At 39.1% G+C, this 144,179-nt stretch overlaps 2 protein-coding genes across 4 annotated transcripts; one reads left to right on the top strand and one right to left on the bottom strand.

Moving 5' to 3' along the window:
- Positions 1-24,191: 24,191 nt before the first annotated feature.
- Positions 24,192-99,839, top strand: gulp1a (GULP PTB domain containing engulfment adaptor 1a). 3 transcript variants are annotated; one of them, XM_026294725.2, is made up of 12 exons: positions 24,192-24,349; positions 50,116-50,201; positions 67,042-67,122; positions 85,143-85,204; positions 90,801-90,872; positions 92,565-92,657; positions 92,801-92,938; positions 93,130-93,246; positions 94,059-94,145; positions 95,376-95,514; positions 95,709-95,803; positions 99,026-99,097. In XM_026294725.2, exons 3-12 carry the CDS (start codon positions 67,095-67,097, stop codon positions 99,095-99,097), a joined length of 903 nt encoding a protein of 300 aa, XP_026150510.1. In that variant the 5' UTR covers positions 24,192-24,349; positions 50,116-50,201; positions 67,042-67,094. The 3 variants fall into 3 exon arrangements, with proteins under 3 accessions (XP_026150510.1, XP_026150508.1, XP_026150509.1); XM_026294723.1 differs by having other exon boundaries at positions 24,196-24,349; positions 92,559-92,657; positions 99,026-99,839; XM_026294724.1 differs by lacking the exons at positions 24,192-24,349; positions 50,116-50,201 and adding an exon at positions 62,762-62,914 and having other exon boundaries at positions 92,559-92,657.
- Positions 99,840-100,733: 894 nt separating this feature from the next.
- col5a2a (collagen, type V, alpha 2a) lies at positions 100,734-139,662 on the bottom strand. Its single transcript, XM_026294722.2, has 54 exons — positions 139,393-139,662; positions 120,606-120,827; positions 119,456-119,475; positions 119,329-119,361; positions 119,201-119,233; positions 118,849-118,902; positions 117,782-117,874; positions 117,176-117,244; positions 116,190-116,234; positions 116,000-116,053; positions 115,796-115,849; positions 114,505-114,558; positions 114,284-114,337; positions 113,993-114,046; positions 113,781-113,825; positions 113,461-113,514; positions 113,229-113,273; positions 112,661-112,714; positions 112,243-112,341; positions 112,075-112,119; positions 111,887-111,985; positions 111,739-111,792; positions 111,442-111,549; positions 110,780-110,833; positions 110,503-110,601; positions 110,321-110,374; positions 110,104-110,202; positions 109,960-110,013; positions 109,710-109,763; positions 109,577-109,630; positions 109,398-109,451; positions 109,190-109,234; positions 108,988-109,086; positions 108,753-108,860; positions 108,378-108,431; positions 108,127-108,180; positions 107,799-107,852; positions 107,619-107,672; positions 107,372-107,479; positions 107,043-107,096; positions 106,743-106,796; positions 106,175-106,336; positions 105,796-105,903; positions 105,507-105,614; positions 105,350-105,403; positions 105,165-105,272; positions 104,861-104,914; positions 104,573-104,680; positions 103,946-103,999; positions 103,665-103,772; positions 103,232-103,541; positions 102,778-102,959; positions 102,322-102,564; positions 100,734-101,943 (listed from the first exon to the last, which is right to left on the bottom strand). The coding sequence occupies exons 1-54, from the start codon at positions 139,481-139,483 to the stop codon at positions 101,797-101,799; spliced, it is 4,485 nt and encodes a 1,494-aa protein (XP_026150507.1). The 5' UTR covers positions 139,484-139,662; the 3' UTR covers positions 100,734-101,796.
- Between the last annotated feature and the right edge of the window lie 4,517 nt (positions 139,663-144,179).

Below are 144,179 nucleotides of genomic sequence, written 5' to 3'. Positions count from 1 at the left end.
CACATGCTTGAAATTGGAAGGAACCACACCAGATGATAGACTACTGTTACAAATATTAAGGCCTATACTAGGGAATACTAGTTCATTTGTCCACCTCTCAATGCCATCTGAGCACTAGGAACATTTGTTGGTAATGACATAAATATCATAATTTTAAATAATGTATGTTTGTTAGGACTAAACAATGGTGAATATTTACAGCAGCAGGACCAGGTATGTGAGATTAACTCAAATAAATCTACAGTGTATGCGTTTGTATTAATGAAACAGCGTGTGACCCAGTGTAACAGAGTAGCTCAGTGATGTGTTCCAGTAGCACAAAAACTTGTGTCAGGTTTTGGATCCATATATATTACTTGTTTGCAGGGTCAATAAATTTTTGGTTCTGGTCTTTCCCTGGGATTTATTGATAATAAGAAAGAATATAGAATATCTCCTCTCTTACAGTATATTTTAACATGATATTAGATCTGTTACGATTCGGTGTGCGTTGAAGGAGGAGGCCGCACAGGACCCAAGTGCAAGATTCAGTTCAATTCAATTCACTTTTATTTGTATAGCGCCAAATCACGATACAAATCATCTCAAGGCACTTTACAAAAACTAAAACTAAAAACCCAACAATTCCCTTATGAGCAGCACATGGTGACAGTGGAGAGGAAAAACTCCCTTTAACGGAAGAAAAAACCTCCAGCAGGACCAGGCTTAGTTTGGGCGGCCATCTGCCTCGACTGGTTGGGGTGAGTGGATAGAGCAGAGAGACAATAAAACAATAAACAACAAATAGACACTGCAGGTTGGTGGGACCAGTAACTGCACATCAGCAATATACAGCTCCAGGACCAGGGACACCTGCAGAAGGTACAGAGAGAGAGAGGGAGAGAGCACAAACTAGGGGAGAGAGAGAGAGCACAAGGTTAGTAACATTCAATGGTGGAATATACATGAGGTGGGAGGAGAGAAGAGAGGGGAGGGGAAGGGAGGGGAGGCTTAGGGTAGGGGAGATCAGTGCACCGATGGTCCTTGGGCAGTCTAGGCCTATAGCAGCATAACTAACTAAGGGATGGTTCAGGGTTGCCTGAAGCCAGCCCTAACTATAGTCTTTGACAAAAAGGAAGGTTTTAAGTCCAGCCTTAAAAGCACAGAGAGTGTCTGCCTCCTGAACCCAGACTGGGAGCTGGTTCCACAGGTGAGGAGCCTGATAGCTAAAGGTTCTGCCTCCCATTCTACTTTTGGAGACTCTGGGAACCACAAGTAGACCTGCACTCTGAGAGCGAAGTGGTCTATTGGGATAATATGGTACTATGAGGTCTTTAAGGTATGAAGGAGCTTGATCATGAAGGGATTTGTATGTGAGAGGACAAGACACTTTTCTATTTTTTCTTCCAGAACATAAATGTCACGAACGCTGACCATCACTATTTACACTGTAACATACAAACAAAGGACAAAGGACAGCCATGGTATATATAACAGAAAGGCACCTGGTTAATTAGTCACAGGTGCAGTCTACTCTGACTAAATTAACATAAAGCTGCCAGGGACAAATGCAGGGCAAAACAGGAACAACCATCTGGAATAAAGGTACCCAGCAGGAAGTCCCAAACAAGATCCTAATTTAGGTCCACAAAAATTGAGGATGCATTCAGATATCTTATTTGATGGAGCTGAAGAGCAATATTAGATTTAATCAAGGTATGTCATAATAAAAGGATTACCAAATGTGCATTTTGAATCACCTTAATCATGTGAGTGCATGAGGAATTTCATCTCCATGCAGAACTCTTAATGACGAGTTTGAACTGTGGCCTCGTTGAAAATGCGGTCGTGCACTCTGATAACAAGGACTGTTTTTGCTTGAGGCATGGACAGGGACTGCCTGCTGACCCACACTAAAATCCTGAATGCTTCATTCACCTGAACCATGTTGGCCTCAAAACTGGGCCTCCACCAGACTATTTGGCTTCAGAGAGAGGGAACAAACCAGAGCTCTTTTGTTCTGTGAATGTTATTCCACTGGGGACATGCATGGCTGGATTAATTAAAAACCCTGCTCCACATTCTTACATATTCATTTGGACATTTGGTGCATAGTTGTGCACATTTTTGTTTCTGCTTTTTATCTATTTTATCTTTATCTCACCCTTTTGAAGCTACCACACTCTGTCACACCTAGGTCAAAGGACGTGGTCTCAGCACATCAAAAAAGGAAGGAAGAACTGCTGGGAAATTAGATAGGTGATATAATACCATATCTGCCACAGAGGCACCACTTAGCAGCTTACCACACAAAAGAGAAATCAACCATTCCCATTTGGCCAGGTGACTCATTTCAGCCTTTGCCTTCTGATGAAAAAGTAAGAAATCAAAAAGCATCAAGACTCAGACCATAGAAAGGACAAAGTAGAGGGTTAAATCCACAAGGTGTCTGGAAGAATGAATGACAGCTGTGATTGGTGCTTTTTTCTGTTTGTTTATTTGTTTGCACCTCAATTTTTCACATTTTCACTAGACATTTAGAGTAAGAATAGCCATAGGGTGAAAAGACCTTACTGAGGAAATGAAAAATATCTGTAGATGCATTCTTCTTCCATTGCATTGCCATTTCATTTCCACAAAGATAAGTTTCTGCTGGTAACTGATATTGCTGCAGGCCATTCCCACACACAATGAGCAGCTTGGGTTGGCTTTCCAACAGCCTGATGAGCTGTCATGAAGTTGTCACTGTAATGGGGCTTAGACTGACCAGCATGTTTTATAGCCAACAAAGCAGCTATTCTTCCCCAATTTTTTCAAAGCACTTATATTTCAACAGTGTTTGGCAAGGAAAACACCCTGTGGTCTTCCTCTCTGTGCTCAAGTAATTAATTACTGTGCACACAAGCACACTGCAGCACACATACATCACATGCTCATTGACCGGAATTAATATGCATCAAAAGAGCACTTTGGCTGCTTCATTACACTTCAAATCTGGGTGACAGGTGAGGGGTATAATGTTGTTGTATTATGCTGATATCATTTTCGATCAAGCATGTCTAATAGTAGCAGGCATGACAAAAAGAATGTATGTATGTAAACTGTTTATTAAAAATCCTCTTTGTGGGTTTTTTTTTCTTGTGCTTTTGCCCACAGGGAGTCTTAATGGTCTGAGTGCAAATTTCTTTTTGATGAAGTCTTATATGGTGTGATTAGTTGTAATGAGCCAATCTGCTGGCACCCTGCTGTAAAGTCTTGCTGGTGATAGTGTTAATGCATGCTAATATGTATCACATTGCCTATCACCTAAGTGAAAGATATCTTAAAATATAAGATCCCCTCCTAGGTTCTGTTTCAGTCAGTTGATATGGCTCTGCTGAATTTTCTTTGATTGATTAAGCTGTAATATATTTTTGAATTTGGCTATATATTTGACACTGCACATAAGATATGGGCTTGTTTTGTTTGAAGAAATACTACAATATTTATTGCACATGTTGCAGTTTAGGCAACAGTACTAAAACATTTGCTTTCAATTCCCTTAAAGTAAGACCAAAACAGCTGTATATTAATACCAGCAGTCTGAGAAAACAGGAGCCAACTTCATTTGCCTCTGAGCAAGTATTATCATGATAAAATGTCCTTCAGGTCCAAATGCTGGCAATCTATCTTGAAAGCTGTTCATATTTTTCTCTGGTGCTTGTGTCTAGGCAGGAGGAAAATCAATGACTTAGCTAAGTAATGAATTCCTACTACCCTGCAGCAGTGAGCCCTCTGGCACTGCCAGCTGTGCATCCTGGGCAGTGAGGGTCCTCAAAAAGAGACTCCATAAAATTCACTGGAAAACAATTTCACTTCTCAGGGATGAGCCATAATTCACACTTTAAAGAGTACTCTCACCATGACATCCTTAACAATACAGCATGCGTCCTCTGGCTACCACTTCCTGATTGAGCCTAAACAAATTATTTTTTGAAGCCCAATTCATCATTTCCTCTGCAAATTGAGGAAAACACTTCCTACTTGAAAAGAGGGTCACATACTTCTCTAAAATAGAAGCTCAACTTATATTTTCTGCTCCTTTTTTACTTTGTCTGATTGTTTTCCAAAAGGAATACGTAAATCATGAATAGGAAGTGTTGGGGCAAATTAGTCATTTTTGAGTGTTAAGGATAATGGTTGTTTTATTTCATCATATTTGTGATTAAAACCAATTTCTCTGAAATTAGTCATTCTTAAAATAACTGCCACTTGGTATGTTGTAATACATTTTTATTTACCTGTAAAGTCAAGAAATACAAACCAATTGCCCTGGGTAATTAAATTCAGTATTTCTTTTTACACACTAGACATATTTGGCAGTTCATATGCACTACCAGTCAAAGGTTTAGACACACTTTACCACTGAATTGAATAAGAAAGTGTGTCCAAACTTTTGACTGGTAGTGTACATTTAATCTTTGAGCTGTTTTGATTTTGTTTTTTATGCACCGAATGTTACAGTTGTACTATTTAATACTTTTATATATACAGTCGCTCAAATACCTACTGTACATCTAACTCCACAGTGTTTTGTTGTCTTTAAGCACTCTCATAGCCTCAAACCACTGTTTTCAGCTCTGATAAACTCTCTGCACACTACCTGCCAGCACCAAAGGGCATCAGAAATGTTCCACTTTGTTTGCTAATGTTGCTTGTCTGCTGGATGTGTCTTCTGCATGCTAGTAGCCTAGTCATTTGAAGGCTAAATATGTCAAATGTGTGTGATTTTCAGCTTTTCAGGAGTCATACTGAAGGGGCCGAAATACTTTTAAGCTGCTCTAACCATAGACCCCGGATAGCAGCTGACTCTGGGCCAGATCCATTTAACTGCCCCATTCCAGATGTGGCCTAGGGACAGTCAGTGCACACTGAGAGTGGATGTGATGTGAGATGTGAGAACTGGATATGCCTCAGAGCACCAAGTATTAGTACTGATGTCCAAAGGCCAGTGTCCTTTACCCTGTTGTGCCCAAGGATATAAGGAAGGAAAATCCTAAATAATTCATTCAAAGCACAGATAACCTAGATCAGAGCTTACCTATACAGGATATATGCCTAACAGCAGCCAGTCTCACCCACAGCACAGCAGATAGATTTATGGCTACGCTGGTGTGTCTTGGCTGTGAAAGTGCAGTTGGGGCAGTTTGTAGAGAAACCTGATAATGGAGGAACGAACCATCTGCAGTGTGCTCCCACTTAACAAATCATGGACCTGAAACAGCAGCTAGAAGGTAGGAAGTTAAATCTTAGCAAAATTTTATTTTGGTAGAATAGTTTTGCAGGCATTTCAGCACACAGTATATTTTACAATTAAATAGGATTTGTTGTTACATATGCAGTTTTTTTCTCTTCCCAAATGTACCACTATTTTGGCCATAAATGGAGAAAAATGTTGAGGTGTGAAATTGGGAATTACTTTTATTACACATCTCTCTTATCTTCTGAGCCATTTTTAATGGGATTTCCACTTCCATGTGTTCTGTGCTTGTGGGTGCTATTTTGTGTGGTGAACACATTTGATCATCACCCCCTGAGAGAGATAATTAAGGTTCAGCCTCAGAAAAAAATCTGGCTCTTTAACTGACCCTAAATAAAGTTTGAGATTAAGTTTTTGTTTCATCAGTATAACTATGGGAATCTATACAGTGCTCCACCCCCACCCCCCATTTGACTTCTTGTACATTACATATAGTAATTTGATACAAAATATAATGTAAACAAAATGATCATTGTAGCCTTAAGCTAGAAACACACCACCAGAGAGAGTGGTATATTTCATATCTTTTATTTTTGTAATAATGCTGCCCAGTTATGCATTAATTTTAGAGATTATGGTTCCAGTAAATGGAGAAGAGAAGTCATTACAATACAGACAATTAAATCATGTGTGAAGCAGTATCTTCAGTGTTGTGTTGTAGGCAGACACAACAGTCACAGTCAGCCTAACAGCAGCCTGCTGCAAGAGACACACTGAAGCAGTTCCCTGCAAATGTCAGTTTGCAGGCTCCATAGCTAATTAGCTGCTCAGCTGCAACACATTAAACAGCATGTAAATGCACCTGCAAATGTCTTAACAGATGCTGTTGTTGCCCTTACTCCTCAATACCACTGCCAACACACTCTTTGCCCAGACCAAGTTTTACTGTCTCTAGCCATGTGCACTACTAGCACTCTGGCAGCAATCTGCTGTAAATCAAACACACTGACACACCCCTCCAGTCAAGAAAGAGCATTTCTTAAATTCGCCCAAGCGCCTTTTTCTTCATCTTAATAAAGTAAAATTATTAACAAACCACATATATTATTTTAGAATATAAAATGGGATCACCAAAACAGAAAGGAATATCCATCAAAACAGTTTATAATAATCATTTTGATGAGGTAAATGAATGAAGATCACAATTATTTGTGTTTACTATATGCATGCCTACATTATTGATTAAGACTTTTATTTATTGTCTGTTAGAATGCTGACACTCCTTCCTAAATGTAAATTTTCCTCAACAGTAAAGTCCCACTATATTCAATTAGTTACAAATGAGTCACTTCACATATACACAGACACATACCCAATCCCATAGTCACATCTAAACCTCTCTTCTGTGATGCATAAGAGTACTGAGTGCTAAACGTTGTGTCTTAAATATTTTATTCTATGGTTACCTACATCTAAAAAGTCATTACTTTTATATTTTATTTAGGGCTCACAAGAGCAAAAGTAAACCATAAATGAGGCTACAGTGCAAACATATTGTACACACTGAATGTGTAGCTGCTATTCACTACTGCCAAGATGAAAAGTCATCTCTCTGTGGCCTTTGATCTCCTGTTTCTCTACATCCTGTTGGTGCACAGAGCTGGATAATGAATCAGCGACAACACTACTGAATAATACATATGTAAATGGATTCAGGTATTTTAGTTCCAGGCTAGGCTCTGGATGTGTCACATAGGCAACAAGCTGCAGGAGCTGGGCTGAAACAAGCCAGCTATCACAGTTTGAGTGATGGATCTGTGAATATATATGTGCATAACTCATCTTCACATATGACCTTGTTAGTAGAACTAAATGGTGCAAAAACACAATTTAATACATGGCAGCTGAGATGATTGAGTTTACTGAGAAAGTCATGGTCACTGCCGTGTTAAAATAGCTGTGTACATCTAGACCGATTCTCAGTACCCTGATATCTCTCAGGTTGTCTTAAGGCAACAAATCATGATGCCCTTCAGTTAAATCCCAATGGAGTTCTCTCTTTGGAAGGAACAGTTTGTTAAAGAAAAATAGTATATAATAGAACGTTCTAGTGAAGAGAAAGAAAATATTCATCCATGTGACTTCAATGAATTGGCTGAATCCAAAAACTGAATTTACACAATGTGTTTGCCCAGTGATTATGGGTCTGCTTACCATAACTACAGGCAGGACTTATAAAAGCTACCATGACCCCCTGAAACGTTCAGAACAAAATTTTATTTTGATATCTCTGATAGTGGCTATAGCAAACAAGATCCAGCTGTCAGGAATCCTGTGTTTTACCATCACACTGAGTATAAAAAGAAACAACATGTTACTGCTGGAAATTTCAAGGGCTAGGCTATAACAAGCATGGAACCAGGTACTGTTGATAAGAAAACCAAAACCTATACAGAAATATACAATTTCTACACAATTTTTACCAACATGCATGCATTTTACAGATAGGCATACTTTTATTTGAAGATAGTCTTACACCTTTTTACCTTTAATTCATTATCATATTATTTTGTGAACAAAATGTGATATATTTTTTAAATAAAATGATGTTTGCTACCTTGTTCTTCTTTCCTCAGCTGTTAATACTCTTGTCACTCCACATAGCTGTCGTTTGCCAAGAAATAGCTACATATGCTGATTCCAACCACAGATAGAAGTGTTAAACACTGACTTTTAATTACACTATTCATGTATTCATGAGACTCAACAGAGCCGGACTAGCTGTCTGACTACCAGTATTTATGCTAAGCTAATTGTCTCCTAGCATGAAGTTTAATAAATTACACAGAAAAAATATATGAGGATATTCATCTGCTCATAACATTTGGAAAGAAAAGAATTACATTTCTAATCTGATTTAAATTACCACTTATAAAAGGCATTGTTTGACAATAATGTTGAATTAGTTTTAATTGAAAATAGCTAAATAACAGACATACAAAGGACAACAGAATCATCCTAAAGGTTGGGGGGGTGCAACACATTTAGTGGAAAACAGTGGAGCAAAGCATCATTTTTACTGTAGGGAATTTATGGCTTTTATTCAACACTGCAAACTTCTAAGTTATCACCAGCTATCATGGCTTCTGCTTTTTTAAATCTTAGTTTCCAGCTATTAACCTATTTTTCCTCAATTTTGCTCCAGAGGATGGTTAATGCACAGAGGTTGCAGTCACAGCTTTAGTTCAACAACGGAATCACGTGGTCATGTTGAGCTGCGAGCACTCAAAGCTGCTGCTTTTGGGATCAAAAACAGAACCTGGTGCATGCACTAAAGCAAAATGACAGTGAGCTCCTCTAATCCTCCGCTCTAATCCACGTCTACTAAAGGCAACTTGCCCGCTTTTAGCAGAGGTACATCACTCGCCAGAACACTCAGCACAGTAGTCCAATGGCTGAATTCTACAGAAGAGAATTGGAAGAACATCCTATTATCATAATGTGATAATAGAAGAAAGATACTGGTTGCCTGAATTTGCTAACATGCACTTTATTCAGTAATAGCTTTGTGAACCATTTTTGGTAGCATTAAACTGTTTATAATATCTTATATTTTTGTGGGATTCTCTGTGAGCTGTAGAGGAATTTTGAATAAATGTTTATTTTCACAGCTTCCACTACAATACTATAAAGGGTTTTATGCCGTAATACACAGGTCACAAAATGCACTATCTGTGGGTGAAAAAATATTTAATAAAATATATGAAGTCTCAAAGACAGTGATCTAGTTTCACAATTTCCCTCTGTCTCCTTTTTGTTCCCACTTGATGTTACTGCATACATGGGGGAGTAAATCTGTTTTTCATAAACTCTGTTTTAAATGTGCTGCATGTCTGGGATGATCTTAGATTGACTAATTACATGCAGGCTTTTGTTCCCAAGATTATCATGCTGTGTGATGGAGAATAGTGTTGGTTTGAGGAGGGAATTCTTAGGCCTGCAGGCCTCTGATAACAAGAATACAAATTGGAAATCTCTTTAAAGGGAGTCAATTAAAATTAAAGGGATCTGAGAGAGATGGTTTGTAATTTGATTGCTGGATTTTGAACAATGCGTAATGACGATGACATCTGTGATGATGACCTAATCTGTCATCTAAACAGTAACAGAGCACTAAAAGAAAATTCCATGATGTGAGGAGGATCATGTCTTTTTAAGAAATTGGCAGAAAAAGCATTGGATACAGTGAAAATAAAAGATGAGCACAATACTGTGTCTGGTATCTTCAAAAACAAAAGCTAAAACAAATGGTTTTTCTGCTGCTGCTGATTTTGAACTGAAGTTATTCCCTTCTGTCTGTTTTAGGTGCAGAGAAGTTTACGACATTTTAATACACCGTCTTTGTCAATTACCTCAGACTGGAAATAAGACTCTTTTGTGTTCCACCAAGGATCACAATCATGAGGGTAATACCATTTGCAACACATGGACTCTTCAGCTGGTAATGAAGATATGATTTACTTGTATCTGCCCTCTGGGTCTAAGTTGCTTGTGGCTGCAAATCAGACCCAAGCTTTTATGCTCTGTTCCAAATGGCTTCTCTCATCTCTTTTTGTCTTTTACTGTATTTTTTTTCCTTTTGATTGATTCATATAACATGTACTAAATACATAAAGTGAAGGATTATTTAATGACTTCATAGGAAAACAAATAATTTATTTATGAGATGTGTTAATTAGGGTAAGAAAAAAAAACTTGTTTTTTAACATATCAGCTTGCATTCTGTAAATTTGATGAGCTCAGATTTGACCATATGTGACTCCATGCAGCTCTGACTGCTCACGCTCATTAGATAATAAAATCTGTGATCACGTGTCACGTTAAAAACCCTATAAACCTTTGGCTACTCTGTGAAAATTATAAAAACCTCTATAAGAGAATTCAAGACCAGGCAATTCTGGGATCCACTCAGCAACTAGTAAGAATGCTGGACTCAGGATGCAAATTGCAAAGACCTGGGAAGAGAGGTGAAGAGAGAGAGATAGACATCACACTAGTGACACAGGGATTGACAAAGATAGAGCTGGGCCTGTCAAAAGTTGAAAATATACTTTATAAAAATGTGGTGCATTCAAATTTTACAGCAGTCTCCAGAGCATCACATCATCTTCATCTCTTTAATGAAGGACCTGGCTGACAGTGCTCTGAGATGGAAAACTGGTACAAACTGAGTTATGTCAGGGACACTTGAAAACTCATCTGAAACACCTCCATTTAATGCATTTAGCATTCCCAGAAGAAATGCTGATCGATTAATGGGCTACATATTTTCACAGTGAAGAAATGGTATTGTATTTCACATGTAAATATTCAAGTTTTGACCTCATTAACTATATCACACTGTTAGAGACCCCCGCACTCACTCCATAAACTCTTTGACCCTATCCTGTTAGGCAGGAGGTTCTGCAATGTTTAAACCAGAACAGCAAGACTGATTGTTAAACAGATTCCTCCCACAGGCTATAAGGCTGCATAATAGCCAACATATCTCACTGTGACTGGTGGTGGAACAGCTGCTTTTGTAATACCATCTGTTTTATACTGGTTTTAAACACAGAAATTATATTCTATTTATAACTATGACAGTGTGTGATTGTTATAGATAGAAGTGATGTTTAGTATGCACTTCATACATTTTAGTATGCTAATGTTTGTGTTATTGTTCTCATTCTTTGTCTCAGAACTGTGTTAAAATATCAATAAAGGTGAATTGAAATTGATAATTCTTTGATAGTGGTAGGCACTGCCGCAGGAGACCAGTGACATGTTCAGTTGCTTCCAAACAATGCACAGTATGCTTAGGTTTAAATGACAAAGCCCTCTAGCGACCAGAGTAATTATGACTCTTGCATATGGAAGCAAAGGAGGTGACACACACACAAGTCCACAGAGGGAAGATGCTGACACAGCAGATGGTGGCTCCATTTCCAACCGGCAGTCATCACTGGTTCCTTTTTACCGTATGATGTCCCTGACCTTAACCAAGTTGGTTATTTTAAATCAAACCTTGAATTTCCCTAATCCTGATCAAGTCTAAGATAAGATAAGATAAGTTCAACTTCATTCATACCCAAAGCGATGTTTAGGTCACATTATAAAATCTGTGATATTATATTTCGATTCAATTTCAATTCAATTCAATTCATTGTATTTGTATAGCGCCAAAATCTCAAGGCACCTTCCAAAAAACAAAATAAAAAAACCCAAATAAATCCCTTCTGAACAAGCACCTGGCGAGGGTGGAGAGGAAAAACTCCCTTTAAAATAAGAAACCTCCAGCAGAACTGGGGTCAGTTTGGGTGGCCACCTGCCTTGACCAGTTGGGGTGAGTGGATAAAAACACTTTACATTCCAACAGTGATTTGTAACCATGTTAAAACACAAAAGAGTTGTTATCCTGCTCACATGGATGTCAGTATCTCTTATTCCAGAGCTCAGTTAGACATTTTGATTTAATTTGTAGAACTTAGCACCCCTGCTTCCCATGTCCCTCACCCTTGGGAGCTTTCAACTTTCTGGCTTTTTAACAGAGCTTGATTGCTTTTAACTGAACCACTCCTAAAAAAACAGGAGTGGTTCAGTTTGATTCATTTACACCGTTAAAGAAAAAGAGAAATGAAAACAGCTGATATTGCTGATAACTGAACTGCATGATAGTATTACATCACAAAGCTATAGGATCTAATTTCAGTAACTCAGAAAATTCAAAACACAGGGTTAAAACCTAATGTGCAGCCTCCTCCAGACTATAATGGCATTTTTGCAAGCAGGCATAATGTCAATTCTACTCATGCCAAGACCACATTTTTCAACTGATAGTTATTTATGATAGATTTAGAGACATATTTATGCTGAGACAATTTCAAAATGTGTAGCCTAAATAGCTCACTTCAATTTCAAAGTCAGGCTCACTCTTCTGTGTTAATCCTGAACACCTAGTGAAGGATATGAGAAGAAGGCATAACTGATGTGAGTATAGGCATGACAATGCATGCAATCATGGTGATTTTTTAAGTCAATACCAATGCACAAAGCAGATAAAGACTCTTGAAGCACAATTTAAATGACATCAATACTCCCATCTCCTCGTGAGAGTGGATGTATAGGGTATGACTCTTTCAAAACAACCCCTAGCTCACAATGCTGTGACATGAATTTCAAATGCAGTAATTGCAGCAGTAGATCACAAGAGTGCTGAATTTGAAATAACCATGTGAACAAAATGCAAAGACATTTTACTGGTTCTGCCCAAGTGAAAAAAAATATGTATTTCTGTATATTTTGTAAAAGTATATTGAGTATACTTTTTAAATGTTAAATTTCATTGAAGTTGTGTTAAAATGAAACCACTAAAGTTGCACTTAATACACAGCACTATAAGCTGCACTATATATTTGCTTTAGTACATTAGAAACATATAATTCATGTATTATTGGGCACTTCACAAGAAATGATGATGTGTTAAGTATAACAGAAAAATGACACAAAAAAAACCCACCAGAAAATTCCATATAGTAAAATGTGACCACTCGATAAGAAGCAACAATTAGCCAAGTTCTACTTCCGCCTATGTCATATCATGTTGTGCAGTCTTTGAGAAAGACGGTTCAAAGTGCCAAAAAGTATTTAACATTTCTGCCAATCTATCATGTAAAACTAAAACATTTCTCCTTTAGATGGGTGTTTTCAAGGCTGATTAATTATGAATTTTGAAGAAATGAAAACCTGTCATATGCTAGCACAGCCAGGAACACATATATTGTGTACTTTAAATAAGTATGCTGTAATATAGCTAAAATTAAATGTATTATATTTTGAGACCAATGACACAATTTAAACTAAAAAACAAAACAAAACATTAACACTTTTGGAAAACATAACTAAATATACTTACAAATATATTTAAAGTAAAGTGATCTTTTAAGAAATATGCTAAATAATTAATTAAGTTTTGGTATGATTTCAATATACTTTGGAAAATTTACTTTGAATATGCTTTTTTTGTATCAGTAACTCTTTTAATGATCTTGTACTTTGGAGACTTACTTAATTTTACTATGTTTCAACACAACACAAATACACCATCAATTTTTTAACACACTTATACTAAAAGTATGATTAAAATGTGAAACAATATATTTATTTTTCACTTGGGTATACACTTTAAAATGATTATGTATTTTTGTAATATTCAAAATATTTCTTCCTGACTTTAAAATGTTAATACCACACATTTTTATATTTTATGTGTTTGGTGTTGAAAACAATATTATAGTCCATAATATTACATAAATAACAGAGGAACTTGTACAAACACACACAAACAAGTAGGAATCAGAAATAGAATCTGCATGCTAGATAGAAATATAGTCACATAAATTAAACTGTGGTTTGAACTTAGTTCAACAGTGTGTGTTAGTGTCGATATACTGTATGTATCCCATTTTCTCAGTTTAATTCCAAAAAATAGATATCATTTTCATATCATCTCTGCCAGTGTAGTATTGATAAAAACATTCTCTGCTTGTGCACCTTTTACATTAATCATGTCAGTGGGGCTCTCTGCTGTCAGCTATGCTGATGAGCTCCTACAATGATGGATATGTAGATGTGTCTTTACTGATAGCTCTGCTCTTAATCTGCAGCCTTGTCTCACCAAATTGAAATGGATAAATTTAGGGTGCTGATGATGAGTATTTTCTATAAAAGGACCCCTGTCATGGTCAGAGAAATAAGAATGAAGTTAGCTCAAAGAAGCTGCTACTGCATAAAAGCAAGACCTTCAGTACATTGGAAAATATACTCATATCAGTTTTGGTATGAGAATCAATGCACATAGTACAGATAGTGCACATTCCTAATATGCCTAAAAATAGTTGTGGTGCTGACTGTATGTTAAAACAAATCAAAAATAATCAAGACAGGTTTAGAATCAGTAAGCTTTGACTTTATAGAGGAGGTCCAGCCGCCAGCTCCAGTCCCTCAGAAGGAACTGGACGTTGGACCTCGGCATGAGTGCCTTCACCCTGACGCCAAGGGACTGGAACTGGTGGCTGGACCTCGGCGTGGGCGTCTTCACCTACTTTAACACAATCGCAGTTAAACATTTTAAGAAACAAATATCCTGATCTTTATTCGTACACAAAAGACACAAGAATGACGATGAAACAGACACATTGCAGGTGCTGGACATGGAGTACTGCTGTTTCGATCACACAAACAAAACTGAGAAAGTCATGAAAACTTCAGCTATTACACAACTACATAACTCTAACACTTAATTACAGTGTTGCTTTGAAAAGTTCATGGAATAAAAAGATTTGAAATTTTAGACATAGTGATCTCTCCAGGAGCCTAGGAGGTTTCTGTGGGACACAGCAACTGTGTTCTGCCTAAATCCCAGGTGCAGTTTAAAATTATGATGTGATTTCACAGGTTTAAACTCATCTTAAATTTTACATCACAGCCAATTGCAGTCCCAGAATGGTCATGTTAACCAAAATGTTCCCCGACAGTATATGTAATTTATTACCCTAAAGAATTTCTACAATGTAAAATTCACGTGTATCAACTTGCGTGATAGCTAATTAAACATTTTTATGATTATATTTAGACTCAGATGGCATGATGGTGCAGTGGTTAGCACAGTCACCTCACAACACAAGCGGTCTGGTTTTGTGTGTGTGTGGCTGACTGGGGCCTTTCTGGGTGGAGTTTGCATGTTCTCCCCACGTCTGAATGGGTTTCTCTGCTTCTTCCCATAGTCCAAAGAAACCCAAGTTAGGTTAATGAACAACTTTAAATTGCCCAGGGCCTCTTGCCAGCTGGGACTGTCCATCACTAATGGATAATAGTTTTTCAATAAAACAGGAGATCTGTAGCGCAGAAGATTAGCTCAGATTGGGCTTTGGCTATACAGACAATACTTGTTATTCAGACCACTTCTTTGCTGGTTTGCTGACAATATGCGAAACATAAAATGTCATTTGAGTTATTCTTTAATTGGTGTGCCTTTGGTAAAGAAACTTAACCAGGCAAACTTCTCTGGAAAAATATTGTCCTTGTATGTAAAGCAGGGAACAATAATTAAGTTTCTGGGGGAAACAAATGGAAACACAAATTAGTAGTGTATGAATATAAAGAGACAGGAATATAAAGAGACACAAATCTTTGTTATCACTGGGGGTTAAAACCAGACTGTGCAGCTGAAGGAAGGCCTATTTTAAGAGAGGAAATTATATGACCTGGGAATGCTAATAAAACAGAAAGGTTATCCATAAGACATAATTCAGATAATTATTTCCATTTCATGAATACTTAAATCCATCACTGAAACTCATTGTTGGAAAACAGAGACTGCCCAAAATTCAAATTTAGAATCCAAATCACACACGGTATCTGCATTGTCATCAAAAATGTCTCTCTGAAGCTGGACTAAGAAGGGTAGAGTATAAATACACTGCAGCACCTGGGGTGATTTGCCTGTGATATTGATATATTTTTGGCAAACTGCGTATGTGAGGGAAGGTCATTTGAAGCTGTTTGCCAGCTCCTTTGAGACCAAGGTCTATAATCCTCTGTGAAATATGTAAGCCAGACTTTGGCTGATGAAATAAACTTAATTTTCTGTTAAATCTTTTAAACAAGAGTCTGCATTTAACAATGCACAGCCTTTCTCTCTGCAATCATGGGTACAGTGGCTGACCTATTTAGACTGTGAGAATCATTCTGTTTTGAATCCCTAAGAAGGGATTTATATTTTAATGTTAATGAAATATGTCAATGATTGTTGTAGGATGCTGTCTTTTTATGAAATCCATTTATATCAATGAGGCTCAGTTCAGCAACGATTACATGCTCAACTAGTGGTAATGTTTCAGTTGCCAAAATTCAGAGCATCTTTCGACTAAAAGAGGGCTCAACCATTTTAGCACTTCATTTTTTTTGGGACAAGTTGGAAAATATTATTTCTAATGAGAGTTTGTTTTAAAACACAAGTATATGTAGTCACAAATAAAAGGGGAGTGAAATCAATAAATGAGGTCAGAAAAATAAGTAATTATTGTGGTTGTGATCTTATGTTAAATAAAAGTTGTCTGTCTGAAAATAACTTTTAGCTTTATTTTATTAAATTTACAGACAAAACATATAAGCATTTGGCAACCACTTTCTGAATTTAGATTCTGAAGTTGATGAATCAGATGTATTATTTCCATAACATGGAATACAGAACCAGAAGAAATCTGAAAGAGGGACATAGTGGAGCGGTGGTTAGCATTGTTGCCTCACAGTAAGAATGTTGGGGGTTCAAATCCTGCCCTTTCTGTGTGGTGTTTGTTTTCTCCCCATGTATGCATGGGTTCTCTCCAGGCATTTCAAAGAAATGAAGACTGGGCTTAGGTTAGACTTATCTGATGACTCTAAGTTGCCCATAGGTGTAAATGTGAGTGAATGTCTGTATGTGATAGACTAGTGATCTGTCCAGGGTGTATCCCATCTTTCACCCCACGTCAGCTCGGATTGGTGACCCTAGAATGATAAGAGATAAATAATGGATGGATGAATGTATAGCATTAATGCCAAATTAGCAAAAAAGTTTCCCAAGCAAAATGATGCTTGTAATAGATACATTTACATTTACTGGAGGTCCCCAGTACAGTTTGTGATGCAATCATTAATTTTAAACACTTCACAATCCATTAACTACAAATTTTGCCATTTTCTATAATTATATATATTTTAATTGCTAAGGGCCATAGCTTTCACTACACAGTAGATTAGTAGCTAAATGCTTTATTATTCTGAAGTGTAAACATTCTTCACTTTCTGATTTTGGAGTTTACACTTACAGCATAGCCCACAGAAGACAGTCATGACTGTAAAAGTTAAGTAGGCCACTTTATTAAAAACTTACACTTACATTTGGTAAACTCCTATAACATACATTTTAAATAGTTAGAAAACAAGCAGGGCAGGTGGCCTTGAGGACCAGGACTCAGAACCACTAATATAGATGGATGGCATAACACCACTTCCTACGACTATGTGTTAGTGAAGCCAAAATATTGCAAATACACAGGTGGACATCTTGCTTTTGTGACCATTTATTGTAGCAACCATATTCTTCACGGTAGCCTCAGTGGTGGAGCCAAGTATCAGACTGTCAACGAAAGCCAACAACCATTCAAAATACACCCATGTTTATATGATTAAATAACTTTTTAAAAAATATGTCAGAAAAATTACCACCTGTACACAAATCAGTATGATTATACCTGATTGAAATCCCCTTTTGGGAAAAAACGAATTGATCTGTACTTTGCTCATGTCCCCTCTGCTAACATGGAGAGTTGGGGTTTATGACCTATCTGCAACCAGCCAACAGGGGGCGATCGACATACGGTCAGTGTTGGCAACCTTTTTTTTTTTTTTTTTTTCAAAAAAGTGAAAAAAACTGTGACTGTCTTTGCAGACAAAAACTAAGTAAAGTAAAGTATCGTAAAGTATTTTTTAGTGAACGTGCTCTCATGTGGCTGTAGCTCATGGATAGGTTGTGTTCAGTGTGTGGGGGAGGGCAGAAGCACATTGAGTTAACCAATCAACAGCCAGAAAGAAGCGTAAATGACCAATCACTGATCCCCATTCTTTGTCACTATGATCTGCGTTGTATAGTGTGCTAACGAGTTTAGGTTAGATTAGATGAGATTAGATGACACTTTATTGAATTCAAGTGTCAAAGCAGCAAACAAAAAAATCACAAAAAAGCTAAATACATCTTGGAAAGCAAAACAGAGCATAACAATAACATATATTTAGGGCTGCACCAAACACTCGAGTAAATGACGAATTTGTGAATTCAAAGTTCTTTGCCTCGAATATACGTTTAATTACTATCACTTGCGTTATTGGACCTGCTACGCATAGGGATCATTGTTCCACACGGACCATAATCACTGTCGCACAACACATTTCAAAGTTAGCGCTATAGCAGCGAGTGAAACCGTAAAGGCAGAAGATGTCCAAAGTTTGGGATCATTTCAAACTTAAAAAGATGACAACACGGTGCAATGTGTGTATTGTAAAGTAGAACTGGCGAACCACAACAACACTTGTCAATGCTTCAACATCTGAACTGAAAGCATCTGGTTGTGAACCAGACCGGCTCACCCAGCAGAGCCGACACAAGGTAATGTCATTTTAAGGTAACATGTCGCTTACACAATAGAATTATTGTTTAAAAATGCAAAAGTACAATTTGTCTGATTACTCGAGTAATCGCTGAAATATTCGGTAGAATACCTGATTCCAAAAATGATCGATAGGTGCAGCCCTACATATATTGTATTTTAATGCTTGTGGTAGCTCCACATTTTATTGGTGGGAAATGCACGGTTGAGTGGCTCTACAGCTGGTTTGTTTTGCAAAATGACAATGGATTGAATGAAATAACAAAATACCCAGTTTATTAGCATTACATCATTCAGTGTTTGGATCCCCTTGATTTATAATACCTCCACAGGCTGTACAATAGCCTATGTGAAAAGCTTTTGGAATTAAAAGTCCACTGTAAAGAGTGTGAGCAATGGCTACTTAAAAAAAATTATGGCAACAAAGCGATGTAATATAATTGAGTAGATTTTAATAACCTAAAGTTTGATTAACATTTATTGAATCTGTCAAGTAAATGTAAACAAAAAAAAAACAAGTATGTTTTATTAAAAGAATGTTAAAATATATTAGATTTAGTAACAGTATGCCAATTTATGAGTTAAACCTCTCAATTTCACAACAAAAGTCAACTGAGGCTCTCTTAAGAGTCTGCACAATTTTAATTAATATTTACCAAGTATCTGGGTGAAATTGATTTAAATTTATTACATTTCTAGGAGAAATTGACTTACATTTAGTAAATATTTGCGTAAAATTGATTTTACGCAATTTAGTAAATTTCGGGGGGAAATTGATCTACATTTATTAAATATTTGGGTAAAATTGATTTACATTCAGTAAATTTCTGGAGGAAATTGATTTAACCTCACTTAATATATGAATAAAAATAACTATATGCACTACATAAAATAAATATTAATTTATAATTTCGCAAGTTTGCTAAATTCAATCATTCATCAATAACTAAAGTTTTTCCTCCATCGCTGCCTGCAGGAAAATGAAAAATGGAAATCAAAACATAAAAGTTTATTAGCATCACATGCAGAACTCTATAAGAGGAGATCAGAAATGCAGTGAACAATCTGAAGAACCTGCAAAGTGCCATCAGGACAATTAGACTACAGTGTGTAATATTTTTTAAGAGATTTGGCTTTCATTATAAATACTGTAAGATGTAAATTTTAATATAATTTATATCAATTACCTAAAATGCACAACAAATGTGACATTTCAGTGTAACCAGGTGTTTTCTCCCACACTTGCATATTTTACGCTGCCATCCCATAGGCCAAATCTTAAGGTAAGAAGAAGAAAGTCCAATTTATTTTGTGTATGACTAGTATCCTATAACTAGGTACAATCCTTCACACATGTAATGTGTGTGAAATGTGGTATCACAGTTTATGTATAGTGTATACCTGTCTGATAAATGTTAGGCCGAGAATCTTCACCTGGAAGCAAAATAATTTTTGTTTAAACATAGATGGATTCACACTTGAAATGCACATATATCATATATTAACATATTTGAAGTAACTCAACAAACACAACATTAACAACATATTTAGATATTTCCACCAATGTCATACAGGTCCCAGAAAATATTTCAACAATTTTGGAAAAGTTAATCAGGCACATTTCAATCAGGAAAATCCCAAAAACACAACCATAAAAGGAGACCTTATGACCATAAAAAGCTAAGCCTAGAAAAAGTGGAACACCACTGTATGTTCCTGTTTTCTTTACATTGCAGAGGCAAAAAAAAAAAAAAAAAAAGTAAACATGCACTTGTTTCTGTGACAGGCCATCATATCAAATTCCTCTGGTTTTATGTTGAAAATTTCTTAAATGCCAACCAGAACAATACAATGATATTTTCCAACTCTCTTTCCCATGTCAATTGATTCCTTGATATTGTTTGTCATTCTCTTACAAGAATGTCTAGCCAATTCTCATTCCCGCTGCGTCAAAAACTGAACAAAACCTTCAGCACCCTCTAGCGTCCATATTCAACCACGTGTTTGTTGTTCATGGTTGCAGTTTTTTCTCCTTTACCTTACCACCACACGGCTTTGTGAAATTTTAATCGGTAGCGTCGAAATGTGGCGCTGTGTGATAAGAATGCATGAAAAGCTCAGTAGTTATACTCCATTAGCAATGTAGCTTATTTCGTTTTATTAGGCACGCTAGTAAATGGAGTAACACTGTCTCTCTAATATACTGAGCTAGAAGCAGTTTTTACAAACGCAGGCCTGATCTTTGAAATGACACAGAATCAATCAACTTGCAATATTAAACAGGTTATAGCTGCCTCACCTGTGGTGCTATAGCTTGTACCACGACCTGAGACAAAAAACAAACAAACATGCAGCTACTCACAAAGCCTCGACAAACTAACACAGAGCTGTAACAAACAACAGACTGAAAATAACACCAGTTTAAAAATTTTAATTACTAAAAAAAAATACGAAACCGTGAGCCACTGGGAGCTAAACATTGACAAACTGTTGGTTCTACAGCTGTCACTGTGAATTACAAGTTCGGACTTGTTACAGTGATGGGATAGCTAGCTAGCTCCAAAGACCTGGAAGAATTGATATAACTTAGTAGCTGGCAGGGGTGATAGACCCTTTTTAAGGGGGCTTTAGCCCCTGTCTGTCACTTCAGCCCCCCTAAAATTATGAAATACCAAAATTTATTGGAAGTATAATTTTTACTTTTAAAATAAAAATGACTAAGAAACTAACTAAGAAATGTCACATGCCGTCGACAGATTCAGACGTAGTCAGCGAATCAGTTCAGCAATAAAGACTCCTACAATCAGGATAAGAGGTCAGAGAACTGCTCTGGACCTAGCAGGATCTCACTACAGGAGACACCTCATATATGTGGTACTATATGAGGAGACATATCATATTTTCTCTACAGACAATATGAGGTGCCATTTACACCACACAGAGGCCATTCTACCCCTGGATGTAATTAACAAGATTCCCAGTCACACAAATAAATAACGGACGACTAAACCCTAACCAGAATAGCCATAGCAAAAAAAAAAACACACATGAATAACGGCCGAATGAGCAGGTTCAATCCCTAGGAATGCCTCGACCTGAACCATGGATCAATGGATCAATGGATCAATCAGGCGGCAAACAGGATTAACAACTCTACCAAAACGTGTGGTAAGTCTCTGACCCTTGTCAGTACCAACGGGCGCAGCCGGGGGAAAAGAGTGGGAGCTGGACCCAGCAATGGAGCGTGGGGGTGTACCAGCTTCAGCCAGACCCCCAAGAACAGAAGGATTCATCAGAGGTGGGAACAACTGAATATCGTCCATGTCCCTGTCAGTGGCGGACTGTCCCTGGACCCACGACAACGTGTGGTCACCGCAACCGCCAACAGACTCAACAGCCTGATTGTCAACTGTTGCCGCTCCGATGTCTACACAGGACAAGGTGGACTCTTGGTGATCAAACACCAGCGAACCACGACCACACTTCTAGCTGGACAGACAGCAACATCCCAGTGAGCAACATCCAAGGGCAAAAGGTTAACCAACAGAAGAAGGTTGCGATGCACCACACTCTCATCCCCTTCCCTGTCTCTGATGCGGTATATATACACCAACCCCCTGGGATCCCAAAACTGACCCCCATAACTGTTTTTCCAGTTAGTGCACTACAACAGTTAACATAAACAGAATACGGGTCTGATGCATTGGTGAGGGTATTGCTAACACTGCCCATGCTGCCACTCTTGTCGCACGTGTTGGCTGGTTTAAAGCCGCACTGGAGGCAGGATGACTGGACGTGTCAGAATTGTGGTGGCTTTGTGGACATTCACGCCTCTCATGTCCAGGGTTGAAACAACTGAAGCACAACCTGTATAGTCTACAGTGCGCATTGGTTGTGTGCGCATTTGAGCTACAGACTTTACATGATGACTATGAGTATTTTGATGGCCAGAGAGACGTTTGGGCTGCTCGAGGTACCCATTACGGGCGCCTAGGGACGTGGAACACAAGGATAACACCTTGTCAAACATAGCCACCATCTGTCGACTGGTCGAGTCCACCACTGGGGAACAGGGGACTGTTGGAGACGAGGCTGCAACCCGAACAATGGGTGATGGAGATGAAACAGCAGACTGCTGCGAGAAGACAGAGGCCCCAAGTGGGCGAGACTGGCAGGTGGATACTGCAGAGGGCACAGAATGAACAGTTTACAGGGCAGGCTGTGTAACACAGGGGCTAGACGGATCAGGACCATGACATGGCTCAGTCAAATGCACAGAATAATGAGACAAAACATTAGACCTTCTCAGGTTTCTCATATGTCTGGCTAAATGGTCCTGCACCTCCGCCACAGTCCACTCCTCAGGAGCCATCAGCTGTAAAAACAAGGCTAAGCTGGGGTTGGGGCAGTGATTGATGAACATCATCACGACCTCACTGTCGGGATCCTCCACCAACTTCCCTCGTCCGTGAAATCACTCCGCAGCAGCATCGATGGCTTTATTCAGAAGAATCCAATAGTCCATTGCATTTTCACCTGGTCGTGGCACAGTGCTATAAAAGTCTCATCAGCAGGTTGGAAAATGTTAGATCACTAAAGTTGTTTTTCAGTATGCCAAACACAGCAGTCAATCGTTCATCCCCACTCACTTCGGGTCGGCAGCGCAGTGACACTTTGACTACGTCTCTGGCCTTGCCAGTCAATCTGGACATTAACAGGGCAAACATTTAATCCAAACAGGAAAAGGGCCGCGGGCATATTCACACATACAATACAAAATATAACCTCAGTAACAATTTTACATATAACATTGCACATAACCTCAACAATGATCTCGCATACCTGATACCCAAAACAAAACATAAATACTCTGCTCGACAGCTCCTCTCTCCCAGCGGTTCTGAAAAGGAAAGGGGAGAAGAAGGGGCTTGCTCGCCTTTTACAATGTGGATCCCACCGAAGAAGAATAAACATTTCACATTAACTTGAGTGCGAGCCCTAGCGGATTGGAGGTCTTACTAGAGAAGTATGTTACGCTTGAAGTTGAACATTATTTTGTGTAATTAATAACATTAAATCACTTATTAACCTGGTAACATAAAGGTTACTAATATTTATTTATTAAAAATGATTTAACCCCAATACCACTTTTTACAGTGTAGTTTTAGATGCCTCTTTATCTAACATAGGCAATTTAGATATAACAATTCCTAAACACTGCCTGATAAAGCTATAGGATGACCAAACTTATTTATTTATTTATGTAAATACAGTAGGTTGTGATTTCATACATATGCAAGGTAGCCAATGACATCGTCTAATCAGACGCTTTAATGGAAAAAAGCAGGCCTTACCTACTTTCTGTAGAAAACACCTGGTGACATTGCTGAGGCGCTGTCACGACTTACTTTTTTATATTCCTTATAGAGAATTAAGTAATAGAAATTTCCAGGCTAGCTAAGGTTAATACAGTATGTAAATACCTGACTAACTTATCCCACACTCTGCCCTATTACCAAAGACAAAAGACACTGACAAGCTGATTTCAGGAAATCATTTAGCCAGAAAGACAAAGAGTGCGGGACTTCACAGACATCAACTTGGTGTGTATTTTAAAATGTCACTGAAGTTTTCTTTGTCTTTGTTTGTGACAGGGCAGCCCCTGTGATGTGGTCTCTCCCCTCCTCTTCCATGTATTATTCAAGTTGCCAACCAAGCAGACGGAGCGCCTGTTGACGTCAGCACAGAGCAGCTGTAGAGGACGGAGCAGGAGGAGAGGGAATGAGACTGCTGGATGTGGAGCTCGGACTGCGGCTAGCTGAGCACACACCGTGGGCTTATTTTTTCCTTCTCCGGGACTTTTCGGACTTCATCTTGCTCAGGAGTAAGTAAAAAGGCGGCCTGCTGTTGGTCGTCTCGTTGAGAGCTGAGATTGCTTTAGAGCAGCTTTGAGTTAATGTTCGCTGTCGACTTTCGCGGCCGCTGGCAACAGTCTTTTGTTTATTGGAGCACACTTTCGCTTGTTGTTTAACGGTACCATTAAAACTCCAAGTTGACACTGTTGCTGAGAACATCTCAGTCCTTGTCATCTTGTTATATTCTGCAGTGCAGTACATTTGTGTTAAATTCACTTCGGACCTAACGGGAAACTTTGTTGCGCAAGTCCATGCAAGGTGGACTGTGAGCAAACACGTCGAGTTTGCGCTCTCTTCTTAGGCATGGAAATCTTCTACCTTTTTACCCAGTCGTCACTTTTATGTAAAACGCGGCGGATATCTGCGTATGAACTCGTTGTGACACAGTTATTGACATTTTGACTGCTCGCTGTTGGTCGCAATAATGCCATTTGTTTTCGCGGTGACCTTCGGTATAGTTTGTCACTGCGGTTCATGATGGAGCTACATATTGGCGTACAACAACAACTGTCTACGTACACTGTCTGTATCTACAGTAAAGATAAAGAAGAAAACGGGACCTGCTTTACGGTGCTGTATGTCTGTTCCGCTCTCTGGCCAAATATTAAATATCTTCTGAGGCACTGTTTTGTACTTTCTGACCATATGTGTGTGTGTGTGTGTGTGTGTGTGTGTGTGTGTGTATTTGAGGAGGGAGAAAAGTCTGTCTGCAGGCATTTCACGGCCTATGAATCACTGCTTTCTGTGATTGTGAAATAAATGTTTTGGAAAGACTTGTTGAAGTCAACAGTGATCACTGATTCACAGATATATATTTTTGTTTTCTAGTGTGTCTCTGAGCGGGTTATTGCTGTAATAGCCATTGAACGAACAAGCTGTGGATTTTTTCAGCCACTGGTGGCAGTAAATGAATAGCAGCTCTCCAAGTGGCTCATATTGTATGCTGTAGAAAATCAGCATGAATTAGCCTTGAGGCTTCTGCAAATTGCATTTCAGGGGGGCCTTTTTCAGGTTCCTAGTATTCTGCCAGAACTAAAACAATGTGGTCATGGCAGTCTGACTTTCAGCACAGTTAAATAAAGGTCATTTAAGTTGACAAAGTCTTACTCAGCTTAAACTGTCTTGGCACCCAGTGTGTTGCAACCCTGGTTTTATGGGCTTGGATGAGCTTTTGGTCACCACAAAGTATTAAAACAGTGGGGTTGTCTTGTGGAAGTAAGTCAGCTGTCAGTTGTGTGCAGATGTCATTGATTCAGCTGCATTTGAAATAGGTAAGTTTCTTCCTAATTTATTGTAGACATAAATAGTGCCCAGATCCTAAAACTGAGAACTGCTGACAATGTTGTAAATCTGTGAATACACACATTTTAGAAGTGGAAACAAATCTAATACAAGTTTCCTGTAATTAATATTTGCTTGAGAATACAATAACAAGCAGATTTAACAAAACAATGTTTTATGACACATATTTGGAGGAATTTTGGCACATCATTGCTTTTCTTTGCTTGGCATGTCCTACAGTTTTATACCATTTTCATGATACTCAAAAATGCAATCATTTGATATGTCAGTGGTACTATATATATTTTATGGGATATTTTATGAAAAAGAAATAAACACAAATTAATATTTTATGTGTTTCAGCACATGGCGAATATCTGTATATGCTCTATGTTTCGTTGGTGTTTCCAGTTACGTTGGTTCCTTAACAGCAGGTAAATATTAGTTGCAGCATAAAGCACCGTTAAGCATTTAGTCTGAACTCTTATTTCCTCTGTATTCAACAAGTGAACAATACTGTTCTTTCTTTGAATATAAATTAGTATAAAATGCGGAATATAAGCTAAAAATCCTCCACAATTTATGGTGTTATTATTTTTGCATATTTCGAAAATAATAGCTGTCTCACTGGTGACCTGTCCAGGGTGTACCCCTGCCTTTCACCCAAAGAGAGCTGGGATAGGCTCCAGTAAATCCCCATGACTAGGGCTGCACTAAATACTCAAGTAAATCAATGAATTCGATTAAAAAAATTGTTGAGGCAAATTCTTTGCCTTGAGTATTAGTTTAATTACTATCACTTGCATTATTGGACCTGCTACGCATAGGGATCATTGATCAGTGATCACACGGACCATAATCACTGTCGCACAACGCATTTCTGTATCAAAAGTTGGCGCTATGGCAGAGAGACAAACCGTCTGTAAAAGGCAGAAGATGTCCAAAGTTTGGGATCATTTCAAACTTAAAAAAGATGACAACACGGTGCAATGTGTGTATTGTAAAGTAGAACTGGCGAACCACAACAACACTTTGTCAATGCTTCAACATCTGAACTGAAAGCATCTGGTTGTGAACCAGACCGGCTCACTCAGTGGAGCTGACACTCGGTAATGTCATTTTAAGGTAACATGTTGTTTACACAATAGAATTATTGTTTATAAATGCATAAGTCAGTTTCATCCAATTATTCGAGTAATCACTGAAATATTCAGTACAATACTCAACTCCAAAAATGATCGATAGGTGCAGCCCTACCCATGACCCTAATTAGGAATAAGCGGGTATATATAATGGATGGATGAATTGCTGTCTCATCTCGCTAAGTATTTACTGTCAGCAGATTTTAAACTAAGTACAGACTTACACTTTAAAGATCACTTTGAGCACAAGCAGGGCAGGAACAGGATATCTGCTTACTAATTCGTTTGTACTGTTGGTGTTAACAAGACATTGCCTGATATCTGCAGATGTGTCATATTTCAAACTAATAGAGTAAAAGTGACAAATGTCTTTGGGTTTTGGACAGTTTGGTCATTTTAAGATATGGTCTTTCAGTTTTGTTTTTGATAATTGGCATAAACAATAATGGAAATTAGTTGTATTAAAAATTCAGTTTTCTTCCAACAATAGCGGTGGTGCTCTGTTTCATTTGAGCCTGTAACGAATCCCTGTATGTATGTATGTGTGTAGCTCACACATCTGAATGACTTGTGTGATTCTATGAGGCAGTGTGGTTAAATGTGTTTTATTTGGAGGCTGAACAACACATTATATAGTGTTTTTGTGTTGGCATGTTAGTTCACATCATTCATGTTTTGTTGAACATGCTGAGAATGAGGCTGCTTTCAACTGATAGGTGCAGGTGACTTGTTAGAATGTGCTGCACTGCATGTGTGTGAGCCTTATGTCCGTCAGTATTTATTTATGACAGTTGCAGAATTGGTTTATCACCTCTGAGCAATTATTAAATCTTGGCAAATTAAAAAATCGTATATCGCTGCTGTATTGCTGATAGTGCTTATGTTTACCACTCATTTCCTTCAGATGGCTTAGCAGATATATCATCTATCAGTGCAAAATCGCACAGCGACTGATAACATCACCATCAGCCCTTGCTTCCCATTTTTCACTGTCACCAAAAACTGTATTACGACAGGTTCATCTTTTCAGCTAGAGCTGTTTGTTGTCAGATTGCTAAAAAGCTGAAGTGACTTCATCCTCATGTTCAGGTGGAAACATCAAACACTTTTTCATCCACCATGACTATTCCAGATGTTACCTCTGGAACCAAAATTGAGGAGGAAGATTACAGTGACTCTTAATACTATACTTAATACTCACTAGGGCTGGGCGATAAACCGATTTTATCGATTAATTCCCTCCACGCGAGCAGGGAAGAACTCGTTTCCAAGAAACAGTGTCATCCGTAACTTGGAATTGGTTCGGCTTTGCGGCGTCAGACGCAGAACAACACCCTGCTGCAAAGTGTGTTTGAAGTCTGTTGCTAGCAAAGGCAGCAGTATGGCCAGTTTACTGCAGCACCTCAAATAGAGGCATGCTGCTGAGTGGGAGCGATGTTGCACCCTACGAAATGAATAAGACAGCACAAGCATACCTGCTGGGGTAAAAAATGATTTAAATTGTAAATCGAATTTTTTTTTTTTTTTTTAGGCCATCTCGCCCAGCCCTATGGCTCACTTTTTTTTTTATACTCATCATGTTTCTGTCAAAACAAAATCCTTCTTATGTACTAAAACCACACCAGAGACTTGCTTTAGTCAAGATAATTGATATTTTTGTCTTGCAAGGCACTCACAAATGTCAAAGCCTTTGGTCTCATCATCTTTGCTATTGAATTAATCCTTTCCGCAGTTATTATACATCTCAATTAATCAAGACAGCTGAGGGAGCCTTGTGTCTGTGCACGTTACTGCCTAATCCAAAGCTGTGTTCTGTTTCTGGTGTGTTATTTTTTTTTTTTTCTGGAAAGAGACAGTTATTGTTTCATTAAACAGAGGCTCCTTTCCATGGCTAATGCATCTTCTTTGTTGGTTGTATGATGTGTCATTCTGGAAATATTTTAAGAACCACAAAGAGAAAAAAATAAATTTATATCTCTAAATACCCAGGCACTTTTAAAGGTGTATTTTACATGCAGTGCTTTGTTTGAGCTGAAAATAACATTTTTGTGCTACTTCCTGCAGCAGAAGTTATTTTAAAGGTCCCACACAGATTATCACACTTCATTTGAAAAGTAGTGTAATAATCTATGGTGGTGGTAAAACTGCATGAGACATGACTGAAGTTGTTTCAATTACATTTCTAATGTGTGCTGCATAAACACCTGATTATTGACTTTACATTATGTGTGATATCTTTTGATGCAAAGGTCATCAGGAATGTAACAAAAAAGACAATCTATATTAGACCTAAAACTGGTATGATGTTAACAGGGATTAGGGATGCAACAACATGCTGCAGTTATCCTACTGGTAAAATCTGACACCAGTATTGTTAGCTTTCCCCAACTTTAACGCATAGAGATTGGATATTTATCTGTAGAGCACCATTTCCTTATGCCAGTGTGTGGACTCATAGGCACACACAAACAGAGCCAATTCAGAGAGACATATAATGCTTGGAAACTTAAGGATGGGCTATGATTTTCATATATTCTAATAGTCATGAAGTTGAAAAACATCAAACATTTCCTGCGATTTTGGTTTTGTTTTTATAAACAAAGTGCTATGGTTTTCCCTTACCTTTACTGGTGCCTGGAATTACACGCTAATGGCGTCATATGAATTTCAAATCTTCGAATAATATTCAAATAGTCAATGAATATCAAAAAGGATTTTAGCTTGAAATGCCCATCCCTAATGGAAAGTAGTTATATGTAAAATCAATAGTCTCATAATTCACAAGCGCGTACTGTACTGTGAGTGGTGTACCGAATGGTGCAATATTATATTGAGAATTGTTGCATATCTAGTGTGTATGCTGTGATCTTGCATTTATTTTTTTGATACTGACTCTGGTAAATGGATTTAGCGTATGCCAATACTCAGTACCAATTTGATACCAGAATTATGTTTTTGCCAAATTGAAAAATCTCCTGACCCTTCTGTGTGGAATTCATTAGAACCACTTTTATGTAAGGTAAATCTGGCACTAAAAACAAAGTAGGCAACCTAATTTATCTATAATCTCATAAAGAAACTTGTTCATGTAATAGACAATACCTGATACACAGAATGTTTTTATAGCAATTCAATTTCAGCATATAGAATCAGTGCATCCCTGTTTGTAAGATGTAAAGAAACAGTGTCTTCTGTAGTAGTAAATAAAGGTAAAGAATGGTTTAAAACCACAGTTGGGACTGCCTGGATACAGACTATAGCTAACTGAAAAGGAGATGTTTACCGATTGATGTAATGGAATCATGCCTCATAACAAAGTGGGACTACATAAACATATATACCGTAAAGTCAAAACCAAAGATAAAAGAGCTTCCATCATGGAGATTTCCTTGTCTCAACAAACAGTACAGTAGTTGGCCCCACTCTCTTAAAAAGCCAAATGAGTCAAGGATAAATAAATCTGATAAATAAGAGAATGCAACGAGCTGCTGGACCTAATGAAAACTTTCAGTGTGATAAATGAAACAGCTTATTGGCCTTGCTCTTTGAGTGCCACATTACAGACAAGAATGAAAATGGCTTTTTGTGAAAATATTTCCCACAGTCATGTCTATGCCAGATCAGCATTTAGTGCCTTAGTCTAAACAGTCTGACCAGTTGCCATGCAGTCTCCTCCCAAGGTGCTATTATTATCTGATGAAATTTGAAAATGCAGAGGTTAGGAATATCAATTTCTTCACAGTAACTGTTTATGCAATATATAGCTTCAGAGTCATTGATAGTGCTGGTAGCTGCAAGTATGATCAGAGTTGAAATACACAGGGTGTCACCCCGAATTGACAAGGTTAGTACTGACATCAAGGGAAGCAGCAGAAATATGATGAAGAAAAACAATAGCTCAGTCAGTCTGCCATTTATCACGTGTGCAAGACTACAGTATGCTTGGTAAACAATATCTTCTGTCTGTAATGCAGTGTGACTCATTTGTTTCGGCTGCTTTTAACAAAGCCATTAATTAGACAGTGAGCTTTTGAAATCCAGCTGTCAGAGTGGATGTCTAATCACAGGCTCAAGCACAGTTATGTTAATTTAAGTTTCAAAGGTAATCCATGAATCATTATTATATACAAATCACAATGAATGTTGTAACCTTACAGTACTAATATTTTTAAATTATGTATGGGTATATATAAAGATACAATTATTTTATTTATGACTGGCTTCCACTTAAACCATGTGTGCCAAACTTAAGGGACCGATACCAAAATGTTTATCTTATGCATTCATGGTGTAAAAGAACATAACAAATGTCATGTTGTGTTAGTGGTGTCAGTCTAAAAAATAAATCTGTCAGGCCTGTGTACAGCATACATTACAGTACAAGCTTGAAGGTTCGTCATTGACCTAGAGAATAGTAACTTAACATGTCTGCTTACTATAGATTTTCTGGCGCTTTCAGCCACTGATACCAATTTTAACAATGCCATTGACAAATGGGTAAATTCACTTCACTAAAGAACCACAAGATGTGGCTCAAAGCTCTCAGAAATGTGCAGTAAGTGGACCTTTTCTTCAGATCTGAAATGTACCACACCTTTATAGTCGACCAAAATTTCATTCCTTTTCATGTAGGATTATTGCATCTAATCTTTTACTGGTGAACAAATCATTTCTTAAATCTGTCAAAAATAAAGACAAATGCTATGAGTGATTTTTGTCAGAAACTATAATGATTAAATGTAGTATTTATGGATGTAAATGAAGTAACTGGATAAATAATGACCAATTAAATTACTTAGTGAAATCATACTGAGTTCACATTATTTTAATGTGTGTTATGTTTTAATTATTACTAATTAATTTTATTTATTTCTTGATTAATTATTAACTTTCTAAAAGCTCTTAAAACAATGCCAAATATCCACTGCAGGTTCCTAAATCTCAGGGTGATGTTTTTCAATTTTCTGCTTTTGTTCAAACAGTCCAAAACTTAGAGAATTACCTTGAGATAAAACTGAACAGAGAAAAGAAGCACATTTGAGGAAAAAAAACTTGTTTTACACTCTACTTGAAAAATGTCCTACTTGAATGTTTCTGTTGTAATTTATTCACTCATCTTTTCAGTCCTAAACACTTCAGCACTAAATATAATATGTTTTAATTAGATGTTTTCAATTGTCGTTTGGATATTTCCAAGTTACATGAAATTAATTTGCAGCCATAACCACAGCCTTTTTAATTTTAACTGCTAGGAGTGAATACAAAAGGTGCTTTTCGATTCATAACCATCTGTTGCCCAATGACATGTAGAGAAATGTATTTCTCTACATGTCAACCTCAGGGATAGGTCAGATTGCTCTTGTGAGTAAATCAGAGACAATGGAAGCAAATGACGGAAGACAATGAGCAGACGAGCTGATGGGAAGAAAGCTCCCATCAGGCTCATTATGTTATTGCTTCAGACTGTGACTTTAGACCTTCTCTGATTTGAGGCAAATCGCAGCAGCTGATTTGATCTAATGTGGTCTATCTTTGGCGCTGCATGCTGTGTGCTGTTTCTGTCTCTCTATGTTAGACTTTCTTGCCTTCAATGTCTGAATATAATGCATGGCATGTGTAAAGCTTAAAAGCCCTGAAAGAATGACATTTGACATAGTTTAAGAGTTTTTTACTGTCTTTTTACTATTTATTTTTAAAATAGGATGTTCAAGTGTTGTGTCCCCATTATGATGTGCATGTGAAGGATAAATGGATGCATGGATAAATTTATGCATTTTGATTGATTTTGTTAAAGTCTCTGCTGTGTAATATTTTTCTACCTTTGTAAGAGACAAGCCAATGGTATGAGAAACATGGCAAATTTGATAGTGATGGCAACTATAAGTAGACACATTAGACATGAACTGAATGCTAAATCAGTTAACAGTTTTGATGTTTTGCATCATTCTGTACAACTTTGTCCTTATCACATATTCAGAGAAGATGACATTTAATTTGTTGTGAAAATTGTAGCTGTTAACATCCCACTTACCTGCCTGTTGGTGGTCAAAAATATTTCATGTCCACCTCCATTGGGTGATGCATGCTGTTTGCTTTGGAGTAAATTACAGCCCTGTGCATGATCAAGACCCTGTGGTAGCTTGTTGGACTTATGGCTTACCTATACTGTGTATATATAAAAAAAAAAAAAAAAAATTTCCCGTCTCACCCCTATGGGTGGTGTGTGTGTGTGTCTTCCTCAATCTCGGGTCCTCTACCAGAGGCCTGGGAGTTTGAGGGTTCTTCGCAGTATCTTAGCTGTTCCTAGCACTGTGCTCTTCTGGACTGAGAGCTCTGATGTTGTTCCTGGGATCTGTTGGAGCCACTCTCCCAGTGTGGGGGTCACAGCCCCGAGGGTGCCGATTACCACGGGGACCACTGTTGCCTTCACTTTCCACATCCTTTCTAGCTCTTCTTTCAGCCCTTGGTATTTCTCCAGCTTCTCATGTTCCTTCTTTCTGATGTTGCTGTCACTTGGGATCGCTACATCAACCACTACGGCTTTCTTCTGCTGTTTGTCCACCACTATTATGTCCGGTTGGTTAGCCATCACCTGTTTGTCGGTTTGTATCTGGAAGTCCCACAGGATCTTAGCTCGGTCATTCTCCCTCACCTTTGGAGGTGTGTCCCATTTTGACCTTGGGACCTCCAGCCCATACTCGGCACAGATGTTCCTGTACACTATGCCGGCCACTTGGTTATGGTGTTCCATGTACGCTCTGCCTGCTAGCATCTTACAACCTGCTGTTATGTGCTGGATTGTCTCAGGGGCATCTTTGCACAGCCTGCACCTGGGGTCCTGCCTGGTGTGGTAGACCCCGGCCTCTATCGATCTTGTGCTCAGGGCCTGTTCTTGTGCTGCTACGATCAGTGCCTCTGTGCTGTCTTTCAGTCCAGCTTTTTCCAGCCACCGGTAGGACTTTTCGATATCAGCCACTTCTTGTATCTGTCGGTGGTACATGCCGTGCAGGGGTTTGTCCTGCTATGATGGTTCTTGCTCTTCTTCCTCTGCATCGGGCTTCTGTTGCCTGAGATATTTACTAAGTATTCCATCGCTTGGGGCCATCTTCCTGATGTACTCATGGATCTTGGTTGTTTCATCTTCGATGGTGGCTCTGACGCTCACCAGTCCCCGGCCTCCTTCCTTCCTCTTAGCGTACAGTCTCAGGATGCTGGATTTGGGGTGAAGTCCTCCATGCATTGTGAAGAGCTTCCTTGTCTTGACATCAGTGGCTTCTATGTCCTCTTTTGGCCAGCTTATTATGCCATCTGATGACCGGCAGGGCGTAGGTGTTGATGGCTTGGACCTTATTCTTCCCATTTAGCTGACTTCTTAGGACTTGCCTTACTCTCTGTAGGTATTTGGCTGTGGCTGCTTTCCTTGCGGCTTCTTCCTGGTTCCCATTTGCCTGTGGGATTCCAAGGTACTTGTAGCTGCCCTCAACATCCGCAATGCTGCCTTCTGGGAGTTCAACTCCTTCAGTCCTGACAACCTTCCCTCTCTTTGTTATCATTCGACCACAAGTGTGGACATTCCAATGTCGTTGCTGTATATCCTGGTGGTGTGGATCAGTGAGTTGATGTCTCGCTCAGTCCTGGCATACAGCTTGATGTCATCCATGTACAGGAGGTGGCTGATGGTTGCCCCATTTCGCAGTCGGTATCCGAAGCCAGTCTTAGTGATGATCTGGCTGAGGGGGTTCAGGCCTATGCAGAACAGCAGCGGGGACAGAGCATCTCCTTGGTAGATGCCGCACTTGATGGAGACTTGTGCTATCGGCTACTAGGGTTGTTTTCCACAGTCCCATTGAGTTCCTTATGAAGGTTCTTAGGGTCCTATTGATGTTGTACAGTTCCAGGCATTCCAGGATCCATGTGTGTGGCATTGAGTCGTAGGCTTTCTTGTAGTCAATCCAGGCGGTGCACAGGTTGGTCTGCCTGGTCTTACAGTCTCGAGCGACCGCTTTATCCACCAGTAGTTGGTGTTTTGCTCCCCTGGTGTCCTTACCCATTCCTTTCTGGGCCCCGCTCATGTATTGAGCCATGTGCCTACTCATCTTAGCCGCTATGATGCCCGTGGTGTGGTAATCACCTTTAACAGAAGAGTTGCTGTGCTTTAAAGTTGTCTTCCACTGCGGTGATTTTCTTCTCTAGCAAGTTGTGTTTACAGAAATACAACAGAGAGACAACAGCCATTGTGTGTTTCTTTCCTCATTAATGGTGTTAAACATTTATACTGTTAATTATTAATAGTGTATTTTTAAATGTGTGTGATCAAATTGTTCCAAATTGGCCAAAGATTTGTAATGCAAGGGTAATTTAAAAATATTACTACTGTAAGCTTACAACATTCATTGTGATTTATATGATTCATAGATTACCTTTGAAACTCAAATTAACATAACTGTACACAAGTCTGTGATTAGATTCAATTCAATGTATTTGTATAGCGCCAAATCACAATACAAAATATCATCAAGGCACTTTACAAAAACAAAAAACCCAACAAATCCCTTATGAGCAAGCACTTGGGGACAGTGGAGAGGAAAAACTCCCTTAAACGGAAGAAAAAAACCTCAATGCTCAGTGCACCAATGGTCCTTGGGCAGTCTAGGCCTATAGCAGCATAACTAAGGGATGGTTCAGGGTTACCTGAAGCCAGCCCTAACTATACGCTTTGTCAAAAAGGAAGGTTTTAAGTCTAGCCTTAAAAATACAGAGAGTGTCTGCCTCCTGAACCCAGACTGGGAGCTGGTTCCACAGGAGAGGAGCTTGATAGCTAAAGGCTCTGCCTCCCATTCTGGTTTTGGAAACTCTGGGAACCACAAGTAGACCTGTACACTGAGAGCGAAGCGCTCTGTTGGGATAATATGGTACTATGAGGTCTTTAAGGTACGAAGGAGCTTGATCTTGAAGGGATTTGTATGTGACGATGGATTTTAAATTCTGTTCTGTATTTTACAGGGAGCCAATGAAGAGAAGCTAATATACGAGAAATATGATCTCTCCTGCTAGTTCCTGTCATGGACTAGTTTTTCTGAGTCATTTTAAGACAGGATGTTCCTAATTTTGTCAATGTTGCGCACATGAAAGAAGGCAGTTCTAGAATTTTGTTTTATGTGTGGTCAAAAATAACTCCAAGGTTTTTCACAGTAGTGCTGGAGGCCAGGGCTATGCCATCTAAAGTAGCTATAATTTTAGAAAAGCTATTTCTGAGGTTTTTAGGCCCAGATACAATAACTTCTGTTTTCTCTGAATTAAAAAGTAGAAAGTTACTGGTCATCCAGGCCTTTATGTCAGTTAGACACGCTTAAAGTCTGGTTAACTGGTATGTGTTAACAGGTTTCATAGATAGATACAGCTGAGTGCCATCTGCACAGCAGTGGTAATTAATAGAGTGCTTCCTAATGACAGTGCCTAAAGGAAGCATGTGCAGGGTGAACAGAATCGGTCCTAGCACAGAACCTTGTGGAACTCCATAACTAACTTTTGTGCGTGTGGAAGGTTCATCATGGACATGAACAAACTGGAATCTGTCCAATAAATAGGATTGGAACCATTTTAATGCTGTTCCTCTGATACCAGTCACATGCTCCAGTTTCTGTAATAAGATGTGGTCAATAGTGTTGAATGCCGCACTGAGGTCTAGGAGGACAAGTATAGAAACAAGTCCATTATCTGAGGCTAAGAGAAGATTGTCAGTGACTTTTAACAGTGTTGTTTCTGTACTACTATGTGCTCTAAATCCTTATTGAAAATCTTCAAATAGTTCATTCCTATGTAAGTGGTCTAATAGCTGCTTAGCAACAGCTTTTTCTAGGATTTTAGAAATAAATGGCAGGTTGGATATTGGTCTATAATTAGCCAAGACTCCTGGATCAAGACTAGGCTTTTTGAGTAAGGGTTTGATTAATGCAGTATTAAAGGTCTGTGGTACGTAGCCTGATACTAGAGATAAATTTACCAAGTCTAATAAAGGCGAGTTAATTATTGGCAGGGTGTCTTTAAGCAGTCTAGTCAGGATGGGGTCTAAGAGACATGTTGATGATTTAGATGAAGCAACTACTGATGTAAATTCAGAGAGATCTATGGGAGAGAAGCAGTCTAAACATAACTGAGGTCCTACAGATGATCAAGAACTACTGTAGTAGAAGATTCATTTATTGCAGGTATAGGAAGCATCTGATGAATTTTATCTCTAATAGTTGTGATTTTATTTGAAAAGAAACTCATAAATCCATCACTGCTGAGAGCTAAGGGAACACTGGGCTCAACAGAGCTGTGACTTTTTGTCAGCCTGGCTACAGTGCTGAAAAGAAACCTGGGATTGTTCTTATTTTCCTCTATTAGTGATGAATAGTATGCAGTTCTGGCTTTATGGAGAGCTTTTTTAGATGTTAATAGAGTGTTTTTCCAGGCTAGAAGAAATTCCTCTAAATTTCTGGAACGCCACTTCCTTTCCAGCCTTCGTGATGCCTGCTTTAAGGTACAAATATGTAAATTATACCATGGGGCTAATCTCCTCTGATTCGCTAACTTCTTTTTCAGAGGGGGCACAGTATCAAGTGTTTCACGCAGTGTGGCTACAGCACTGTCAACAATATGATCAATTTGATAGGGAGTGGGATTGAGGCAGCTGCCCTCCCCTGTGTTGGCACATGGCATAGATGGAAATAAAGATGGAATCATTTTCTTAAAGTTATTAACAGCGTTGTCAGATAAACATCTGCTGTAGTGGAATTTTCTTCCAAACGCTGCATGATCCATCATGTTAAATTCAAAAGTTATTAAAGAATGATCTGACAAAACAGGATTTTGGGGAAAAACTATTAAATGGCCATAGGTCAGAACAAGATCAAGGGTATGATCGAACAGTGGGTGGGCTTGCTAAGATTTTGAGTGAAACCAATTGAATCTAATATTGAATTAAATGCAGTGCTGAGACTATTATTTTCAACAGCTACATGAATGTTAAAATCTCCCACTATAATGCTTTGTGTTCATATGTTTGGTGATTCAGCCCAGCCTTGTTGACTTACACGTTATCTTTTTTTTTTTTTTTATTTTCAAATGCTAGGATTAAAATTCTCATTCAAAAAATATTGATTGGACTATATTAAAATACAATAAAAATCTAGGTATACCTCTGGACGGCTTTTAGATTGATGTGTGTACAGGTCTGTAAGGTCAGCTTTAATCTCTGAGGGTATCAAACAACTGCTGACCCCTGGTCAATGCATGTAATGAAGAAATGTCTACATTTTATGCTCTCTCTTTTATCAGTGGAACAGCCCAAGTGAACTAGTTAGAAGTGGCCAGTGTCAAGATATGCATTTGTAGTAACAGTACCCTGTGATATTTCTGTTTTATGGAGGAGCACTTGGGGATATGGTTGGGTAAACCCAAACATTGAAACTTGACACAGCAGACCCCTTCATATACAGCCCTGCCTCTCGTTTTTTAGTCATGTTACTGAAAAGCAGGATTTGTATATCTGCATTTCATAACACAGTGACAGATTCTGTTTAGCATTTACAGAGCTGACAAAAAGCATGTAAAGCTGATGGCTCTTAGCACATCAGACAATGAGATGGACTAATACTGCTGCCAAATTGTTCCAATTTTGCCAAAGCTTTAGAACACGTCTTTTTGATCCAACACCTCTAAAAAATTGCTGGCATATGTTTGTCCAAGACGTCCCCAGTTAATTCAAGAACTCATCTTTTTGTGAGTGAAAACAGACCGCTTTTATGGCTTTTTTTATTTCTTGCTGAGTACCATTAATTTCAAAGGGCAGGCCTTAGTCCTTTATAGCTGGTGTGTACTTTTTATCCGCTTGAGACAACATGACTGCATTATCCTCCTTCTGGTAATGAATTGGCAGGAGTTATATGTGTTTTATGGGTATTGTTTTTTCACTTTAGTTGGGAGACTAATTTCTGCATTACTTCTCTGCAAAGACTGCATATCTCATCCTTGCAGGCCTGAATGGCTATTTATGCATTGTAGATGTTTTGCCAAAACTGCAGTCTGGGGTAAATACCGGCCCTTTTCAAGTGCATTATTTATTTTCTTCTACACTATCAGCCTGAGAGCTTCCACCATAAAGATAATTCACATTAGAGCTAATTAGATTTATTTGGGCTCATTACAATGCCACCTCCCTGTGCAAACACACAGGAGTTCAGTGTTGTTTTGTTGCTGATGTTTGTGATTCAATTTGATTATGACACAAACCTTCATCAACACTTTGACATATAGGTAATTGTCTTATTTAAATTGCTTTCCATTATTATTGTAGTTCAAATGAACTGTGATAACTCCACAAAAAATATACAGAATTATTTGTTCAATCAACGTATTCTTTCAAGTTCAATGAAACCAAAAAAAAAAAAAAAATACTCCTCTATGCTACAGTATTTCTTGAGTTATTTTTTCCCTGTTCAGTTATTTCAGTTCTACAGATTCTGTAAAAACAGAAGGGTAAAAATCATTTACCACCATCTCTCTGGAATTTTTGAATAAACATACCCACACCTCTGGTCAGATACATTTTTTGTCCCAAGCATAAAAACAACAACAACAAAAAAGAAAAATAAACAAAAAAAAAGCAAGTGTCATCATATCAACACAGAATCCCCAAACCTTCAGCAGAAATTTATTCAGTCCATTTAGTGAGGTCCTTTGATCATTGATCATATGTGAAACATTTATGGGACAGGTGAGATGAGAACCACAGGTTATCAATTTCAACTGAGATTTTTTTTTAAAATCCAAACTGTGTAGGTTTTGCCTTTTTTTTTTTTTCATTGTATACGTCTTTGGTAAATGTGAAATGTTAGTAGCAGAATTGGTGATATACACAAACAGTATTATGGATTGCATCTTTAAACCATCAATCACAAATGTTTCGGACACTTGGTGGCAGGAATAACAAGCTGTAAACACAAAGTTAATAAGGTAAGATATGGTGAAAACTTGCTTAAAAACCATTGCTTATTTGAGCATCAAGCCAACAAAGAACAATATATACTGATAAGGAGTAATGTTTGTGCTCACCTGATGTTCTCCATTCCTCTTTCACATCTGCAAAGGTTAGAATTGCAGAATTCAATGATAGCTCACTGTGGGTTTGTTGTCCTACGTCATTTAATATAAATGACAGAAAAACAGAATACAGAACGCTGGACAGGTTAACCTTTATGGCGCTGTACCAGTTCCTCCTTGGTTCTCATATTTTTAGTAAACAATATATTTTGAGTTGGTTTAAGTAGAGATTGGTAGTTGATTTGCTTTAGCTTTGGTTGGTCACTGCTTGGAAAAACCTGTTTAGCAGTATAGCCAAAAAATGAGGCCAGTGAGGAAACATAGTGTGTAATTGCAGCAATAACTGCAGCCCATGTTAACCTTTTGTACAGGAGCTGAGATGCAGACCTGGAGGGTGGCTTCTCACAGACTGTCTGCTGGGTTAGATACTAAAGAGTCTCTGCAGCCCGCTGCAGCAGCTGCTAACATCGTTCTCCAGGATAGATTATAAAAGGAAATTGTTGCTGAATGAAATGCTGTCCTTCCTTCAGCCTTATGAGTCAAGATGTAATTACTTCTCCCTTCTTACAGTGGTACTCCTGCTGCCATTTTACCCAGTAGTCAAACTGAAGCTACTGACCATCAGACTACAACTTTACAAACTGACTGCAAATAGCTCACTTCACTCTCACTTTTGGTTCACTTTTTTTTTTTCTTTTCTTACCATACTAATTTTCATCACACTTTTGCTGTACTAATGCAGTTCTATACACCAAGAATGCCTTTGAAAAAGACTGCACTGTAATCCCTAAATTTGAATTATTATCTTATCTCTCCCCTCTGATTGATGGTCGACTGTTCACCTTGCCTTTCAGGGTAGCCACTCAGAACAGGTGTAAACACATTTGTCTTCTGAGGAGGTCAAACAACACTCTGTATGAAATTGTTTATCTTGAGCATTTGAGCTGTGAATCAGACTGTAGTATGCAGTTTAGTATTGTTGATTGATTTTTGAATTGAAGTTATCACATACTGGGAAGCTTCATGTTGCATTCACAGCTAAATCCACACTGTGGACTGGACACAGCAGGAAGCTGCTGTAAATAGGCACTGCACGTTATGGAGAAAGAAACAGAGTTGAAAATGGACAGAGAACTTTTGTTCATATCAAAAAGGACTATATCAAAGGGAATTATAATATAATAATAGTACATCTGAAGATTTTCATCTTGACAGCACAGATGACAGCATGTGCCAGGAATATTTTGACCAAAACAAACATGCTGTCAAGTTTTTTTGTATTGGCATTGAATTTATGATCACCTATTGTTTGAGTATGGTATATTTCAGGAAATACAAGAAGGCAGTAACAAAACAGCATTAACAAATGGAGGGTATACAGCTTTGTCTTTTCATAATGCTTTGTCATTTACCAGAAACGTTTACCATTCTTTGATCACAGAAACCCAAAACACTACTTTCAAACGTCCCCTGTCATGAGGACAATTGGAAGTCAGACATTTCGGGCAGTTAGCCAGGTTAACCTAGCCAAAGGGGTGCTATCAACGGCAAATAAAATGTGAAAGGAGTGGAGTTGTTACTCTGTCAGTTTAAAATGCATTGTAGACTGAACTAAGACGTGGGAATGCCCTCCAGACTGATGTTTGTCTTCACTGACAGTTTCTCATTATAGATTCATATTAATATTCTGTAGTGCACAGTTCACAGGTTTTCCCAGTACATATTCTCCAGCTCTCCCACACACAAACAATGGCTATTCAGACTTTTGTTCTCCTCACAAAGCACACTTTTTCCCCATCCTTATCTTACCCTTTAAAAAGCTGATGTTCTAAATTTGTCATTCGTTTCAGCAGACCGAGCTCATCTTTGTCCCTCCCAGGCTTATTTCTTCTGCTTTGCTTTGCTGTTTCACCCCGATTGTGTCCACTTCATCTGTAACCGTCTTCTTGCTGTCTGAGAGGAACAGACAGTGATGGATGCTAATCACTTTTCCTGCATGGCCATCCACCTAGGCAACAAGATCGGCCCAGGCTTCCCCCTTCTATCTTATGAATAAGTGAGCTGCTCTCCTCACTTCTTACATTATTGTCACTGTTAGTAATGCATTTGTGATTGCAATATTTGACCCTACACATATACAGGTAGTAATTGCATTTGACATAAAGGCATTTGCTCCAAACCCATAGTACAACAAAACAAAAAACAAAATCAACATTTTGTTCTCTGTATCTTTCAGTGAATTATAGTAAACTTTAATTGGTCTCTCTACATTGCAAGTCATATAATGCAAGAAATAACACTTTTCATAGTAAAGGACAGTCAGAATTATATCTATTATATATATCTAATATAACTATTTATTTACTTGCTGTTGCACAAAGGTGGGGCCATGGCTATAGAGAATTCCCTTAGTTAGCTCAAAACTACATCCTCAGTCTTGACAGGCCTCAGTTTTGAATTGCACAGATGGCTTTGCTGCTCATGATAATCACGTCATCTTTTTTTTTTCCATAAAAATTCATGTATTCAGAGTTTTGGTGATCATTTTTGATATTTTCATATATTTCTGGTAGTATTTTCCCAGACTGAAACATGTTTTATAGCTTTGTAGTTTTGTGTAGGTATGGAATTCAGTAGCATTGTGTTGACTCAGAATGAACCTGGGTATTTTATCAAAATTGAAATGGATCCAAAATTGAACTAGTTATTGGAAGTCATCCCCATGTTTTTGATTTTATACATGTGGGCAGAATCATAAATGGATGCATACTTGTTTCACACTCCTAGTCAGTGTATTTTGTTCTATGGGTGTTTCTCTGCAGTCCTGATTTGGGATTTTTAAATCCATTTTCTGACTTCTTTTGTCAGAGAACATTTTCAAGCAATCAAATATTGATGATAATCCTTCACATGCCAGTATTTGAAGGCGAACATCAGCTCTCTTACAGTTACGACTGATTGCTGTGGTCTTCCAGAAACTTGGTGGAAGTATTTTAGTGAAACATGGTATGTCTAAAAGTCCAAGGCATCTTAATTTATATTCATAGTCTTGAGGGATAAAAGGCATTTCTCCAGAGTGGTGGTGATTTCCCAGCATTTTGTGTTTGGGGCCATTTACTGTGTGAACACAAATATAAAAATGGGGGGCTGCAACTCAGGTGTGACCTGTTTGGTCTAGAAATGTGGAAGATGTCACAATTACAGTATTCAGTCTTTCTTCAGGAGTACTGAGATGGCAAATCTGGAACTCATTCAGTTTGATAATGACCAGGTTTACTTACTAGTGAAATCTATTGACCTGAAACAGATTCTAAAGTAGAGCTTTGCATCATTTCAGTAGCTATTATTTTTGTGGAAAAGCACAAGGCTGATTTATCTTAGCCTGCAAATGACAAGTGATGAAGATGAATTGTAGCAGCAATGTCAATGACCACTGCACTGTTATTGAATGCAGCTATGAGCAGGAGCTCATCACAGTGATCTAGACCAGTGTTAAGACTTCAATAGGTCATAGACTTTACAAAGATGTTGGTTTAAGATCTTTCTTTCTTTTTCTTTTTTTCCCTCGGAAACACATTTGGTTATCTGTATCGCCTACCATGGACCCAACATGAGTTTGACAATAACAAGCCATGGTGTCTTTAAGAATTGTTATTCATTAATTGCAGATCTCCTTACAAGAGAAGGTACTTCTCTTCTTATTTCAACCCAGTTGGCCCAGTGTTTGTTGACCCCGCTACACTACACTGGGCCCACTAAATGTAATGTTTAATGATGTGCAGGAGATATGCTTCCAAGTGGGAAATTAGTTTCTCATTAAATAGAAAAATCATTTTTGCTTTGTTTAGATGTTCTTACTCTGCCCCACATGGAGTTTTCAGCTCTGTTTAAAAACAGAGAATTCCTGACCCCTTGAGTTGAACCGCTAAATTAAGATGAACTGGGAGAAGTCTGAAGATGTGTTTCACTTGCCTAGTTCCCCCTAAGTCTGTTTCTTGTCACAGCTAGTCTGCACAATGACAGAGAAGGATAGCCCCTTGACAGATGGATTTGGACACTGGCCCATAAAAACTGGAATGAAGACTGTCTTTTGAAATGTACTCCAATGAAGTTGTTCATGAAATATAGTAATAATATGCCTCACCTATGTAATTTAAACTCATGTCAGTATGTTCACTAAATTCCATCACAAAAACTGTGATTTAAAGCCCACCCCTTTGATGCACTTGAACATGAAGCATTTTGTGACATGTAATCCAGAGTGCAAACTGTTGACCATAGTGTGCTTCTATCTTTTCCGTGCAGTTGTTCAAAGTGAAGCAGAGTTAGTACTGTTTTATTTAGCAGTTTGGTGTCATTAACCATTATAGTACTTTTGGATGTTGGAGAAATTGCAGCTGGGGTTTCAGATGAGGAAGGGCTGGTGCAGAATCAAACAAAAAGTTGTGAAATAATTGCTCAAGAAATTTGTTCCATCAGATGAATCACAACTTTGTCATAAAGTATGATGAGTGCATGGCCAAGAACAAATTAGAAGCAGAAAATTGCACATTTCATACAAAGCACTCAGTTGTGCAAGTGGTAATGCTAATGACACTCCATAGCATTAAACATCATCCAGAAGTCCTAAAAGTTTTATTAAAATAGATTTTAGTAATTTAGTCTGTGATAGATTTGTACTTACAAGAAATGTCCAACAAAACCTGTTTTACTTATTTTAATACATACATGCCAATCGAATATAAGAAGTAAATGTTACTCAGATTTATAATTAGTGATCTTCTTGTTATTGTTCAGTATGAGAACATAGTAAGAGGTCTGCTGCAAGGATCAAGAAGCTCGTGCAGAGGGAAATTTTAAAAATAAAATTGTCTTGTGTAGCAATTGAATTTCAGGTCATGTTGCCCTACCTCACCTCTGTGTAGTGTCACTATTATAAACTTATCTATTGAGGCAGTGGTTACCAAAAATATAAGAATACTGTAATATATCTTCTTTTGCCCTACTTCCCAGTTTCCATACAGCTCACCTTTGTATTTTATACTCTTGAGTTGCTTAGCTAAGTTTTTCATTGTCCTTTGTAGAGTGGCTTTGCACTGTCCTGCACTTAGGTAAGAAGTTGACAATAAAGATAATGAAAACGGATGATTCCCCATCACAGGGGCATAGATCTAATATCTAACACCTTCCTGTCAAATTTAGTATCAAAGCTGAAGTCAGTTGTCAGCATTGCACATCTGCTGTGATGCTTACAAAGGTCAACAGATGGAAAAGGTTGCTCTCCCCAGAATAGATTTAGACACATTTTAGAGTAAAAGGCAAAGCTGAACTTACATGCAAAAAGGGCCAATAAATGTACAATTTTGTGATTCAGAGGTGGGCAACGAGATGAAGCTATTTTGCAAATGCATCATAACATTACCCAGTGAAAATGATCAATTATCAAGGCACTGTGTTCTAAGAAAGTTGTAAACACCACCCTGGGGAGTTTTCTTATGTTGCATAGTTGGATGGATTTGTATTGCGGTGACAGATGATTGTAATGCTGCACTATAAAAATGGGACACGATAAATAGTCTAATGGGGTTTGGTCAGATGGGAGGAGAGCTTGGTGGACCAGACATTCCAGGCCGTTGGCTCTTAACTACCAAAGGTATTAGGTTAAAGGTTAGAGAGTCAGTGTTGTGGTTAAGTGACCATGCAGGAGATGAGAGCTCGGTTATCCTGCTGCTCGACGTTTTGGAACACTGGTGGAGGTCTGATGAGGTGCAGAACGTGTGCTTAACTGCTGTGAAGTCACTTAGACAAAAATCATGTTTCCTGTGCATGGTTAGCCTGCCTCAGCTGAACCACAGATGTGGAGGGCTTCTATATTTATGAGCGGTCCATCATAGAGGGGTACCACTAATGTTTCAATAATAGAAATCCTCTTGTTCAATTTGCTTGTCAGCCAATGTTGTTGACTAGGGGATGAGCTGATTAATTCTGTTTTGCTCACATGGAGTTACCTAGCTTGACTGAAATTGACATGGAATATCTGTTGGTGTTTTAACTGGGTCAGGTTGAATATTCAGGCTGCTCTCTTTCTCCTAAAGCACGCTGAAAGAGATTGCAACAGGATTCTGCTGCATCAAAATCCTCAGTAGTGTGTGAATATGTGATTAGCTCTCTAACCCGTTAAGATGCAATATGTGACATGATGATGTTTGAACCTCTTCCATATTCCTTCATTCTTCCATGGCCTCATTCAGACCTTATTTTATTTATTACACGTCCAACTCAGTTTTCTCCTCCCTGTGTATTTATACACTGACTGGCCATACACTGACTCTCTGCTCTTCTGACAGGAAATAGAAGAACAGTACGTTAGACATCTAGCACGAACTAATGTGCTCTATTATAGCTGTGCTTTAATAACAAGTCCTCCCTTCATTAACTGTTTCAGAAAGGTGATTCAACTGCATGATCATTTTGGAGGCTGTAGTTTGTGATGTTAAGCTGTACTTGATTTTAAACTGCTAATAATTAGGGTATTTCTCATGCGTGTGTCTCCACATATGGGATATGGGTTCCTGTCACCCATAAATGCATGCTTACATCCAAGAACATGGGTGTGCATGGATGAATGTTTTCATTGTGTATTGGTAGGGTTTACAGTTCAGTTTATATATAGTCTATTATATGTTATGTTATATGAGATGAGATGAGATAAATTTTATTCCTCCTCAAAAGGAAATTCAAGTAATGTGCACTGTTCAATTTAGCTGCTGTGAACACACGCCTGGTAATTGCAGCATAGGTGCCTGTCAGGCCAATAGCCAGCTAGAAAAAATAGTGGCTAGGTGGCAGAGAGGAGAAAGTTCTCAAACCTAAACCTGTCAGTTGAAAGCATTAATTACTTGGAATTGATGAATGAGCCTCGATAGCTTGTTAACGTCACTACAAAAGTAAAAAGGTTGAACAAACACAAAAAACATAAATGAATTTCATTGCATCTTAAATAATTTCATTTAGATTGAGATTTTAAAAAAATAAAATAAATTCATAACATTCGAAAAATGAAGATAAACCAAATGCAGTCTTTCTCTCACAAAATTCCTCAAATGTCTATTAACCCTCATGTACTGTTTGGGATATTTTCATCCACTAAGGGTCATTTTTCACTCTTAATTTTGCCATAACCTTCACTGTATTTCACCAAATGGAATGATTTTTGGTGACAAACCTTAATTTGACATACATTTTGGAAATATGATTTGAAATTTTCCATAGGTCAATAACAATTTCCCTCCTTCTTAACAAGTAACCCACTGCCGACGTCAGGAAGTCAAGTTTCTCATTGACAGTATATTTTAATTATAATTGTTGGGTGATTGACTTCTAATGATGGGGAATAGAATGAATTAATTTCAGCTGAATGGAGATATGATCTTCTGCCACTTTCTTTGTCCAACATGCACTTTTGACAAGGACAAGTAAGACAAGTAAGAAAGCATAAACTGAAGCTTTTCATTGTTGTTTCTATGGATGCCCACTGGATAGAAACCAAGCTATCTTCCATAACAAGTCTCACTACTTAGCTGTGTTATGAAATGATGTCACATTGTGCATAACATCCTAGTCACATATTTGCCATTTGTTGGCCTAACAAGCAAACAGGCAAAATCCATCCATCCATCATCTATATATCTATACTTATTCCTATTTAGGGTCACAGGGATCTGCTGGACCATATCCCAGTGAGAGTGATTAACCAGTGTGTTTGTTTGTTTTCTTTAAACATTTAATAAAGCTCCTAAATTTCCTTAGTTTATATGAAAAAAAAACTTCTAGTGTTGAACAGCTTAAGGTGTGTAAATAAAAATGTTTCCGTGTGGTGTTCTGTTTCCTGGGCGGATTTTTAATTTGGTTTCTCTGTTTCAGGTTATGTTTTCAGGTAGCTTTACGTTTCACTACCTTGATATGTTTCACCTGTGTTTGTTGTGTATATATATCTCCTGGTTCTCTTTGTGTGTGGTGAAGTGTTCCAAACACTGTGTGTTGTATTCTCAGTGCAGAGGGGGTTCTCTGCTGTACCTGAGCCTGGTTTGCCCTTCATTTGTGTTCTGCATTTGGATCCTGCGCCTCTCCTTCATCAAGAACATCATAACAGAGTCCTCCAATCACAGATGGGCCTAGCGAACACAGACGGGAGGACTCCCTAGGAGGAGTACATCTCGGGGTTCCTTCATGCCGTCAAAGACCTCCTCCAAGCCACCGACAACTACGAGGAGGCACTCGAGTTGAGTTCCCGGCTGGAGGAGGTTGTCCAGCATCTCCCTGGCTACGTCTCCAAGGGGAGGGCAGATCCCTTAGTCTCCCTCTTTTCCACCTTCCGCATGCTGTTGGAGACATACAGGACCAAGCGGCTGCCCTTCTATGAGGCTAGGCAAATGTGCTTATTCCCGCCCCGCCCCTGCTGTAGGATCCCCGGTCTTTGACGCCGGCTTCCCAGTGTTCGATGCCGAATCCTCAGGCTTCTTTCCCGGCAAGCCCGCCAGTGCTCCCAGTTAGCCTACCTGAATTCCCGGCTAGCCTGCCAGTGTCCCCGGCTAGCCTGTTGCCAGTGTCCCCGGCTAGCCTGTTGCCAGAGTCCTCAGCTACCCTGTTGCCAGAGTTCCCAGGTAACCTGCTGCCAGAGTCCCCGGCTAACCCGCCAGAGTCCCCGGCTAGCCTGTTGCCAGAGTCCCCAGCTAACCCACCAGAGTCCCTGGCTAGTCCACCAGAGTTCCCAGTACCGCTGCCTCTGCACCAGCGATTGCCACATAGGAGGTAATCTGAGTCTCCAGCAACCCAGCTTCTCAAACCTCAGTGTGCTGATGAAGGTGTCCCCGCTGAGGTTCCTCTCTGGCTTCCTGGACCTCAGTGTGCCAATGAGGGCGTCCCCGCTGAGGTTCCTCTTCTGCTCCTTGGACCTCAGTGTGCCGATGAAGGCGTCCCCGCTGAAGCTTTGCCTCTGCTCCCCAGGTCCCAGTGTGCTGATGGCAGGGATCTCTACTCCCAAGTCAGGTTCCTCTGAAAGACTGGGTAATAGGACTGATTCTGCCCATGGTCCTGAGCTTGACCCAGGTGGGTCATCCTGCCGACACCATTGCACCTCCGGACGCCGAGCCTCGTCATGGTTGGTCGGCCAGTGCTGGCGATGCCACTGCTTCTCCTGATCCACAGCTTCGTCCCAGTGGGTCGGCTGGTCTTGCCGATGCCACCACCTCTCCTCTTAGTTTGTGTGTCTGTGAAGGATTGCATTGTGAGTTCCTGTCTCCGTTAAGTTTAGTAATGTTTGATCGCATGTGAATATTGCTTCTACGCCGAGTGGTGGAATTAGGGTGTTTGTTTTTATGCGAAGTGGCGGAACTTGGTCTGTTTTGTTCCTATGCTGAGTGATGGAGTGTTCCGAAGACTATGTATTGTATTCTCAGTGCGGAGAGGGTTCTCCGCTGTACCTGAGCCTGGTTTGCCCAAATAAAGACTGTGTCCTGCATTTGGGTCCTGCGCCTCTCCTTCACCAAGAACATCATAACAATTTTGAACTATGCATACCTTATTGTTTAGGATCAACAGAAAAATTCTTATCACTTGGAGGGCATAGGCCAGACAACATAAATAGCTTTTCATTATCCATCTGTCACAACTATATTTGCAACTAAAACACAAGGTCATTTCTGTAATCTACAAATAAATTTTCTTACACACAGTAGTATAGTAAGAGGTATCATTTACACAATTAATTATACAAGTTTTATTAAATTGCTTACTCTAAAATGTATTTTGTTCATCAATTCTACATCCAGTGGAGGTCGGGCTATTTCTTCATGTTGAGAGTTCCTCCGGTGTTGTACATAGATTGCACTTGACTATTCCATTATTTTCAGTTCATCAGAGAAAAGGACAAGAATGTGAGTGTGTCCATCTCACAATAGACTCCATCTCTGCAGTCATGTCAACCATCAAATAGCAACAGGAAATAGAAATACCTGCATAATTTTATCTCTGGTGCAGGGATGTTTTACGATGTTTGGTAAACTCTTGTTAAGAGGAATATTACCAAAATTTGTTAGTAATGCGTTATTACTGCATTACAGCAAAAAGTAATATATTACTGTTTTGGTATTGCCTTTGTAATGCGTACTGTTCATCTCTGATTTGTTTGATTGCTAATTTTCTTTCTTGTCACTTCCCACTTGCAGAACATACAGCACTAATGAGGACCCATCAGCCTTTAAATGAGTGAGGCACAGCAAAGGATCTTGAACATTACTGGTCCACAGTAACAGTAAGGCTTCATATATGTTATTTTTTTAACTTTCCAAAAAGTTATTATTATATACTCCCTACTCATCCTAATGCACAAGTTTATTGCCCTCTACAGTGAATATCACTATAATTATAGGACAAGATGACAGAAAGTGACATATAATAGCTCTGGCACATTAATCAGCTGTCTGTATTCTTGGCAGGGTTTTTTTTTTTTTTTTTTTTGCTGTGTTATATAGGGACAAGAGTGACGTGACATTTTGATGCCATCCTGTTGAGCTTAGAAAATGCATTTATGATTGGCAGTAACATTTGTACTTTTCTTTTCAAAGGAAATGTTTTTATGTTGTTTTTTTTTTATCATGGTAACCCACCACATACACCCATACACATTATATGTGACCAAAAAAAAAAAAACATATATATGATTATATATATTTATGTATATATATATATATATATATATATATATATATTTATGTATATACACGTGCTCATAAGTTTACATACCCTGGCAGAATTTATGATTTCTTGGCCATTTTTCAGAGAATATAAATAATACAAAAACTTTACTTTCACTCATGGTTAGTGATTGGCTAAAGCCATTTATTATCAATCAACTGTGTTTACTCTTTTTAAATAATAATGACAACAGAAACTGTGGTCCTGATCAAAAGTTTACATACCCCAGTTCTTAATACCGTGTATTGCCCCCTTTAACATCAATGACAGCTTGAAGTCTTTTGTGGTAGTTGTGGATGAGGCTCTTTATCTTCTCAGATAGGCAAGGCAAGGCAAATTTATTTGTATAGCACCATTCATACACTATGCAATTCAAAGTGCTTTATGGTAAAGCTGCCCATTCTTCTTGGCAAAAAGCCTCCAGTTCCTGTAAATTCTCGGGCTGTCTTGCATGAACTGCACGTTTGAGATCTCCGCAGAGTGGCTCAATGATATTGAGGTCAGGAGACTGAGATGGCCACTCCAGAACCTTCACTTTATTCTGCGGTAGCCAATGGCAGGTCGACTTGGCCTTGTGTTTCGGATCATTGTCATGTTGGAATGTCCAAGTACGTCCCATTAGCAGCTTCCAGGCTGATGAGTGCAAATTTTCCTCCAGTATTTTTTGATAGCATACTGCATTCATCTTGCCATCAATTTTGACCAAATTTCCTGTGCCTTTGTAGCTCACACATCTCCAAAACATCAGTGATCCACCTCCGTGTTTCACAGTAGGAATGGTGTACCTTTCATCATAGGCCTTGGTGACTCCTCTCCAATTGTAGCGTTTATGGTTGTAGCCAAAAAATTCAATTTTGGTCTCATCACTCCAAATGACTTTGTGCGGCTTGCCTCTGTGCTGTTTGGCATATTGTAAGCGGGATACTTTGTGGCATTTGCGTAGTAATGGCTTTCTTCTGGCAACTCGACCATGCAGCCCATCTTTCTTAAAGTGCCTCCTTATTGTGCATCTTGAAACAGCCACACCACAAGTTTTCAGAGAGTCCTGTATTTCACCTGAAGTTATTTGTGGGTTTTTCTTTGCATCCCGAACAATTTTCCTGGCAGTGCAGGCTGAAATTTTAGTTGGTCTACCTGACCGTGGTTTGTTTTCAACAGAACCCCTCATTTTCCACTTCTTTATTAGAGTTTGAACACTGCTGATTGACATTCTCAATTCCTTGGATATCTTTTTATATCCCTTTTCTGTTTTATACTGTTAAACTACCTTTTCCTGCAGATCCTTTGACAATTCTTTTGCTTTCCCCATGACTCAGAATCCAGAAACATCAGAGCAGCACTGGATGAAAGATGCAAGGGTCTGTCAGGAGTCCAGAAACTCATTGACCTTTTATACACACACACTAATTACAAGCAAACAGATCACAGGTGAAGATGGTTACCTTTAATAGCCATTCAAACCCGTTTGTGTCAACTTGTGTGCATGTTATCAGGCCAAAATCACCAGGGTATGTAAACTTATGAGCACAACTGTGTGTGTGTGTGTGTGTGTGTGTGTGTGTGTGTGCGCGCGCGCGTGTGCGTGTGCGCGTGTATATATGTATATATATATATTTACACACAGTATTGTTCAAAATAATCGCAGTACAATGTGACTAACCAGAATAATCCAGGTTTTTAGTATATTTTTTTTATTGCTACATGGCAAACAAGTTACCAGTAGGTGCAGTAGATTCTCAGAAAACAAACAAGACCCAGCCTTCATGATATGCACGCTCTTAAGGCTGTGCAGTTGGGCAATTAGTTGAAAGGGGTGTGTTCAAAAAAATAGCAGTGTGGCATTTAATCAGTGAGGTCATCAATTTTGTGAAATTTTGTTTGTTTTCTGAGACTCTACTGCACCTACTGGTCACCTGTTTGCCATGTAGCAATAAAAAATATACTAAAAACCTGGATTATAAACAATGTTTATATTCTTAGCCGCTATGATCCCTGACAGGAGCCTCCATGTTGTGCAGGGGCAGGTTATCGTGCGGTGATTGGATGGGACTGCTCCCTTTTGGCTTTTGGTGTCCTGCTTTCGGTTAGCCAGTCAGGGTGAGTCTCATCTATTAGCAGCTGGTTCATTTGAGAGGTCAGGCGCTCATGGAGTGCAGTTAACCTCTTTAGCCAGTTGGTGTGGATGATATCAGGTCGTGGTGCTGTCCAGTTCTTCATGCTTGGGGCCCTTTTTTGGATATCCGCCATTGTGATGGTTACTGAGTCCTGTTCAGTGAGGTTGCTGTGGTCTGCTCTCCGGTCCACCAGCCACTGGGCATTAGTTTTATTTGATGCCGCCTTGTCCCATATGTTTTTCCAGTATTGTTCAGTCCCCAGGATTTGGTGGGTCTGCTCTCATGTTACTACCCTGCCACTAAGAGTACACTTTGGATGGTTTGGTGGAGAACACTGTTTGTTCTATTTGCTTCTATTTCTCTGGTGTACCTCTTCAGTTGTGTGGCCAGGGCTGTGAGTTGTTGCTTGGCAGTCTCCACCGCCTCAGGTATGGACAGCTTGTTGTACTTCTTACCCAACTCTAAGCACAAGGCTCAATACATGAGCCAGGCTCAGAAAGGAATGGGTAAGAGCACAAGGGGAGCAAAACATGAACTACTGGTAGTTAAAACAGTCACTCGACACACACCAACCTGTGCACCGCCTGAATTGACTACAAGAAAGCCTACAACTCAATGCCTCACACATGGATCCTGGAATGCTTGGAGCTATACAACATCAATAGCATTCTAAGAATCTTCAAAAGGAACTCAATAGGACTATGGGAAACAACCCTAGTGGCAAACCTCAAGCCGATTGTACAAGTCTCCATCAAGTACGGCATCTACCAAGGAGATGCTCTGTCGCCGCTGCTGTTCTGCATAGGCCTGAACCCCCTCAGCCAGATCATCACTAAGACTGGCTTCGGATACCGACTACTAGTTCATCTTGCTCATGATCTTCACTCTCAGGTCAGCTGCTCTTGTGTTGAGCATGTGGGGGCTTGTCATTGGGGCTTGGTACCCAATCTCGGGTGGGGATGGTGTTGTATCCCCCCTGACCTTGCGTCCTGGCTCCCCCTTGCCGTAGCATTGTTGTTGTATTTCTTCGATCTCTAGTTGTGATAGCAGGCAGAGGAAGAGGAGCAAGAACCATAATGGCAGGACACGTACATGCACGGCATGTACCCCCGACAGATACAAGAAGTGGCTGATATCGAAAAGTCCTACCGGTGGCTGGAAAAAGCTGGACTGAAAGACAGCACAGAGGCACTAATCGTAGCAGCACAAGAACAGGCCCTGAGCACAAGATCGATAGAGGCTGGGGTCTACCACACCAGGCAGAACCCCAGGTGCAGGCTATGCAAAGATGCCCCTGAGACAGACCAGCACATAACAGCAGGTTGTAAGATGCTAGCAGGCAGGGCATACATGGAACGCCATAACCAAGTGGCCGGCATAGTGTACAGGAACATCTGTGCCGAGTATGGGCTGGAGGTCCCAAGGTCAAAATGGGACACGCCTCCAAAGGTGAGGGAGAATGACCGAGCTAAGATCCTGTGGGACTTCCAGATACAAACCGACAAACAGGTGATGGGTAACCAACCGGACATAGTAGTGGTGGACAAACAGCAGAAGAAAGCCGTAGTGGTTGATGTAGCAATCCCAAGTGATAGCAACATCAGAAAGAAGGAACATGAGAAGCTGGAGAAATACCAAAGGCTTAAAGAAGAGCTAGAAGAGATGTGGAAGGTGAAGGCAACAGTGGTCCCCGTGGTAATCGGCACCCTCTGGGCCATGACCCCCAAACTGGGAGAGTGGCTCCAACAGATCCCAGGAACAACATCAGAGCTCTGAAGAAGTTCAGAAGAGCGCAGTGCTAGGAACAGCTAAGATACTGCGAAGAACCCTCAAACTCCCAGGCCTCTGGTAGAGGACCCGAGATTGAGGAAGACGCACACACCACCCATAGGGGTGAGAAGGGAAATTTAATTTTTTTAAAATATATATATATATATATATATATATATAACTTTATAACTTTATTAATTACTATTAATTTGTATAATTTAAATAATATTAAATTTAATAATTTTAAATTAGAATAACTGCTGTAACAATTGAATTTCCCCTTGGGGATTAATAAAGTACTTTTTCTTCCTCTTTGTAATAGTGAAAGGTTTATGCTCACAGTAACTAATGAATCCATTTGTGAATTACTAAACCACATCAATTGTATATTTTTTCATAAAATCAGAATAATGCTTCTTTTTTCATATTATTTTTCAGCTCAAAATAGCTATCCATCTAGTGCAAATAAAATGATTTGATTGACTCACATTCAGGATTATTATTTTAGCCTATAACCACTAGTTTGATCAGCTGAAATCACTACTGTTGCATGTAGGATCTGCCAAATCTTAATTCTGTGGGTTTGCCCATAAAGAAACTCTGCTGAATCACTAAGACTAAGATGTGTTTATCATACATGCATGACCAACGGCTAGTAAAGGAAAGACTTTCTGCTCACAATAGCCATCTTAGCCTCTTAGTTATAATGATATATTTCTTTCAAGTGGGTCAGTGCTAAAAAATGGACTCAGCCAGCAAGCACAGTCTGCACTGTGAGATGCTTCCAAATTTCAGTTTTATTGATTCAGGTGAAATGTGGAAGGATTTGAAGGAAATGTGAATGGAATTAAAATGACCTCAGTGCATATGAGAGATTTGAATTCCAACAAAAACATTACACTAAGGCTTTCAGTGACAAAAAAAAACATCTTTGTGTTCATCCTTGTGGGACATTTAGATAATGAATGCCAAAAGAAACTTGGACACTGCTAAAATGTTTCCCAAGGCTGTGGTAAACTTCACAGGGGGAAAAACCATAAATGTTTTTATTGTTCTTCTTGAAGTCTGTAACGTGAATATAGTGTGTTATAGGTACTGTATAGAGCAGAGCAGCATTTTGTAATTGAATGACAATGAGAGATCTGTTGTGCTACAACTAACAGGAACAGTTATTGGTCACAGCAATTGACAGGCAACCCAGTATGGGCAAACAAGGCATGAACTACCATCTGTGTTATCATAACACAACTCGATGGTTGTGACATAAATTTCATGCATTATTGCCATTTCCACAAATATGCATGTCATGAAAACAGGGAAGCTAAATATTTTTTCAAGTACCATAGAACAGACATTAACCCTTTGGGGTCTGAGGGGGTTTTGGGGGCCTGGACAAATTTTGACATGTCCTGACATCTGTGCTTTTTTCAGTGTCTTTTAAACATATTAATGTCTAAAGTCTGATAACACTGTAATCAGCACAAAATTGGCTACAATAATATGTGAACAAGTTTATACATGATTGTGTTTTTGAGAAAAAGTGTTTATGCATGGTTAGTGAAAGACTACAATTTTTTACTCACTGAAATAAGACCATAAAACATAAACAGATCATTGGTTCACAAGACTTTGGAGACCTGCATGTTGTAGGCTGAAGTGTTTACTTCAGAGTGCTGTGAATGTCATCTTGTTCACACATTCACAGTAAACAATACACTGATTTAAATTTTCTAAGACACTTTTTGTCCAGAAAGGCCATATGCAAGAGGGTGTGTCTGAGGATGAATAGTCATGTGATTTACCTGAGAACACAAAAGACGCACTGAACGACCAGACAAAGACGTAATGTCTCGTAATGTCTCACCTCATTACAGCTAATTTGATCCCGTCTCGTACTGAGCGCACTGTTCATATGGAAATAATCTGAGGTGAGCCAGGTAATAATGTACACACCCGTGAGAAATGACATAAATTGTTGAACTTCATCATAGAATTTATTCACTTTTTCTGTGCGTTTGGATGATGGCACGTTACACGGTTGAAGAAGCACTTTGTATGTTCCAGACAGAGACGAATAGTTTACTTTCTCCTCAGAGGAAAAACACGACTCAAATGATGAACGTTTGGATCCGCATTGTATTGTATTGTATTGTATTGCAGTAATCCCCTCTCAGGTACATTGACTGAAAGGCTCATTATGCGTGTCTTTGGGCAGGTCGTTGAGTGCGTCTTTTGTCTTCTCAGGTAAATCACATTACTATTCATGGTCAGACACACCTTCCTGCATATGCACTTTCTAAACAAAAAGTGTCTTAGTAAATTTAAATCAGTGTATTGTTTACTGTGAATGAGTGAACAAGATGACTTTCACATAATTTTGAAGCTAACACTTTACACTACAAGATGCATTTCTTAAAAGTCTCATGAACCAATGTTCTGTTTGTGTTTTATGGTCTTATTTCAGTGACTTAAAAATTGTAGTTTTTCACTAACCATGCATAAACACTGTTTTCTCAAAAACACAATCATGTATAAACTCGCTGCTCACATATTATTGTAGCCCAGTTTGTGCTGATTACAGTGTTATCAAGTTTTAGATATTATGTTTAAAAGCAACTGAAATGTTGCAACTGAAAACATAATATGACCTTTTGAGCTGTCCAGAGTGCAAGTGTATAGGTCTTCAGTGACAGTAGGAACATTAGCAGCAGACACCCTCCTCTGTTCACTTTGTAACTCATCTTTTTGCATGGCTTATCTCTTTGAAATAGCTTCCTGGCATAGAATCAGCAATGGAAAAGATTAGTTCATGACCTGTTGAGTTTTCTTGTACAGATTGCATTTTTAGATTTGTTGTTGGCTTACCAACAACTAACAGCTTGACAAAAATGTAAGAGTGTATGAGAACACAGTACAGACTTTCAGTGCTAGTCTACAGAAAATTATGTTTACTCCCTAACATCATGTTTTACTTGCAGACCAAATATAACAAGCTACAAAGGCTAAAGACCCAAAGCTACAAAGGCTAAAGTGGAAAGTGTTCCACTACCTAAAAAAAACCCAATTACTTGGAAGGTGATTGGGTAAACCATCTGTCAGTTACCAGCTAATACTAAGTAATTTCAACCAGTTAATCACATGATGTAGTAACTATGCGCCTTAAGATTAAACACAACAAATCGCTGAGAAGCTGCGGATGCTAACAAGCTACAGTTGCTACGTTCACTTACCAGTGAACATGTCGGTTTTAGACATCGTTGCATCGTTTTTGGAAGGTAAATATGGGAATAAAAGGTAACTTCTCGCTGTCATCATGCCCCTAACTGACACTGCGGCCTCACAGGATGCTAAATGGTCCACATCACTGGTGGGTTGGTGAAATTACATACCGCCAAGTCTCGCAAGATGGATTCTCAGGAGTGTGTGGACTCACAAATCTCGTGAGAATCTAGCAGCTGTGCAAGGTAACTGTGTCACCATCTTCACACAAATTCAGTAAATGTAGTATAGTATACTTTTACAAGAAGCTACTTGGTTCAGTCAGTGTTAATTAGAATTCAGTCTAATGCCATGTCTGTCAGGTGGCCCAATCTTAACCCATATAGTCATGTTTTGGAGATGTAGCCTGGTGGTTACAGGATGCTAACAACTCTAAATTAAGTGGTAGTCTTACTTTATGGTACATATGGCACCATGGCAGCAAGCCTTGACTACTTATACTAAGCATGTTTGAGCAACTTGTAAATGAATATATGTTCAAAGAGATTTTACCCTTGTTATAAATGTTTATTGCTTTGTTTATGGTTTAGACTAGTTTCCGTGTTGTCTCTGTTATCAGTAATTCTGAATGTAACTGCAACTGTGTTGTATAATATTATGAATAATACAGTGTATTGGTTATACCAAGTCACTTGGTGTTGGTCTATTATTGAAAATATAAACATTATAAATATAGTATTTTCCAAGCTACAGTGGTGTGAAAAAGGGTTGGCCCTCTTCCTGATTTTTTTTTTTTTTTTGCATGTTTGTCACACTTTAATGTTTCAGATCATCAAACAAATTAAAATATTACTCAAAGATAACACAAGTAAACAGCTCATGCAGTCTTTAAATGAAGGTATTTATTATTAAGGGCCCTGTGTGAAAAAGTGTTTGCCCCCTAAACCTAATAACTGGTTGGGCCACCGTTAGCAGCAACAACTGCAATCAAGCGTTTGCGATAACTTGTAGTGAGTCTGTTACAGCACTGTGGAGGGTTTTCGAGCATGAACCACCTTTTTAAGGTCATGCCACAGCATCTCAATCGGATTCAGGTCAGGACTTTGACTAGGCGACTCCAAAGTCTTCATTTTGTTTTTCTGTTGGCCATTCAGAGGTGGACTTGTTGGTGTGTTTTGGATCATTGTCCTGCTGCAGAACCCAAGTTCGCTTCAGCGTGAAGTCACGAACAGATGGCCAGACATTCTCCTTCAGGATTTTTTGGTAGACAGCAGAATTCATGGTTCAATTTATCACAGCAAGTCTTCCAGGTCCTGAAACAGCAAAACAGCCCCAGACCATCACACTACCACCACCATATTTTATTGTTGGTATGATGTTCTTTTTCTGAAATGCAGCGTTACTTTTACGCCAGACGTAATGGGACACACACCGTCCAAAAAGTTCAACTTTTGTCTCGTCAGTCCAGAGTATTTTCCCAAAAGTCTTGGGGATCATTAAGATGTTTTCTGGCAAAACTGAGACCAGCCTTTATGTTCTTTTTGCTCAGCAGCGGTTTTTCGTTTTCAAACTCTGCCATGCACCATTTTTGCCCAGTCTCTTTCTTATGGTGGAGTCATGAACAGTGACCTTAACTGAGGCAAGTGAGGCCTGCAGTTCTTTGGATGTTGTTGTGAGGTGTTTTGTGACCTCTTGGATGAGTCGTCGCTGTGCTCTTGGGGTAATTTTGGTCAGCCGGCCACTCCTGGGAAGGTTCTCCACTGTTCCATGTTTTCGCCATTTGTAGATAATGTCTCTCACTGTGGTTCGCTGCAATCCCAATCCCATTTAGAAATGGCTTTATAACCTTTTCCAGACCAATAGATCTCATTTTCTTTCTTTCTCATTTGTTTTTGAATTTCTTTGGATCTCGGCATGATGTCTAGCTTTTGAGGATTTTTGGTCTACTTCACTTAGTCAGGCAGGTCCTATTTAAGTGACTTCTTGATTGCAAACAGGTGTGGCAGTAATTAGGCCTGGGTGTGGCTAGAGAAATTGAACTCAGGTGTGAAGTTACGTTTTAACAGGGGGGGCTAACATTTTTTCACACAGGGCCATGTAGTTTTGGATTTTGTTTTTCAAGACCTTCATTGAAAAATTGCATGATGTGTTTACTTGTGTTATCTTTGACTAAGATTTAAATTTGTTTGATGATCTGAAACAAAGTGTGACAAACATGCAAAAAAATAAGAAATCAAGAAGGGGGCCAACACTTTTTCACACCACTGTATAAGTTGCACCAAAGTAAGTCACTTTTAGCAAAAATAGCCTTGTTGAACAGAAAAAAAACATATATAAGTCACTTCAGTGTATAAGTCGCAATTAGTTAGCTAATTCTAGTCTAAATTAGCCTATGAAGAACATAGGTTAGGCATAACAACAAGCAGAAGTACATTACAGAATTCATTCATCTGTGTCAAGTAATGTTAAACAACTGCGTCAAAATCAGGGTGGGGGGAGAAGAAACTCTCCTCCTCCTCTCTCAGGTTGTGTAAATGTTGACACTCACTCCAAACTTTGTTTCAGCTACAGACTTTATTACCTGCATTTTGTAGTCTGCAGTATAGCTGTTTCTTTTTCACTTGTCTTAGGAGTTACCGTGAATATGAATGTTTTTACTTTTTCAGTGGTGCAGTATTATCTTCATTTGAGTCAAGAGTGCCATCTAATGCTAGTGACTACTCAACAAAATTACTGTAAATATACACATATAACTCACAGGACACGGCAGAGGAGTAAAAAAAAAAGTGACTTATAGTTTGGAAAATACGGTATACATTTGTAAATTATAAGAGTATAAACAAAACTGTCCCACTGACTTTGTCATCGCAAAACAGGTTATCACGTGTTGTGGTTGTTTGTTTCTATTATTGTTCATTATTGTGTTTAGAGAATTGTAGTAGTTTACATAATCCAAATTACTGCACTGGCATCATCATAGCGTTAATAATCCTCAAGTATATATGTTTCCCTTCAGTAGCCGACCAATTTTCATTGTCGTCTCTGATGGATTCAAGGGATGTGTCGTGAGTTGGCTAAAATCACCTAAACAATAAGACCAACACAGTTAATGTGTAAACCAACACAGTTAATGTGTAAACATTAGTGCTGAAAATAGCTAGTAGGAGGATGAAGATACTCTGTGCTCTAATGATTGGTTGTTATTTTGCTTATTATATTGTTCAACTTGATTCTTCTCCTTGTATATTTCTTTATTAAACATGCAATGGAGAAAGTAGTTGGTGTAGCCTAGTTCCAAACAAAGTCTGAAAAGATGACTCATTGGTTCAGCATTGTTTTCAGCTGCTGACCTAGATGCATTTGAGTTCTTGTATGCCATGCTTCTTTGTACCAATAATGATGAAATATGTTTGTATATGTAGTATATGTTCATATATTATGTGTTTATAATGTTATTATATATAATATATATGCATTTATAATTATTGTTATATTTTTATTATATTATATTTCTAAGATTATTATATTATGAGTATTATACTATGTTTTATAAGAAGGAAAGTGCCATTTATTTTGTTTTTGGTTTTTGACAGTGTAATCATACACTTCCGTACTGTCAAATGATACATAACATAAAATTACATACATAACATAAAATTAGGTCAATTTCAACTTACATTTTTCTACTTCATCTGTATAATGGATCGTTGTTTTCCTTTACTTTTTACCCAGATTTGTACATGTGTGTAACATAAAGGGCCCCACTTTTATAGAAAGGGTCTGGGCCAGCCACGTCCTTTACCCCACCACAGCTGTTCATACAAGACGCAAACATGAAATGACACAAATTAGAGCAAAGAAAAACCCTAGAAAAATGAAGTGAGAACGAGAAGCCCCAAATTCTGAGATCCTCCCTGTTTTAAATTCTTTCTCAGGCAGAAACCAGAGTTCTGCTGGCCAGCAAAAACACATCAATACCCAAGGTCCTGACCAAGAAATTGACTGGCAGGTGTTTATGACCATTTTTTGTTTTTTAATGGTCAGCTCTTTAAAGCTGGTGTATACATACACAACACTTAATTATTCACATCAATTCTAATACACAAATGAATTCATCTAGGCCCAAAGTAAGGCCATTATATTTGAATGCATGTTTCTGCTGTTGTATAATCAGGTAAAGCCTAAGATTTAAAATTCCACTTTACCTCTTGATGACAGAAAGCTCTACAGCTTCAGTATTTTTATGAAAGGTATGAGCCATTGGAAGTTTCAATTTCATTTAATTTAATCCTTTCTAAATGAAACTTTGAACTTATCCTGAATGTGTTCAGTATTGTCAAAAAAAAAAGTTGTCAGCTGCCCTTTCCTAAGTTGAAAGACTCTGAAGGATGCAGACTCAGTTTCCTCATTAGACACCAGAGACACAACATTCACATGATGGTGAGATAAAAACAGCACGGCTCTTTTCACCATCAGGTTTCTTTGTGGTGCTTACCCTATGCTCCTCTCTTTCACTGTGTCCTACACAGCTCCTCTCTATGTGATAAAATAGACAATTGAGTGTTAGTTTAAAGTGGTATAACACAATTTCAGCTTCCAGGATACACACCATAGAGCCTTAAATGTTTCTGGAGTGTGGTTGAAAAGGAAAGTGTACTATCCAGTTGATATATTCCCTCAGTGAGGCTTTCGGGGGTTTGTTTTGAAGAGGCAGTGTGGCTTTCATCACGTCATAATGTTTTGGCCATGCTGCTGTTTTGATCGATATCAAGATGTTAACCTAAGGGTGTTCCCAATGCACATACTGCGATAATAAATCACATACTGCAGCCAAAGGGTCAAACTCCAACCTCTGGCATGTTGGCTTTAGTAAGCCATCTATGGCAGACCACAGTGCATCACAGTAAAACAGTTCCTGTCGAAAGGGGGCTCTTTTTAGCTCTTGCAAAACTCCAGCAGAATCAGTTTTGGACAAACTGTGGGCGGAGGAAGTTGAGTTTGAATGTCAAGTATCATGTGTCTAGGAAAAAGCTTCTTGTTGAGTTTGCAAACCCCATCATCTCTCTCTGCAGTCCTTAGTGTACCACCATCTGGCCCACAGCTGTAAACTATTAAGGTCCTCTGGAACTTCCTCTTCACTATTCTGTCCCAGTTTGACGGCTAGTAGGTAGGTTTTATCTCAGCTCCGTTGTGGTTTTGCATGTTTCTCTTAGTTCTTTTCTTCTTGTACAGGATAGCTGTGCTTTTCCTTGATAAAGTATGTCATGTTGTGAGAAAGTAAACCTGGTTTTTAGATTAGACAGCACGACACCATTCAACTGAGGAATTCTGGGACCAAATTCATAAACTTATTGTAGTTGCGATGTCTTATGTGCTACGCTTATCCACCAAGCTTACAACATGTGCCGCAGCGAGACAAAATAAAGAAAACAAAGGATCTTTGTTGATTTTCCTTTCTGAGGTATTATGTTGGGACCACAGTGTATGCTCTGCTTACATCCTATGTTAAAAGCCTGCTGCCTTTTTAGTGCATATGGGTCAGATTAGTGAGTGGCTGAGAGGCAATTATAAATGTGATGTAACTTTTGCTTGTTTTCTTTCTTTCTTTTTTGACTTTTTAAACTAACTTTATGTCAGAGTTTTCATTTTTAGATTGTTGTTTAGACAGCTTCACAGAGTCAGAGTAGATTGTACACATTTCAAGTCTTTCTCAAGCTAAATTCCAAATGCTTGACTCACTGAAGGTGAATTGTCAGACTCTCGCCATGATTTTCTTTTTGGGGGATTATGTTTTGATTAGTGAAGTGCACCAAAAAGACTACATATTATGCATATGTTAGAGGCTATGTAACTAATATTATGTATTTTTTTAACATTTGCCATGTTTTGTCATTAAACCTAATAATGTTGGATCATTAATAATAATGGAACAGTAATGTAAGGTCCAGTCAGCTGAGTATACTCTGAGCCTGATGTGTAGTCTATGGCAGTGGCTGTGTGTGAACTTGCATGTGTGTTTGCGTATGCACGCTCTTTTGGTGTGGAATTGAGCACACACCTATCCTGCTTCTACTGCAGCTGGTAAACATCGAAGGGAGACTGAAGAAGTTTGCAGCTCAGTGTTAAGTCTGTGTGTGAATGCAAGTGTGTCTCTCTGTGTGTGAGTTTTGGGGTCAGTAGTTCTTCCAGTAGGTTGCTGTTGAATCACTAGACAGGAAGGTATTAAAATAGGCCAAACACTGCAGCTGTCAATCAAAATGAATGACATCACAGTCAGGTGTCAGGTGAGGCATTACATTACACCACAAACAGATAGGAGAGTGGCCAGGCTTTGTCCTCTGCAGAACATTTCTGTCCAGGTTGCCATAATGGGACTAATCGCTGAGCTTTGCACTAAGAAAATAACGTTCTTAATGGGGACCTTTAAGGAGTGATCTCAGTTAAGGTATTTTTAAGGATTCAATACTGGATTTAAAAATACTGGTCATTATCCAATAATTTGTTTGTTGTTACAAATTTTGTTCCAGCTGCAAAACAAGCCTTGTTGTACTTGTGAGAAAGAGCACAAAGTGAGAGTTTATCAGAAAAAAATTACATCTGTAGATACTACTTTCAGGGCAGCATGGTGGATGAGTGGTTAGCACTGTTGCCTCACAGCAAGGTCGTGGGTTCGCATCCAGCCTTTCTGTGTGGAGTTTGCATGTTCTCCCTGTGCTTGTGTGGGTTTACTCCGGGTACTCCAGTTTCCTCCCACAGTCCAAAAACATGTATGTCAGGTTGATTGGTGACTCTAAATTGCCCATAGGAGTGAGTGTGAGTGTGTGAGGTTGTTTGTCTCTATGTGGCCCTGTGATGGACTGGTGACCTGTCCAGGGTGGACCCCTGCCTTCCACCCGAGAGAGAGCTGGGATAGGCTCCAGCAGATCCCTGTGACCCTCAGCAAGGAAAAGCGGGTATAGAAAATGGATGGATGGATGGATACTACTTTCATTAAAAATACTTTTTTATGATAATGGAAATATAGAGAGGCTGTGCAAATCCCTGCAATAGTTTTTTCTCTACTGACATTCTTGCTAGTAATTCTAGCTAGTAATGTCTTGCTAGTCTGTAGCAGTTTTTTTTCCTGGTGCACTGCTAGGTGCTAGGTGCACCCTAAAAGCTTGGTGTCTAAAATGCTATGACTAAGTACTGTAACAAGGCCACAGCTGCCAGGTCTTATTTTGGCAGTCTAGAAACTGCAGAGTAATTGGCCGCTGAGATGTGCAGAATTCACTCAGCCTGTCTTTGGTGAAATGTAAACAGTAGTAGTGTCCTTGCTTATCTGGATATGCAGTGCTTTTAAAAGCAGCATGTTAGACCTGTAAATAACGAACACAAGTTGTCTTGTTTCAGCAGGAGAGAGATTCTGTTTTTGCTGTGGAATGTCCCAGTCCCCACCCTAGAACTTGTTCCATTTAAATTTTCTCCAGCCCTTTTGAGGACTTGTGTTTGCAGTAAAATATCCCCTCACACTGAGAACCCAAAAACATTTTATTTGTGTCTGTACATTTCCTTATTTTTATGCCACTGATCCATAACATATATCATTGTCATATATCACACCTTATTATGTGCAAAGGCCTTTGAAGATTAAAGAGACAGATGCTTAACGTTGCAAAGCCTGTGTAATGCAAATTCATAAATAACTGGGGGTCTGTGTATATTTGTTTGTTTATCAACTGCTCCCAGCAGTAATAAAAATACTATATGAGACTCAGTAACATGTCTCCATCATTTTGTAGTGGCACCTTACTGCTATTCAGTCAAAACTAATGACCTATTAATCTCCCATGTTAGAGTGATGGATTTGTTTTCACATACTTCAGTTTTCATCTTATCTCTCAGTCCAAAAGATGATTGGTCAATGATGCCATTTATAGCAGAGCCTATTTTCTGTATGGCATCATTTTTGTTAAACCCATAATTGTTGCTTGTGGAGCATACAAGGCACCATATGGCATCAACTTCCTTGGAGTCTGTTGTAGAGTCAGGTGATGAAACAAGCTGAAATTTCTACTGAGAAAAAGCACTGCTTGAGAGGAAGGCCTGTGTATATAAAATGTTTTTAAAAATGGTTTTACCAAAGTTACCCAATAAAATTGACAAAGTATTCAGTTTTTATTGATGTTACAACAATAGAAATCACTGATGCAGTATATAGTACGTATAGGGATACACTGGGATGATGTTTGGTAGCAGACTTCTGTAGACTCAGAGTTGGGCTGTGTCCATCAAATCTAGTCAGTTAGGCTCCTATAATATTCCTCTCAGCTTCAGGTCTGAACATGTGTCAGTATGGATCATAACAGTATGTGAAATACATGAGTGAACCTGGGCTCAAATGATAAGTGTGATAAGTGTAAATAAGTGACATTACTTTTTAAAAATGTATTCATGCACATTGAATTGGGCAGATTTCCCATAGGTACTGTATGTACTGAACTGAAGGTTGACATATACAGTATAGTATAGGATTGAAAGCTAGTATAGTTCTTATAAACCAGGCTATGTTTGTAAAATTAACTAATTTAACACTTTGTTGGAGGATTCAGGCTTTCCTTGATAATTGAGAAATGCCAGAGATAAAAAAAAATTTAATTTAATTTTCTAAATTGACAGGACACAACTCTATTTGTTTCAAAAGGCAAGAGTATAATTCTGCTATTGGCAGGCCTTGCATATTTTCTCACAGTAAAAAAAAAAAAAAAAATAATACATAAATAGTCAGAGTAAAGAATATTGACTGTGGGGCACACTGACAGCTACAGAGACCTGGACATTTTGCCCTTGTAGTCTCATAGATTGTTGAGCTCTCGTGGGGATCATATATTGGTGATACAATTGAACACATAACACTTGCATAGAAATGTTTGACCAAGTTTAGTTGCAAAGATTAGAACATAATACCAACGACTGGAAAAGAGGATCATGGTAAACAATGCAACATTTTACTTCTCCTTAATAAAAATCACTAGTCTTAGACCTCCCTGTGCTCTATAAGTGTAAGGTCAGCAAGTGCTTTATTTCTAGTACCACAAGTACAGATTGCGTGGATGATGAGTGTAATATGGCCCAGTGTTAAATGGTAAATATAATGCACAAGGGCTGGGACTTTCATTTGAACACGTTCTGATAACTAAACATTACCTCACTCTCAGAGGCTGGGATTGTTTTAGAGTTAACGTCAGGCTGTTGAATTTAAGACTTTCTGAGGTCAAAGCCATTTTAACTCTCTGCTCCCTTCTGCTTTTCCAGGTGGAATATTTGCAGATTCTCAGGAGGCACCTCAGAGACGCACATTTTCCACTATGAACCGCGCCTTCAACAGGAAAAAAGGTGAGTAGAAATAACTTATGTCCATTTAGCTTACTGAATTTAGCCAAGTATGTTTTAGCTACAACATTGCCACAGACTTCTCTGAGTTCTAAAAGAAGAACAGTGCACTTTTTCCACTTTGGCCTCTTTGCAGGCATCTGCATTAGTCTGAACATTCAGCGTATCCTAGCACCTGAATTTCTAGCTATTAGCACTTAAATTTTCACCTCATAGAGTTCATTGATGTGGCAGGCCTATGAGGTTTTGAAACTTAAAAGCTTAAAAAAACTGATGGAGGTTTATGTTTATTACTTTGTCTGGAGAAATAATTTTATTCTATAGATAAAAATCATGTCCTGTGCAACTTCAGAGGTTGTTTGACTGAAACTACCTGCAATAAAACAACTCAAATATAAAGATTCATTCCATAAAGATATGAAGGACAACACAATTGTTTGTACAACCAAAAGAAAAACACAAATCAGCTAGTAAAATTAAATAGACAGCAGACTTAACATTCCGCCACGCCTTTTACTTGAGTGCTACACAGACATGGGTGTTGAACAACACCACAGAGTCTCGAGGTGACCCTGCCTAAATGCATAGAGAATGCAGTTTGTAAAGCAGCTTGATGTGTTTACCACCATCTGTCTTACACCCTCTGGTGTGAATCAACAGACCTAGAGAAGCCCTGGACAGTGTTGGGGAGAATGCCCAGCACCCAGGTGTTGCACCAGGCTTTACTGATACTGATAGTGTTGCGCCAGGCTTTCACTTTTTCCTATAAATCCTCTCTTTTACAATTTAATGATGATAACTGGGGAGGGCAAATATTCCTTTCCTTTTAGCTGCTATATATCAGCTTATCCATATGCACGTGCCTACAGTATATTGTGATGACATAGAGGAAGAAGTATTAGAGTTGCAACAAAGCTGCATCTGAAAGTTGGCTTTGGTAGCACAAAGATAATGAGGGTTCCTGCAAAAAAGCGAGACAATTACACAGAGATGCTTCCAGACATCCAAGCAGTTGCATTTCCTTGCAACTGTAGGGAGCTGAAAACTGCATTCATTCATCCATTTGCCATAATAGTGTGTTAAGACCCTTTCAACATAGTGAAGAACTGTAGTGTCCTGAACTGCAATCTGTACTGTTATCGAAACACAAACAGATGCCTGACCCCTAGGCTTGCTTCTAGATTTAATTTCTGCAATCTGCATTTGTTATCATCTGTGGCAAATAATGCCAAAACGTATTCATCAGGTAGTATAATGAAAGCATCTGGAACCATGTACAGCATATTTTGCTACTTTTCTGTACTCAGTGGACCCTGATATTCCAAGTTTCCTGTTGAATAACAAATGCTGATGAATATTTATCCAGACATTTAATACCAGAATAAATGTATTGATTTGAGATTAGTTTGAAATTGGTTTTGAATTTGCTGGTATCTTGAAGTGTCCATAACGAAAATACTATGATAAGGATGATAACAGGATACATAGTGCAGTTGCTGTTGGGCAGGATTTAGAACTATGAGATTAGATGTTGCTTGTGTCATAATCCAATTATTTTATTCGTTTTATAACAAACCTTTATCAACTTCACACCACATTTGACTAAAGGCCCAGCTCATTTGCCACTGTCAACATCCCACGAGCTACAGTAAATGATGCCACAGGAGAGTAAATTTTCAGTCTCTACGGAACTCTTAATACAACTAAAAGAGGATCATTGCTTTGTGTTGTTGTTAACAGCCCCCACCATTATGAGGTTCTCCCCACCCCTAGGGTAGTTTCAACAAAGGCACCAGGCTAGTTATGGCATGTTTCTCATTGTGCTCTTTTGCTCCTAATTTAATAAAAGCTACTTAAAAAGTGTTCTAAACAGCTAACATACATACTGGTGTGGCCAAGAGTTTTTATTTTTTAAGGTCTTTTGCACGTTGTTGCACCTTGCTGTTGGCTGAGAGTGATGGCTGGCACTGACGACAGGTGCACTCCACTGATTTACCTTTCCCTTTATCTTAGTGTCTGGCTCTGTTTTTTGGACTTGATCATGTCTAGCAGGTAATGCCAGTGGGGATCTTGATCATTTTTATCTCGCTTGGTTATTACCCTATTGCTCTTGGACATGACTCACACAGAATAGTTGGACTCAAAATTCATGTGGACCTTTTTGTGAGCCTCACAGCAGCAGTTTAGAGAACATAACTCACCATAACATTATGTTTCAAGAATGTAACCTACTCTTGGTTCTTTAAGTGATTTCATGTCCTTTTTATGCTATTGTATGAACAGGCTCGATTAGGTTCCTGTAGCTTAAATTTGTGCAGGTTGATACATCACCCCTGCATTAAGTCCTGAAAGCTGAGATGAAAGCTATATTATTTTTGTTTATAGACATGTTGTTTCATGATTGATGTTTTGTGGAACTGTTGCTCTATTACATTATACTGAGAGATGTTTAATATTTAGTCCACCTTCATAAACCTGGGATTAGTACATGTATTAGATGGCATTCACCTCCTAACTCTAACTCACCATGTGGTAGCTTAATTCAGTGAAAAACAATTGTATATTGGTTTATTTAAATTATGATCAACAAACCCAAGATGGGAAAAGCAGCAAGCTATGTTTTGTATTTATGAAATAAATCTGTTTTGGTCTGCATTAAAATTAACATACAAGTCAGACTTTTTATTCTCCAGTTAAAAATGTCAGAGGACACAATGATGTTATTAATATTTTATTATTATAAAAGTTTTAATATTTGTTTTGTATCAGACCTAAAAAAACAGCAGCATTCTGTGTAAGGTAAATAGAGTCTAACAGTGTCAAGCCAGGCAAAATGAAAAACATATCCTCCCCTCTTTTGCAGCATGGTGGCTGTTTTGTTAATGAAAATCGATTTGGGTTTCTAGACAGCTGTCTAATAGTCTGATGCAGAAACCTGAAGGAGGTAACTACTCAGCAACTGCTTATTATGTTATGCTATCAATTATATCTGTAATTCATTTGATTCTGGTTTATGGAATAATTATGCTGTATCTGGAAATTGCAATATTCCAAAATAATTTAGAGATTCCCTTCAAACATGTTTTAAAACATTTAAAATTCTCTGCTCTGTACAATAATATGAATGAATAATGAATTTAAAAATATTTTTAATTTCAAAAGTGTAACAGACATATGTCTCTTACTGTCCAAATTAGGTGTGTTGTCACAAAACCACACATGTTGTACCGATATTTAAGGCTGTATTTGACACTCAAACATCACATTGAAATAATAAGAAGCTAAACATACTTTTAGGGGGGATGGGGACTTTTTACTATATTTAATGCTAGTGTGGAGAATAACATTTTTTACAGTGTCACTACATCCAGGCTGCAAACCATAACCAATACAAAGGGTATGAAGTAGCTGTTGCACTTTTATAGCTATGATGATGAAAAAGTGTCAAATCCTGGAGATACTCAAAATTGTCAGCGGCTGTAAAACTGAACACACAATGTGTAATTGTTATCTAACTTAAGACATGTAGGTTGTTTTCATTGCAGATCACTGTAATGTGCTGCAAAGCATCTGAGCTGAGGTACTGCAGTAAAAAATGTATTGCAGTCATGCCCTACCAATCTGAATCAGTAATAATTTATTAATCCCTTGCAGGGATTGTTTTGTTATAGTGATCCATTCCACATATATAAAATATAGTAAAGAATTAACTATAAAAATAAACTCCTATCTTTAAAAATATAAAAAGCATACTCTATTAGTAATAGATACTATATACCTACTTAAAATATACATATTTACAGTGAATAGTGAATAGTAGAACTTGAACAGATTGAAATATGTATAGCATCAATCAAGAGATGGAAGGAGGAGTTGAACAAGTTGACGCCCACTGGCAAGAATGAACTCCTGTGGCACTCTGTGATTCAACATGGGTGAATGTGCTTCTGTGGCTGATGGCATCATGGAGAGGGTGTGAAGACTTGTCCAATATTGTGCTTATCTTGGACAACATTCTCTTCCCACAATATAGCTGTCCTTGAGAATGAGCTTATTCCTTAGTCTGCTGCACTAGTACACAACAGCATAGAGGGTGGAACACACTCATAAAACATCCTCAGCATCATCTGGCAGATGTTGAAGGACCTCAAATTTTAGAGACAGCTCTGGCCCTTACTACAAAGTGCATCAATGTTTTTGGCCCAGTCCAGATAATTTTCCAAGTACACTCCTAAATATTTTTACTCCTCCACAACATCTACATTGACCCCATGGATAGAAACAGCAGTCACCGGAACCCTAGTCCTCCTCATATCACCACGAGTTCCTTTGTTTTTGTCACGCTGAGCTGCAGATGGTTCTGCTCACACCAAATGACTAAGTTGTCCACCACACCCCTATGCCCAATCTCCTCACACTTGCTGATATATCCTGATATATAACTACTGTCGTCAGAAAACTTCTGAAGGTGGCAGGTCTCCGTCCAATAGCTAAAGTCTGTGGTGATGGTGGTGAGGAGAAAGGGAGAGACTGCAGAGGCTCAGTGTTCCTGATCATTCCTGATCACCTGATCTTCTTGGCCTCCTTGATCTTTTCTTTCACCTCCCTTTGGATTGTTCGCACCTCCTCCCTGTTGCCAGCTGTGAAAGCCGTCTTCTTCTTTTCCAAGATTGCTTTGATGTCTTTTGTTACCCACAGCTTGTTATTTGAGCAACACAGGGCAGTCTTTTCTGGTACAGTGTCAACACAGAAGTTGATGTAGTCTGTGATACACTTAAAGCAGACCCTTCTTACTCACAATCTTTGTGGTCACATGCTGATTCTTCACTAAAGAGACATAGCAGAGTGAACCAGGTTGTGGTCGACCCTAAAAAAGTCCTTTAAAGGGCAGAGGAGTTACATGCATAATTAATGTTTACAGGTCCACACAGGTCTATAGCTCTCTCCTCTCTAGTGGGACAGCTCACATACTGGGTGAATTTGGGAGGTATAGTGTGGATCAAGTCGCCTGAGAAAGCAACAAATGCACTCAGGTGAAGGGTGTTGCTTGCCAGTGTTGAGTTGACGGGGAGAGCATAAACAGATGATATGCCAGAACTCAAATACACCCCATGATGGTGATTGCACAGTTGGATGAATGTTGACTTAGAATGTTAACCAACCCCCCCCCCCCCCCCAACACCTTTTCCCCTTACTGCTCTTGGTGCAGTCTCTGTCTGCCCTTACAGTATAAAAGCCCTCATTGTCATTGGGAATATCCTGGTGCAGCCATGTCTCAGTGAAACACATTAAGCTGCATTCCTGATACGCTCTCTGATTCTGGGCTAGCACCGTCAGCTCTTCCATTTTGTTTGCCAGGGACCTGACATGCCCCATGATGAGACAGACATGGCTTATATCTTCTCTTCTCTATAAGCCTTTGTTGTCTCAACCTGTCCATCTTCCTTGGCTGTTTCTTTCCTCCTCTGCATCCCTGGTGTGTTTTTCTTGAGATTTCAGCAGGGATCCCTGTTAGTCTGGCTACTAGTCCAGCCGAGTTTAAGTTGAAACAGATGGTATAGGTGGATTAGACTCTTTCAACTTTTAAAGCCACATAATTTTTAGGCTGTTTTAAATTATTAAAGTCATATTTTCTCTCTCCATTGTTATGATGGAATCACTCAGACAGAAAATTAGATGTAAAAGATACATGGGCTTTAATTTTGTCATGGCTATATTAACTGAAATGCTGAACAGTATAAATTAGTTGTGGTTTTGCTTAGTTCAGGAATATACTCTGCAACCATTAAGTGAGCTATCATTAATGGTTTATTATATGATCAGACCACAAATAAGTAGATGAGGCTCATTTTCCTAAATGCATTTTATGCATGCCTGATTGCCTACTAGAAGGGCACTGTGATGTGAAAGATGAGTCTAATGCTGTACAGTATGTGGCATTGTTTGAATGTCCTCTATGATCACGTTGGCTTAGGCATCTGACCATGTCTATGTTCATTCAGTATCGATGTTTTAGTTCTGTAGTCCCTGAAATTCTTTTCCTAGCAGTAATATTTGCATTTAAAGTTTTAAATTGAGTGAACGCTTTCAAGAGCCTTTTAACAGGATGAAGTAGTGGTCATTTATGAACTGACTTGGGATAAACACTTGTAGAATATCATTTAATCCAATACAGTAAAACCTGCTGTTGTGAACCTTATCATTTTCAGTTGTTAATCTCAGGGATACTCGGTTTGCGTGGCTGTAAATGTAGATTGCAGTGTTGCTGATTTGGATTGCATTAAATTGTAGGGAGGTGGTGACATTTTGTTTCATCTCCTCAAATATACTCTGTATGGTAGAGACAGTACCTCAAGTGAGAGTCTTTCAAGGGAGATACTGACATTATTTATATTTAACTGTAACATTTAGCAAAGCAGTTTTTATGTTTTACCTTGGCTTAATACTACATTTCAAACTATATTTGACAAATGGGGTCAAATATATTTTATGCCCACAACTGTACAGTTTCAAATGGTCCGTTTCAAAGTACCAGTAACCATGTCTTACTGGACATCAGCAGAAGTGTGGTTTAGGTTGTTTCTGCTTAGAGTCTATTTTAAGTGTTTTTTTGCATGACGTAGAAGTGCATACCCATCTGATTCATTGTCACTGACTGAGCACTGCATTGAAGTACACTACTGCCTGCCCACATCTTGAAAAACTGTGTTCTTATAGTACAGCATTCTACAAGCTCTACAAGGCAAGAGATGAGCTTGGACAATGTTAAAAAGGAGTGTCCATTGCAAATGATATGAGATAAATAAAGGTGATTTTCATTTGGTTCATCTGGTGATTATTTGGAGAATGCCAAACGCCAAATGTTTGCTTAGGCTATTTGTCCCTTGTTTTTGGTATAACGTGGAATTTTAAGGTGAACCAAGATATGTAATCTTATGTAATAGATTTTGAAGTAAAGGACTCTAGAAAGTAAGTACTCACATTGACATGAAGACTGGGAGGCTCTCAGTGAGAGAGGAATGAGCTTGCAACATTCTGCAAGTAGAAACGCTCGAAAGAACACGGGGAGGCCTTTGGGGCCGCCGCGCAAACGTCTTCCACTGACAACCCGCACAGGAGAGCTGTGGAGGATGACACTCCTCTAGTGGAGTGTGCGTGGATGCCAACTGGCGGCTCCCTGCCAAACGCAGAGTAATCCTGCACAATGCTGTTACATAGGCAGTGAGACAAACGTTTTGCAGAGAGCGGGGAGTCCAGCGAACACTCTCTGTAGTGAACAAACAAGTGCTCCATACGGTGTAACTCCGCCATTCATTCCATATAACATGCCAGAGCGTGCACCGGGGAGAGAAGATGCGAAACAGCTTCCTCTGCGGACATGTGGGGAGGGAGAAAGAAACCTTCCAGCGTGATCACTCTAGATCTGAAAGACCTAGTGATGCATTTAGGCATGTTTGCAGGGTTGGAATGCAGAAATGCCACACTGCGATCCTCCCTGATCTGAAGACATCCTGGGGATACTGATAGAGACGACAGAGCGCTGACCCTCTTTGCGGAGGCTAATGCCAACAAAAGAGCTGTTTTTACTGATTAAAAATTGGAGAGGGACCTGCTGTAACGGCTTGAACAGAGCGGATGTGAGCACGCGTTAAACCACAGCGAGTTCCCATTGCAGAGTCAGGGAATGTGTGACAGGGAACTGCCTCTGCACTCCCCTCAGAAAATGCTTGCTGAGCAGATGACTGAACACCAATCTGTCACCAAACCGCTCATGGCATGAGGAAATAGACGCGGCATATGTTTTTATGGTGCTAAATGCCAAATTTCTCTCCAGTAGCCAAACCGATAGGGGCTGCCCTATTACCAGAGGGCTGACTATCAGGCCCCTTGCCTGCAACAGAGCTTTCTCATTCCGTGGAGTCTTCCAAGGGGGAGATGCCAGCATGCTCTGCAAAAGGGGAAACCACGATGCTCCAGAATCACTTGCAGATCCTTCTTCTGAACCCGGACCAGCAGCTGAGGGATCAGGGAGATCGGGGTAAATGTATAGAAAATGTAACAGGGCCATTGCCGATGAGCGAAGGTGTCTACGCCCAGCGGAGAGTTGTCCTTCTCACACAGAGAAAACCAAAGGTCGCATTGTGAGGATGTGCAAAAGCGTAAATGTCACAAGTCAAAAGAACCACTGCCACCTGTCCGAACCAGCTCCATAAGCCACAAGGCTTGGATGGAGATGCCAATTCCCTGCGCTTGACATAATGTCCGTGGCCACGTTGCATTCTCCTGCAATGTGCGCTGCTTTCATGAAGAAAAGATGTGTGTGAGTCCACAGCAACAGGCGACGAGCGTCGGAGAGGAGACGCGTGGAGCGTCCGACCCCCCCCCCACCTTTGTCTGTTGATATACGCTGCAGCCGCCATGTTCTCCGTTCTGACCAGGACGTGGCGACCCTTCAAACAGTGAAGAGAAGTGCTGGACAACTTTCCACTCTGTGAGCAGCTCTAGTTCATATGTTTATATGCACCGTCTCCCCAAGCGTCCATTTCCACTTTACTGTCCAGAAGAGGCACGTCCATCATGATGATCCCTGGGAGCTCTTTGAATAGCTGAGTCATGGCCAGCAGAGGCGTAGAAGAGGCCGGCGTAGGCCGCTCGGCTAGCATGCTAGCGGCAGACAGTTGCACCAGCTCCCGGGAGGGAGGGGGTTGAGCAGGAAACCATCTGGCGAGTGGTCTGGTAAGGAGGCAGAGTCGTCTAACTCTGGATCCAAGGCAAATTCCAGGATAGGTTCAAACTCATCATCCTGGCTGGGAGTTTCCTTGGTGGGGAGAGAGACAGGGAAAGTGGAGCGGACCAGCGGGCAGAGCAGAGGGAGGAGACCTCTTCTCAGTTTGCCAGCACTGATCTTGCTCTCAGTGCTCAGGTTGAAGAAAAGAAAGGGAACGAGCTCGTCCAAACCGGCGCTTTATATCTGGGAGCTGTGGACATGATTGGGACACTCGGTTCGGGCGAGGGGGCCGACCCCAGGTGGGCGTAAACGAATTTCTCTTCAGTGCGCAGGCGCGAAGAAGGGATATGACCCATAGCGATAGCCCAGAGGGGTGCACACCAATGACACAGAACAGTGCATCCACATCAATATAATATGTGAAGTGTGCAGTGCAGAGTTTCTTTCTATGCAGGGTATTGGTATCTTTGCAGTTTATAACAATACAGATGTTTGTTAAAGCCTGTGATCTGACGACGTGAAGACATATGTTGATGGAGTGTAACTGCATACCAGACTTGTGACATTTATGCTTTCGCACATCCTCAGTGGTTCTGCTGAAAAGAGAAAAGTGAGAAGAACAGGGAAGTGATGCTGTCTTTGTCTCTGTAGAAAGTACCTTAGAGTGTGACACAAAGCATTGACACTTTTCAGGCTGTCACCCCTTGAACACATGATAACTACATCTATAGTGACCTTCAGACACCATGACTCATCTTTTACGTAGAAACAGTTAATCTTCCTTTTCAATGACCAGGGCAGCAGTACAGTACTTTTGCCACTTTATGCAATATAAAGAGGAAAAAGAATGAAGTCCCTTGCACACCTTCCGTCCTTTTTATTCGTGTTTGCTGATGCCTTGACAGAATATCGACCTACCTGCCATGCTGCTATGTCAGCTCTAATTCCTTCCTTCCTTTCTCCTTACTCTCTTATATTTACTTTTGGGCTGGCCAGTGACTGAAGGGTTAGGATTGCAAGTACCAGGTTTCGGGAAACTATTATAAATTTTAGGACCAATGATGCGCCCACTCTGGTACTCAAGGTTCAAACAAGACTTTATTTAACAGAACTGGCGAAACAGGAAACAAAACACTTAGCAAAGTGGGGACGGGTCAAGGCAGGGAAACACATGGATATGAAACATGAACACGGGACAAAGACATGGACACCCGGGAACAAGGCATGAGGGTCTGGGTCACACACACTTAAGGAGACACACCAGACACACAGGGAAACAAGAGCATGAATACAGGGAATTAGGGCGTGAGGTAGTCAAGGTCACACACATCCAGGGAGACGCACCAGACTACACAGGGAGCAGGAACACGGACACAAGGTTAACAGGGCATGAAGGTCTGGGTCACACACACTAGAGGAGACGCACCAGACACACGGGGAAACATGAGCAAGACTACAGGGAATCAGGACATGAGGTAGTCTGGGTCACACACATCCAGGGAGATGCACCAGACTACACAGGGAGCAGGAACATGGACACAAGGTTAACAGGGCATGAGAACACAAGGGCATAAAACATGAAACGAGACAAAGACACATGAACAGAGGGCATGGGAAAAGACCAGAAAACTAAATAAAAAAAAGGAGGCAGGATACTTAACTTAAAACTGGGGAAACAAAAGGTAGTCCATGATCAAAAATCCAAGAGAAAACACAAGTGTATCAACAGGCTCGAACAATGTCTAGCAGGACTCAAAACCATGCATTAACAGACAACCTGGCAAAGGACAGTGGCTAAACCAAGGTATAAAAGGTGAGGGACAAAACAAGACACAGGTGAAATCAATTACTAATTGGGGCAACAGTCAAGGGAACAGAAAACAAAAACCAATTCCTGTCATGATCCGTCAAAGTAAAACCAAAACAGGAAGTCAGGAATACGGATCATGACACCAAGGGACTCTTGTTGGGTGTGATTCACCCTTCTTCTGCCTCTTACCAAATTGTCGGCTATCAAATCAAATCAAAAAGAAAAAAATGCAAAAAACACCAGAAAAAAACACATTCTCCATAGCTTTACATCTCTATCAACAGCACTTTGGAGAAGACTGTTACAAGGTGTTGTTTAACTGCTGTTAAATACACCTATTAGATGGACAGTTAGAGTAGAGGAAATACTCCCTGGTCACCATGCAGTGTGAGAAATGTGAAAAAAACTTAGAGACCACGATCTTTTTGTTTTAGTGGTTGCTTATCTGTAAATTATGTCCATTTTTTATCATTAAATGCATAGCCAGAGAACAAAAACATGACTTCCTGTATAAGTCAAGAGTTTCCCAGTTGGCAAATAATATGGTGAATTAGCAAACATAAGCAATCACAATTACAAAATGTTGGGCACCAGTTTAACACTAATTAGAATAGACTTTGAATTCATCAAGCCACTTAGCCAGCAAGATAAATGTAAACAAAATCATTTACTTCTGCACAGGACATCATAAAGTTGATTCACATCATTTGCACATTGCAAAGTCTTGATTAACGCAATCAACCTACAGGAGTTTGTGTGCCCCGAGGTCACAGTCATGCATCTTTTGCCACAAGATTCATTACCAGGGCAATAAGCCGTTTATGAACAGAGAAATGAAGAAAGAAAAGGATCTTTAATCACTGCATGATTAAGAAATGCTGAAAACAGCATAATGGGATGCGTTAGATTGTGCCGTCAGTGACCTGTAATGATCTCTGACACACTACTGATTTTATGTTTGTGTAATCTTCAAGGAATGTCTCCAGTGCACTTTTTAAGTCAGTCATGCATATAGTGTGTGTATACGGTATGATATAGTGTATATCATATTATATAGCTGCCCAAATGTTTAACCCAAGACTATTGCTACTGTTGATTGTCAGGGAAGCCACTCCAGGAATACTTCGACATGTTTTTTTTCTGTTTAAATGTGATTGTTTTTATATTCTGAAACTATTATTTGACTTAAATATTAAGAAGTTGTCACTATATATTGTTTTGGTAGTGTAATCTGTTAGTTTAAGCCAGTTATGCAAGTAGTGGAGGAGAAAATATCTTTTTAGAGCCCCATGTAAAGCACATCTTTGTATAACAGTTTTTATCCAGATTTTATGAGAGGCTATGAAGACATATGTCATTTTGGCCCTCTCACACACATGTATTCTCTCTCATGCACATATATTCTATCTCACATACATTTATTTTCTCTCACATACATATATTCTCTCTCACATACATATATTCTCACTCTCACATACATATATTCTCTCTCTCACATACATACAGTATCTCACAGAAGTGAGTACACCCCTCACATTTTTGTAAATAATTTACTATATCTTTTCAGTGACAACACTGAAGAAATTACACTTTGCTACAATGTAAAGTAGTGAGTGTACAGCTTGTATAACAGTGTAAAGTTGCTGTCCCCTCAAAATAACTTAACACACAGCCAATAATGTCTAAACCGCTGGCAACAAAAGTGAGTACACCCCTAAGTGAAAATGTCCAAATTGGGCCCAAAGTGTCAATATTCTGTGTGAGCACCATTATTTTCCAGCACTGCCAAACCCTCTTGGACATGGAGTTCACCAGAGCTTCACAGGTTGCCACTGGAATCCTCTTCCACTCCTCCATGATGACATCACAGAGCTGGTGGATGTTAGAGACCTTGTGCTCCTCCACCTTCTGTCTGAGGATGCCCCACAGATGCTCAATAGGGTTTAGGTCTGGAGACATGCTTGGCCAGTCCATCACCTTTACCCTCAGCTTCTTTAGCAAGGCAGTGGTCATCTTGGAGGTGTGTTTGGGGTCGTTATCATGCCTCTAATACTGCCCTGTGGCCCAGTCTCCGAAGGGAGGGGATCATGCTCTGCCTCAGTATGTCACAGTACATGTTGGCATTCATGGTTCCCTCAATGAACTGTAGCTCCCCATGCTGGCAGCCCCAGACCATGACACTCCCACCACCATGCTTGACTGTAGGCAAGACACACTTTTCTTTGTACTCCTCACCTGGTTGCCACCAGACACGCTTGACACCATCTGAACCAAATAAGTTTATCTTGGTCTCATCAGACCACAGGACACGGTTCCGGTAATCCATGTCCTTAGTCTGCTTGTCTTCAGCAAACTGTTTGCGAGCTTTCTTGTGCATCATCTTTAGAAGAGGCTTCCTTCTGGGATGACAGCCATGCAGACCAATTTGATGCACTGTGCGGTGTATGGTCTGAGCACTGACAGGCTGACCCCCCACCTCTTGAACCTCTGCAGCAATGCTGGCAGCACTCATACGTCTATTTCTCAAAGACAACCTCTGGATATGACGCTGAGCACGTGCACTCAACTTCTTTGGTCGACCATGGCGAGGCCTGTTCTGAGTGGAACCTGTCCTGTTAAACCGCTGTATGGTCTTGGCCACCATGCTGCATCTCAGTTTCTGGGTCTTGGCAATCTTCTTATAGCCTAGGCCATCTTTATGTAGAGCAACAATTCTTTTTTTCACATCCTCTGAGACCTCTCTGCCATGACGTGCCATGTTGAACTTCCAGTGACCAGTATGAGAGACTGAGAGTAAACACCAAATTTAACACACCTGCTCCCCATTCACACCTGAGACCTTGTAACACTAACGAGTCACATGACACCGGGGAGGGAAAATGGCTAATTGGTCCCAATTTGAACATTTTCACTTAGGGATGTACTCAATTTTGTTGCCAGCGGTTTAGACATTAACGGTTGTGTGTTGAGTTATTTTGATGGGACTGCAAATTTACACTGTTATATACAAGCTGTACACTCACTACTTTACATTGTAGCAAAGTGTCATTTCTTCAGTGTTGTCACATGAAAAGATATAAATTATTTACAAAAACATACATATATTCTCTCTCTCACATACATATATTCTCACTCTCACATACATATATTCTCTCTCTCACGTACATATATTCTCTCTCACGTACATATATTCTCTCTCTCACGTACATATATTCTCTCTCTCACGTACATATATTCTCTCTCACGTACATATATTCTCTCTCTCATGTACATATATTCTCTCTCACGTACATATATTCTCTCTCTCACGTACATATATTCTCTCACATACATATATTCTCACTCTCACATACATATATTCTCTCTCACATACATATAGTCTCACTCTCATACATATATTCTCTCTCACATACATATATTCTCTCTCTCACATACATATATTCTCTCTCACATACATATATTCTCTCTCTCACATACATATATTCTCTCTCTCACATACATATATTCTCTCTCACATACATATATTCTCTCTCACATACATATATTCTCTCTCTCACATACATATATTCTCTCTCACATACATATATTCTCTCTCACATACATATATTCTCTCTCACATACATATATTCTCTCTCACATACATATATTCTCACTCTCACATACATATATTCTCTCTCACATACATATATTCTCTCTCTCACATTTTGTCTCACATAACATATATTTCCTCTCACTACAGTTCTCACTCTCACATACATATAGTCTCTCTCACTACATAGATTCTCTCTCACACAAAAAAAAATACATAGCTGCGCGCCTCACATATATTCTCTCTCACATACATATATTTCCACTCACATACATATATTCTCTTTCATATCGGTGCCTACGTGTGTGTGTGTGTGAGACAATATATGTATGTGACAGAGAAAGAATAGTGGAAGCGGAAGGCAGATCTTTCATTGCACTGTGATTGGCTGAGAAGTATAGCAGCCAGGTTTGAGTGTAAAAGACTTCCGGCAAGATGGTGGACCCGATACGGCACATTTTTTTAACTCTATATTTCTGTCCCAGTTGTCTTTATGTTTTTTTCATCAGCCCTCAATGGTTTAACCTTGGAACCCGTTTATGCGTGCTTATACGCACATTTGATAAGATAACAAAGCATAACAAAACAAATGGGAAAACATGGATTTGAGCAGACATGAATAAAGATGCATCCTTGCAAGTTAAGAAACAAAAAGTGTCTTAGAAAATTTAAATCAGTGTATTTTCTGTGACTGAGTGAACAAGATGACCTTCACATCATTTTGAAGCAAACACTTCAGTCTACAAGATGCATTTCTCAAAAGTCTTGTGAACCAATGTTCTGTATGTGTTTTATGGTCTTATTTCAGTGACTTAAAAATTGTAGATTTTCACTAACCATGCATAAACACTGTTTTCTCAAAAACACAATCATGTATAAACTTGCTGCTCACATATTATTGTAGCCCAGTTTGTGCTAATTACAGTGTTATCGGACCTTAGCCATTAGTATGTTTAAAAGCAACTGAAAAAAGCACAAATGTCAGGGCATGTCAAAAGCTGTCCAGGGCCCCAAAACACCCTTAGACCCCAGAGGGTTAATAAAACTTCATATCCCATAATCTCCTTCAAGAACTCTATATCTGTTATCGTTTTTGACCAATGTTACTATTGTTTGTCACTCAGCAGTTTCCAGCTGAACTTTATGGACTTTTGATGGAGTTTTGCACAATTCCTGAAGCATTGACTTCAGCAGCTTTAGCTATACTGGTTAGCATGATGTTGTTTTGTTGTAAGTGGGACCCGAACATATCCATTTTCTCAGTTAACAGCTCAATGGCTTTCATAACGACAATGAAACAAAAAATGTTTCCTTTTTCCTTCATTGCCTCCTCTAGATCAGTGTCTTTTCTTTTAGTAGCAGGTTGGGTTTTGACCGGTGAGAAGGGGTCTGTCCTTTTAGAATTACAGAAGTTTCCATCTAGCAGCGTAGTCGTGATTAATGGAAGGATGGTTACCATGGACCACAACAGGCGTCTTTCTCGTTGTCATTAAATAATTTTTGAGGGGGTAAAAGGTTTTCTTAGTTTTTTATATGCAAATTTGATCACTAGTCCCTTTGTACAGTCTGGGTTGTTCTCCATAAGCAACCAATGTACAGATGTTTAGTTTAGTAAGCTAACAGCATATGTTCCATTCGCATGGACTACAAATTACAGTTCTGTCTTTTTAGATCCCTAAAGTTTCTTTCCTTTTTCATCTTGTCTTCTTGTCATCTTGTCTTTAGCCTTGGTTACTAATACACACATTTTGATTGAAATGTTCTCAATTTACAAGGATGCATCTTTATTCATGTCAGCTCAAATCCATGTTTTCCCATTTATTTTGAAACCAATGCACTGTGCGTTGTTGCACAGTGCATTGGTTTCACAGTATGCATGGTTAATGAAAAACTACAATTTTTTAGTCACTGAAATAAAACCATAAAACACAAACATTGGTTCATGAGACTTTGGTGAACTGCGTGTTGTAGGCTAAAGTGTTTACTTCACAATGATCTAAAAGTCATCTTGTTCACTCATTCACAGTAAACAATACACTGATTTAAATTTACTAAGACACTTTTTGTTTAGAAAAGACATATGCAAGAAGGTGTCTCAGAATAAATAGTCATGTGATTTACCTGAGAAGATAAAAGACGCACTCAACGACCAGACAAAGACGCGCATAATGAGCCTTTCAGTCAATATGGCTGAGAGGGGATTAGTGCAGCACAATACAATTCAATGGGGAGCCAAACGTTCGTCATTTGAGTTAAAATCAGTATTTTTACTCTGAGGACAAACTAAACTATTTGTCTCTGTGTGGAATATAAGAAGCGCTTCTTCACGTGCGTAACGCACCATAATCCAAACATGCAGAAAAAGTGAGTAAATTCTATGATGAAGTTTGACGTTTTATGTCATTTCTCGGGGGTGTGCACATATTTACCTGGTTCACCTGAGATTATTTACATGTGAACAGTGAACAGAGTACAAGGCGGGACCGCATTACCTGTAATGAGGTGAGACAGGAAAAAACGGACTTCTCCTTACGTTCATACGGATTAAATAAAAAGTGATGATTTGTTTTCGACTTGAATTGTTTCATTTAAAAGAAAACATTTCAAGCTTTCTGGGCCTATGTTTCTTATTTTTATGAGCCAAGTATTCACTGATATTCTGGTTGTTTTATTTACGTGTCTGTGAAGAGAAATGACAGAGACAGAGAAGACAGAGAGCGCACCCTGTCGGCTTTCTCTATTTAACAAAAGCACAACGTTTTGTTGTTATTATGAGGATATACAACTAAAACTAGACCCTTTACAGATTGGAATATTTTTTTATCTGTACGATCAAAATTGACGGAGCAATTTAGGTTTGTTTCGGCCTTATCAGGAGAAGATGCGTCAAAACGCACCGGCACGTTCGTCGACCCCAGAGGGTTAAACCATTGACGGCTGGTGGAAAAAAACATAAATACAACTGGGACAGAAATATAGAGTTAAAAAAATGTCCTGCATTGGGTCCGCCATCTTGCCGGAAGCCGATTACACTCAAACCTGGCTGCTGCGCTTCTCAGCCAATCACAGTGTGACGAAAGATCTGTCTTCCGTTCACACACACATATGTAGGCCCCTATGTGAAAGCGAGAATATATGTATGTGAGAGAGAGAATCAGAATGAAATATGTCTTGTACAGCCTCTCATAAGATTTTATTTGTTCTCTCAACTGCAAGCCAACTCAGTGTTCTCCAAGAGAGTCTGCCAGAAACATTAAGGGTCTGCTGACTTTCTGTCTGAAAGGCCTAGATTAAAATGTGTTGGTATATTTTCAGTTTACTTTTACAATTTACTTTGACATTTGACTAGTGTTGTAATAAGATGATGAACACAACATCACACAGAGTTAGTGAACAACCTCACTCTCGAGATGTGTAGTTTTCAGCAGACAGTGGCACTTTAGAGACAAGATACACTTGCATAATGTTGCTTTAAAAGGTTTTCTTAGTTTTTTATGTGCAAATTTGATCACTAGTCCCTTTGTACAGTCTGGGTTGTTCTCCACAAGCAACCAATGTACAGATGTTTAGTGTAGTAAGCTAACAGCATATGTTCCATTCGCATGGACTACGGATTACAGTTCTGTCTTTTTAGATCCCTAAAGTTTCTTTCCTTTTTCATCTTGTCTTCTTGTCATCTTGTCTTTAGCCTTGGTTACTAATACACACATTTTGATTGAAATGTTCTCAACTTACAAGGATGCATCTTTATTCATGTCTGCTCAAATCCATGTTTTCCCATTTATTTTGAAACCAATGCACTGTGCGTTGTTATAATATTTCCTCCTCATGCATTGACTTGTGGAATTTATCACAATCATTGATAGATACTGAGAAAGCTGCTCTTATCATTTCAGATAAATCCTGGATGCACACCCCAGACGCACTGGCCAAGCATTACATAGCCTACAATGCCAAGGTACTGTATCACTGTTGTACTGACCATTGTCAGAGCACTCTAACTGTATTATACATACCCCCTCCTTTTTGTGCACAAGGCTGAAAAATGCATACCCAAATTAAACAAGCTGTTGTCCTCACATTTTAAGGGTTATATTGATGAGCTTGGTATCATTCAAAGGGAAACTCTTTGTAGTTTATTGTGAAAAAGTCATGGCTAGGTCATACTGTATTAAACTTACACAGACGCAAGCTTGATAAAAATTTCTGAATAATCCTCGCCTATTTTTTTTGTGTGTTTTTGACTAGAAAGACCTAAATGTAGGTTGTTCTGGTCAATCTAGTGACAAAATTGATTGAATGTTACACTTTTGGGGCTGAATTGAAATTGTGCTGTGGGCCAGGTGCAGGATCAGGATAAGGTATTAAAAGATGTGGCTGGCAGGGGTATCCTCTGTCACCAAGGAGGTAACGATCAAGCTCTCCTATAAAAAGGAGAGCATGCAGTTTAACATTTTAATATACATATAGAGATACAGTACATGGATAATGGAACATAGGGAGGTGTATGTTAGTACTCATCACAGACAAATCTGTGGCTTAGTGCACACTCATGAAAAATTTGAGTGTGTGCACAGATCCAGGCCACTTTGCTTCCACATTCATTATCACATGTGATGCATCACATATGACCTTAAGCACACAGAACAAAATATCTGCATTAGCTGTGATGGAATTATCTTTCATAATGAATGCTAAAGGCCACTATTTACCTGTACATTAATGTTGTGGAAGGACTTCCTATTGACATAATCGCCTTCATTTACAGAGGGCCACGACAGAGATATGAGTCCCATTTATACAGCAGATCATGCCTGCAAACCCTGAAATATACAAATTGATTTGTGCATAAAGTGTCAAAGCCACAGGCTGAATGTGCCGATTGTTGCTTGTAGTGATTCCTTTTTTGTAGAATTCCTCTTTCATAAGACGTGTGGGTCTGTGATTGGGGAAAACTACAGAGCTGTACAGCAGATGTTTGAGCACAAGGGTCACATTTCTGACTAGGTGACACGCAGTTGCTTTTGAAATGTGTTGTGCATCACTGATGTTATAAAGGAAATGTCCACTTGCAAAAACACAAAGAGGTACTGAAACTATTTGCTGTGACTTTGAAGCATGTCATATGAGGATCTCATGAGGATAATGAAGGGAACTGGCAGAAAACAGTATCGCTCATAAAGATATTCTTTGTGGAAAGAAAAGACATTCAGGCGGGGTTTGATTAGCCTCTCGAATTCTGCGAAGTAAAAGGTCACACCATGTCTCCTCCCTCTTCTTCAAACAAAATGCCAATTGGCTCAGAAACAACTCAGGGTTTATAAAACCTGCCAGCAAGCAGGTTTGGTTCATGGCGTAAGTTACTCAGAGTCGATCTGAACCAGCTTTGTGAAACCAAAACGAATATCTCTCATCTCAGGGTTAACAAACTCTGGGTTTTCACTAAACCCGCTTTCTGAAACAGGCCCCCGATGCGATGCACAGAAGCCCACAGAATGTAGAACTACCGTCCGTTTGTGTATTTGTAGTGGCGGTTTTTTTCAGCGTTTGTAGTCGTTAAACATTAAGAAACTGTAGTCGCTGTGATAATTAAATCCTGAATTGTTTTATACCGCTTGAATCGTGAGACTTTCTGCTTTCATATGATATATAGTTTGCCAGACTTTATTCAAATTTGCCCAACGATCTTTGGTAATACATCTGGAAATACAGCCCAAATACAGTTTTCTGTCCACATCTGGGCCCAGGGTTAGGAATCGGTCTTAAACAAAAAAGCCTTCTGTTCTTAAACAATGGTTAGAGGCTTTAAGAATGAAAAGGGCCAGAGTCATAGCAGTAAGTGGAGAAACAAAAACTTAAACCTTCCTCCTGTGGTTTCCACTGTTTGCCCCTTCTAATTCGACATCTCTCAGGCCAGGTGTTCCATGGTGCGTTTCCACAGAGATAACCAGGCCTTTCAGTGAGGACAGGAGCTCGTAGTGTGTGCAAATTTTAGCAAATGAGCTTAGCTGTCTCTGAATTTGTTGTCACAGATAATGTTTGCAGTTGCATATAGTTTTCTCAGTAGAACCTGTGAGAGCCCCCAGATAATTTAGACTATTAATGTTGGTAGATTTTTTTGCTTTTCCAGCACACATTGTCTGTTTACAGTAAAACTGTGCTTTGGTGAGGAAAAAAATAGTTTTAATTTGAAAGGGATTCTTAATGAAAATTCCTGGTCCTGGTGCAAGAAATAAAATGACTCACACTTTAAAAAAAAAAAAAATCCATCAAAACCATCTTTAAGAAGCAGTGTTTCACTTGGGGAGCTCTTCCCTGCTTCATTTCGACAAAATGTTCAGATTGAATTGAGCTGGAAATCCAAAACTCCCATATCCACTAAACTACTGAAACTGCCTTACGGTATGCAATAAAGAGACAAGGGGAACTGTCAGAAGACACGTCTCTAAACTCAGTCTATCGTCAGTCCCCATACTCTCTGCATATTGTCAGCTTGATGAGTTTTCTTTCTGGCTAAATTTGCTGAGATCTGAATACACTACTCATCACTGAAGAGAGAGGAGGAGAAAGTAAAAGTGCTGAGAAAGTGCTGGCCTATTCTCCTGTTTTAAAGCACTTAAAATACTTGACAATATGTCAGTTAGCAGCACACTGTTCAGCCTCTCAGAACAGAAGACTCCTTATTGTACCTTACGGAATGGACTGATTTTTTTTTTTTTGTTTGTGGTCATAAAAATCTTTTGTATCTTCATTTATTCTGATTTGATAAACTAAAAACCTTCATTATTTTGCTCTGTTAATCTCAGAGATTTTTGTCTGGGCTTTGTGGAATTCAAACAGAGATTTAACAGGATTTCTAATATGGTACACAGTACTAAAAAGCAGGGCTATAGCTGCTAATAATAACACCAGGGCGCGTTCTGACAGTATTCTGTTTTGACAGTCTACTGTAATAATATAAACATGGTGGGTAAGCTAATCTTAGTGTTTATAGACTTATATAACTTTACCTTTTAGCCAAAAAGAGAATGAAGTATGTGAAGAATTATGTATTTCTCAATCATAGTTTTATTTAATAATAATGGTTAATGGTTTTAGGAGTGCATCTTTTAGATAGGTTTGTTATTGATTCATCTAATGTTTTTGTTGTTTAATCAATTCATATTTACTTTGTATATTTAGTCTGTAAAATGTCATAAAATTTTTTAATAAAAGTCCTTTGTAGTTTCATAGCACTAGCAGTGATGTGGCTGCCCAAAAGCCAGACCTTCAGTTAAAATAATCTAAAACAGAGAAGAGCAGAACAGGGCACTGTGGTGACAACCCGGCTTGAAATTATCTTTTTCACTAAGAATAGTACATCAGATGTATTGTGTACTGTTACATTCCTACTAGTACTGTAATGATTAGTCAATTATTAGAACATGAATTGTGTTACGGTTTGATATCACAGAATAAATAAGTTTGGACCCCGAAGTTATAGTTCAATAGTTTTTATTGAAAACAAAGCAGTTAGTGAAGGATCTTGCAGGCCAAATTGTTTGATAATGTATTAGTAATCTGACTTATTTTAACAATTTTATTCATCATATATGACATTTTAATACATTCCCTTAGCCTGTGGAACATTTTCACTATTTATGACCATTGAACAGACATAAGGACATAATAATCTGCTTATCTGAAATAAAAATAAATATTATCATTAATTGCAGCCCTAATGGAAACTAGTGGCCACTTATGCATTCCTATATTCCACACTTAGTCAACACAGATGCAATCTCATGTTTGTTTTAAATTGCCACCCTGTCGTTAGCAAAGCACAGCACAGAACAGGATGTGGCAGTCCAGGTGTCCTTTGCTGTTTTGAATATAATTAGCTCCATGATCGCATATGGTGACAGTAGACTATTTCTATAACCCACCTGTTTCATTGCTGTGCCTCTCCATTGTTCTGAAATGTGCTCATGTAGTTGACTGTATAAAGCTGCTGTTGGTGGTTTTCAGGTGCAGCTTCAGTGAGTTCTCGCTGACCTCTCTAATCCACACGTGTTATTGACCTCTGTAGTACAGGAAGAAATAAAATGTTGAGGGGAATTTCTGAGCTGTTGGGATCATTGTGTCATTACATCATCAACAATATTACATCTAAATTACACTTGAATTGCACATGACACAGATCAACCATACTGTAAAAATCTGAGACTTATACTCTTTAATGTTTGTGTTGTTGAACTTTTCAGACATGACACAAGGTTGAAATTGTAGTGTCACCTGTGCAGCTTTGGTTAAATTTTTGCATTTGAGAGTGTGGATCCTCACTATACGGAGTGAGGGGCAGGGTCGGTTCATTTTTAAGGTGCATGCACCAGTTGATGGATGAGTCCCTGAGCTTGTTTTGCCTCTTGAAACCTCCTGAGATGTAGCCCAGAATGCACTGGTCAGGAGCAAGTTCTTCTCTATTCTGTCCTGGGCATCTGTCAGTGGCGCTCTCAAACATGTCCTTTAGTGCGTTGAGTACATTTGTCACACCAGTGCAGTGTGCTGACACTTTCATTTAAAGCCTCAATCTGTTTTCTGACTCTATTCAGAAGTGCCATTTTGGTCTGGTTTCTGCTGTCTCATTGCATTTAGAAATGTAGAAAGAAGTTGATTGAATGAAACCTTTTTTCTTGCCATAAATGCAAACAATGGTCAGTAATAACAGCTAACTGGTGAATTCAACAAGTCACCTAAACATTTGTCTAAGTGCGGGTAGCAGGAGACAAACAGACAAGTACAAGTCCAAAAGTCACATATAGACTTATGTCAGTCCACCTGCAGTAGAAGGACAACAGACTGAAATTAAGTCGACATTAGCAAAGCCAAGCTTCACACGAATTTGCCTGTGGCATAAAGACGATCCAAGTCTGTCTGCTGTGTTCTAGTGGGAGACATTGTTATTGTGTTTTCGCCGGTCTTTGAGGCACTGACACCGATGTTTATGAAGTCTGATATTGGAACAGGCTCCACACACTGAGCTCAGGAGGCAGTGAAACAGTGTGTGTGCCTGGAACAATTACTGCTGCTTATGCCAAATGGAAAGCAAGATGTTTAGGCCCAAAGGTTAATGGCTCCATCTGTTGGAGAACACCAGAAATACTGCTCTGGCATCTGTATGACTGTGTGTGTGTGTGTGCGCGCGCGTGTGCATTCCTTACACAGATAAGACATACGCATTAGTAATTTAGCATCTGAAGAATGTGAGCATAAATAATTTGATACAAATGTTTAAATTAGTTTGAACTTAGAATAAGAAATACCAGTTGATATTGACTAGCTAGCTAGAGTCAATGAAGATAATATTTTCAGTTAAAGAGTTCAGTATATATGCAGATAGAAATATGCTCTAACTTATCCACAGTTTAACTCCTGCCTGCCTGAGTTACGAAATATTTGTCTTTTTTTAATTATTTACCCTTTTAACACATCCAACTCATATATGCATATAAAGTATACTCTATGTCTTTGCCTTGTCATTATCATAGATGTACAACCTTTTTGTTTTTTTCCAGTTCCTTGGAAACACAGAGGTTGAAGCTCCAAAAGGCACAGAAGTTGTGAAGGATGCAGTCAGAAAGCTAAAGGTAAAGCCAGTCCTCAGAAAAGCTGTAGCCTAAAGGCTAGAAGTGTTCTTGAGTGACCAGATTGGAAAGGGGACTCAGAGCAGAATGGGTGGAAGTGAGTGACAAATGCTCCCCTCCCGCATCAGTTACCACCAAGGTGCCCTTATAGTTTTTCAGCTTGCAAGTATAGATGCTTTTAACTGCTGTGTAAGCACAGCAGTTTGCTCAGTCAGCCCTCCATGGGTATATGCAAAATTCAATAAAACTGTTACTTATCTGCCATGAAACATGTTATTATGGCATGCGTCAATCCTTTAACCATATTTGTCTTAATATAGCAACACTCTCTTTTAACCTGATAAATCACAAAAGTACTGGTAATTTAATATTCACTGTCAGTGACACGTGATAAAAACTCCTGAGACTTAATGCTGCTCAACGCTGGTTCCTCATATGAATTAGCTGATCTAATTAGATTCTGCAGACTCAATTTCCATATTAATGATTTCTTGGTACAATATAATTCCTTGATGTTTGGTATATTGTTACTGTTAATCCTAGTCCTGTAAATACAATAAATACAAGTGTGCTTCAGAATATATGTTGAATATATGAATGCATTAATAAAAGCTGCACTATATATATGTGTGTGTGTGTGTGTGTGTGTGTGTGTGGAAATGACACAGTTGAAGGTCTTTAAACTGTAGAGTCAAAAGACAGTTCTGTGTTGGTTTGTCATTACAAGAACCAAACACCTATCACCCGTAGTATAAATTTGTTCATTGTTAATTAAAAAATATTGATTCAAACTATTTTAATATTTATATTAAATATCATATATAATATGTTACCATTTAAATACTGTTTTAAGGTAGTTGGACAATGTTCGACACCAAGCCGGGCTTTGTCTATGGCACAAATGTTTGTCTGTAGTCGGTACTGTTAATATATCTTATATTGTGGAAATTATAACCTTCCTGATATGCGAATTTTCTTACAAGCAACCGCCCTTAACTAGCAGCGTACACTCCCCTCCTAAACTCAGTGCAAACTCTTGTTAATATTTATGCCATTTGGCAGCAAAGCTGAAAGGCTTAAATTGTATTTTGGCAGTGCTTGAAAGACTGACCGTTAGGATTGCAGCTTTTTTTTTTTTGCATCTTCTCTACAAGACTTCACTTCAATGATTACATTTTCCTAAACAAATCTTCATTGCCCTTTAACCATAATGTGCTGTCATGGATTTTTTTGTTCCTTGAAACCTTGTGTCGTCATTTCTATGTATTGTAGAAAATGTACCTTAAAGTCTCCAAAATGTTAGCTTTAAAGCAGCATGAATCATTACTACCTTGGTTCAATCTCACCACCTCTTTGCCTGAAAAAAGTTCCAATAGTCCTACTATACCCTGCCTGCCCACAATCACACAGCAACAAAGATGGTAACTAGCTAATGAACACAGTAGAGCAATTAGATACTAACTGAGATTAAAAAAAAAAAAAAAAAAAATCTTGGAGTCGATTTGCCTGATGGCCAGAAACATGACTTCAAATCAGTGTTAATGTTGCTGTCTGCTGAAAGTGTAAATACGCAATTAATTGCTAGCACTTTGATCATCAACTGTTTGAATTGATGTGTTCTGATACACAGCAGTGGCAAAAAATAACTGAGGCGCTTATTTGTTTGTTTGTAATTTCTCTAATTGGAAGTTTCAGAGGCATATCAAGAAGTCGGAGGGACAGAAGATCCCCAAAGTGGAACTGCAGATCTCTATTTATGGTGTGAAAATACTAGATCCCAAGACAAAAGTGAGTGTAAATTGTTGAGATGTATTATTTGCAAGGTGCCTTGATATTGTAAATGACATCTGAATACTGTCAGCACCAAGTAGAGAAAGGAGTGAAGAAGCATTCATGGAATCAGCAATGAATGTATTGCTCTTGTGTTCCAGGATGTGCAGCATAACTGTCAGTTACACAGGATATCCTTTTGTGCAGATGACAAAACTGATAAAAGGATATTTACTTTTATTTGCAAAGACTCTGAGTCCAACAAACATCTCTGCTATGTGTTTGACAGTGAAAAGTGTGTAAGTATTCTCTGTTTCCATGTCTTTTTGTTCAAAGATTGTAGAGTTATTGCATATGTTTTATATTTGGATCCTGTGTTTTGATTGCCATTGTTGGCATCTTGTAGTCAACCATCAATTGAAGTGTATGTACCCTGTAGTGATATTCAGGTAAATAGCCTAAATAAATCTTTGTTTATCCCATGCTCCAGGCAGAAGAGATAACTCTAACAATTGGCCAGGCCTTTGACTTGGCGTACAAGAAGTTCCTGGAGTCTGGAGGCAAAGATGTGGAAACCAGGAAACAGATTGGAAGCCTACAGAAAAGAGTATGTCTTACATCAACCTTTAACATTCAGATCAACCATTTGGTAGAGCACATTCTTGTTGAGGAAATTTGTTGAACACAGGACCCATACAAACAAACTGTGGGGTCTAATAAAAAAAATAAAAATGATAAAAACAGTGATTATTTGTTATTTTTACTGATTGTTGTTATTATTGCCCTATGGAGATAAAAAAAACATTGTTTTTTTCTTAGTGGGGATGTTATTAATTCAGCTTATTTTATTCCACATAAGGCTGAACTGAGTTGAAAAATGGTACCACCATGCTGCCTTGCTGATGACTAATGCAAAACCTGAACTTGTTGGTTGCTTTAAATCATCCAGTGTGAACTATTAGGCTGTCTTGATGGAATGGGTCAGTAATGAATATTAATGATGGAAAGCTTTGTTGTAACAGACTCAGTGTCTAATTGAATTATTGTGCACCCTGCTGAAAAAGTGAAGCCATCCTCCTGGTTTTGTATAAATGGAGATTATTTAAGTCATTTGGTTGAATTTGATTATATGAGTAACAATACAGTATATTGTAGCTTAACACTAATGTGACATGCACTGTACTTTAAAATGTATTAATGCTGTAGTGGTCATTTAAAACCAAGACATTAACCCAAAGCTAAAAGCTCATTTTTACAGGCCATGGATGATTTACTACAGTGGGGTTGCAGCATACTGAGTTTATCAGTGGTGCCCACAAGTGTCTAGAAAACTTGGGTTTTATATAGCTGATGTTTCTGTAACAGGCACTATACTACAGTTTATCTGGGATTTAAATTACATGTTTTGTTTTTATACAGATTCAAGAACTGGAAACAGAAAACTCAGAGCTAAAGAAGCAGCTTCAAGATCTTGAAGAACAGCTGATGATAGCTCATGTGCCACCGGTAAGGACAAACTACACGGACACACAACCTCTCAATTTATAGAGACAATCAAATGTTGATTCTACCCATTACAGCAAGTCTGTGTAACTTATTACTGTACCCCTTACAGCAGGGTTGCAATCTGTGTAGTGTAACTGTAACAAAATTAGTCATACATCCAGAAAATTGTATCCAGCTGAATACAAAGCAGTATCTAAACAACGTCAGCTAACACTAACATTCTATAGCTGCAAAACCGCTGAGCATATTGAAATGAACATCGTGTTGTGTTGCTTATGAATTTACATTTCTTTGACTAAGATTGGGTTATCTCTGATTTCAAAAGCTGAAGTCATGGTCTCACTTTAACAGCAATGTCTGCAGACAAACTAAGACAGCTTACTAAAGTAATGTGACTGTCAAATCATGTGTGATTTAAATGTTCCACATGCAGCCAAAAGTACACAACCCCAACCCTCTTTTAATTATAACAGCTGACAGCGGGTAAGCTTGTGTGTTGTGAAAGTATTTTTAAGGGCAGCTGGATTTGCTTCTGTGATTAAATACATGGCCTCAGAGTCAGGGTTGGAATGACCAAACCTATGTGGAGGGAGACTATGGGGTCATTACACACCTGATTCATCTGAGGAGGAATGTGATACATTCAAAATCGAAATGGGTCAAATGCCAGTAGTGGTAGCAGCCTCCTGCAAATGCAATTACCCATACCTCTCCTACTCTACAAGAATGAATAATATCATCCCTCTCGGGATGTTTTCTATCTACGTTCTCTTTTTCTCAGCTTCTGCACATAAATGCAGCTAATGAAGCATACGTGTTGCAGAGGCCCTCCTCTCTCTTCAGGTGTCACAGCATCAAGTCCCTCTCCTGTTTGGAAATCTCCTCTGTAACACTCACTCCTATGAGCTCACCGGAGTCCAACTTGTCCCCTGGGCTACTAACTCCTCCACCTGCCAAACCTGCTGTCCTTCCTCCTAAGCCGACTGAGGGATACAGCATCCCACGGCCTCGTGTAATCAGTCTCCACCTTTCTTTCTTCTCTGTGCATGTTGCTGTCCTGGAGCCTTATTATCTGCTGCCTCTCTCGCTCTCTCTCTCTCTTTCTGCTTTGCTTGTTTCGGCTACTTCTCTTGCTTGTGTATCAAAATAGCTGTATAGTTCATACATCTGCAAGTTTGCATACATTTGACACTGCCTTAACTGCTCCCATTTCCACGACTTTCCATACAGGCAGGGAGCATCTCCATGAAACCACAGTCTACGGATATTTTCGATATGGTTCCCTTCTCTCCTGTGACACCACTGGTGCCCACACTGGCCAGCAACGGCTGCCCGCCACCACCACCAACCACACTGCCACCAGATATGAGTGAGCTCAAACACTATCTGGTCTCAGGAATTACATGTTGTAATTAGTTCTCTGGCCTTATTTTAAGGATTGATGGAATGTGGCTGTTAAAAAAGGGATTTGTTTCTATCTATAGGATAATACACAGGAGGCATCACACGACCGTGTATTGTAGATATTTGTGAGTGATATTTCTGTTCTGTCTGTGTTTGTAGGGAAAGACTTATTTGGTGCTGAGCCATTTGATCCGTTCACCTGTGGGGCAGCTGATTTCCCTCCAGATATTCAGTCAAAGCTGGATGAGATGCAGGTGAGCGCCTGTCCGCATAGTGAACTGCAAGGAGGCTGGATCGATGACTCAGCTGAACCTAACAATAAACTGCCTCCAGCTTTCTAACAGTGGTGTGCCCCACTGTTAGACAGTAGCCTGTTTATTAAAATTATTAATGTTAAAATAAATTAAGTTTGCCACACAGTGCTGCATAAAGCTGTCAGCCAGCAGGTGTTAAAGTTTTCCTAATTCTACAGTCCAGTTTAGATTTGTAAAAAGAGATTTTGTAAGTCCCAAGCTAAATGAGTGCTGAATTTGACTCAGTGCTCATGTTTGATTTATTAGCGGCAAGAACAGTTAAGTAGCTGCATTAATAGAAAGTAATAGAATGTAAATTGGACACCTATAAGTGGAGGTTCTTATATGAACACATTATGAATGACTGTATGAAATATGTATGAAAAAATGACAAATTGTGTAGGTGAATACACACTCATCTGCATCTGCGTACAACTATATTGGATTTCCATGCAGTCAATTATACACAACTATCCATTAGTTGCAGCTGAGCATCAAATGTTTTGAATTACAATACGATTAGAAAATAGTGACTTCTGGACCTGAAACCAACTACCGTGATACTTGTCTACTAAATAATAGCAGAGTTTTCGCACTGGGCTTCCAGTAGGGGGCAATGTTGTTCAAATCCACTTTTTTTCTTATTAGTGCAAACTCTTCTTTAACTTCTTCCTGTGCTTGACTATTAACAGCTGAATTCATCTCTTGTCCTTTCCACTTGTAGCGTCAGAGATGGTTTGTACCCTTTGCTGTCCTTGCTAAGAATGTGACTGTGCTTTGGCTTGTGTGATCTGAATGCTGCTGCATGCTCCCACATTTACACGGTCCACTAACACATGCTGCATCTGTGCTAGTGTCATTAATTAGCAGTTTATTTATTCTCTCAGCTCTCTTGCTCTATAGTCAATGAGCTTCTTTTGCTTCTTTTATAAACAGCCACCCCTGTGGCTTATTAACCAAACTGAGCAGGTATTCATCATATGCTAAAATGTTTATGTTTGGCATCAAAATGTTGGAGATGCATCATATATCAGTTACTTTTGTATAATTGTAATAATGTCTCATAAATATGCTTTTGCAGGTGTGACCAGTATTGAATCATGCATTACAAAGAGGAATAGTAGAAGTTACAAATAGTGTGTGAACCCTTTGGAATTATCTGCTTTTCTGTAGTATTTGGTCATAAAATGTGTGAGAAACATGATGTTCTTAAGATAATAAAACCCAAACAATTATAATCTTTTATGAGATTAAACCCAACCATTAAACCTAACAATTAAACACTGTCAGTGTTGCTGGAAAAAGTAAATGGACCCTTGGATTTAATAACTGGTTGAAGCTCCTTTGGCAGCAATAACCTCAAACAATCAGCACAATGTTCAGGAGGAACTTTGGACCATTCTTCCTCAGAGAGCTGCTTCAGCTCAGACATATTCTTCAGGTGTCCTGGGCTGTCTGAGGTCATTCCTCTCTGGCTGGGTTAGTCCACAAGGTGGATTTTCTTTGTTTACCTTGAAGTGTAATGTCACTGCTCTGCTGCATCAACCAACTTCCACTGAGGTTTGGCTGGTTGAGATTCTCCCCAGCAATAGCCATGCTTTGTGCAGTCATGTACTATGACTGAGATATCAATCAGCTCCAATGATTCCTCTAAACCCGTAGCTGTTACTCTGGCCTTGTTCTGTACCTCACTGAGCTTTATATGTCCACTTGTATGGAGAGCAGCCACAGCTCTCCAATGTCTCCATTCATAGACAGGTTAAGTGTGGAATGATGTAACTTTAGTAACTTGCTGTGCAATGTTTAGAGGCATCACCTCATAGTAAGAGGGTTCTGGGTTTGAGCATGTGGCTGTCCAGGACTTTTCTGTGCGGTGTTTGCATGTTTTCTATGTGTCTATGTGGATTTCCTCTGTGTACTCCAGCTTCCTCTTACAGTTCAACCACATGCCAGTTATGTTGATTGGTGACTCTAAACTGGTTGTAGCTTTGAATGTGACTGGTTGATCTGTCCAGTGTGTACTCCGCCTTTCACACAGTTTTAGCTGGGATTGGTTTTAGCCCCACTAGAACCTCCAGATGATAAGTGGTATAGATAATGTGTGGAAGTCTTCTGAGACTTGTTTCTTGTGACGCATGGTTCACATCAGCAGATGCTTCTTGTGAAGGTCAAACCCAACGTGTTTGAGTCTTTTATAAAAGGCAGGGAAGCTCTAAACCACACCTCCAATCACTGATGGGACTCGAGGTTTGCCAGGAACTCCAGGCCTGATTCCAAATAGTGTTTGTTGGTGTCATCAGCTGAGGGGTTCATATATTTTTGTTAGGGAAATTCTTAACAAAATAGACTCAGAGGACAAACTTCAGAGTTTTTCCTTGCACAAGGAGTAAACTGTCACTAAGCACACTGAATGCAGAGTGAGAGATCACTCACTTTATAGCTTACTATGACCAGAATTGCATGCAAAGAAGTAGTACACTCTTCTTGAGGTGAGGGCAAATTAAGATAAAACCCAGAATGGGTTAAAGAGCAGTCAACCATCTTCCAGATTAAGATAAGAGACCAGAACTGTGGTCATCCATCTCTAGGACAAGCCACTAAAATGGGCTTAAAATATGGTCAGTTCTCCAGTGTGTTCTCTACCGTCCTGTGTTCTCCAGCCCACAGATGGCAAAAGTTATCTTTCAGACATCTCAGAATTGAGAAACAAATACTCATAGTAAGATAAGTGTAAGGATATATGTAAACAATTTAACAGAATAAAACATTTTCCTAACAATTTTATACAGCCCACACTGTGAATGTTTGAATGATGTTCTAGGCATAGGCAAGAAAAAAATAAATAATTTGTGTATCTGTTAAAACCAGTTTGTGCTGAAATGCAGCTAAATCCAAAGAGCTTACTGACTGTTTTCTTTTCTGGTGTAAATGACAAGATGCATGAATGCCTACTTGAGGTTCTGATCTTGTACAGTAAATCATGCATGACCAAGCATGAGAGTGCAGTAGTGCTGTAATTTCTGTTTTGTTGAGTACTTCATTCTTTTTTCCCCATTGGCCCTAATTTAAACATCATTCAAACGTTGTGTTAATCAACACCACTGGGATGTGGGATCTCTCAGGAGAACACATTAATGCTCACTATCACTGAATGTCACAGCTGTTGTCCGGCCTGTCTTTCAGGAGGGGTTCAAAATGGGACTAACCTTAGAGGGCACCGTCTTCTCTCTGGACCCGCTAGACAGCCGCTGCTGATGCCAAGAAGATGCTCTTTGTCGCGTACTTTTAACTCGTTTGTATGAAGAAGTGCCAAATTCCACTCCGCAGTTGAGTCAAGATGTCACAGTTTTCATCTTGAAGTTTATATGCATTTGCATTTAGAATGGTTTTTTCGATATTTCAAGGTAAACTTAGATCCATTATAGAAAAGAACTATTTTTGTAAAAAAAAAAAATATGGAAGGATAGTTTTGAGTACTTTTGCTTGCACAGGCAGTGAGAGATGTAAATAGTTGAATATGTTCAATGGTACACTGTGGCAGAATTTTCATATGAGAATCTGTGTGAATGCACCATTCTGAATTCTGTATTGTTAACACATTCCTGTTTGTATACCAAACACAAGCTGGTAAGAAAAATAAATGCAATCTGTGTCATTACACAATCTCTGAGCATGCCCACAGCATCACATAGCTTATTTACGCAACATGAAGTCATACGTTATATAGCTAATTAATCCAGATGGATAGTTTTTGGCTTACTGACCTTTTTTCCACTTATTGTTTTTGACATTGAGAACTTTTAAAGTGTGAGTTGCCATCTCAGTATTTACTTGTCATATTTTTACTTTGTCATCATGTTAGTCTTCTCTTTTCTTGCACCAGAAGGCGCTTTTTTTTTGGACTTCCTCTGTCCATTCACAGTACTATTGCCATTATTTTACTTTTGGTTGCATTGACTTTGCTGTTACAGTAATTAAAGAAAGTTATACTGCAAAAGATGCCACTTATTGATTCTGCCATTTAAGGTTATTCTTGTCTGACTTTTCTAACTGTTGTTTGGAGTTTCTGTGCTTGAAATGTTCTGAATGCTGGCCACTACATCCACCACTTTATGTAGGTCCAGATTAAAATCTCAAAATGACTGAATGTATTGAATAAAATATGAAATTATTAAAGCCAAAATATCAAACCATATACTAAACTTGGATGGTGAACCTCATAAATGGTACATATTAACATTTGCATGTTAACATGCAAATGTTAATATTACTATTACAATACAGCCTCACAGAGTTACAAACTTGGCTGTAGCTTCTTAATGTTTTGCAGATACTCGTGATTTGTAATGTTGATGGAGTTTCAGGAACAGTTCACTCTGCCATTGTCCTACTTATTCAACTACATTAATATTTACTTTGTGGCTTTACTTCACATTTCCTTACATTCATTGGAGATTTTCTTTTTGTTTTGTGCCTCACGATTTCACACTCTTGAGGCTGAGATTATTCTATTATGGTTCAGATTTCTGAAGGACCAACAGAACAGGCAGAGAGAAGTATTTTCAATATTTATTTTCAAAGGATGAAATGCATCTGCTTCCAGTGTGGAACGCCCCTCCTACTACCCTTCATCTCCACATCTGCCCCTGGGGTATTAGCAGGCAGTCAAGCCTTGCAAATTTGTACACATCTATAATAAATATGGTCATATATAATGGTATTACTTGAATACACATTCATAAAACTTTAAAACAAACAGGTCACATTAGAAACGTGCAACTACGTCGAGTACATTTGTTTTTTTAAACTACACAAATATCTGAAAATTAGTCTGTGCAAAATAAAGTTAAAAGACCTAGCTGTACCTGAATTAATATGACAAGAGCTTGGGGGGATTAAGAAGCATATTGTTTAATTGTTTCATAGCAAGAAATACAAAACAAAACAGGCACTCACAGCCATCTTATTCTATAAAACTGATGATAAAAGGATTTCAAGAGCATATAAGTCCAGGATACTGCAAAGGGAGAACTGACATGCAAAAAATAGAATATTCTGTGCTACCTTTATCTGTACCATACTGAAATTGAAGGAAAGAAAAATGTTACAAATCACCACACACCACTCATACAACACCTCATTCATCTCTCCATCATTGACAGAAAGATCTTTATTGGCATCCCCAAACCCTGACCTGTACCATGTAGCCTGGGGAAGTGCACAAGGATCACACTACTTACAACAGCACCTGTGAAAAAAAGATTTACATGTAGTGTCATCGTTTACTCAGTTTCGGTGACGAGGTAGCTAACACTGAGGAATCGACAGTCTTAATGCATCTTTAATGTTCTATGTGATTGGTACAGAGTTTAAAGTAACCGGATACAGACAATGGTTCATTAAAACTGTCTTCAGAAAATACCTGTGCTGGTGAACACGTCATCAGCTGTATTTGTTTCCTCAATAGCACCACAATGTTTTATATTCAGGCATTTAAAAAAAAAAAAAAAAAAGAATAGAAAAATTTCCAAGAATTTAGAGCAGTGGGACAATGTCTGATGTAGCTTCAGTGGGATTTCTCTGGGCCTATAAACAGCAGTTATATCAAACATTTTAAGTTTTTATATTCATGATTCTTTGGCAGTGGTTTGTATAATAGAGTTAACTGGATGATCTTTGGACACCAAAAGTAAGCCTCAAAATACATTAAGCTTAAGGCAAACAAGAAGATGAATGATTGAAACAATTATTCAGATTTTCAAATTTTTTTCTATAAATTCCAAACATTCAGTGAACTTACAAATCTTCAATGTCTTGAACTGGGTTGAAAGGCACAATAAATATCTTGCCACAGGGCCAGAAGAGTTCTCAGTACTTGTATGTACAATGTGGCTGACTTTGTCAGCTGTCAGTTCAATAGTCTCAGGCTTCTCAGTGCATGCCTGCTGATGATTCTACAAGAAGCACACAGGCCCGATATCGATACCAAACTCTTGATCTGGACCACCAATGTCCACGGGGGCAATATCCACAATAGGAAGTCTTGCTGTTTTCTGTGTCCTGTACTCAAACACTGTCTTTCCCCAGTTGCCATTTGCTTTCTGTGAAGGGGAGACACATGGAAATGTAGTCATAAGCTTTGAGTTTTGAAAATCTCTTCAGTGATCTGTACATATAGTCAACACATCTCAAACTTCATATTATTGTATTGTAATGACTGCGCTCACTGACTCAGACAGATGATATCAACTGCTAAATGCTGTGAAAGGAGTGCTAATGAAAGTTTTTAAAAAAACAGCTCTGGTCCACAAAGCCAACACAATGAGCTCAAAAAGGTCAAATGCTGGAGGAAAGTAGGCTTGGGTGATCACTTTTTGAGAGTAAGAAAAATATAGATGAACGCCAGCCTTATACTACAGTACCTTTGATGCATTTAGTAATTAATGAAGATGTGAAGTTGATGAAATATTGAAACTTACTGAGCAGGAGTCCTCAACCACTGTGTATCTGAAGCGGTTGTTCCCCTCTGCTTTGAGCTCCAGGTCGTTGGAGCCTTTGAGGATTACAGCTTTCTTTAAGTTTCCTGTCTTCTCGTCCATATAGCCCACAGATTTCTTGCAGTGGTAGGTGATGGTCTGGGAGGCCTCTTTGGACAGCAGGCGGATGAAGGTCATCTGGACTGTGACAGAGTTTGCTGGCTGGTCTTTGTTGCCATATGTGAACTGAAATCACACATACAGCCAGTTAAGAACAACTCTACACCTTATCAGGAAATTTGTCAGTAAGCCAAGATTCACTGTTAATAACAAACGAGTTTTATTTCTTTTACCAGAACCAGATCTTTAACTGCATATTCTTTAACAGATTCATTTATACAGCTCACAGTACACAGCCCAACTTCCCTCTGTCTGGCATAATAAAATGTAACTGCTCACATGTGTTCCACTGTTGATGTCAGCTCCAAACCACACAGGTTTGTTCCTGGAAGAGCTCCACCATACTTTACGAGGTATGCTGGATGGGTTGGCAGAGATGCAGGTCTCTCCGGTGTCCATGTTGCAGTGCACTTTGATGGCATCCTCTGCACTGCCTTGGTTTGGATCCACCCAGTATTCACCTACACAATAAAACGATCAGGGTGTGGTAGATTATTGTGTGTAATCAGTTTTTTCCAACAGTACAGAACATTGTTCCCTGAAGTTAGTTCTCCAGATGTGAAGAAACAGGGACAAATATAGAGAAGGACATAATTAAAATTTCTACTGATATCCTATAAAAGTTCTCACCCCTAAAGTGTGTGTTTTAGTTCTGTTGAGCATGGAAAACTGATTTCCTCTCCTTATAGACTTCACATAAAATCCTCTTTCTGTGACTGTCACTGCCACTCACCACTCTTCTTCAAGGGATAGCATCTCTTCAGGTCATCACAGGTCCTAGCGGGATGTTTCCTGCTGCCGTCTGGGCTTTTCATGCTGTCAATCTGGCTGCTCAGGGCCTTCAGTGTGGCCTGCACACCAGGGTCGACAGGCACTATGGTGGAAGAGTTGCTGTTGGGCAAAGCCTCGTCCTCACTAAACTCAGGAGGAGGAGGTGGTTCGGAGTCGTAATCTTGAGGGCCAACTATGAGGTCATCCATAGCAGCCACGGGAGGTCCTGGGGCACCAGGAGGACCTGGGGGTCCAGGCTCTCCTGGCGGGCCCTGTGGATTTAAGAAGAGTAGGGAATTTCATTTTTCTGTATATTTTTTGTGTAACTACATTTGTTACAATATTTCATTAATTTGACATGCACAACCTGCTCTCTGTGTTTTATGAGACAGTACCTCTGGTCCAATTTCTCCACTGATTCCACGAGTTCCTGGCGGTCCCATTGGCCCAGGTTGTCCAGTGTATCCTTCCTTGCCAGGAGGTCCACTAGGTCCAGTAGGCCCCTGAATCATATTCCAACAAATATTTGTTTCCTTTTAGTCTAACAACTTAAAAATGAGCTGTTAGTTTTTCAAAATCAATCCTAGAAAAATATATACTTTGTTTCCGTAATTACAAACTCATAGTAATTCACAAAAGATGAAAATCAGAGGACAAAAGGAAGTGTAGTATTTACCCTTGGGCCACTTGGTCCAATGATTCCTGGAGCTCCCTGCTCACCTGTTGTACCCTAAAAGCAGAAATATATATGCATCAGTCCTCTAGAGACTTTCTGCTGTAAAGACAACAGACACTCCTTCATGCTTATTTTTTTTTATTCTATTTTGTCCATTGTTTAAGATTACACAAATACATGCATTCCAGTTTAAATTAAAAGATGCATAATCCAAAAAGTTGTGTTTTAGAAGGAGACATTTGTCTCAGTTTTTCTCTGATAGAAATTTGCTGATGTACTGGAAATAAAAAATGAAAAACCCACACTAACATAGAATAACTTTTATTTTTTGATGAGTATTAAATAAAAATATTTGATTATAAAAAGATAAAATTAATAAAAAAAATACGTTCTGCAGTCTGTCTACTGCTTCTTATATTGTTGACTTTACTATTCCTTATGTGTTATTAAAAAAATATATCACAGATCAACTTTCACCAAAATTAAAGTGACCTGTTGATGTGAGTGTGGAAAGAACCAGAAACCATTAAAGGTGGTGTGAATGAACTTCAGTGAGAACGATTTGGGGAGGAAATAGAGGTGAGAGGGATCAGCATGATCTGATTGTTGGGTATCCTTCTGACTTACTGGAGGTCCAGGAAGACCCTGCAAACCGGTGAAGCCCCGATGACCTTTCTGCCCTCTCTCTCCATGATCACCCAGATCACCCTTATCTCCTCTTGGTCCTTGAGGTCCCTAAATTAAGAAATATTTAACAATATTTATAATGATATTTACTTGTCATGAAAAGGAGGAGTTTGCATTCTGTGTTAATATCAGCCATAATGTTCACCAGAAAAAGTAATTTACCAAAATCTACAATGCATCTGAAGGATACAAGCTCTTTTATAATTATGTTCTAAATTGGACACTTACCACTAATCCTCTCTTTCCAGCGGAGCCGGGTGGACCAACAGGTCCTCTTGAGCCCTGCAAACAAGTCAAATCATGATACGGCCCTTGGAGAGTACATACCTCTGCCAACAACTCCTTATTATACACAAACAGATCATTTCTATGGCGTCATGTTCATTCATGTTCCAACGTGCCCTCAGGCTGTAGATCAAGCTGACCCAGATAATGTACGTACCCACATGTAAATCCCTTGTATCCTGCCAGTGGACTAAGACAAAAAGTAACTCACAAAACTGAAACTTCAGAGGTAATAGAGTCCACTTACAGCGTCTCCTCTCTTGCCAGCATCACCTGGTGCCCCAACAGGACCTGGAGGGCCAGGAAGTCCCTGTGGTCCAAGCAAGCCCTCTGGACCAGGATCTCCTCGGTCTCCCTAGAAAAGTAATACCTGTCAGTCACTTGGTATATGTACCAACACATATCTCACATTTTTATTGTTTTCTGTCTTACTCTTTGTCCAAGAACACCATCCTTTCCTGGTGGGCCATCGGATCCTGCAGGGCCCTGAGGTGCGCACAGAAAAACATGATGACAAACTGGAAACATTAGTAACACAATTAGGTTAATGTAACTTTAGAACCATAAAGAATTGAAAACTTGTACTTACATCAGGACCAGGATCACCCCGAGGTCCATTAGCACCAGGAGTACCAACTGGCCCTGGGGGGCCTTTATCTCCAGGTGATCCTGGGGATCCCTGTTTTCCTGGAGGACCCTAAGAAAAAGAAGCAGGTAACTCATAACACAGCACTTAAAGGACCATTACATCTACAGTATAACACACTAACTAAACAACACATTAGTGTTAACTAAAAAATCATATGATCATAGAAGTGAAATAGATATCTACGTGATAAATACTCGTGCAGTGGAATCATGATTTAAATAACACAGACCGCTGGTCCTGGAAGGCCTGGCATCCCACGTTCTCCTCTCTGACCAGGAAGACCCACAATGCCCCTCTGTCCTGTAGTTCCAGCTGGGCCTGGAGGACCATCAGGACCCTAATGCCAAAATCACACAGATCATTTACATAAAATACTGGCTTCACATTTATTGCTATGGCTTTAAGACATTGTGACTGGTAAGAACAGCACAAATACTGACCAGCAGCCATGCTTACTTGAGATCACTTCAGCAACTCAAATATTGTTATAAAAATGAATAATTACAAATTTGTCAAGTCTTGAAGTCAGTTACTTCAGACATTTTTGCCCATAAAATTCTAGTTTAATTTTTTGAATTTGTGACCAAAGTATGAAACTGGCAGTTTACCGTTGGTCCATCTTCTCCAGAGTCTCCTTTGTCTCCTGGACTGCCAGGTGGTCCTGGTGGTCCTCGCTCTCCTTGTTTTCCAGGGGGTCCATGGTCTCCACGGAGACCAGAAGGACCCTCTTTCCCAGGAGGTCCCAGAGGTCCAGCTTCTCCAATTGGACCCTGGCAAGAGTGGTTACAGTCATGACATGTGGAGCATGCAGTCATTTCATGTTAATGAGTGCAAATATATGACTGCGGAGACCCAAACTGGGTGACAGTGTCTCCTTCAGATTTGCATAAGAAAACCAAAGTCAATATTCACATATTAGTAAGGTGTTGTTTCCAGTAAAGATTAAATTATTGTTTTTTATACATTTTTTTATATCTACTTTTTAATTGTAATTTCAAAATCAGAATGATTGATTACAGGGACTAAAGCTTTTAGTTTGTCAGTTTTAATACACAACATGTAACAGAGTCAAATCGACACAGTCATCACATAAATTTATCAAATTCTGATTTTAGGTTCAACATCACAAAAATCTATCTTATGTGTGTTTTCATTCACAGTGAAAATAATACTTACAGTTGGGCCTGGTGGACCAACTCTTCCTGCAGACCCCGGGAATCCAGTGGGACCCTGGTGGGAGCACAAAGATGATATAAGGTGCTTACACACTGGTTAAAAAAATAAGAGATTGCAGATCTATTTCTGCAAACAGCAACATACGACTTAGAATATTGTTTGAAGTTTTTCAAATGCATCAGGTATTAAAAAATAACTGGAACAATAAGGAGTGATACCCATCCTGTGCTCATGAAATCATTTATTGATTGTGTGATTTCACCTTGTAACAATACCTCTGTAATAATGACATTATCTTACTGGTGCACCCTGTGTTCCTCTTCCGCCTTTCAGTCCAGCTACGCCAACTGGCCCCTACAAAAAGAGCACTATATTAGAAAAACATTCATCGGCAGAATATTTACAAAAAACAATCGCTAACTGCTCTGGAGTTTGACAACAGGTCTTTTGCAATGAATGTACAACAAAACTTCTTAACTGAACAGACTATAGATTTCAAAGTGCAGATAACTGAGGACAATGTTTATAATATCTAGTAATAGCCTGCATAAAAATGTGTCAGAACAATTCATGTTGAACAAATTTCTTAAGAGCACTTTGTATGTAGTATCTTTATGCTTGTAACTCACAGGTGGTCCATGAGCACCAGCCAAGCCTTGAGGTCCTGGTGATCCAGCATCTCCTTTCTGGCCTGGCTCTCCAGTCTCTCCCTTGACTCCAGGTTGGCCATCAGGACCCTGTAAAGTGGAGGTAATGGTGGAACTAAATAGATCAAAAATTATTTTTATCATTTTTGCTTTCCATTACTATTATTATCATACTTATTAGCTATTCATAGTTTTCAAAACTAAAGCCAGTATGAGTATTTGTACTTACAATGGGTCCAACAAATCCAACAGGACCAATTGGACCAGGGTCACCTCTGGATCCCTGTGTAAAAGGGTATGTTTGTGTAAAAGCTCTATGCAATATGTTATACATCATTCCCTGCACTGCAAAAAACAGGCCAAACTAGACTTGAAGTACAAGTTGAAAGCAGTGGCCAGGACTACTCACAGGCATGCCTCTGGATCCTGGAGGCCCAGATGGTCCTTTGGGTCCTGGTTCTCCCTGCAATGTCACACATTTACTGACAGTCATTTCTGCAATCATTTACTGAGCCTCTGCTGTCCCATAAATCCAGCTTTTTAATGTTTTCAGAAATGATGCAAGCCAAGATGGAAGATATGTTCAGATGCAGCCAAGAAAATAAGAAGCAGAAGGATTTAACAGCACAGTGGGCAACCTGCAAATTCACACTTTGCTAAATACCTTCATGACCTTGAATTAATGTGATGTGAATAGCAGTTTTTAAGGTGTGCAAGAAAGAGAACAAAGACCGTACCTTCTCACCACTGGGTCCAGCAGGTCCTAGTGGTCCAACTGGACCTGGGGCACCCTGGTGACAGAAAAGAAATCTGGTTGGAGCTATCTGATCATTGCTAATTGGACTAACCTGTGAAATCACATCAGTGAACATTTGAATAGATTGTGTCTAATCTGGAGCCTGAACTAATCCATCTTCAGCTGTTGTTTAATCTTAGTGTTGAGCAGAGGTTACAGTAAATGTGCTTGCAGTGAATGAAAGATGCTTACTCTTGCTCCATCATTTCCAGCTGTACCTTCTGATCCTTTCTCACCAACTGCTCCCTATACAGAGACAACAAAAAAAGGTGTAAGGCTCCTTCATTTACTGGTATTAATATATATTAGGTGTCAAGTTGGCAATATTAGCTGCAGTGAACTTAGTTCAAACAGAGAAATGGACTTGACTGACACCTCATGACAATTAGCCTCTTTCAGACATTATGAACATTTCAGCAGGATCAATCAAATAAAATAAATAATTATGATTTAAGCAACTACATGATGAAAGTCCTGAAGATGTATTGTTAGTTTTTATGCGCACTATAAAACATCAGTTATGTGTAAGAATCAATAGCATACAATAGAAGATAATGATGAACTTACTCTGTCCCCTTTAGGCCCAGGAGGACCAGAGATGCCCCTCTCTCCTGGCATTCCCTGAAGACCTGGAGGACCCACATCACCAAGTACACCAGTGGGACCAGGGCTGCCCTTTAGTGACATACACCAAGGTTAGTCTTTTTTTGTCTTCCAGTGGTTTGGTGGTTTTACACTTAACTATTCTCCCACATCAATAATAATCATATGCTATAAATGGGTTGATTGCACTGTACACTACCTTTGGCCCATCTGGACCTGGTGCACCAGGGATTCCTTTAGGTCCTTGCAGACCAACTGGACCCAATTCTCCTCTTTCGCCAGGAATGCCACGCTCACCCTGTAGATAAAAAAAAATCATCATTTCAGTCTCAGTAAGCATAAAGCTGGAATCTGACCCAGACTAATAAAAATAGAGGTAACTCATGGGGAAGTTCACCTACCCTTGGGCCAATTTGACCCACAGCACCAAGCTCTCCAGGAATACCCTGAAAATAACAAACAGTGGTATTATTCAGTGAGTCTAAACTCAAGCTCCAAATAAAACATTTCAAATTATTTAAAATATGTTAGGGCACCGAATGACATCAACTTGATTGTACAATATGTGATATAGCTCAAAGTAGAAATCAATGCTTTTGTCACACTCACTTGATCACCTGGTTTTCCAGGTTCTCCAGGGGGGCCTTGGTTTCCAGGCAAACCCTAAAATTATAAAGGAATAGCCATCAAAGCATTTCTGCAGCACAAAATAAGGTCTAATGGTTAATACAATTGCATACATACAGCCAACTGCTTCTGGTATTTTACTACCAGTCAAAAAAAGTTACCTGGAATCCATTTACACCTGGAGGTCCTTGCTCTCCTCTCTCTCCTGCAACACCCTTCAAAAGGAAACATCAGTGTCTTAGTAATTTGTGATAGCAATACAAATTACAAGTCATGGAGAATATAGACACTTACTGGTGGTCCAGGGGGGCCAGCAGGGCCAACTTCTCCATCTTTTCCAGGTGGACCCTGAAGTGTGTGTGTGAGGTTTTTAGGTAAAGTTAAATTACATTAAGATGACAGTAATGATCTTTGTGGAAATGTTGATTGTTGTAGAATCAATGCAAAGGAAAGATAAAACAAAACCTAAATTAAAATGTAGTAACTACAACATAATAAATAAGTGTGTTTTGGCAAAACAATTTTTTTGATTAATAATACTCACTCTTTGACCTGGCACCCCAGGAGATCCTTGTTCACCTGTCTTCCCTGGGTCGCCCTTTGGGAATAAAACATGTTTACAATAAGAAACAGAACTGAGGATAAACAGACTGTCAAAGCAAAGTTTTGAGTGACTCTGCGGTCTTACATTGAAGCCTTTGGGCCCTGGTACTCCCATTGTTCCTGCAGGCCCCCTGTTTCCAATGGACCCTGCAGGGCCTGGACGACCATCTTCACCTGGGGCACCCTTAATAAAAAGCAAAACATATTTTGACTTAACCAACACTGATCATTTATCATATTACTAAAGCGAACTTGAAGTGATTATGTCTCAGTCTAACTTATAATTTAGCACTATGACATACCAGTGGCCCCGGCTTGCCCTCCGGTCCCTGTACTCCAGGGGTACCAGTAAGACCCTTTGGAAAAGAGATAAAAAATGGAGTGGAAAAATCAGTGGAAACAGGGATGGCATCAATAGACAAACAGTACATGTAGCAAATGAATTAACAGGTACTATAACTCGAAAGTAAAACTGCAGTGTTACCCTGGCACCTGGTAGACCAGGTTCTCCTGTACGGCCAGGATCTCCTAGAGAACCTTTGGGCCCTGGTGGGCCAGATATTCCGCGATCTCCTTGAGCACCCTTTAAGAAAAGAAAAAGCAATGGTAGTAACATAATATAAAAATATATTTTGTATATTCTGTTATTATATAACAATTTGGTTTGCTGACTGAAATCTGTGAGGGCAAAACAAAAATAGTCCCTGTTATTACTGTATTTATCTTAGTAGATCAATTTCTATTACAATTATATACCGTACCTTAGGTCCTGGCAGCCCATCAGCACCAGGGAATCCTCTGTTACCAGGAGTTCCCTATAAATATGTATTGAGTTGATTATTGCATCATGTTTATATTGTATTTATAGTTTCACACAAAAAATAACGCAACTGTATTTAACTGGATTGGTGGAGTAAGGATTGCATAATTGCATAATTAAAACTCTCTAAGTAGAAAATCTTGCATCTACTGTTGATGTGTCTGGGAAATACACACCACCAAACATAAGAGGGAAAACCACCATTCATTTATCTTTGACTTAGGATCTTTCGGGCAGGGTCATTGTGAGGTCAGCCTTCTGTTGATGGGCAATTTAGATTCTTCAGTCCATCTAAGATTTGGTCTGCAGCAAGACCCCTTTACATCTCCAGGAGAATATGCAGACATCACACAGAAAGTTTACAGACTTCTGGGATTCAAAGCTAGGACTGTCATTCTGTGAGGTAACTGTGCTAACCATCACCTTTGGCATTATCCATCAATAAAAAATATTTCCTGCACAAATGGGACCATTTCAAATTTCACTTTCACTTTATTAATGATTACTTTTCTGGACTGAATTCATTTCTACAATCACCCTTGTCCCCATAGTACATCTCTATGACTGATGAATGTTACAATTAGAGGCAGGATGCTGACTCACTCTCTCACCAACGGGACCAGGAGGTCCGATAGAGCCAGAGTCTCCACGTAGTCCTCGTTTTCCTTCCTCACCCTGAGGTCCAATCACACCCTGGGAGCCTGGTGGACCCTAGAAAGTTGAAACAGAAGCCAGAATATTTTTGAAATTAAGAAGAAAGTGTTCATTTGTATATATTATATCATTGTCTAAATCTGTCTAATGAAAAAAGCATCCATTTGATGTGTATTTGTATATACGGATATATTGTCTTAGAGCAGGATTAAAGTAGTTATTTCTACAGATATATAGAAAGCTTACAGGTTCTCCTTTGGGTCCAGCCTCTCCTTTAAATCCTGGTACACCAACATCTCCCTATAATACAAACATTCAAATGTGTTATCAAATAGCTTAAAATATTAAATTATATATTATAAACAAACATTTTCAAAACTTAAAGCCAGCTTACTAGTTGTCCTTTGATACCAGGTTGACCAGTGCTTCCCTGAGGTCCTGGTGGTCCAGGAGGTCCAGGATGACCGCCTGGACCTTGTGGACCGAGATTACCCTGTGAATAGTCAGCCATGTTATATGTGTTGTCTGTGTCTTTGTATAATAAGCATATGTGTATTTTCAGTTAGTTGAGTTTGTACATACCACTGGTCCTTTGGCACCCGTGCCACCATCCGTACCTGGGGGTCCCTTTGAACACGCACAATCACTAGTTAGATAATCAAAGTAGTGCAAAGAGCTCTATGATGAGCTGTTAACTGTACAGCTTTAATCATGAATTGTTATGTGTAGGTAAATAAATAAGAAATTAACCCTGAGGCCAACGGGTCCAACTCTGCCCTGATGACCGGTCTCTCCTCTCTGTCCCTGTGGGCCCTCAGGACCACGAACTCCTGTGGGACCAGGTTGTCCCTGTGGAAGACAACACCAAGCATGGCTAACTTCTAGAGATGGATACTGATATGATTTGACAGTTCATTAGCAATTAATATTCTGAAAACATAAAGTAGACCTCAAACTAAATAGATAATAGTAACAATAGTAATATTATGTATTACGTAATATTATTATATTATGTTATTATATAATAACAGATAATAATATCACATAAGTAAATGATCATTCATTTAGAAGCCTATTGTTCCTTCTCATTGTAACGTCATTAAGAGAGCAGATGAGCATATTGCTGTAGGAAGTGTGCCTACATTGTTATGTGTTTTACTGTACTTGCCTTCATTCCTGGGGTACCTGGATATCCAGGTGGGCCACTAAGACCTAAGGGTCCCTGTTAACCAACAACAATAATAGTTAGGCTGTAGTAATGAACCAATACACACAGCATAATACGCTGAAGCATCACTACCAAGCTATTTGTTGTGAGTTTTTGAAAAGTTACTGTAAGTGAAATTTTAAAAAGATACATGGCTTATCCACAGAATATTTACAGTATATTTGTAGTAACGACTCTTAGTCTTTTCTTTTCTTCCCTCCTCACTGGATTGACCACTGTGTTTTCACCTTCCACCCTTCTAATTTCACTTGACTGACCTGGACATTTAGAAGGTTACTTAAGGGCTTCACTGCACTCTTTCTTTCTCTCCTTTTTTGAAAGACAGATCAGTCTATCAGCAGCTTATTCACATCTGTTTCTAAACTAAATGAAGCTCATTCTTTGTCTAGAACATTTGAGGAAGAAGATGAGTGAGACCCTGGATTCAGTACACGTGTATAATTGGTAAATTGTTTACTGAAATGTACAACAAACACACAATGCTAAAATGCTGTGAATGCTAACTTACCATTGGACCAGGTTTCCCGATGTTACCAGGTGAACCACGCTTCCCCTAAAAGACAAAAATCAACCACTTTGACTAATAAATCATTGTCCTTGTAGCTGACACTAAAGAAAAATAATATATATGTATCAGCAAAAGTAAAATTGGTCATAACGTTAAAAGTCTGTGATTTTTTCGAAATAAATAATTCATTATAGTAGCAGACATAACTGTTGCATAGTAATTTCATCCTTACAGCTATACCACCGGGTCCAAGCCGTCCTCTCTCCCCTGGCATCCCAGCAGGACCCTGTTATACACAGAGAGTGATAAATTACAGCTCTACTCCATTCAGTGGAAAAGTTTAAAGTTCCGAGGGTTGTTTACAGTCAACTAGATACAGCTTTGCCTCTTTCTACTGTAGATAAGACTAGACAGGACATTCATAACATTCTGTGCACTGTAGTCCACATACAGCATAGTAAATGGTCTGATCTGTGTGAGCCATTCCACGTAACTTATGTGTGTCAGACTTCAATAAGGAAAGCATTAAAAACCGTTAAGAATGTAACTTACCATAGGTCCTGGAGCTCCTAGTGGACCTGGAGGCCCAATAGCACCCTAGAAAACCACAGAAGTTGGATTTGTTTTATTGGAATAAGGTATAGCCTATTAGTAATTATTGTAGGTCAAGCAGGTATCAGTTAACCAGCTAGAAACCAAAAAAAAACAAAAAAAAAAAAACCAACAAACTGAAAGAAGCATGTTTTATTTTACTGCATTTATACCTTGGCTCCAACGGCTCCAGTTTCACCTTTTTGGCCAAGTGGCCCAGAATGGCCCTGTTAACAAAGAGAGAAGACAGTTACATGATATTCCTTTGCAAGCACGTATAGAAGAAGTAACTATATAGAAGTAAAACGACAAATGAAAACAATTTTTAAAAGCTCTATCTGATGGTTTCCAGAAAGTAACTGTGATAAAACAGTCAAGTTAGAGAAAACAAGATCACACACAACGATATGGTGTTATTGCCTTTGAGTGGCATGTCCCAAAATGGTTTAGAGAACAATACTTACTCTGTGGCCTTTCAGTCCAGGAGGTCCAGGTGTACCTGGAAATCCTCTGGCTCCCTAAAATATGTTACATAATCCAGAACTGTCAGTTCTATATACTGAACATTCGTTAACAAAGAAAACAGAAGATAAAGTACAAATTCTAGGTAGTTATAGAGAAAGTACTGTCGTATGCTCAGTTGGATACTGGAGCTACTGTACAGTTTAGAGGGAGAGAAGCTTACTGGTGATCCAGGGAAGCCAACTTCTCCAGCATTTCCTGATTTGCCTGGTTCTCCCTGTGTGAGAACATAACATTTACAGTATGCTTTACAAACCAGAAAGCTGTGAAAGTGACATAAATGCCAAGAGGTCAGACATCACATTTCTTCTCCCTCTTTAAAGGAAATATATAAATAAATATATAAATATAAAGGAAAATTCCTTTATTTTCCACATCTAGTTGTTCTATGCAGATGCTCTGAAACATAGACACTTATTAACTTGTAGAAACGTAATCCTTTCACTGTGCCATTTTTGTCACCAACCCTTCTTATTTTATTGTTCTGACCAGAAAAAAACACTTTTAAAATAATATATTTTGATTTAAAGGAGACTGAACCTTCTCTCAATGTGACATGGAAAATAAAGTGTTTGTGTGTCACTGATGAATTATAATTAAAATCAGAATCTGTTTTATTACCCAGTATGTTTGACATGCAAGAAATTTGACTCTGGTAAAGTGGCTTTCAGTGTGCTTGTCACAACAACAACAAAGTAAGTATAGTTATATAGAAGAACTTACAGGTGATTGTGTATATTTATAATAGAGCTGTCAACGTTAACGTGTTAATGCATGCAATTCATCTAAAAATTTTAATGTGTTACTATTTTTTTTTACCACAAATTAATAGTTTGATAAGGTTTGACCCCAACTTCTTGTTGTTGTTGTTCAGCGTGGATGGATATCTATCATTATGTGATAAGGATAAGTTACAACGCTACGCTACGTAATATGATGGCAGAAGACACGGCGCCTGGTCTGCTGAACAGCAAGTTTTGTTGTAAAAAGCTTCCAGATGGAAGTTTGGATCTGTTTCCTTAAACTAGTTTGTCATGCATTTCTTTATTTCAACACATTTACAGGTAAATCCTAATATTTTAAATTTGCAATTCAATTTTTTCAATCGATTGATAGCACTAATTAATAATATTTACAGTTTGTGATTTACAGTTATTACACTAATTAATTATGACGACATTCTTTGAGTATACACTTTGTCCTCATGTAATCGAAAGGTCTTAAAATCTTATGAAATGCAGTTTAGCTTGTCACGTTTTGGGAAATACCAACAAATGATTACAGATTTATACTTGACTGCTCTAGGCTGGATCACTTACCCATCAATTAGGCAAAATATATATATCTTAAAGTGGAAAATACATGTAACAGTGAATGTTGAAGTGATTAAAGCAGTTTATACAAAGTAATACTTCTCTTAGAAGTTCATGAGAGACAGCCCAGAATTGACTTACATCTTCACCTGGTTTCCCTGCAGGGCCCTCAGGTCCCCTTTGTCCAGCTGAACCCTGAAACATACAGTCAGTTTGTGAACATCAGTTTCCAACACCCATCCTTCTGAAATTCCACAATTCCAACAAGACTGACTTCTAACATCATGGAAATTGAACCATACACACAAAATATATGGAATATATATAGAAGAATTGTCTTTTTACCATATGTCCTGGATCACCAACTTCTCCAGGAGCTCCTTGTGGTCCAGACTGACCCTTAAAGGAGGGAGGGGGACATAATAAAACAATGTATATTTACAGTATAAAAAGGAATCCTAAAATAGCACTGAGGTATTATGAGTGTTCATTGCACAGTGTCAGTCTAGGTTTTTTGGAGATATTGTAGACTTACAGGTGAGCCACTGGGCCCAGGAGGTCCTCTTGCTCCAGCCTCTCCCTAAAACAAACAAAATACAAAATGAAATGATGAACAGAACTTAACCTGATCTGCATAAATGGCCAACCATCGTAACAGGCAGCAAAACTTTTCCAGGAGCAACTTGTTTAACAACAATCCAAAAATGTATTACTCTTCTTTTCCTGATACCCTTTACTGCATGCTAATGCAGTTAGAAGCATGGATTGATTTCAGTCTGCCAAAGTGTTGTGGTTGTGTATAATTAAAATGTATGATGTAGTTTCTAACAGAGTAAACTTATCCTAATCTGTATTCAGTAGCTGAAAAGTTTTAAAACTAAAACTAAGATGGTTTGTATTCCTTCAAATGATGAACAATGAATCAAAAATATTCTGTTCAGTCACTGCATACATTTCTCTTTTGCGGTCTTAAAATTAAAGCTACCACAAAGCTCAACATGTTCATGTTGCTGCTAAACATATTTATATACAATAATGTGAAATAAAGTCTAAATTGATTACATGAATGAATGAATTATGAATCTATGAATGAATGGCCCTGTGATGGACTGGTGACCTGTCCAGGGTGGACCCCTGCCTTTCACCCAAACTGAGCTGGGATAGGCTCCAGCAGATCCCTGTGACCCTAAATAGTAATAAGGGGGTAGAGATGATGGATGGATGGATGAATAAATAAAATAATGTTGGCATCACAAGCTAAACAAATTTAATTGAAATAGAAGAGGTGTGGTTTGCTAATTGTTGTGCTACTCTTAATTTTGACAACTACAAAAACTTAAAAAAAAAAAGTATAACATCCTTTACAAGTGCTTGCAATGTGTACAAAACCTGACACTCCCTTGCTTAGAGTCTTGGTTAAATATGTATCAGCAACCAGTGTACAAACTGATGATTGTCAATGACCATTTTAAAAAACACTAACAAATTAGGTTGGTTCATATTTTACTGACATCCTCTTACCCGTGAGCCACTTAACATGCCTTGGGGTCCTGTTTTTCCATCAACTCCAGCCATTTGGGCTCCCAGACCCTGTAGGTGAATCCTTACATTTAGATTTATTGTGTTAAATCTGAATGTTTTAGTATAGTATGTCTGTATGGGAGCAAATGAATTAAGCATGCAGAGGCTAAAAGGAAAATAAGTATGAATATTACTGAGTTACAGTACAAACAGAACACAAAGAACAGGTACAATTATGGGAAACTAATCAAAACTGCACTATGTACATGTTGTGTATGTCAATGCAAATACATGACGGTTTTTCAAAGATACAAGGTTATTACTGGTCCTCTTCAGCATGGATACATCATTGTGTATTGTCTACTCTTTGTCACACAGTTTAACTCAGAAGTCTAGGTGCAGGGTTTTGTTTATAATGTACAGTTGTCATGGTGACTGCTTTACAGCACAGTTCAAAGTTTTGTGTTGGTTCCATGAGTGTTTCTAAGGTGAAATGCTCCATGTCCTGACTACATATTCCTCATGTCCTGTGTTTGCTCGCACATGCATCTACTGTAGAGCAGCTGCACACATGTGGCATGTGATAGCACTCCCTACATAACTCACTCCTGGATGTGTTGGATGTCCTGGAGGTCCTGGTTCACCAGGCTGACCTGGCACACCAGGCTCTCCATCATAACCCGCAGAGCCACGCAGTCCCTAGAAAGTAGAAAAAGAGAGAGATGCTGATTTAATGATTGTATCATTATTTTATTGAACTGAAACACATAGATTGAGCATTAATGTTGCTAAGATACTTGGTCAATATGGCCAAGTGCAACCTCTCGTTCCAGTTTTATAGAAATTATAGTTTGATAGTTGAATGATAATGTCCGTTTTCTTTTTTTTTTTTTTTTTTTGTTATTAACTATGAGCTGTAAAATATGTGCAGGACGGAAACCGTTGGTTATGTACTAATAAATCACCCTCAAAATGCTGCCCTCAACTGAATTGCACCTCCACCAAGAGGGGCACATGCATTCATCACCCTGCTACATTTTGCTTGGTAAGCACATTATACATCAACTTTCCACATTACATTACATTTCTGACTGCTAGTTTCTTGTCCTTGAACTGAAAAAATGTTTTTATACTGCAGTATTACTTTAGATTGATTTCTTTGGCTAATATGACAGAATAACGAGTAATGGACTGATTCTCATGACCCTAAAAAAATCAAAAGTTCAGATGTCATGTGCAAAGGCTTTTTTAAAAACATGAAGGTAATTTCACATGGATTTTATTGATATAATGCCATATTTAACCATTTCATTTGTTCACTGAAAATATAATTCTATTAGTCTGCATATGAAGGAACAAGGCTTAAAAACTCAATATGCATTACTACTGAAATAAAATACTAACAAGTTAATGAGTGAAGTATATGTATGCTAAAATGTAATTAAATTTATTGTATATTTTTTATATATTTTTATTTTTTTTGCTTTGTGTATAGCCATATGTTCTCTAAAAATCCTCAAATAAATCCAAAAATATAAAATTATTTACCACTGATAATTCTGAATACAGTGAACAAAAACATGCACATTAGATGCGTGAGTGACATTTGATCACCATCTGATCTTTAAGTTTTAAATTAAGTTTTTCTGTGGAGACTTATGGATGAGACATACCGGCCTTCCTTTGTTTCCACGTGGTCCTCTGTCTCCTGGAGAGCCAGGAGGCCCCTGTTATAATAAACAAAAACAACTAATAAAAATGTGAAAGTGATAATATTGTAATTACATGAAAACAGTGTCATATATTTCAATATACTCTGTATTGTGTGATGCAAAAAAAATGTTACATTGTCTCTGATGGCTGTAGGACTAAAGTTGTGCAGATGTCCATTTAAGGTGAAGTTATGTAGAAGGTAACTGTCCTCTTATGCCATCTAGTGTCAATTTAAGTAGCTGAATATTCACATAAAACTGGGGAACATTTTCAGAATCTACCAAGACATCATGAAACAACCAGTATTCTCACCATAGGTCCTGGACGGCCTCTAATACCAGTCACCTGCAGGGAAATTATCAGTTAGGTCCTGTACTTAGACTAAATCTTTTTGACTTATAGAGTTCTGTTGAAAAGGTTTAAGTTTAGAAAACACTCACAAGTGGGACATCCCCGGGTTCACCCTTCTGACCCTAAATAAATATAAAGAAATTAAGACTGTTCAAATCTCTACTACATAGTGCTGATTGTAACACCAAATAATAAAGCAGTGAAACTGTGGCCTACCTTATAGATCCTCCCTCCATCTACATTATGGAAAAAGCACAGAAGATCACATAATTTGTTTATTGTTTCATATTAGCAGTAGAAAACGTCAGGGATAGATACAGACATTCTCACTAAATCAATAAGAAAACTGATGGTTGTTACATCCTGAAGCAGTTCAGAGAGATTCCTTTGTCATCAATCTGCAGGTCATTCAAGATAAACAAAGGCAAACTAATCAATTAATGTTCTTAACATGAGTGCAGCAGTTTCATAATGGCAGTAATTTTATTGTCTCTGACAGACAAATAAATCCACTGCCAACCTGTCACAGCTGATGCATCTTTCAGGGTCTTAATATTATTGATTCAAACACCATGGCAGGGAAGATTTGTTTTAGTTGGACTTTTTTTTTTTTTGTTTCAAGTCAGGTGATTGGCTGGCCCACTCCAGCAATCGAGTTTTCTTTCTCTGAAACCAATTGAGAGTTTTCTTGGCTGTGTGTTTGGGATCATTGTCTTGCTGAAATGTCCACCCTCATTTCATCTTCATCATCCTGGTTGATGACAGCAGATTTTATCAATGTCTTGGTACATTTTCTCATTCATCCTTCCTTCAATTATATGAAGTTTGCCAGTACCATATGCTGAAAAACAGCCCCACACTATGACGTTCCCACCAAACTTTACTGTTGGTATGGTGTTTCTCCTCCAGACATGGTGTGTATTATGACATCCACAGAGTTAAATTTTGGTCTCATCTGAGGAGACTATATTCTCCCAGTATTTCACAGGCGTGTCCAAATGTTGTGCAGCAAACTTCAAATGGGCTTCAACATGCTTTGTCTTCAGCAGTGGAGTCTTGCATGGTGAGCGTGCATACAGGCCATCATGGTTGAGTGCATTACTTATTTTCTTTACATACTTTCAAATTATTATACATATCTGACTTCATGGGCATCTATGGTTTGGTTTCTTTGCATGTGTGGATTGCATGGGTTGTTACCAACATCTGGTGAAAATTTCATGTCAGTAGCACCTTTAGAAATATATTTACTGAGAAAAACGGTGACATGTTCAATACTTATTTTACCCACTGTAAATGAAAATGTTTTACAGTGCACAAACATTTTTCACTCTCTTATAACCACAGAGAGCAACTGCTCACTCACCAAAAGTGTTTGTTCTGTCACTGTTGGATGAATCCGTCTGACAAACAGGACAGCACTCGTTCTCAGGAATGACCATTTTTTCACAGTTACTAAGCTCATCGCACTGGATTTCATCACAGAGGACTTGACCATTGTCACAAACACAGATCCGGCATGGCTCTGGCTTCCAGATGTCCCTGTTTGTGTACACCTGGCCATCTGCAGTGCAGCTCATGTCATCTCCTGGAACACACAGTGGTAGAGGATACACCTTATGAATTTTCTGTTAGATAAATTAAAGCAATGATAACAAGGGGACTGAATTTTTAAAAATTTGGTAATTCACAAAATATTCACAGAATCATTTTTCTGTGATAGTAAACAAACAGCTCTGGCAACACATAGAAACTCTTAGTGAAAGAAGAAGCTTTTTAACCAGTTAAGATGTCAAATCACAAAAACCAGTCATATTTCTGAATCCATTAAACACACAAACAGAAAGCAAACAATCATCCATCAATCCACAACATATTCACCCTAATACTTATGTCAAAACCTCTACACATGCACAGAAAGTTTATTTCTATGAGACAGCAGTGCTAACCAAAAAAAGCTGTGATGCCTCTGTGCCTCCTGAAACTAAAAAATGTATTTCTCATTGGAGCACCTGCTTCTGAGGGATCAGTTTTTGAGTTTCCATATATGACAGATGATAACTTATGCCCCATAACTTAACTTAGCAAATTTTGAAAAAACCCAATCATGACACATTTTTAAATGCCAAAGCCGAAATGTTTTGGTTTGTCTTTACTGCTATCAGCTATAGAAAACAATTAAAACAATCCCAGATGACCTACAAAACACACACTAGGGATAAACATAGATGCAGAAAAAACTATGCTGTATATGCTATGCTGCAAAACAACAAGACATTTAGACTTTCTGTATGCAAGTGTGCCATGCATATTACCATATTCTACAAAAACTGCCAGAGAAAACAGGCCTGGAAAATGCAACACTTTGTTGTAGTGAAGTCTCCTGCCATTAGACATGAGCTCATTTCCTCCAGAGGTGGAGTCTCAAACAGCCGAGTCAGGTTCTGAATAGAAAACCTGCAGCCACCTACAGCTTCTCCCAGTCTCATTAGGCATTTTGGTTTAAGGCTGAACACATTTTTGTGTAATTCACAATAAATTAACATAGAATAACTTTGCACTGACCCTAACAATGGTGGGATGGTATGTCTGGCTTTAACTGAGATCCTACTATACATGTAAGTGCTCTGTAGCCTCTGCAAAGGAGCCTGTGCAGCTTTTACCTGTTCCTGATATAAACAGCAGGTGGCAGCTCTGAGCTTCAGACTGCAGGTAAACCAGGTTAACCGGGAGGAAGTAAGAAGCTGCAGGGAGGACCACTAATTACAGATGGTTTATACCATTTAGATTACCTCAAGAAAAGCTACAGTACATTAAAGACAAGACGAATGTGATCTCAAACGCCACACTGCTTCACTCTACATTATGGAAAACCTCTAAGAAAGAGAGTACATTAATCAGTGCAAGCTTGCTAATATTGAGGCAGTGCAACCAGACATCATGTTTTTACAAGGCTTCATTCCAGATGTGCACCTATATTAGGGAGGTCTGGAACAAAGTAGGTGTAAAAACAAACAGAATTGTATCCACTTTAAATGAATGCAGAATGGCAGGAGCTGACAGCAACAGGGTCATTTTGAGTGTTACTTGCCAGTCACAGGAAAGTAGACAGTAGTTTACATAATCACCTTAATTTTGTCCTGTATAACCTCATCCAACTGTAAAAACTAAACCAAACTTCAAAGTGTAAAAATGTGGCTACGTATTGTAATCTAAGATTCCGTAAATTGAACGCAGCCCTCTGGGGTATCACTATGGGTCATAACCCTTCTTCGCGCCTGCGCACTGAAGAGAAATTCGTTTACGCCCACCCGGGATGGGCCCCGTAACCTACGTTCTGTCTCATTGGTGCACAGTGCTCTGGGCTATCACTATGGGTCAAAGCAATAGCCAGAAACGCCCTACGCCTCACTGGGCCCGGCCACACAGGAGAAGAGTCCGAAAAACAAAGGAAATGCGAGTAACCGCCTGACCCGAAACAAAGCACTAGGTGGGATACGTAAGCACTGGTTTCATATAAAGCTGAAACAGACGGATGCCTGCCCAGCATCCATGTAACAAAACACACCTCCGGGGCTTCCCAGTCCAATTACGACTGGGAGGCTCCCAGGACAGTGTGAGAGAGAGATGAGCTCACAACATCCTGCAAGTAGAAACGCACAAAGGAACACGGGGAGGCCCACGAGGCCGCTGCGCAAATGTCTTCCACTGACAAACCGTGCAGGAGAGCCGTGGAGGATGACACTCCTCTAGTGGACTGTGCACGGATGCCGACCAGCGGCTCCCTGCCCAGCGCGGAGTAAGCCTGTGCAATGGTATCACATAGCCAGTGAGACAAACGTTGTGCAGAGAGGGGGGAGCCCAGCGAACACTCCGCCGTGTGTTCTACACAACATGCCAGAGCGTCCACCGGGCAGAGAAGACCCGAAGCAGCTTCCTCTGTGGACGCGTGGGGAGGGTGAAAGAAGCCCTCCAGCGGGATCACTCTAGATCTGAAAGAACTAGTGATGCATTTAGGCACGTATGCTGGGTTAGGACGCGGAACCGCGGCCCTCCCTGATCTGAGACACTCCGGGGATACTGATAGAGCCGGGAGATCGCTGACCCTCTGCGAGGTACCACTGCGCAGCCAGGGTCTGTGCACTCCCCTCAGAAAACGCTTGGTGACTGAACACCAATCTATCGCCAAACCCCTCATGGCATGGGGAAATAGCCGCAGCGTATGTTTTAATGGTGCTAAACGCCAAGTTTCTCTCCCTAATAATGGCGAAAAGGCAGAAATGCAGCGAGAGGGCATGTAACGGAAGAGATGAGGGGCAGCTGAGGGATCAGAGAGTCAGGGGGAGATCTTGAAGCCCCTCTGCTGCTCTCTGTGACAGCCACCGTACGGCCTCTGCCATCAACACACCCGGAAGCGGACTGGAGGTAACCCATCGGGAGCCCTGCCCGAAAAGGATGATGGGACACGGACCACGAGGATGTCTGGTGATTTGCTATCCGTAGACACCCTCTTGTGGTCAAATCGAAGATTAGCCGCCAGAGGGCCCACACGAGACAGCTGTGTGAAGAGGTGCGAAACATGGTGTCGAAACCTCTCTGCCTGTACTGCAGCAGATTGGGTCTCCTTAACCAGCTCCTGGAAGTGTGGTCCAAATAAACCATCAACAAGCCCTCCAACAAATCCTTCCTTACCATCTCTGAGATGGGGGAGAGGTGCAGCCAAATATTCCGGTGCGCCATCGTCTGCCATGCGGTAATGCAGGCCACTCTCACAGCAATGGGGGCACAAAGAGCCAGAATAGCGCCCGCCATCTTGCTAACCTCTGAGCGATCAGGCAGGAGGGCCTCGAGTCCGCCGCAAGCTCACACAGGGAGTGAGCCAGGACAGCGATGTTATTAGCTGCAGCGGCGGTCTGGACGGTGCACTGGTCGGACCTGTCCGCTAGCTTAGGGGGGTGAATCGCCGCCCGGCCCGTAGCACGCACTTTGCTCCGAAGCCGGGGAGCTTACACCTGTTAGCCGCCGTCGTGATGACGCCTGGGAGCTCTTGTAGTAGTCATGGTCGGCAGAGGGCCCCTCAGCTAGCATGCTAGCGACGGACAGTTGCACCAGGTCCCGGGAATGGAGGGGGTGGACCGGGAAGCCGTCCGGTGAGCGGTCTGGCAAGGAGGCAGAGTCGTCCGACTCTGGGTCCAAGGCTAATTCCAGGATGGGTTCGAGCTCGTCATCGTGGCCGGGAGCGAAGAAGGGATAGGACCCATAGCGATAGCCCAGAGCCCCACTGAGACAGAACAGTGTTTTACCATCAGCATCCTGTACTGAGTATGTGTGTTGACCTTTAGGGAATTTAACTTTTTCAGTGACTCACTGTCTCCTTAATCATATAGCCAAGAAAAGTAGCACAGGACAAATACACAGGAAGATACAAAGAGACACATGACCTTTATGTCTGCCTGTGGTTGTTTAAGGCTTACTGGGCTCCCCAGTATACTGCTGTCCTACAGTATACAGTACCATGTGTGCACTGGTCAGTACTGAATTTGATCGGCAAAATGAATGTATTAAACAAGCAAAGGTCTGATAACGCACGCCTACATAATACACACGACATATCCTGTCAAAATACCTTAAATTTCAGTCACATGGGGAAATATGTACTACGTCAGAATATTTTGAAGGTTAGCAACAGTATGTGGAACTCATCATTTATAATACAGATCAACAGTCGTTCACTATATATTTTCTATATTGGTGCCCCATTGGTAGTAGCAAAAAATATGATTTGTCAGATAAGCACCCTCAACACACTTCTTTATCACTCAACTGAGTGATTGATTTTGAGATATTCCTTCAGTAAAATACTAATACAAGTCTCCAGCCAAAGCCACCAGGGTTCTTAATTGCAGTTCTACCCACAGGCCTGATACAGTGATGAAAAGAAGGTCCTCTTTGTCGGATCTGATAAAGCAGGTGAGACACATCTTGGTACATGATCAGACAAACCTAATGTATAGTAGATAGGTCAAAGATGTGAGTGATAAATTGCGTTGAAACTTGCCTTAACAAGACATGACTGGGACCTCGGAAATTCCTCGAATTAAAGGAAACTCAGGATTTGGATGCTGTACAAGTGCACCATGTAATCAGACATTCTTAAGCTCATTACATTTGATCTAATCTCAAAAGTGAGGTTAGCTGTTATCTGGGCAATAACCACACAATGCCATGGAAGAGACGTAGAAAGAAATACAGATCTCAGATTCTAAATGTGGCATGTCTTTTTTGCCATTTGTTTGTTTGTGTTTCTTTTTTAAGATCAAATGTTGTATTGTTTGACCTGTTTTTTATTACTTTATGTAAAGCACGTATGTAAATGTGCGATGCAGATCAACTTGCCTTGCCTATACTGTAGGTGTCATTAACATGGATAAACACAAAGTCACATTCAACCACAGCTCCTTGACATAGAACAGCGATCGGACTAAAAACATTTGTTTACTATGATGAAATGGTATTTGGTTTCACATCAACAAGCTCAGCTGTTCTCTAGAAATGCTTTGAGTACTTGACTGACAGGATTTGAATTCTTATTAATATGTATTTAAATTGTTTGTTTAGACTCAGGCAAACTGGGTTTTCTCTTGGTGGATTCATTCAGGTCAGTGTTTTCTGTCAGTAGTGAAACAGTGTATTATATCAGCCTATTTCAGTGCTGAGGCACTTTTATGTGAAAAGTGTCACACCAGCATGGCTGTCAGGCAACATAGCCGGAGAGCGTTTTTTTTTTCTTGTCTTTTGAGAACTTTCAAGCACTGGGTGTTGGGAGACTTTGAAATTTACTGGAAAAGAAGTGTGGTTTTCAGAGAAGTCTTAAAAACTGCACCACAAGCCTTGAAGAGGAGGAGAAAGATGTTCACTTTTTCCCCTCCTCTCAGCTAATTCATTGCAGGCTCCACACTTTTCCACACATGCCATAAAAGCACAGTGTAATCGTGACAATGGTGAAAAAGCATGCTCCCTTTTGACTGTGGCTGTTTGATCTGGATTTTCCACTAGTCAGCTAAGAGGGCAGACAGTTTCCTCCTCTGGTTTAAAACATGAAGTCTGGAGCTCTTCAACATGACTTATGTCTGATCTGTACTTATTTTGTAGTTCAGTTCACCAGATATCAGTCAGATTACAAGAGAACACAACATAACATCAGATATGTATATCAAGAACTCAACAACCCTGGCAAAATATACTGTGATGTAGCTGTCGAATGGCAAGAGACAAAAAAGTAGATGGTTTATGGATTTTCCTTGGCTATTGGTTAATATGGAAATAGTCATAATGTCCTGTGTTTGTGGAGAGTCTTTTGCAGCCAGAAGTTGAGGGGTTAGAAAATGACCTTATGGAAACAGTGAGTCATTTTAAACTGGAACACTAATTTTCTTCAGTCAAAAAAGTCCAAGTACAGACTCAAAAGTGATGGCCACACTGTCATCTAATTTTTAGAAAGATAATGATTTAAGGAAGTTAAGGGAAACAAACCACATGTAAAGTTTGTTTGTATTCCTATTTTAAAAAAGTTTGTTGCAGTGAGGGCAACTTGACATGTTTAAGACCATGAGGACTACAGCCTGAGTCCTAGCCCAGATGCAGATGAGTTACAGCTGCTGAGGGGTGGCTCTGCAGCAGCTGCTCTTTCCTGCTCTAAAACCCTTGGTGTCAGAGGCAGACATAAATCTTCCCTCTGTAAAGGACCTTTCTCTCAGCCTGTGATTGGGCACTGCTAAAGCTGTCCATAAATGAAGTTGTTTGACAAACATCTGTGAAGGCCTTTGCTATGTTACCTCTAAGTCTGAGCTGCAATCGGTCAAAAACAAGGACACTTAGCTTTCATCTAATGTCCAAGTGTTTTGCTTCATACTCACTTTTTTTTAAAATGACTGGCAAAGGGATTTTAATATGTCAGAAATGTCTGTTTAATATTCTGACGCATAGAGGATGTGCTTTATTATGTTTATAGGGCTTGAAATATGAAAGAACGCTCTAGTTAGAACATGCTCTTCACCTTGACTTTAATAAACAAAGCTCACTATTTTGAGGGAGGGAGAGGAAGCTCAAGCCAGGAAAGTTGAAATGAATAAGTAGCTTACTGATTACATGTCTAGGCTTTTCCATCAACAGGCCCCGACTCCAATGGGTCCTCCTTTAAAAAGACAACCACAGTTATGAGCTGCTCCCATCCCATGTTCAGCCTTGGGAGTGTTGTGGTCCTGCTAAATTGCACATCCCCCTTCCTCTGTTCTTATCTGTTCTGCTGACTGACTCCTTATTTTATGCTGCCTTGGATATGATTCATTTCCATCTAATACCTGTATGTTTTAGTATAGGACTGGTAACTATAGAACAAACCTACATTTTATAATAGAGTATTTGAAAGCACTCGTTGTGGACTAAATATGTTGTATGGCAGATAGCATGTTCTGGTACTGTAATTTGCTATAATTGGAATATTAGAAAACACAAGATGTTCAAATGCAAACTACTAAACAGAATCAGAAATGCCTGAGGGTCCCACTAAGATCAGGGTCAAAGTTCAAAGCTGGGGCAGTCTATTCCTAGTCAAGCCATACCCATGTAAAAAAAAAAAACACACATTGATTCTATATAAAACATATGTTGTCTTCCCTGGGATTATACATATGCTCCCTGTTTTCTATTCCATGCTCTGACTTTATATCCAAAATAAAGTCTTTATGTTTGTGTTGTTTTTTTTCCTCGTCTGTTCATCTGTCTACAAAATGCAGTGCTGTTTAGTAAATAACATATCATTTAAAATATTTTATCATAACAAACCTGGAATGTAAACACCATCAAACTGCACAATCTTTCATTATGTTCCAAAAAACTACAGTAAGGTACACTTACTGGTCTCATAACTGTTGGTCAACTCCATCTCGCCATAAAGTGCTGCCACAGTGAAGACATTCAGAAGCTGATATCAACTGCTGAAATAATACAAGTGAATCTATACCCTACAATGCGAGGCCTTAAAAAGAGGATTCAGTTTCCAGCACTATGAACTAAACTGGTATATACTAACACAATAGGAATCGTGTGAACCTCTGGTAGCATGAAAATTTAGAAAAAAGGATTTCAAAGCAAATCTTGCACAGTGCCAGTGAATGTTCAAACATGTGGTTTTTATATCCTCTCAGGATAGTTCCAGTACACATTGATCAAGCTAAAGAAAACACACTGACACACTTTTCTAAATGCGAACAATGTGCTACACCATCCATCTAACTTTTACTTTAAGAAATGTATCTTCACTCACTTCATAGACTAAATCTAGTGTATGTACCTATAATATGTACAATAAACTACTGCATCAGTGATTATGCATGGTCTAGCTATCTGATCTGACCATATATTCAAACACAGAACACTGACGTTTTCGTAGTTACTACTAGGAGAAAAGCTATACTATATGCTGCATTTGTACAATGAGTGACAGAAAAATATATTGTGGCACATTTATCATCATTATCCAATTGCTCCAACATGTTGTAAAGTTCCAGTCAACTTTTTAAATGTGTTAATATTAATTTACAATATTACATTTAGCTGCTCCATGTAAAAGTATGTATGTACCAAAGGAAAACTGTAAACATTTCAGTTTGCCTGAGCAAGGCGATAATATATACAAAGGACTAGAGCACTGTGGTGTTCTACATTTAGTGAGCACACAGCCAGATGTGATAGAATAAACTGTGGATTCTTTTCTCAGGAGAACTCAGGGAAACCATTTCCAGCATGTGTTCTTGCTGTCAGATTAAAACAGAGAAATACAAGGAAGGCAAATGTTTCAGGGTTTTTTATTTGAAAAACAACTGTTGGAGGTTATCATTAGATAGTTGTGGGCATTCAGGTGGTAATGGTCTCTGTAAACTGTAAATCATGTTGCTTGATGTCATGCAGTTTGGTAAAAAATGTTAAAGGGTCAGTAAAAGATATTTCATTTACCCCCTGTCGCATGTTCCCATGTGGGAGCTTTCAGATCAAGAACTGCAAACATTCTACAGTATATATACAATATACTCTTTGTTCATATTAATGATGCACAGATCTCATGGTCAACAGCTTTAAGAGTTTTGGAACTGCTTTCTCCCAGAGACACATCAGTGTGCTATGTGGATCATCCAGAATAGTAGGGCACAATGTTTTTGTAACAACCATGTTGCATTTGAATAGTTAGAATGTCATTCTCACTGCTTTAAGCAATGCAAAAAATGCAGCTAATGTCTGTTACAGGGGTGCTGACAGCAATCTCAGACACAAACTCTGAACTGAAATGATCTGTATGGTTGGATATCACTAGGGTTACATAAAAAATATGTTTTTTGGGTTAGCCAACAGTTAAAGCAGTGAAATCCATGCTCTGCACTTTTAAGCACGCTGTCTGCAGCTCTCTTCTGAACAACACAGCACATCTGTTTGCCTTTTCATGTGCAGGCCGAGATCCTGCACAAAATGTCTGTCTCTCTCTCTCTCTCTCTCTCTCTCTCTCTCTCTTGCTCTCCGTTCTCTCTGAGTCTTGCTATTATAATGTGAGACTACATGAATATAATCACAGATGCTTAATGATTGTGTGGTGCATTAACATAACATCTTGTGAACGATGTCCCTGGTGCAGTCTTGTGCCTTTTTTTTTTTTATCTGAGCAACAGCAACATCAGAGTCATCAGCCAACACTATTGTGTGCAAACGTACAGATCAAACCTCCACAGCATATAGTACTGTATGCAGAGAATGCACAGAATGCATCCAGACACTTTTCATTTTAAAACATTTCTAATATTCAGCATGTGGACTTGTAAAAGCCAAATGATGGAACACACATGTTCAACCATTATCATTCTTAAGGTGGGGGAGGTTGTTTTATGAGGCAACCTATACTTGTGGCAATGAGAAACCCCTCAGGGAAGATACATTTATTGCCTCCACATTATGTCTGACCTCAGTGCTGCAGCAGTTTAGGGATGCTGCCCTTTCTTCTCACACCAAATGGCTGCCGGAGGATTCTTTTTTCAATCTAATTTTTTCTCTCACAGTACCCTGTGCTTTTTCATATCCTGATCAAGCCCTCCAGTCTTCCTTTCTTTCTCCTTCTCCTATCAAAGCACACTGTGTCCTTCCCTAACCTTCACATTGTTCTTTTTCCCTGTTCTCACTTTCTATTTTCCTTTCCTATTAAATCTATATTAAATGTCTACGTGTCTCAAAAATCTCCCCCTTTTTTATTTTGTCTCCAGCTCCATTTTCCTGAAAGCTCAGAGAAACAGTGCAGCTATCCTACAGTATATAAAGCCCCTGGAGTGAAAGATGTATTTTGTAAATATTTACATTTTCATCTGGACTGCATAGTGTGAGGGCTTAAGCCTGATATTATTTAGAATCACATTAGCTTGTGCAATTTAGCTGATTTGCCAGAGAAGAAGAGGAACAACAGGATAAGTTAAATTCAAAGACACCATCAGCAGTCAGTACCACAGTGATCTATGCTAAAACCTACTTGTTTAAAGGATAAGTGACGTGATTTACAGAAACGCAGTTTTAAAAATGGTTTACAGTTCTGAAATTCAAACACTAAGCCAACGTTATAGGGAGGAATTTGGAAGCAGAGACTGAATCTGTAAAGAAAACAATGTCTGAGCAGATGTTTAGGCCAACAATCCGCAGAATATTTGGAATCTCTGAACTGGAGACCATGACTTATTTCCAGGTGAATTACATCAACTCTTGTAGTACCCAGAGTTATCTATCATTGCTTAACTAAAAACATGGGATAGTAGCTGGGATAGTTTCTAATGAGAATGGCTCAGCACACATACAAACCACTTGAGATTCTCATTATTTGTAGAAAGCTCCTATTTACTATAAAACTTCTTATTTAGTGGCTTTTGCTGGTCACCATTAGCTATGGTTATTACTTGCTGCAAACCTCAGCACAGTGAGGAGTCTGAAAAAAAGTCAACCCTGCAGGGCCTCTTTCCTGTGGTGACATCACCCAGGCTGAAGCCCCAGGGGCCACACAGAATTTATCACTTTATGGTTAAATAGAGCCCTTGAAGTGTACTTCAGCCTACATTTTTTTGTAAATGTTGAAGCAACACAGACAGAGAGAGGTGATAAGGTCAAAGGCCACTGTTATGATGCAATTTATTTTACTCAGGTCACTGAGTTCTGGCAAAGCATGGCTGCAAGGATCTTTTAAGAAAAGGTTGCAACTTACTTGAACCTGAGTGATAAATCAACTATGCTGATGCAGTTTTAGCTTATATCAGATTTATGTTGTATTGCATTTGCATACAAGGAAGAAGAAGCAGCAGCAGAAGATAAGCAAGATGTACTGTATGTATACACTTATTTGTGAGAGCTGAAATGACAAAATGCCCTATTAGTTGCAGCAATACGATTTCATGTATTCAAGGACATCAAGTCCAAATCAAATGTAGTTCAATCTACTTATAAGTAGATTCCTCTCTATCACACAGACACAGTGCTTTTTATTTCTCTAAAAAGCAGCATGGGACACAGAAAAATACCCAAACTGCTAAAACCAATGAAAAACAGTTTTCATGAGCATCTTGAGAATGTTTTTGCTCAATGAAAAGCAGTGGGTTGCTTCTTTGCAGATCTTTTGCCGTTTGTTTGCTGAATCTCCTCCTTTCTCTGATTGACTGTTGCATACTTTATTCAACATGTCATCAACAGCTGTGTGAGCTTCAGAAATGTACTCCCAAAAGGCAGACTCCAACCAGAAAAAGGTTGTAATCTTGATGGTCTTCAATTCTAAATCAAGTTGCTAGCTGACCTAATATCGATATTTGAAAAGAACCTTTTGTAAAGTCACTATAAACACAAAGCTCTATCAATGGTGGCAACAGTGCATAACCTTTGCCCTTGGCATTCTTTCAGTTGTTTATGGGTTTACATGAAGATGAGAATTTGTAGTTATAATGTCAAAAATAATTGGACAGTTAACAACAACCAGAACAGAAACACATTGTACTTACAAAGGAAATTCCAGTTTGACATGACTTCCTGTCTTGGAGTTAGACCAGCCTATTGTGATATACAGGGAGGTATTTGCCCCCGATGACATGTACCAAGAAACCCTCTGGGCTTCCTTCATAGGCACTTCCATACTTTCACATTCCCACTGTTGTTTTTCCCTCATCAAAGATTCCAGTTCTTATCCTCTGTCTCCACCCTGACTCCTCTGTTTCCTCTACTTTCTTTAAATCTCTCTGTACTTTCCACTTTGCCACTGCATTTCTTCTTCTTTAATCCCACTTTCTTTATAATAAAGTTATAACAAACAGAATCTTCCTCCTTTCTGGTCTTATCCCAGGTTTAAATCATATCCTCCAAAATACCATGCAGCTCTAGTTTAGCACAGGTAAATAAAGACTGGGATGCACAACACTCGAGCTGTGTAAACATGAGGTTTAATTTTTGGTGTGGCACTATTATGGCTGATCAAAAAAAGGCAGAGTGAAATGACTATACACAACAGCAATTAGAAGGTTACTCTGAAGGATACTGTTTCTCCTGGCAAGCCCATGTGGTTCCACTTTAATTCAATTGTATATTTATAAAATGTGAAATGCTTGTGTTTGATTTCATTCATAGAATATAATTTTCAAGCTGGCAGACTGTAAATTATGATGCCAGCCTTTGGATCTAGTTGTTCTTCTGGTTGCATGTTTCCACAATGTAATGTAACCAAGTATAAGCTGGAGCAGTAAGGACACTTGATGTGTGAAGGTTGCTAGTTGACAGTATGTATTCAAATTGAGTCATCACCAATTTAATGTGTCAGCTTTACCAGTTTGACCCATTCCCACAAACACAAACCCCATATCTGAAGCGGCTTTTTATCCATTTGGTACTAAATGGTAACCATGAGTCACCGGCTACAAGAAGACATTTCCACATCTCATTGGTCTGGAGCAGTGAGTGGACATTGTAGCCATGGTGTAAGGGGCAGCACAGACTCACACTGTGTTAACACAATTCACCCTTCTTTTGACGGAATAACTTACTTTCCTACTGGACATGTTTTGAGTGTGTCACATAGAAACTTGTATAAATGATACAGTTTTGATGTAACATGTAATAGTCCAATAAAAAAAGCTTTTTAAAAATCTAGAATCGCGTCAGCCCGCCTTTTTTTCTTAGTGATCTAGATAACCTCATTATCCAACATATGACCAAGAATTCATCTTTTCATCACATCTGATTTACTTTGTACTTCACAAAAGCCAAACCTGATGCTGCTCCCAGCTAATACATACAAAATATGTTACATACAAATATATACAAAATGAATTTGTCTGTAGATGATATTTCAGGAAATATCATACCATCTGCTAAGATCTGGCAACACTGTGTAGTATGACTCTTGCACATTTGTGTTGGAGAACTACGGAAGACCATTGTACATTCATAATAATGATTCACTTTGTCTGGGATTCTCTGCTTTTCAGAATAATTTATTCCACTGATCTGTTGCAGATATTAAACAAGTCTTGGCACTGAACAGAGGTCCAACTCAGCTAAGGCATCCATCATAACTAATCAATATGAGGTCAAAGAAATCCACTGCTTCCGTTCCTGTTTCTGGAAGATTTCTGATTCAGTGCTGAGCTTGCTAACAATAATGTAACTCCTTTGGCTTTCAGCACATAGCTACACAACAGTGGTTCACCTACTAACTAATTACTTAGTTCTATAAGAACACATACAGTAAGCTCAGTAGGTCTGTTAGCGCAGGACCACACAGATTCAAACACACCTCAAGGCACCTTACCACATTTACATGAGGCATTTCACTAAGTCAGTCACCTGTCCAACAAGTTAAGTGCCTAAACATATACTGGGTTACATTGCTAACCCTTGTCATTCACCCACACCCATGTAGCACCACTTGTTCACCCTCAGAAGTTGTAATATACACAATCTAGCTACAACTTAGAATTTAGGTTGGACCACAACCTGCAATTATGGCTGACAGTCACTATTTTGTGGCATTTAGAAAAGTAAACATAGTCTTTGAGAATTTGACAGACAATATTATTACATTTTTAAGAATTTATGAGCTAATGTTGCCTTGAATTTTTTACATCTAAAATTTTGACAATGCTTATTAAATTTCTATAAAATTTATGAGAACGTATTCTACTACTATATAGATGTTTCGAAAGCTTATCTCTGACTCATACAGATACTCATACAATAATGCTAATAGCTAATGGTATTATGAAAATGATCCTAATTACTGACAATGTGACTCCTCTACATAATTTGACTCTAATCTGGTTTTGCTGAATTAATACCTGGCCAAAAGCCGAATCCAGAAACTTCTGTGAGTGTCACCAGGGTAGGGACAGACAGACAGAAATAATGTTCAGGAGGAGTGCTGTATTACACTAAGACCTGGCAACTTACACAGGATACACTCCAGAGGGCAAAAATCCTCTAGATCTCCTGAAAAAACTGCAAGCAGCTGTATCAACACTGTACAGGCCAACTGCATCGTGCACCAGACTTCTCAAAAGCACTAACATATTTGTTTTCCTGGCATTCAGGGGTGGACAATATTACTTTTTAATTGTTTAGAGAGATAATGTGTATCTAAAGTAGATGACAGCTAACAGTCTGTACTTTTATGAATGATTAAAAGAGTATTCCAGCAATTTACTGATGCACTTCCAGAGAGTTGGAAGTTGGAGAGTCTTTAAAAGAAAGAGTTATCAGAAGTGAAGTTCTGTAGCAGATGCTGAGGTATCTTTCTATTTCTATGACATTTCATATGATATTTTCCTATAATGCAGTTGTATATTAGCTTTCTTTAGATTCTCCCTGCCTGCTACTGTATATGATGATTTCTTTCTAATTCTACACACCAAGGTTGTCATACAGACTCTGTTAAATATAAAATAATAATGATTATGACATTTAAACAGTTATGTTTTCTAAAGTTTGGTAGGTTGCTACAGAACCACACAACATTATTTAACTCACAAGCTCAGCAGCCCCTCAGGACAAGTATATTGAATCCTATGTGTAAGAAGTTTTCATCTATAAGACATCACATGTAAATTAGCTGGCCAAGGTGTTACTCTGTTACTGGTATGAGGAGCAGCATTGGCACATTCCTATAAATTCAATGAGGACAGCTACAGCACTTCCCAGGCCATTCTGTGTTTACATTCTGTCCACATGGACAGGCTGAAGGGAATCACAGGGAAGATTGGTGTCTAAGTGCCAATCAAGCACCAGGAGAGCCAACATGAGGAGCCATCATTGCATGGCTTTTTCAGGGCTATAAGTCGCTTTTAGCAAAAACAGCCTTGTTAAACAGAAAAAAAACATAAGTCACATTTCTAATGATACTAATTCTAGTCTAAATTAGCCCATGAAGAACATAGGTTAGGCATAACACCAAGCAGAAGTACATTACAGAATTCATTCATCTGTGTCAAGTAAGATTAAACAACTGTGCCAACATCAGGGTGGATGGAGATGAAGCAGCGTCTCCTCCTCTCTCAGGTTGTCTGAATATGGACATTCAGTCCAAACTTAAGCTGCAGACTTTATTACCTGCACCTTGAAGTCTGCAGTGTAGCTCTTTCTTTTTCACTTGTGTTACACTAGAAGTTAGAGTTTAGCATGAACATAAACGGTTTTACTTCTTCATCGATACAGTATTACCTTCAAATTAGTTGAGTGCCATCTACCGCTAGTGACTACTCGACAGAATTACTGTAAATTAACACATACAAGTCGCTTCGCTGCATAAGTCACAGGACAAGCCAATGGTGGAAAAATAGTCTGGAAAACATGGTTGATGCTTTCACTTGAACCTGTGGAGGTAGAGAAAATTACATGCTCTCAACAGACAAAGCACAAGCCAATAAGCACCACATCTATCCATGCTCAAGTCATCCTAAAGCAATACTGACACATCATGTCTTACATCAGCCTCCCCTTCCAACTACCTCTAGGGCTAAGACTTTATAAAAAATATTTCCTAATACATCTTGCCAAAGTGACTATTTTAACATCTGGAAGTCATCCCCCCACCCCCCTAACCTCCATTTGCTGACTGCAATAATTTCTTTTATACATAGTTCCCATGGAGCAGTCCTCATAGGCACCAGCTGAATTAAAAATCAGCTCGTTCGCCTGTGCCACCAAGAAATCATTAGTTAAGTGTAAGAAACTTCACTTTCACTTCAGACAACTGATAAATTGTTGTCTTTCTTGACTGTGTATCCCAAGACAGTGTGCAATCTGGTGAGCCCAACCCCCTTAACTCTGGAAGAAAAGAGGCGTGTAATCAAGTCATAGCTCAAAAATGCAGCATGTGTTTCTAATCAAAGCCGTCTGTGGACCTGGTTGAATTCACATGTTTGGACTTTTCAGCTTTGGTAGAAAACAGCCCATTTGTTGCACTGTCAGTGATGTGGCAACAAGAACTGGAACCAATTTAGAAGAGAGTGACCTCATGTAGATTTGTTGATTTGGGATACTAGATTTTTGCTTCTTTTTGCTCATGTATTTCTCACAGAGGGAAAACTTTCACATTGATTTGCACTTTAGCTGTGAATGATGACTATCAAAAACCTGGTGCCCATGAGATAAATGTAATTCTGCTTACAACTCAAATAAGCCGCTAGTTTCACAAAGACTATGTGTTTAGTCTCTTTGATGTAGGGCGCTAAGTGGCATCTTTGAAGATGTTTTACAGCTATGTCAGCGTCTGGGAAGAGTAATGTTCAAACACATGCAGAGGCATGATTTTCTCTCTAGCTAAAACTCTGGGCACAGACTTCTGTTTTTTGTTATTGGAGTCAATGATCTGTTGCTGTTCACCCCCCCCCATTTTTCCATGTTCACATCCCAACACCTTGCTCCAAATATCATTTGAACCTTTCTGCTTCTTCTAACACAGGTTGTGAGTTTTATATGAAGGGTGTACTATATTTTTATCCTCATAATCTATGTTGGCGTCACCATTTCCAGTTGTGAGCTTAAGTCTGCTCCTTGATCCCCTTTGCCAATTTATGGCAAGCAAAGGTCCTGCACATGTGCAGGCATATGACTTTCATCTAGAGCTGTATAAACGTACTGACTAAAATTTCAACATTTGCTATAAACATGTTTTCATACTTTTTTCTTCCTTCATTTTCAGTCCCAATCTTTCCAATATCTACAATGTCATAGAAATAGACTATTGCTGACCTCTTTTTATGTGTGGTATGGACTGAGAAATATGATATTTGAACCTTTGTGACAGTATATAGTTGCTGACAGCTAGTGCAGATAGTTTAGCCACACACAATCTGGAGTGGCAATTTACCCTTTAAAAGTTGAAATTAAATGGAGTAACATCATAGTCATGGACATACGCAGTATCTAACTATAAATCAATGTTTCTCACACTGTTCATGATTGAAATGTTGCATTAGTTTTGTGGGGATTGTTGTGGACATGCACAATGTGCTTCAGCTTTTTTAAAATGAGCTTCAAGCAGTTTCTTCTGCCCCTAAAGGCAGGTTAGCATTTTCTCCATTCACACAGCTACATAAATTGCTCCGAATGGAGAATGACAAATGCCAAGACATCTGCATGTACAGTAGCTGGCTATTGTGTAGAATGAGCCTGCATTGCCCCCTCAAGTTTACCACCACATTTTCCCTTAGTCTATAAAAACATGAATCTTCCACTGTTTGTATGCGGTCTAAATGCAATCCCCTCACCCACCACTATTCCATGGAAAAAAAGCCTGCACGATCACTGTGATGTTTAAACATGAACAAATATGGACAGACAGTTTCTCAACAGACATGAACCTGAATAAAACAGTGCTTCTAGGAAGCAAGACAAACAGAGATTCAATAATTCACAACCTTTTTCCATTCAGGGCAAAAGGGCAGAATGTTACAGAGGTTGGTAAAGTTTTATCTTTTATCATGCTTTAAATTCTTCTTAATGGCCATATGATAGTGAATTTAACTGTTGTTACCCTGTTTGTCAAATGGCAGTGTCAGTATTAGTATAAAAATTTTTTCTTCAGCGCAGTTGAAGTGAACACAAACAGTACATGTTTTGGGCCCTGTGCTGCATTCACTACAGGGTGGTGTTCTATGTGGTGCCACATTTTCACACAAATCTGTTTTATATGAACCCGAACAATTATTTTACTTTATGTTATAATGAAAGAAAAACTTTAATTATTCAGAAGGAATGACAACTTAAAACATGAACAATATTTTTGTTGTGCACTTATTTCCAAAATTCCTTAGGGGCCTATCAAATTAACTTTCCAATGTTCAGTGTGCCTTATGACATCATACATGAAAACAAGACTGTGACGACACAAGAGCTCAGACACTCCTGTTAAAAAAAATGGGGGAAGTCCAGTTCAAGTAAAACAAGAACACTCAGGTGTTCCAGCTATTGGGTTTGCCAGCTAAAGACATCAGCAGCCTCAGAGAATCCAGCAGCATCTCTCCTTCTTATGTCTCCTCACATCTGCCTGAGTTGTTATGCAGTCTATGTTCCCTCAGAAGCACGTGAACTTTAGAGCTGAAATTTATTTTGCAGATGTACAATGTAGTGCAAAGTGGGAAAAACAGTTGTGGTAACATTTCATGAGTATCCAAAGTGGTGGAGTGGTGTTGGAGACGGGCTAAACCACAAAGGTGCTCACTTCCCTCCACTGCACATATTCAGTGCCTGAGGGTGACATCACTGGAAATCACTGACAGATGTCCACATGAATGTTTCCTGATATTCAGGGCTTGTTTGTCAGTTACCGATAATTCACACTAAAACTATTCTCCTCTCTTTGAAATCTCTTCTAGGCAGACTTCACTGACTAAGTAAGGTTTGCCTCAGTCATACCCACCAGAGATCTAACTTACATGTTCCATGCTATATTCCATACTACATTTTCAGCCAATATCCAACACATAATGTAGGAAATTAATAGTATCTGACAAGTGAAGCTAATATTTAAAGGTCAGCCAACATCACACATTATAAACAACAGCAATTTGATACTAAAATAAAAAGAGGGGTTCACTTACCACTGTTCCCATCTTGGCATGTAACAATCAAAATTTGAGGTATGGAGACCACCAGAAAAAGGAAAATCCTTAAATGCACAAAGCTCATCATGTCTACAAGAAATACATGAGCCTCCCTTGTGCACAAAGCAAGGGGAAAAAGGCTGAAAAGAAAAAAATGGTCAGGTTATCACTGCACCACCATGAATACAAGAGTGATTCTGCTTGTAAGCAGCAAGCAGTCCCACCCCAGACTGCGTGAGTGCTTTTTTGTGTAGTTACAGCTTTAAATGAGAAGAATGCTGGCAGCCTAATTTTCCTCCCCCCTTTGACAGCCCTCTCCCATAACCATCCTCTCACAGGCTTTTGTGGCTGTGGAAGAACTACACCCATGTTCGCAAGTTCTCATACTTTCCAATATGTTTTTTTTCTGTCTGTGTAGCTATCTCAAAATGTAATTGTCATAAGTCCAATTCACAGCTAACAGATAAGGAGCAATGCCTCTGCTTGATTAAAGATGTCACTGATTTTTACCTCTCTTCAGATGTGGTTGCTAAGCTAGACTGTAAAAGCGCTGTTTTATTGGAGTCTCTGGGACACCAAACAAAACACACAGAAAGTTCAGAATCCCTCTTTACTGGGTAATTAAAAGTAAGAATAGTGTTTTACAGCATACTCTGTTTTTTATTGATGATAAATTGCAATCAATGAATTGTATTGTACCAGACTGTTTGCTGACTTGTTGGCTTTTGAAATCAGCAGCATCATTTAAGGTAGACTGATAAAAATATACAGATTTTGGGTGGTCTTGATTGTAAGTGGTTATCACAGTCCAGTATGTAAATTTAGAGTGAAATCTGAGGTCAGCACCTCTTGACTTATTGTGAAGACATGGAATCTGCCCACAGTGCCAATTCACTGAATATTTTAAATCCTTGTGTATGTGTGTGTGTGTGTGTGTATGTGTGTGTGCGTGCGTGCGTGTGCGTATCTAGATAGATAGCAAATTAGTGTGTAACACCAATCATGTTGTAGTTCAGTTCTGTGTGTGAAATGGATCATAATGGATCATTGATTCATCATTAGGAAAACTGCAGGAAAAAGAAGTTACTGGTTGATTCAGTCATGGCAAATCTTCATTAGGAACTGGCTTCTGGGTGGTAACATTATGTTAACATCGATATGCACAGACTGTATTTTATACAACTCTAAAGTATTAAGCCATTAAGTCAGCACAACTAATACAGTCCTTTAAAAAAACTTTTAATTAAAGCATATATTACACTAATTAAAATGACACCAAGGTTTCTTGCCCAAGGTTTGCCCCACATGGCTAACCCTGCAATACATGACAGGAAACAGCTGTGTACCATGTTCACAAAGTGCTAAAAGAATCAGGTGACTGGGTTTCCTTCAGACAGGATGTATGTGTTTCTGTATGGGGGTTTGAGAGGCTAGAGCAGAGCTAATGAGAAAGACAGCTGTTTGCTGTATGGCACTGCTTACAAACCAGGTCTGTCAAATCAGAGTCCCCCTGCTACAGGACTCACAAGAAGCATCAGCTGTACTTTCTCTAAAAACTGAAGAATAAAAGAAAAGCAGGTCATTGCAAGTTCTGACAGCTGCCAACTGTCTGCCAGAGATTTTGTCATTGAGTGAGAATATTACCAAAGGGATTTTCGATGTTGTAGGAATCAGTTTGTGTAAGTCATGATTTGTCCTCCGCTGGTTTGTATACAAGGAAGCTTTGCAACTGATTGGTTTAAAAGTAAACATAAAACTAAACAATATTATTCTGCATTCAGACTTAGTGTTCCTGGCTAATTGCAAGCTGCTGTATTTTTTACCATCTATTTGCAGTTTAACGTTTTAGAGCTTATCACAGAAAAGTTGTATCTTCATACATTATTAGTAGGATGAGTTCATTGTTCTGGCAGGGGCCTTTCTGTGTGGAGTTTACATGTTCTCCCTGTGCTTGTGTGGGTTTTCTCCAGGTACTCTGGTTTCCTCCCACAGTCCAAAAACATGTATGTCAGGTTGATTGGTGACTCTAAATTGCCCATAGGAGTGAGTGTGAGTGTGTGAGGTTGTTTGTCTCTATGTGGCCCTGTGATGGACTGGTGACCTGTCCAGGGTGGACCCCTGCCTTTCACCCAAAGAGAGCTGGGATAGGTGACCCTGGTTAGGAATAAGCAGGTATAGATAATGGATGGATGGATAAACCTGTAGACAAAAAGAAATCCAGTGTATAGTTTAATACCTTTTAAGTGTAATGCATGTTGCAAAAGCCTGTGCACATTTTCTTGCAGATGGCATTCAGAAGAGTTTGAAAAAGCTTTTAAAAATAATGTAAAATCAGCACTCCACCTGAAACTTGCCTTTTCTTTCACCTTCTAGAAATTCCTAAGGCAAATTCACCTGTGACACTTTGCACATTACTTTGTTTTGTTGGTTTGCAACATATTGTGTGTTATTCTTGAAAAGTGTAAAATAAATTGTTCATAAGATGAAGGTTTTGCATGCACAGCCCCTGAGCTCTTTTTACATAAAGGCTCAGAGTCATGAACAAATGTCAGTTATTAGTATTATGTTGTCATCACCAACAGTAATACAAAAGGAAAGGGTCACTGAGATTCAGATTTCATGGGTTTTGCAGATAGTTATCTTACCATGCTTCCTGTCTTAATACATCACACAAGTTTTTGACCTTCTTTAACTGGACTCAAAAGCAAAATACTGGCAGGATTCATGGCAAGATCGAACAGTATATATCAGTGTTAAACACTGAGAATAGGTCAGAAAAACTTTAGACAGTGTACATTCCTAAAAAGCATTGATGTTGCTATAGGAAAGGACAATATTCACTGCATTACCTCAGTGACTAATAGAACATATGAGCTACAGTCCCTTTGATTTGTGGATACAATTTTGCACCCTGTGAAAGTGAATTATTCAACACACTTTTATAATTTAATGTAACCCCACTTCCCTGTTTGCTGCCATAGATTAATAACGTACAATTTATCATGAAATATAAAACACATAACATGTAGACAGCTGTAGCATATGTGCTTTAAAGCTTATTGAACTTTTTTTTTTCAAGTGAGATCATTTAGATTTATGCTAAATGCTTAACTTTGCTTTACCACAGCAAATGGATGGTGAAAGACAAGTCGAACTCCAGACTGGCTGACTGGGCCCTCTCTGTGATCACTTGCAACACTGCAGCGTTTCAGAATGGGACAAATATTACATTAATGCTAACTTGGGAAATCTAGCTGAATTAGCAAAGGAGTGATTAATGTGTAGGCATGGTTATTGGGTTTTACCATAAATAGTTTATTAGATGGACAGTAATGTTAGCTAATAAGATGCAAACAATGACAGCTAACTTTCTGTTAGCATTAGCTACAATTAATTGCAAGAATTGTCAACTTATTGCAAGGTTGCAATGTTGAGCTTTAAATGTTGACATAACCTTTCACATTTTAAAATTGACATCAACCTTCAAAATATAATAAAATAAAATAAGTATTCCAATATAAGCTAAATATAATGCCATAACATAGGCTAGACTACTCAGGTTCTTATCCAGCACCTACTTAAACAGGCTGTTTTCACAGCCTGTCAAAGTTAGGTACATGCAGTTTAGTAGTAAGAGTACAAGGGCCCTGCCCTGATGTCCCATCCAATATGATGGGACAGTGAGCCAGCATGTGCAGTATCACACACTGAAATGTTTATTTGGAATCAAGCTATTATTCTTTACTTCATTCTTGACACCTGTGCTTTCCCACCCTCTTTGTCTCTCCACTCAGTTGATTATGCTTATAAACACTAATTACTCATTTCAAGCCACTATACTGTATGTACTGTGGACTATAGGAGAGTTGAACAAATGGCAAATACTGTACACAGACTAACACTAACATAGCACAAAATCAGTTTTTGCTGAAATGCAATGCTTACTTTCTGTGTCTTTGTGACTTGCAGACAAGTCACATTTGGTATAAATAAAGTCAGATTGTATTGGTGGGGAACTAACTGCAATGTGAAGCAGGGGGCTGCCTGCTACCCAAAGCCTATAGGGCATGTAGACATGTTTTTCTCCACCCACACATAAAGGGGAAGGCTCCTTGATTGTACTGTAGTCAAGCTGAAGTGTGAAGTGGTCTGAATCATTTATTAAATCTAAAATATTTAGAAACTGAAACAGACAAATTAGTTTTTTACCCTGTTTTCATGACTTTGTTCTAGGGAATGCAATAGACTTTTTTGTTCTAACAGACGATATCGTTTTAGATACACTGATATCAGTCCACATGACCCATTGCATAGAAACTGTTGCTCATAGTTTGTTGAGTCAGTGTTGTGGCTTTGGCTCCAAAGAAAACCCATAGGGGCACAATTTAGACAACTCATCATCTGCTGCTCCTCTGGTATGTGTCTGAATCTGAGTTTGCATTTGCAGGATTAAGTCTGAGGGCATTTTAAGAAGGCACAGTTTGATTCTGCTCCAAGGGTAAGTTTGCTGTACAAGGAAGTAGTTAAAAACTTTGCTATGGGACAACTGGCTCATCTTCCATTTCACTCTGTCTCCTCCCAGAGTATTAAACCCCTCCTATTAAAACTATCTGTAACCAAACTTATTACAGCAGTATTGAATTCAGACAGTTCAAAGATTTAATTACCCCAAAACACCAAAAAGATGAAGTACAATTAAGCCAAGATTCAAAACAACATGCTACAGTTTCTGAGAGTTGTTGTGAAATCATGTTGTTCTTAAGGTTAAATGTTTTTCGTGCAAT

The sequence above is a fragment of the Mastacembelus armatus genome, chromosome 21 (genome assembly GCF_900324485.2).
Source record: "Mastacembelus armatus chromosome 21, fMasArm1.2, whole genome shotgun sequence".
Lineage (NCBI taxonomy): Eukaryota > Metazoa > Chordata > Actinopteri > Synbranchiformes > Mastacembelidae > Mastacembelus > Mastacembelus armatus.
Note: the sequence above shows the minus strand (reverse complement) of the source record. Positions and strands in the feature narration are given on the sequence as shown.

Bases quoted from the DNA above. Each gene is read 5' to 3' on its own strand.
- col5a2a (XM_026294722.2), bottom strand. From the start codon at position 139,483: ATGATGAGCTTTGTGCATTTAAGGATTTTCCTTTTTCTGGTGGTCTCC. The intron at 107,480-107,618 runs GTAAGTACAAAT...TCCACTTTACAG, and splicing joins TTGGATTTGTTGGACCCATT to GGTCCTGATGGCCAACCTGG. The intron at 101,944-102,321 runs GTAAGTTTCAAT...TCCCCTTCACAG, and splicing joins TGGTTGAGGACTCCTGCTCA to AAAGCAAATGGCAACTGGGG.
- gulp1a (XM_026294723.1), top strand. From the start codon at position 67,095: ATGAACCGCGCCTTCAACAGGAAAAAAG. The intron at 85,205-90,800 runs GTACTGTATCAC...GTTTTTTTCCAG, and splicing joins ACATAGCCTACAATGCCAAG to TTCCTTGGAAACACAGAGGT. The intron at 92,658-92,800 runs GTGAGTGTAAAT...CTTGTGTTCCAG, and splicing joins TACTAGATCCCAAGACAAAA to GATGTGCAGCATAACTGTCA.